This window comes from Acanthaster planci, linkage group LG14 (genome assembly GCF_054643075.1).
Source record: "Acanthaster planci isolate LZ-2023a linkage group LG14, COTS_SCS, whole genome shotgun sequence".
Classification (NCBI taxonomy): domain Eukaryota; kingdom Metazoa; phylum Echinodermata; class Asteroidea; order Valvatida; family Acanthasteridae; genus Acanthaster; species Acanthaster planci.
The window spans coordinates 1,047,666-1,189,341 of NC_141790.1; the positions used below are offsets into that span (position 1 = coordinate 1,047,666).

At 43.4% G+C, this 141,676-nt stretch overlaps 10 protein-coding genes and 1 pseudogene across 22 annotated transcripts in view; 4 read left to right on the forward strand and 7 right to left on the reverse strand.

Moving 5' to 3' along the window:
- Window positions 1-1,633: 1,633 nt before the first annotated feature.
- Window positions 1,634-14,356, reverse strand: LOC110990535 (NACHT, LRR and PYD domains-containing protein 3-like). Of its 6 annotated transcripts, none has more exons than XM_087145761.1 (8): window positions 11,916-14,356; window positions 10,647-10,695; window positions 10,174-10,344; window positions 8,734-8,859; window positions 8,157-8,258; window positions 7,214-7,478; window positions 6,500-6,591; window positions 1,634-5,069 (listed from the first exon to the last, which is right to left on the reverse strand). In XM_087145761.1, the coding sequence occupies exons 3-8, from the start codon at window positions 10,331-10,333 to the stop codon at window positions 2,575-2,577; spliced, it is 3,240 nt and encodes a 1,079-aa protein (XP_087001887.1). In that variant the 5' UTR covers window positions 10,334-10,344; window positions 10,647-10,695; window positions 11,916-14,356; the 3' UTR covers window positions 1,634-2,574. The 6 variants fall into 6 exon arrangements, with proteins under 6 accessions (XP_087001887.1, XP_087001889.1, XP_087001890.1 ...); XM_087145763.1 differs by lacking the exon at window positions 11,916-14,356 and adding an exon at window positions 11,198-11,248; XM_087145764.1 differs by lacking the exon at window positions 11,916-14,356 and adding an exon at window positions 10,916-11,174.
- On the reverse strand, window positions 13,248-14,189 carry LOC147796733 (uncharacterized; annotated as a pseudogene).
- A 545-nt stretch (window positions 14,357-14,901) lies between the features above and the next one.
- LOC110990542 (BTB/POZ domain-containing protein KCTD6-like) lies at window positions 14,902-20,310 on the reverse strand. The gene is made up of 2 exons (XM_087145767.1): window positions 17,870-20,310; window positions 14,902-17,116 (listed from the first exon to the last, which is right to left on the reverse strand). The coding sequence occupies exon 1, from the start codon at window positions 20,130-20,132 to the stop codon at window positions 19,440-19,442; it is 693 nt and encodes a 230-aa protein (XP_087001893.1). The 5' UTR covers window positions 20,133-20,310; the 3' UTR covers window positions 14,902-17,116; window positions 17,870-19,439.
- Window positions 20,311-22,782: 2,472 nt separating this feature from the next.
- On the forward strand, window positions 22,783-27,920 carry LOC110990539 (uncharacterized). 2 transcript variants are annotated; one of them, XM_087145766.1, is made up of 6 exons: window positions 22,783-24,796; window positions 25,011-25,100; window positions 25,471-25,682; window positions 26,128-26,485; window positions 26,799-26,852; window positions 27,193-27,920. In XM_087145766.1, the coding sequence occupies exons 1-6, from the start codon at window positions 23,500-23,502 to the stop codon at window positions 27,333-27,335; spliced, it is 2,154 nt and encodes a 717-aa protein (XP_087001892.1). In that variant the 5' UTR covers window positions 22,783-23,499; the 3' UTR covers window positions 27,336-27,920. The 2 variants fall into 2 exon arrangements, with proteins under 2 accessions (XP_087001892.1, XP_022111277.2); XM_022255585.2 differs by having other exon boundaries at window positions 25,528-25,682.
- Window positions 27,921-28,270: 350 nt separating this feature from the next.
- atg16l1 (autophagy related 16 like 1) lies at window positions 28,271-46,182 on the reverse strand. The gene is made up of 14 exons (XM_022251359.2): window positions 46,048-46,182; window positions 43,020-43,134; window positions 40,462-40,561; window positions 39,964-40,037; window positions 38,909-38,999; window positions 36,939-37,171; window positions 36,596-36,683; window positions 35,472-35,577; window positions 35,022-35,170; window positions 34,279-34,399; window positions 33,489-33,603; window positions 33,179-33,331; window positions 32,627-32,773; window positions 28,271-32,484 (listed from the first exon to the last, which is right to left on the reverse strand). Exons 1-14 carry the CDS (start codon window positions 46,157-46,159, stop codon window positions 32,391-32,393), a joined length of 1,698 nt encoding a protein of 565 aa, XP_022107051.1. The 5' UTR covers window positions 46,160-46,182; the 3' UTR covers window positions 28,271-32,390.
- Window positions 46,183-47,306: 1,124 nt separating this feature from the next.
- On the reverse strand, window positions 47,307-57,722 carry LOC110988108 (thiamine transporter 2-like). 3 transcript variants are annotated; one of them, XM_087145951.1, is made up of 6 exons: window positions 57,567-57,722; window positions 53,097-53,440; window positions 51,129-51,864; window positions 50,005-50,197; window positions 48,969-49,110; window positions 47,307-48,365 (listed from the first exon to the last, which is right to left on the reverse strand). In XM_087145951.1, the coding sequence occupies exons 2-6, from the start codon at window positions 53,430-53,432 to the stop codon at window positions 48,138-48,140; spliced, it is 1,635 nt and encodes a 544-aa protein (XP_087002077.1). In that variant the 5' UTR covers window positions 53,433-53,440; window positions 57,567-57,722; the 3' UTR covers window positions 47,307-48,137. The 3 variants fall into 3 exon arrangements, with proteins under 3 accessions (XP_087002077.1, XP_087002079.1, XP_087002078.1); XM_087145953.1 differs by lacking the exon at window positions 57,567-57,722 and adding an exon at window positions 57,180-57,483; XM_087145952.1 differs by lacking the exon at window positions 57,567-57,722 and adding an exon at window positions 57,088-57,483.
- Window positions 57,723-59,708: 1,986 nt separating this feature from the next.
- On the forward strand, window positions 59,709-69,178 carry LOC110988106 (uncharacterized). The gene is made up of 8 exons (XM_022251357.2): window positions 59,709-59,822; window positions 60,720-62,082; window positions 63,472-63,778; window positions 64,267-64,487; window positions 65,510-65,653; window positions 66,072-66,164; window positions 67,254-67,401; window positions 68,263-69,178. Exons 1-8 carry the CDS (start codon window positions 59,818-59,820, stop codon window positions 68,385-68,387), a joined length of 2,406 nt encoding a protein of 801 aa, XP_022107049.2. The 5' UTR covers window positions 59,709-59,817; the 3' UTR covers window positions 68,388-69,178.
- Window positions 69,179-69,745: 567 nt separating this feature from the next.
- On the reverse strand, window positions 69,746-80,269 carry LOC110988111 (ferroptosis suppressor protein 1-like). The gene is made up of 7 exons (XM_022251363.2): window positions 80,126-80,269; window positions 77,468-77,675; window positions 76,675-76,910; window positions 75,970-76,171; window positions 75,196-75,345; window positions 74,107-74,310; window positions 69,746-73,253 (listed from the first exon to the last, which is right to left on the reverse strand). Exons 2-7 carry the CDS (start codon window positions 77,640-77,642, stop codon window positions 73,081-73,083), a joined length of 1,140 nt encoding a protein of 379 aa, XP_022107055.1. The 5' UTR covers window positions 77,643-77,675; window positions 80,126-80,269; the 3' UTR covers window positions 69,746-73,080.
- Window positions 80,270-82,414: 2,145 nt separating this feature from the next.
- LOC110988110 (growth factor receptor-bound protein 2-like) lies at window positions 82,415-88,897 on the forward strand. Of its 2 annotated transcripts, XM_022251360.2 has the most exons (5): window positions 82,417-82,748; window positions 83,534-83,634; window positions 85,208-85,327; window positions 86,464-86,620; window positions 87,349-88,897. In XM_022251360.2, exons 1-5 carry the CDS (start codon window positions 82,668-82,670, stop codon window positions 87,535-87,537), a joined length of 648 nt encoding a protein of 215 aa, XP_022107052.2. In that variant the 5' UTR covers window positions 82,417-82,667; the 3' UTR covers window positions 87,538-88,897. The 2 variants fall into 2 exon arrangements, with proteins under 2 accessions (XP_022107054.2, XP_022107052.2); XM_022251362.2 differs by lacking the exon at window positions 85,208-85,327 and having other exon boundaries at window positions 82,415-82,748.
- Window positions 88,898-96,352: 7,455 nt separating this feature from the next.
- The window catches only part of LOC110988097 (uncharacterized), a 46,905-nt gene continuing 1,581 nt past the window's right edge, over window positions 96,353-141,676 (reverse strand). Inside the window, exons 2-9 of one of the 4 annotated variants that reach the window (XM_087145637.1) lie at window positions 120,908-120,970; window positions 108,837-109,623; window positions 108,157-108,339; window positions 105,578-105,793; window positions 100,141-100,389; window positions 99,483-99,622; window positions 98,521-98,726; window positions 96,353-98,156 (exon numbers count right to left, since the gene is read on the reverse strand). In XM_087145637.1, coding sequence (XP_087001763.1) covers window positions 98,523-98,726; window positions 99,483-99,622; window positions 100,141-100,389; window positions 105,578-105,793; window positions 108,157-108,339; window positions 108,837-109,581 — 1,737 coding nt within the window. In that variant the 5' untranslated portion in view covers window positions 109,582-109,623; window positions 120,908-120,970 and the 3' untranslated portion in view covers window positions 96,353-98,156; window positions 98,521-98,522. Of the gene's footprint in view, window positions 98,157-98,520; window positions 98,727-99,482; window positions 99,623-100,140; window positions 100,390-105,577; window positions 105,794-108,156; window positions 108,340-108,836; window positions 109,624-109,715; window positions 109,737-120,907; window positions 120,971-141,676 lie in introns of those variants that run through there. The other 3 variants (XM_087145639.1, XM_087145636.1, XM_022251342.2) reach the window with 3 other exon arrangements.
- LOC110980822 (uncharacterized) lies at window positions 101,929-104,294 on the forward strand. Its single transcript, XM_087145640.1, has one exon. It carries the CDS (start codon window positions 101,983-101,985, stop codon window positions 103,156-103,158), a length of 1,176 nt encoding a protein of 391 aa, XP_087001766.1. The 5' UTR covers window positions 101,929-101,982; the 3' UTR covers window positions 103,159-104,294.

Sequence of the window (141,676 nt, forward strand, 5' to 3'; positions counted from 1 at the left end):
CATTTTTCACTTTTGAAGTTCAACACTGTGAGCCACACACTTCCCGTTTTAAGACCAGCTAACAAATACGGGTGGTTCAGAATAGTGCGTTTCCAAGAGTTTGCCACGCGTTGGCCAATCTCAATGCGTGAAATCTGTCGATTCAATTCGCGTTTGGAGAGAGCCGACAGATCTAGGGCTTCGTGATTGACCAACGCGTTGCAAACTTTGGGAGGCGTTCAATTGTATTCAAAAATATAAGTCAAAATAAAACCCTGGACAATATTTTTACAGTTTCAGCGAGTACCATTTGTATCTTTATGAGTTACGCATTTATAAATAGCAACTTCTGACACTCGTAGAATCATGAAGTTTTAACCTTACGTTTTACATTATAAAAATCTTGATTCTAAAAGCTAACAGTAAAAGGTACCCGAGGTTGAAAGAAAATACCTGAGATTTAAAAATTCGTAGCAGGGCAGTCAAAGACGGATGCAACGGTGGTCATGCCTCCCCAACCAAATGGAGCCAAGAAAACATAAAAAGTGGAGGTGCTCTAATTCAGTTCTTCCTCAAGTGTGTAAAATGCCTAAAATCTAGCCATTGCAATTGTCCACAGGCCAACAAAGTTAATATAAAAAGATCTGAAGTTTTACTTCACCAGAACGTTTGGCTTCCTATATAATTTGGTTTTGGATCCGCCCTTTGGACAGTAGATGTTATGAGGGTATGGATCAAATTCAATCCACAAATTTCCACCGTACAACCATATGATTAACTACCAGAATGCAAACAAGGTAAGGACCTCTTTCATATGAACTACAACTGGTATGCATGTTAAGTACACTTTCATCTTGCAACTCACGTGAGGTTTGTAAGTCACAACACTGAAGAGGACTTTCAGTCACTGAGTTTTGACGGTCAGTGATCACTTTACACAGAATGTGCGGGGAAACGCAAGTCTCTCAACATTCTGGCGTTGATGCAATTGCCAACAGAAATACACAGATTCGAAAATGCACGCGCCTCCACGGACAAAAATAAGCTTCCTGGAATGCCTTTGCCCGTCTTGTTACATCACGTGAAAATCATCTATAGAGTACCACAGCGTGACGTCATTTTGAACCAGGAGTGAAGAAGAACGGAGTGGGTGCACGTGTTAGTGCTGGCGCTGGTTCTGGCGCTAATCCCTGTGCGTGACGTATTCACCTGTAGAAGGATCCCAATACGACGCTTTAAGCGTCAACCTGCGTTCTTCGCGTTTGAAAACGAGGCTGTATGTGTCAGCTTCAATTCTTAATTCGATCAGACGATTGAAAGTAAGGAGTCAAGACACAAAATACATAAAGGTATGTTAAATTCTGACTTTTTAGACTGCAAATTTTGGTGGAAGAGTCTTTCAGGTTGACTCGACAGGTAAAATCAAAAGAAAAATAACGGCAATTTACTGCGCACTAACGTACCCTGCGATGGTCGTGTGACTGTGCAGTGGGCGTGGTTTAAAATGAAGTGGCGTCACACTTACAAACCGGATACTCCATGTACTGTATCGATTCCGCGGACGCACGCGGCGAAGTTCAACACAGAGAGCCTCGGTTTCGATGCGGATATGCACAGACGGCCCTAATGTGAAATCCCTCTATTAGCACTCTCCTTTACGTGTGTAAATGGCCATTCGTTTGCAATGGTTCAAATGGTGTCACAACCCGGTACTTAATCTGACCAGATGTAATGATTGCAATCATACTGTAAGTTTCTGCCACAGCCACAACTTTGGGACACCGGGCTTCTCGATCAAAGAGGCGTTTTAAGTAGATGTGCAGCCTACATGTTACTTAAGTTATGGTAGCAGAATTATTAGTAAAAAGATAAAGAAAGCTACTCCCTCTTGTAAAAAAAAATTAAATGAACATACCAAAAGTCTATAAACTACATAAATATGCATGGCGCTGGTGTCAAACAGCATCAGAAATAGTGGGTAATTCATACGTACCATGCATAAGGCACACTAACATGAAAAGATGTTTTTTTTTACAGATCGGTTCAAGAGCCTGCAACCAGTCTCAACAAACTGTCAAAGAGGCAATTGCTGCGCCGTTTAGGCAAATATACTCAATACTGAACACAGTTCCTTCCTCCTGGTTTGGTCACGTAAAAGTATGATGATGAAAGCTCCCTGAGTCGTTTCGTCGGCAACCACTAGCATATGGTCCAGAGACCAGATCACAACTGTCCTTATTTCGGACTTAGTCGCGCAACTCTTTGCGATCGTGCACCGGCAAAAATGGTCTCGCTTAATTGGGAAGCTTGAGATGTTTGATGGCGGCAAACAACGGTCCTATGTGATTTGTCCAATAATGTGCGTATCATTTTGAGCATGCAGATTATTACTTCGAGTATGTAGCAAACGATATTGGACTGCCCATGATCACACGGGACCTGTATGAAACATTACGGCCGCCAAGCGTCTCAAGGTCCCAGTGAATGATACATGAAGACCTACTTCTGCTGGTGGTAACTACAGCTTTTCATTCCGGAATGGTATGCAGGAAAGTAAGTCTATAGCCATACAGTTTGTTGTATTGGTAGACCGAATCAGAAGTTAATGACTAACCTATTCCTCTCAGATAGCTCACTAAGTGATTTGGTGATCTGTTCCTTATCTTCCATTGACAGTCTACAGAGAACAAGATTTAACCTCTTCAGGTTTTGCAGCTGCTTGAAATGCTCACACAAGGAAAGTGCTACGCCACCCAGGTCATTTTCTGAAAGATTCAGTGCATGCAATTGGGGCAGTTTCCTGAGAGGGACAATGACTGATTTAATGTCCTGTTCAGTCAGGGAGCAGCGACGCAAGTTAAGCTGCTGCAGTTGCTGCAACTGCGCTAAATGCGAGCACCAAACAAATGCAGAATCCCTCAGGTCATTTTCGGACAGAATCAATTCAACCAAATTGGGTAGATTCCCAAGAGATTGAACGACGAGCTCCACGTCTTGTGCTAGCAGCGAGCAGTTGTGCAAGTTAAGTTGCTGCAGCTGCTGCAAAGGCGTCAGATGCACGCACCACAATGCTGCTGAGCCGCCCAGGTCATTGTCAGAGAGGTCCAAATCATCCAGTTTGGGCAGACCTCTGAGAGAATCTACAACAAGCTGGACGTCCATGCCTTTCAATGAGCAGCGACTCAAGTCCAACCTTTTAAGGCACTGGCCCTGCTCTAAAAGCTTGCACCATGTCGCTGCTGTTCCACCCAGGTCATTGAAAGAGATGTTTAATTCGAACAGCTTGGGCAGCTTCCGGAGTAATGCAGTGACATGTTTGACGTCCTCTCCTTTCAGTGCGCAGCGACTTAAGTTCAGTCTCTGAAGGTTTCTCACCTGCCTCAAGTGGTAGCACCACAAGTTGGCCTTACCCTCAAGGACAACAGTTTGAGAGAAGCCCCACTTAGACCACTTATCCTTTAGGCACACATAATAAAGATTTGCCATTGCACTCATGGCAACAGCCAAACCTTCACCGCACCTGATCAGTGCAGACTGAGAAGCGTGCAATTTCTTTACTTTTGAGAGAAAGGCATTGCCGCTCTCTTTAGTCTGGGAAGCAACACGCTCCAGGAAATATGTGATGGAGTTGAAGCAGTCACTGTCAAGATCCCGTATTATAACGTTGGCAGTTATGAATGAATGTATGAGGTCCCCTGGAGGCAAGGAGCTTGACTGTCCTTCAAAATAACAATGAAGTGCCAACTGACCCAGCCTCGAGTCAAATGACAAGTACTTTTGACAACTGTCCTGAAAAATCTGAAGGATCTCATTAGTACATGCTTCACTGTCCCCACAACAGAAACGCAGTATATACCCAAGACCTTCGGGACCCTTCGGCACCATTAGTCTCAGAATCCTCTGATATTCACCTCTGTCCTGTACAAACAGGCTTTGCAGGTATCTACCAGAACAGAATTCCTGGAAGGTCTTGTGGATGAACTGAACACTGATGTGAGCGTCTAGTCCCTTCACAACCCTTTGCCTCGTAAGAATACCTGCCCTGACAGCCACATCCACCACACCTTTTTCAAAGTCACCCTCTTTGAAAGAGAGCACTTGTTTCGGAGATAGAAGACCGTGCAAGCCAGCCTTACCAATGTCACTCACAATTTTGGCCACTTGCTCTTTTGTCACAGTCTCTTTTCTGTTGAAGATATATTTAGCTGCCTCACTATACAGGTGTGACATTGTGTCTGGGAGTGTGGAAGCGTCCCTCCATAGCAGACACATTAAAAGCAGCAGCATTGGACTCTCTGCCAGATTGGTCAGAAGATTGGAAGACTGAATTTTGCTCAGCAGCCCGAGAGCCTTTCTGTCATTGTCAGAGAAAAACTTCTTGACATACAGATCGACGTCGTGTGCACTGAAACCCACGATCCTGATGTAGGTATATGGTTCTTGAACAAGTTCCCTTGTTACCAGTTTGTGGAAGTGTGAGGGGCGGGTGTTGACAAGCACACTGCAACCCCGACACACATCTCGTTTCAAGATATTTAGGACAGACCCATATGCAGATGTGCAAGGGGAAGTTGTCAGGAACTCATCAAAGCCATCCAAAAGGAGGAGGATTTGGCCAGGGTTCCTTCTGACAAATTCTCGCAAGGCATGCTTCATCAGCATTGTGTCTTTGGCCAAGAGTTGATCGAAGACTGCATCGATAAGATCTGAACTCTGCTCCAGCGCATGCATTTTCAACAGGAAGACAAGCTTGAACTTTCGCAGTGCATCGCTACAGCCAACAGCCCAGTCATACGCCATTTTGTCAAAGAGCGTGGACTTTCCCCTCCCTGCCAACCCATTTACAACAGCTATATGGACAGCCTCACCCTCCCGTGTTCTAATGCGGAAGATGCCATCATACGATTCTAGTACTTCACCACTGTAGCTCTCAGTCTCCAGCTTTGGCTTGGTGTAGATGTCCATGATGTGTTTCTTCAAGCCACTGATCCATGGGATCAATTGTACATAGCTCCCCGTGCTCATGTAGAGTGACTTCAGGGCTTTTTCACAGCGACCAACACAATCTTGGCATTGGGTATCGGTGCCCTCTAGAAATCAAAGGAACATGCGATGAATTTTTCTTGCAATCGTTTTTTGTGCATGTTTAAACTCTTCTTCAATGAATGAAAACTGTTTGAAATATGTTTGGAGTTACGTGAATTGTAAAGTGCACTTTTAAACATTCAAAATTGACCAAGCTTTTCCAGACAAGTGAGGGGACTGTTAGAGTGGTGAAAACCCAGGAACGGTTCAATTTTCAATGTTTTAATATTCATATTTTGGACCTCGAAGTTGCTTTTCCAAAAATGTATGAAAAAAGGCTTCTCATCGTATCTATAACACCAAAATGGAAATCTTTGACAGGAAAGTATAAAATAAAATCCAATTTTTTGTGCAAAATCAATGCAACGTTGAGATTCAGTGTCCTGTGAATTATATTACAGGTACTCGTGATTATGCAAATTTATATATCAGCATGGATACCAAAAAGGCTTCAAAATACAGATTAAAATAGCAAATTACAAATTGAAACTGAGGTTAATCAAAAGAAAAAGATGCAATTTCAAGTATTTCTATTAGAATGCTTATATTATATGGCCCTTTTAATTATTGCTAAAACAGACATACAATGCTAATTTGACTGCACTGATCATTTAAAGACCAACTCCAATGATACTGACTTTTCTCATGTTGAATCCAATTCAGAAGAGCCAAGACTAATAAAAGTGGCACATGTCAGTATCTCCCTTGCAATACACATTTCTGTTAATAAAACACAGTTTTGTACCCGTATTTCCTGCGAGTCTAGTCAGGTATTGTAAAAATGGATGTGTCGTCACAACTCATTAGCATCTAATGAATATTGATTTTTGTGATATGTTACCCTGGAGAGGAAACACTACAGTGCGTGCGCTTTAGGCATGCATAGCACGCCACCGCGGACAGGCAGCACGAACTTGAAGAAAGCTCTCATAATTCAGAAACTCGAAGAATTTCAATCCCAGTTCTTTCGCAAAATTTATACATCCATCAATTATGCTGGATTTCAGCACTATTGTAAATCATGAAGAAAGGAGCACAAAACCTCATCGGAAGAGAAAATATAGCACAGTAGACCAAGCACACAGATCAATCCCCGGTATGCTGTGCACACATTTGTAGCTCCATGTTCATGTACATGTCCAATTGCAACAGAACCAGTCGTGCCACGGATACCAGTTTCAATGTTTTCTCCAGTATTACATCACACAAATTTCTCAACAGTGCCACCAGCAGTCAGACTGTTGAAATTTTTCATAAAACTCAAAGACACCATTCAAAAGTTTTGGCAAACTTACAAAAAAGAGAGACACAATAAAGACATGATTTGGTAATGAACGTACACTCTAAACACAATCACAGTTTACATTCAAAACTTTCAAAACCATTGGAATTGGTCTTTAAAGTGAGTTTGACAGATTAATGAAAATTCATGTACTGTGTATGGAAGCATGCTGACAGGATGGTGCCTGCATGGAGCTTAGCCCACACTGAAACATACCGGTTAATTGGCAACGTGTTTGAAGCGTACTACCTGGAAAAACAAATTAGGCACAAAATGTAACGAAACTGGAACTTCTGCGAAAACGTTATGACGATGTATTAAAGTTATACAGCTATATGAGTGTCAATGAAATGCCTGTTGACCAAGGGCTTTGTAACTGAACAAGTTGGATACAAAACTCCCTGCTATCAGTCGCTCGGTCCGTCATTACTGGGACACTCTTTCCTTCCACATCGCCCACCTTGGCAAAATCACTCCTGCAAAGAGGGCACTCCACATCCCAATTAACTGGAGAGGCACCTGACTGATCAAGAGCACACGGTCGACCAAGGATATCCTTGACTGAGCAACTGGGAGCACCCAGCGATGTTGACTGGCTCTTTCACCAGGCTACAAACAGCAGACACAGAAGATCAGCACAGCAGATCTTTGACGTCTTAGACGAACAGCTGACTGAGTGAAGTTGGGAGCAGATGCTACCATTTACTGTTGGTAAGGGTGCAGCATCAGACTTGACGACTGTCACTTTTTTCATGGGCTTCAATCAATGGGGGATGAGAGGGTGTGTAAATTTGTCTGTTCTTTTACAACTGGAATTGGGGAAAACATGAAATGAAACCTTGTAGAGGCAAGGGCATGGACAGTTACCTACCTCTGAGAATGACAGACAGATCCTTTCTCCCAGCCTCACCCAGCGCAGAGCCTAGAACGTCTATCTGATCGACATGTGCAGCTTGCTTTTGTTTCCACGCTATCAGCATTTTATAGGCCTGGTACCCAGCTCGGTCTGGGTAGTCTCCCTTGAATCTGCCGAGGTCTGCGTCACTAAACTCCAGATTTAGAGCAAGCTCCTCCCAGTGGGGAAGTTCCTTTGCGATCTTGAACAGGACCTTGTCGGGTATCTGCACCTCCGCTAAAGGAAAGAAATGGGAATTATTTTCTTGCATTTTTTTTCCATCCAACATCAATCAGATTTTTATGGGGGTGAGAGGATGGACTGAGGAGTCAAGACTGTATCTTCACAAGTAAACTGTGGGCAACCCATGCCTCAGTATTTCAAATCACTTGAAGCTTTTCATGTTATCCATCCTTACTCAAGAATGGGCAAAGTTACAACAATCAAGTCCAGGAATACAAAACAGAGCTCATGCTAGTAACCACTGTTGGAATAAAGCAATGATCATCCCAACCTTTCAAATCTTGACAAACGTGATAATTTCAAAGAGAAGGTAACAATAGACCATTGACAGCTACAAAGCTGTAGAATACAGCAGCCTGCGTATCTGTAGCGGGATAAATAACTCAACTTTTGCAACCTCAAAAAAATTAGTTCACATGTCTTGGTGGTGTAAAGGGGGAAACATTTATATTTTAGTATTAAACTGACTTTTGTAAAACTAGGAACTTGGGGAAAATATTCAGCATAAACCGTTCTACCACCCAGTTATGAGCATGTACCACTCAGTTATGCGCGTGTATAGTTGAAGCACTCAGTGAAATTAAATATTGAAGTTTCCAAGTCAAGTCAGCATGATTCAGTCAATCACAAGCCTTTCGTAATAAAATGAGTCCATTTGAAACAGCCGTTTACCTTGTGTCGACTGTTGAGTACTCTCTTGTTTTGGCTTCTCCAATGTGCCTTGTTTATTCTCCTGTGGCGGGGCACCACACTGCTCAGAGGGCCTTTCACCATCTTCAATTTAACATGTTTGATCAAAACAAAAAGAGAGAATTCGCTCACTATCTCATATAAAAAGCCATTGATAAGATGGTGTATAATGCTCATCGTCACGGTTGATTCTCACACAGGCATAACACTGTTCTCCATTAACTTCTACTTCATGTAAATGCTCAAACATTCCCCAAGACAACTATATGACGACGGTTTCCAATGCCAGTACAAGCAGCTAAAGAAAAGAATCAAGTAGGTGAAAAAAAGAATTCCAATAAGGAAGTTCCAATGCTTTTACATATCATTAAATTTTACATCAAATTTCCTTGTTCTTTTAGTTCTATGAATCAAACAAAACCCACATCCTCGCCAATCACAAAACAACATAAAAGCAAAGTACAAATGCAGTTTACAAATGAATTTATAGAAACCCAACACAGCGTACAACAAAACTGTGCCCTAAAAAAAGTGGTTGGTTTCAGGGATCCTCAATCACCTTTTGAGCTGGGATGGTACTGATAAATGTTGAAGACACTTCCAGGTGCGTTGCTAACGACGATATTTCCAGAGCCTGATACATTGGGCAGTTCACGAAAGGGGGCGGTTGCCTCTAATTCTGTAACTGTGAACAAAAAAGGGAAAGAAAGAACTTACACCAAGTTTTTTACGGCTTCATTCCACATCCCAAACATGAACACCTCCACATGAACCTCTGTTTCATCTGCAATGTATTCACAGCACTTACAGCTTACAGTTTTTTTAAACGGCAACAAAACAAACTGCCGAGGGGGAAATGAGAGTCAGGGCATCATACATTTTCCAACAATTTGGAAAAAAAAGGATGACGTTCTTTTAATCACTCACACCGCCTCTTCTGACCTTGATAAAGGGCCGTCTAGAATCTTGGGATGTCTGCATAGTTTTTGTCTCTAATTTCACCGCACGAAAACATGATAGACTGCTTTAGACAAATCAACCTAAGAAGTGCGGTTTCCCAAACCTTGTTGTCTGTGATTTTATCTGTTCAAATAAATGTGGAAGCATCCAAATCAAATGCAGCGTCCTTTGTCTTCAGAGCTAAACTATAACAAGCTAAAAAGGGCGTTTTTGCCAAGATGCAAATTCTGAATGTGGATTGTGCCATTCGGCGAAAACAGAGAAAATGAGAGGAACCCTCGTCCTGTGTTCCTAGTGGATAAACTCTTGTGCATACCAAACAATGGCTACAAACAATGGCTACATGCACCGTAGCACTTGCGCCTAAAAATGATCATATGCGACCAAATGTGTAATTCTCATCGCCAATGGCGACCATGATTTGCACTTGTTAGTCTCCCACCTTTAATGTGCGTACAGTCTGTACAAAAATCCACCTGGCGCTTTTTTTTTCTAATACCCAGTATCTCATCTTATTTTTCTCTGTACAGCACTGCAGTACCGGCCTTGCCCTAACTTGTTTTCTTGGATAGCCCACGGGGCTAGTAAACTGGGTATTTTACTAGCCCGTTTGGAGTTTTACGAGCCCGCATGCAAAATAAGAAACCCAAAATTTTTGTTAGCTTTAATACCAATGAAGAAAAAAAACTGCTGATGGGAAAAACAAGAGGCAAGATTTGCCGTATGTCGCATGCACTCGTAGTTAAAGGTTTTGCAATCGTGCATTTATTTTCTCCAAAAGCAATACATGTGTTTTGATCTAAATTTTAACACTACAGGTAGGTTCTATACTGATCTTTTCACTAGCCCACCGGGCAACCAAGGAACCAAGTCTAGATAGCCCGGAGCATTTTTCACTAGAATTTGTACGCCGGGCTAGTACTATTTCGAGGCCTGCAGTATTCCAGCTTCATTCTTGGGGCATAATCAACAGAACACATAAGCACCTGTTCAGCGAGATGGGCATTCACTCCAGAAAGCCAATACACCTGTTGCTCACCTGTTTGTTCCTCAGTTGCTGTCTGGGCCTGGCTGTCTGGTCCCCGCTCATCGGTATGTTCCCCAGCCTGCCCCCGTCCTTCGTCGCCAACTTGTCCCTGTGCCTGTGGCTCACAGGGCGACATTGTCCACAGATGCTCTATCGCATCAGGCTCTGTCATGCCGACATGACCTAATAACAAGATCGATTCATCATGGAAAAGTCTCCAGGGAAATCTCACAAGAAGTTAATATTAAACTACCAGCATATCATTCCTGATCATGCATTTACCCTCTCATTTATCAAAGTTCACCACTAACTAATTGAATAAACTTCATAAACTGTCATGTTCTACCTTGATAACTATTGCAATCCGAATTTGTACATATGACATGAATCAAACCTTGATTACACATAAACTGCATTATAGGCTACCGGCTTCATATCCCACTGTACAAATTAAACCCAAATGAACAAAATAAGTAACTACATACCCTAGAGAGATCTCTGGATGATGCAATCATGATCGATGCTTCAACCGGTCTGAAAACAGGACAGCAGAACATGATATACGTCACACAAAAACCTTGCATCCACTTCCATTTATGTATACATGTAGGAGACTACTGTGTTATCCTTCATGCCCATGCCCGGCCCTTGGTATCAGAGAAAGGCACTAAACCGTCGTGTAAATTTACTCTTGGTCTTAGAGTTTTGAGGAAAATAAATCAACCAGTCACCATAGTCGCAGCAAAATAACTACCGAGTCGGGGAATTCCCGATACACGTCTTTGCTAATGACGTCATGATCACAAGCCACCGATATGCAGGCGCTCACACTCGTCCGTGTACCTAGTACCTCTCCCAGTTCCAGATCCGTCAAAAGAAAAAGCCACACATAAACACAGTCGAAAATAGAAATAGCAGCCGGATGTAAATATCAGGGTATCATATCTGTCACCATAATATGCTCAATCATGAGGCACTGAGCTTTCGGTATTTGGCTGTTTATCTATTCAGCATTACAAAGTACAAAATACAATACCTTCTTTCACACCGCCGCACATTTCCTAAATATTGTTGATTATTGGCCTTTACCAATAGAGGGCGGCGTTCACAGACAATATTCGTGAACAATCTTCAACAGAGTAAGAAAACTCGTTTCAGGCCACGCCCGGCTACCCTATATTAAAATTAGCTTAACTCTGGGGGCAATTCGATTGAAAAGTAGTTATCCACAAAAACAAAATACATTTACATGGTAATTTTTTTTATTTGAATTTTTTTTTTTTTTTAGATTATTTGTTCTCTTGTTAACTGAATAGACCTAACACATGTCACGTTTTGTTCACATGTACGTAATTTTCCACCGGACGAGTGGACATGATCCCGGCATCGAGCTCACTTAGGAAAGCGTACATGTAAACAAAGCATTACGTAATTTTTCAGATATCGATATGGAAGTTTCCGATCGTTACAGGTTGGACTGCCTGTCGATTGGATTTATCTTTCTTCGAGCTCTGGTAACTATTTAAAAGATATTCCTAACTGAGCCAGGACCACTTAAATCAAGCAAATGAACGACTCTTTAGTCGCACGCAGAAAGTTTATCATTCTTCTAAGTACTGCAACAACCTCCACCACTGGTGTTACAGGTGCGTGGTGGTTAGCTGACTCTAATATACATGTGGTGGGTCCCCCTTAATTAAAATGTATCAATATTGGACAGTTTTGTTTTGAAGGTTTCGATGTTTAAAGCTTACCATATTTCGGCTGGTAAATATTTCCATTCCACATGGGCCCTGAGTACAAAGGAGAATTTGCAACAGTCTTTTAGTGGTGGTTGATGGGAAAAGGAAATAAAAGATGTGATGGGAAAGGAAATAAAAGATGTTATCCATGTTGTAATCCCCTCTTTTAGATTTAACCCGATAGTGATCCGTGTTCACTGATACTTGATGATGGATGGATTAATTCAATAAAGTGGGTTTACTGGTGGCTCTACCGTCCTCCAGAGATTTCCATCCAATATTTGAATCGAGAAAACACAGTTTTTTTGTCGAAAATCTTTACATACAAATCTTCCCGCCTTCCGCTGGACTGCTTCTAGTGATGTGTTTTTGCGATCTTAATGGTACGGATCCCAGACACTATATAGCACAATATTCTAACTTAGGTCTTAGGGCTAGGGTTTTGTAGGCAATCTACTTTACCCTTGAATTCGAAGATAAACGAAGAAGAATTCAAAGATAAAAAAATTCTCCCGATGCGCTCAGTAATGAACAACTCCAAATAACTCCCAGACAAGACATTGAATGGGCTTGCTAAGAAAGCTCACCCAAAATGTTTTGTTTCAAGTAACATATAGTCCAAACGGCAAGAGTATAACATGACTGTTAACCATTATATAAAATCTATGCATATGTTGTAGATACATGTAGCATGGTTATAATACATGTACATGTACATGAAAAACTAGAAAATATATACGCATGCTCTGATATGTAACATACCAAACTTCTGAACAATGTCTTCATTAATGGACTTTTCTCTAAACACCCTTATCCAAAATCACACATAAAAATTATATTCTCACACTTCCCAAGTCCCCTAACTCAGAATTTCTTCATTCACCAAAAGCCACTATCCCTTACCGACTGCAGACCTGTCCTTACGGGATTTGTTCCACTTCTTAGCTTCAAGACAGCTAGATTTTAAGTTTCGGAGCTTGAACACTGCCCATAACGTCAATTAGTAGTACACTTGCACCCACACGAGGCATTTTCACACCACAACCTCTCAACCTAGGGTGAACTCATCAACCATGATGAAACCATGACCGCCCTGGGTTGCAAATTTGATTTTTTAACCCCCAAGTTCAAGCTTTTGTTGTTCTGTGTGAATCGGACTTATTGGGCTTAGTTCAACCAAGGAATGTTTGATGTTGGCAATATGGGCCATGTCAATCAATGCAATATTCAAAATCAACCTGGAGGCAACCAAATCTACAAGTTTAAAAACCCTTGGGAAGAACTAACTTCATTTCTTAAGCAATTCAGGAAAATTCCTCAAGACTGCAGTTTGCCAGCCAGGGTTTATTCTGGTTTAATGATATGTCTAAAACCAATGCCATTAATGCCTCTTGTGACAGAGCCCTGAAGTTCAGGTTGTGCCAGCTCAAACTGGAAGTGGTACAGGAGTATCGCATGCATCTGTAGGAAGATGACTGAAGCCGCTGTCCAGTGGAAGGCATATGTGTGATTGTTAGGCACAGCCCCACTTCCGGACACTACTTCTGCTGGGACCATTCGTGAGCTTTTGATTGGTCGGCTGAAGACCCACTTCTCTGATTGGCCATCGGGGCAGTCCATGCGAGTGACCAGGCTGAAGCCTAGCCTGGTCACCTGCTGGAAGATCTTCAGTGGCCAAAGGGGCTCCTCCTCGAGCTCTCAATCTTGCTGCAGTCCCGTTCTTCTCCACCTCCTCCAACAGAAAGACCTCCTCCAAACCGTAGGGGGGCCCAAAAGGAGTGAGAAACTAGAGCAGGTCAGGTATTTGTTTTAAAGTCTCTGCGCTTCCCACGTACTTGTAGCGGCCAATTTTGGCCACATCAACCATCTTCGCAGTGATCTCTACAAATTCCAGTTCGCGGCCCGCCCTGGCCTCTTTCAGCTCCTTCGCCCTGGTGCCGGGCTTCAGCGGCCTTGGCCTTCATGGCCTCCTCACATGCGATTTGGTGCCTTCTAAGGGCCGCGGCATTGATCAGTTAAGAAATTTGGTAAAAGTTGGCCTCGGCTTCAAGGAGGCTCCAGTCGCAAAAGTCGTCCAGCAGGCAGAGCGCACCCTGCCGGAGGAAATTAATTACGATGCGGAAAGTGGGTCCATCGCGGTCAATGATGAGGGTGCCGTCCTTGTCGCACCCGGCAGGCCGGAATGATCCACATGCCGGACAGCATGTTGTTAGGATAGCGCATCAAGGTCGTTCAGGTGGTAGTGTACTTGGATCCTCCAACATCAAGTCTAACAACGTTGTCCATAACTGCACTTCACATAGGTTGTACCAAAAGGGGGAAAAAGAGTGGTGCTCAGCAGAAATAAAATTGGCGCACTGATCAGGCCATCATGTATAAAAATTGAAATTTCCAACATCACTTGCCATTTTTGAAACAGTTTTTCCAGAACTGTTAATTAACTAAGGTGATTGGACGATATCAGTGTTATTGACAAATCATACAATGAGATTAACTGATCGCACAAATATCGAGTCATACAGACAGACAGATGGCCCCACTAGTGTGGCACGGACCATAGAGCTACAACCGATCCATCCTTAATATGGATCGGGAGTGAGAGTCCGTGCCACACTAGTGGGGCTAGGCTGGCTGAGCACATGAATGCAATGAACAGGATGGGGGAAAACCAGGATTTCACACACATGAACTCTACACGTACCGACAGTACCCGCACACAGTGGCACAGGTACACGCGTTACTGACAGGCCCTGGTCTAGGGTTCAAAGTTCACCGCCTTGACTAAACTTGCTTAGGTCCTCACTTAGACTAAAAACACAAGTAAAAGAGGTACGTACATGTACTAGGTCCGTCAATTAGTGCGGCCCCACGCGCGCGTTTAAATACTAATGTTCCCAAATGACTTTAAAAAAACAAACAAAAAACAGGGCCAGTTCATTTTCTTGTTCAAAGTGCAAACAATAGATGTAATCATTCTCAAGAATAAAATCATCCTCACGTCTTTCTGGGACAAACTATGAAACAATCGTTTATTCATGATCAAAGGATGATTTCTCATTACATGTAGCATGTTAACGGTTCCAAATCTTCGATTCCAACATAATTTTCCACACACCTATTGAGGTTAGGTTAAAGCAAGCAAATTTCATGGAAATTACTTTGACAAACACTTACCTTCATGTGAACGCTTGAAGGGAAGCTGCAATGGAATTGCTTTGACACAAACCTTCAAAATAGACCTATGTGTCTCAGTAAACCCATTATCAACTTATTTTGATGGGGTATTTTACTACCTTTTTTATGATACTTCCATTATCAAGCTTAAGTACATTCACTTAAATGAAAAAAAGCAATGCGTACAGAGGTATTCACATTCACAAATATATGTGGATTTAAACCGTCTTACTTTTAAACAGTTCCCCAACTACAAAGACCATCGTGAATACATGTGAGATCTGAAGGAACTCTGGCAAAAGTTGTTCATTTGTAAATACATGTACAAGCTTTTCCCTTCCTTTCTTTGATGTGTTTAAAAGTACCAGTAATTAGATAAACAACAGGAAACATTGCCTATTACTTTTAACTTAAAATACTTTTTCTGAGAGACATCTCTGACATGCACAAAAGCTTAATGTCGTCCACTTGTTTACTGCAACCTTAAAAAAACAATAGTTGGGCCAGCCCAACTGCAGCACGACAGCCGAAAATGTCTTCAAGTCTGTTGTCACTGTTGGCTGTTTTTTGGTTACTTCTAATTTAAAGAAAATGACCAATAACAACAAATATGTAATAAGACTCCAACTTTGAAGAGACTCCAACATTGAAGAGACTCCAACATTGAAGAGACTCCAACATTGAAGAGACTCCAACATTGAAGAGACTCCAACATTGAAGAGACTCCAACATTGAAGAGACTCCAACATTGAAGAGACTCCAACATTGAAGAGACTCCAACATTGAAGAGACTCCAACATTGAAGAGACTCCAACATTGAAGAGACTCCAACATTGAAGAGACTCCAGCATTGAAGAGACTCCAACATTGAAGAGACTCCAGCATTGAAGAGACTCCAACATTGAAGAGACTCCAGCATTGAAGAGACTCCAACATTGAAGAGACTCCAACATTGAAGAGACTCCAACATTGAAGAGACTCCAACATTGAAGAGACTCCAACATTGAAGAGACTCCAACATTGAAGAGACTCCAACACAGTGACCGGTGGCTAAGGCTCAAACAGCCTAGGCTGAACAATAATTATTGGTGTAAATTGTCATTTTAAAAATCAACTGCTGATTTTCTTCAAAACCGTAATATCAGGTGTCAAAAATATCTCTTGTTTAGGATTTTTTCTCATAAAACCGCATTCTTTGATATGTCACTCAAAATGGGTAAGATTGACCTGTAGGTTGTCATTCCCCGCTCGACCCCAAACTACATGTACACGCCTGCATGTTCAACTTGAGCCACTGGTGCTGGACGCAGAAGGGCTTAGAGTCATGTGATTGGCCTATAGAATATCCATTTCTCCGAGTCCCTATCGTCGCAAGGTAAAATACTCCGCACCGTGAAGCCAAGTCTGGTAGCATGTCAGAAGATCTTGAGTGCTTCCACTGGCGTTTCTCCATTTTGCTCATGGTTGCGCCCGTCAACTATTTCCCCACAGCGCTCCAGCTCACCCCACAGTTGAACCTTGCACTCGCCCATCATCTCAGGAGGCAAAAATGGAATGAAGAAGCTGTGTAACTCAGGAAGTTGCTCGAGAACTGCCCGAATCCCTGAGTATTTCATTTTCCCTTGCCAGCTTGCCGACGTGGTTCTCAACTTGGGCTGTGATGGAGACAAATTCAAGTTCCGGGATTGCCGTGGCCTCCTGTTTTCTCTCACTGGCTCGTCTCAGGGCTGCAAGTGTGGCCTCCCATATCCTCTTTAGTCAGAGTTTCTCCTTCAGGCTCGCTATGGCCTCAGCGAGCTCTTCCAGCTGGTAGAAGCTCACCTCTGACTCCAGGAAACCCCACTTGTCAAAATGTGGTGGAAGATTGAGTTCCCCTGGCGCAAAAAGTTCAAAATGATCTGAAACATGCTCCCATCCCGGTCGATGACATATGCTCCATTGGCATCACAGGCAGCTGGCTGCAGCGGGCTGGTGAGCATGTTATGAAGCATGCTGTTCGGGTAAGTCAATCTTAATGACATCACACATTCTTTCCATCGCTACATGCCAAAATAGAAAAACATGCATTCCTTTGGTACAGTCATGTTTGTCACTGATAATCATGTCAATTCCAATTGGAAAGGTGTGTCATTTTAATGGGAAAAATGGTCAATGCAACAGAACAATTTCTCTCTGGCCCTGGGCCCAATTTTATGGCGCAGCTTACAGCAGAATTCTGCACTTATAATCTCCATTCTGCCTGAACTGTGCTAGCAGAGAAATTCTGCACTAAACTTATACTCACGGAATCCTTAGTTACCGGATGTACACATAATTTGGCACACAAGCTAAAATTCTTGCTAACCCATGAAATATGTTCACCATAAGCACATAATTTTCTGCTAGGCATACAGTAACTTAAGCACCGATTTTGCGCTTGCAGTTACGCAGTACCATGAAATTGGTCCCAGATCTGAGAACCAATGCAATGAATGAACATGACGCCAGACAGTGCACAAAGTGCGAAGTTATTTCAAGCATGGAGGAAGGACTTGTGCACTGTGCGTGTATGTGTGAATAAGACTCGGGCTTTATCACGTTTATCGTTGGCTCGAAAGTCAGGCATGCCAGGTGACTCAAAGTTTTCATCCATTACCCAGGGTTCGAGTTATCAAGAGTTTACTGTATTCATTGGTGTGCAGCTTGAGGTGAGTAGTGCTCTAAATGCAACATCACAAATTTCCATTCTTCTGATATGAAGGGGGTATGAGGGGGTACCGGGTATGGGTCGTGGGGTTTTTAGAACAACCCACCTTATCATCACACACGTTCGGAGTGAGTGACCATGGAGAAATAAACTGACTTGCCGAGCTGTCGACGAGAGCTGGGCCATGCATAAAAATGAATGTCTTTGCAACAGCCACTTGATTATCTGAAATTCCTGACAAGATATTCAAAACTACCGGTCTAGTTCTTTAAGTTTAACTCAAAATAGTGACAATTTTATAGACGAGAGAATTTCGAAAGACAGTGCACAATATCGACGTGCACCGACCGACAGCGAATACACTGTACTTCAACCCATGGGCATTTGTATTTGACCGGGACTGGGAACTAGACTGCGCGGAACAAGGTTAGACTTGCTTTAGTCCTTCAAATTACCAAGTGGCAGGAGAAAATTCTAATCAAAATATTACATGGAATGTCTCAATGCACATCATAATTACGAAATGTCCCCACTGGACCCCTAAAGAAGTCAACTATTTCCCCGAAAACTAGGAATACATTTTTACATCTTTTAAGAGCAATCCAAAATGTTGGCGGGGGGTGTACAAAATTACTACAAATGTCTCCAAAAAAGGAGAAAATAAATTACACTCCCTTACATTTTGCATTGAGACCGAGAGTCGACAGTAGGTGCTTGTACGTTCTGTTTATTCTAGCATCTACCTGTTTATTTTCAGTCAAGTAAGCCTGTTCTATACTACGAAAAATGCACACTAAAACAGGTTAGTCTGTGTATGACAATGTCACTTGTTGGAAATTAATTTTGTTTGCATATGATGGAGTACGTACTGTTGTCATGACAATGTACAACCGAAATTACTTCTGAGAACTTTCCAAAGGAGGTATAGATTGCAAAAATCGACCAAGTACTGAACTGTGTTGCAATTGTATAAATACATAGCTCTGTGGGTACACTTTCATACTTGTTACAGTCTGCAGAACTGAATCCACAACCAAGTAAACAATACCAAAGGTTTCTTGCCTGGGATTTTTAACACAAGGACAGTTGATTTTGTGGACTGTTTTATTATAACTTACTGAGAATACAAGATTAGAATAAGTACTACTTTGCATTTGGTCAGAAACATACAAAAAGTCTAAATATATTGCAAATTGAAGACCAAACAAACATAAAAACAAGTGGACAGAAACAGTAATGGGTTGAGGATGAAAAAGTTTCTCATGTTCTGCTTTGCCTGGAACAAGCTTGTCTGTCCTTGACCTTGTCACCTTACTGAAGGTACTATCGGTAAGTTGGACCTAATTGCTTACCTCTTCTAACAACTCGCCCTCTTAAACATTTTCTGCACATATTCCAGTGTTTCAAAATGCACTGAGACCAAACTCATAAAATAAAGAAATACAAGTCATTTCATGTATAAAACTTAGTTATCGTCCCAATGCTATGACATACATGGAGATACATGTCCTTACATTTTTAATTACAAATGAGCATGATTTAGGCCTACTCGTCACACAGTGCAATAAGCAGTTGCTAATAATGTAAAATGAAGGCAGTGTTTTGTAAAAATGCCTTTAGAACCCTCTTTTTTGGCAAGATTGCTCTACTTGTCTTCGACAACTGCGATCGCATAACTAAATCCTACAGTTTGAACTCTCGGGTTCCATGCTTAAACTGGGAGGTGGCCGTCCAAATAACCACCTCTCAGATCCGTTTTCTGCGCCAAATGTTGACTTGTTCAACAGCTGGAAACCCAGCTTGGAGATCTCCTGGAAGATCTTCATGCGGTTGGGGGCCACCACGCCGTGGGTGGCCGTGACCGCCCCGTCCCGCTCCACCCGCCGCAGCACGCTGCGGTCCTGGTTGGAGTGGGCCTGGAAGAACCCCAGCAGCAGCGGGATCTGCTTGAGGGTGTTGAAGCCGCCGAAGTAGGTGAACTCCCTGGAGACGGAGTCTGTGACGATCTCGATGAATTCCATCTCCGGGGTCTTCGGCAGAGAGGGAGTCAGTTTGGCCAGGCGCTCCTCGCGGAGCGACCTGACCGCATCGATCAGCTCCGTGATCTGGTAGAAGTCCGCCTCGGCGGCCAGCAGGTCCCACTCGGAGAAGTCGGCCGGCAGACAGAGCGCCGAGCGGCGCAGGAAGTTTAGGACGTGGCGGAAGGTGGGCCCATCCCCGTCGATGATGTAGTGACCGTGGCTGTCGCGAGAGGTCGGTAGACGGCCGCTGAACATGGAGCCCAACATGGAGTCCGGGAAGCGAGTGAGCGTGGCGATGGTGGTTGTATGGAGGGAACCACCTACATTCAGCGTCACTAGGTCCTCCATTTACACGAGAGACTTGTCATATTCCGCGAGGGAAATGAGAAACCCGACAATCGGAGACAAAAATCAAGCACGACTCAAACTGATCTTGCAACAACATGACATACCCGGTACCCCGCCCGACCCATGGCACGGCATAGGCGCCACACGCACGTGTATTGTGATTTACATCCGCATCTCAGTCTAGACTTGTTCCCAGTCCTTTTGCGAGCTGCACACCCACACTTCAGAGACTTCAACAGAGCGCCCTGATATGATAGAGGGCGCCGATTGCCCAAACACGCTCACATTACATAATCAGCTGAAACAAGTTGAAGTTAGTATCCTCGGTGAGGTGTAAAGAGGTCGGTTAGACAGCTTTATAAAGTACACCTAACATTGACACGACACTCAAAATCATAGCGCATTAGAAGGCTCGAAGAGGGGGAGGAGTCGGCCGCACAAAAAATGGTATGCGCTTAGTCGTGAAAATTAATGTGTACATGCAACGAGTACATGTATATATAATAACATGTATAAAGCAACGGCACAGATGGCAGGGACAATTGCACCACGCGTATATGAATCCAAGGTGATGAGGAAAGGGGTGATATGGACGACCGAAATCCAGTGTCCAGCGTCGGGAATGTGGAAAAGCTGGGGGGGGGGTGGATATCACGTTATTCACAAGATAAAAGTTCGAACGGTGCGAGGGAGCTCGAGGGTGCATTTGAGGCCTATACGTTTGTGAACTGTTTGTCTCAGTTTTTCAGTGATATCAATTGTATATTTGCCCTTGGAAAGTTAAATAATGCAATTTTATCACCAACGAGCACGATAAAATTAAAAATGTGACCAATCCTTGAAAAACAGTCAAACCCCGTGTAACAAATCATGGTTTACTGGAATAACCCAAAAACGTAAGATTTGACAAAAAAGAGAGTATTCAGAGTCTTTGAAAGTGCACTTATTAAACGTATTTGAAACTCAAAGAGCAGATTTTATAAACAAAGTTAACTTGACAAAAGGCGAAAGTGTAGGTCGTCTACCTTATAAAGAAAATGCATGTATTTGCATTAACAAATACAGTGGAACAACGTGGCCCTTGGGACTTTAGAAATTACTTTGTTATAATAGTTACCTTGTGTTATTAGTAATGAAAAACAACGAAAAACAACCTAAAATTGTCCTTGTTATAAAATATGACCGTGTATTCAAAGTGCTCAAGTTCTTTTCTGTGTTTGACTGTATCGTCCACGTCACCATTTCAGCATCATCAGTTTTACTAGCACACGACGTGAACAATTTCATGATCACTTCCTGGCTCCATTATCCACCACTCCCTTAAAGAGTACTCAGATTTGTTCGTTTAGAACGTTTAATTTATGCCGAACGGATTTCTATTGACAGTGACGGCACTGAGGTAAAAAAAAAACGAAAACCGAACAGAACGGTGTGCGTGAATGCAATTAAAATTATATACATGTACAATTAACACTTGCATTTATCTTTGCAAGAAAAACTGACGCTAGTGCCTGCTGAACAGGGTTGAAGAAAAAGTTTGGTGTCGTTAATTTGGCAACATCTAACTCAAGGTGAGAGCATAGTTTTTTCTCGCTTAATGCTTGCTTATTAGCCGGAGATGCTTGCAACATTGTCACCATACACGCCGTCCTCGCTCGCATTATAAGACCGAGTTCACCCTCGAATGGTTTGGATGGTGTTACCCACATTTCAACTTCTTTACATTATCCATTTTACACTCCAAGCAGGCATATGCACGGGACATGATGGAAACTCGTTCACCACGGTCTACTCCTCTGCTTTCTCCGCTTCGTCTTCTTCGGCGATCACCTCCGGTTTGTCGGCGACCTCTGCGTTCTCCTGGGGCTCACTCTGCCCCTTGTCTTCCTCTGACGGCGGCAGCTTGGTGTACCTCGTGGTCGTCTTCTCGGGCGGCGAATTCTCCTCCAGATCGTCACTCAGCGGAGCTGCGTCCTGCCTGTCCCCGTCATCGGCGGGAGCGTCTATTTTGACCTCCTCCTGGGGTAATCTGCTGTACCCGGAGGTGGTCTTTTCCTCCGCTTCTGGGTGGTTCTCCTTGGATTTGCCTCCGTCTTCCATTAGGGGAGTGCGCTCGCTGACTGCAGTACTCTTGGAGCCACCACAACCCATTTTGATTTAAAAACAACCCCAAAATTCGAAGAAATGTCACTTAAATACAAGTGATAGTTCAACGGGGTCGCGAAGGGGTCTTTGAAAAAAACACTTCCGCTTTCAGTTCGGATTCAGTCGCTCAGACTTCAGATCTCTTCACCAAACATGGGGAAACTTCAACACTCCATTGGCGTCTTCAAACAGCACTCTCATCTTACAATCTGTGTACAAGTACATGTATTCCGCCGGAGGTCGAGACGTGTAAGTGACGACATCCCCAACGACTATACAAACTTTGTTTACAACGTGTTTGCTAAAGGATATCCCGGGCTATAGTATCGTATCCTAGCGTAATGAATGGGGGTTGCCACTGTTGTTTTTAACGTGTTTGCCAAAGGATTTCCCGGCCCAGTGTCGTATCTGCGTAATGAATGGCGTTGCCAATGGAGACCGCGACGCGCACCTTCACATAATTATGCATGAGTGAATACGGACCACAGAATAGTCTGGCTGCAACTTAGTTTGAGATCCAGATGAGTGTAAATGCAATGGCCTTCCCTGGTGAAACGGCAGGGGCTTAATACTTTGTTGGTCTCATAGCGATGTTTCAGTGGCCATGGGCTGCCCAGTGCGTTGCTGTAGCGGTGGTCGTTAGTGTGTTGGATTACGTGCGTTAAGTTATAATGGTCACTTATTATTTACCATGACTTGCGGCTAACAATGAAGGACATTTCGCATGGTGTGCTTATCTTTGTAACCATAGAGCAAAGACACAGGCACATACCAGTGTGCGTGAGGCGTTATATGATGATGTCAAAGTCCACTGCTGCAACTATTTGCTTAACGGTGCGATCAATGATTTTTTTAAATAAAGATCCTGTCGCTTAATTGAAAGTACGCCTATCTGATCTGCTGTTTATTCCTGTGCTCATTTCAATCGTGCGTGAACGAACTCTTAAAAACTGCAAGATCGGCTGAGCACATTGATATTAGATCTGCTTCAGTGGAAAACTTATGTAATTGATCACACCTACATGAAACAATCCAGCAACAGGTGCTCAGCTACGATCAACTATGTGTCACGTCATTCTTCAAAGGTAGGTCCGATAAGCGCTCGACCAGTTTTACAACACGCGACGTCCTTGCCCTTTGGCCGCTGTAAATCTTCACGATCCGTGCTCACTGATTTATATCCTCTCGGAATAGCTGCCAGTGCGTAAAATGATTCTGCAAAATGGGCTGCGGCAGCTCCAACACGTCTACAGGACCAGTCGGCGAGTTGGAGAAACCGCCCCGTCCCAGTGCATGCCAGGACGTCATCAGTGGTGACGACGGGCAACGGGAGAATCATGGAGGCAAAACCAGTGGAGACGTCGAGGATAGAGACACGGGTAGCACCGACGAGAGTGCCACCCGTCCTGCGCCGTTGCTGCAAACAGGGATCAGCCTCAGCGAGAACGGTAAGGTCGGAGTCTCTAACCCCCTCGAGAGTCGGACGGTTGGTGATAGGGAGCAAAAATCAGGCCTTGGCCGTCACCCGGCAGTGGATATTAACACGACGGGCTCAGCGTCTTTAAAAAAGCGAGATGCATATACAGAAAACACATCACATCTTCTGCCAACAAACAGAGACAAGCAGGGTGGCTCATCTCCGAGACTTAAACCAACAGAAGAAAAATTAAGCACTGGGTCGGACCATTCCACTCCCCCTGAATCTAAGGAATGCCATGGAACAGATAGTCCTAGTATGCCCCCTAATGAGGACCAAATACCGAGGCCCGAGGCTGAGGAAACAGAAGGCGGTGGCGAAATTAACAACTTTAAAGAAATCATCGATGAATCTCTCACGGGAACATGCAATGAATCGGACCCAAATCAAACAGAGTCTATCTCATCCAAACCTGCTGCGGTGACAGTCAGTGAAAACCTCACTCAGGTAAATCTAACCTCAGACGAGATTGATTTGCCGGGGCCACAAGATCTTTGGCAACAGGACAACGAGGTCTTGCTTAACGATACTGCACCTGTCATCGAAGAAAACGCTGGCAACCTGAACTCCCTAATCGCAACGAAGCTGGATGTCCCTAGGAGTGAACCTCGTCCAAGAGAGATTGCAGCTTCTGACGTTGTTACAGAATACGACCTCCGGAATAATAATGCGAACTACACTTCACACAACAATTCATCAAACTCGGAACACACACCCAGTGTCGATCTCAAGACCATTACAAAAGAAACGCAGGGAGTGATTCCGGAAGATGGGGCCGAGCCTCCCTCACTAGCGACCTCGCAAGAATCGATACTGGATCGTGTGAGGGGCGAGGCCCTGGAGACGCACAATATCTACCGGGCGAGGCACGGAGTACCGCCCCTCGTCCTGAACGGCAAGATCAACGCGTACTCCCAAAAGTGGGCCGAAAAGATGGCGTCCACGCGAAAGTTTGAACATAGCCCGAGTAAGAGCAGGCCCAACTACGGTGAAAATATATACTACTCTGGCTCAACACATTTCAGTGTCCACGAGGTCAAAGGTAATTATGAGCTTCTCCATTTCCTGTGGTCTTATATATTTTGCTTATTTACCGCTATCCAATGAGGAGTAACTTGCCTTATATGAAGTTCGTCTCGCCTGAACAAAAGTGCATGACTGCATTGCGATATAAATTAAACTTGTACAGTGTATTGCAGTAATTCATGCTGGACACGTAGTCAACTCAGTTTTGTTTCATGTGTGTTTAATTGCAGGCGGTACTTCCATCACAGCATTTTACAATGAAATCAAAGACTATGACTACAAGCGGCCCGGAGAACGGAAAAGGAACGGCGGGCAGATAGGTACAGCTTTCATTTGGTTTACAAGTTCAGTGTTGGCAAAAAAAATGGTTGGGCAAAACGGGGGCTTGTTTACTGGTTTGTTTTTTAGATACGCTCTATTCCTTCAATAGGCAAAAAGGGAAGCAGGGAGACCAGACAATAATACCACTTATTACTTTGACATCAATTCATTTCTTCCCTTTGATACTTGCATATTTTTCAATTTATGAAGAAATAGTTTTGCTCGTGAAAAAAGAGTTTATAGTCTGCTTGGTCAAGTTGATTTATGTTGGATCGCATAATTATGAATGAGACTGTTTTGTAACTGTGAATGAGTAAAATTCTTGGCCCTAATTATTCTATTTTGCATTTTTTCCTGAATTTATTTTAGGTCAATCCAAGGTTGTGAGTGTGAGCGACTCTAACTGCTTCCTTTTTTTTCATAAAGGTCATTTCACACAAGTTATTTGGAAGGATTCAAAGGAGCTGGGCGTTGGCATGGCAACCACCAAAAAGGGAGATATGGGCTACGTGTACGTCTGCTGCAACTACAGTCCTCCAGGCAACGTGATTGGACGCTTCGAGCAAAACGTCCCACTACCGGTCAGTTTTAGAAGATTTTGAAAAGTGTCCGGACAGAATCTTCAATTTGGAAAGACTTTGAGTCGTTTATATTCGTAAGGAATGTCCTCTTGTAACATTCATTTCGTAGGCGTGTATTATTCGGCTGTATCGTATCATATGATGCTTCAGTAAAGTATGGTTAAAGAGAAGCAGGCGTTCGGCGAGAATTGAGTTTGCCAGAAACCATGGCTCCTCGTTTCACTTTGGCAAAGAAGAGTAACGTTTTTTCTATGATATCATGGCAAATGTTGATGACTGCTGATCACCTGCTGATGATTTCCCGTGTCTGTCAAAACGGCTCTTATGAAGCGGGTTTTTGCGAAGGGATCGCATGCGGAAACGTTTGGAAAAGCTTAATTTGTGGTTTGTCTTTATCTTCAGCCTCAAACTTAAACTTTTCGCTGGGTTTGATTTGATACTTCAGATTACAGATGGCCCAATCGCACCGAAGATGACAAGCAGAGACGGCGGCGAGAACGTAGCGGGCCAAAGCAGCAATCGATCGGCGGACGGGGCCAGGGCACCAATGCTGCCTTCAGGGAAAGAGACGCCGCTCCAGCGGGTCAGGAGGGAGATGCTGTGGGCACACAACGTGAGCCGAGGGAAGCACGACTTGGCCCCTCTGACCTTGGATGCCAAGCTTAACAAGCACGCCCAGCAGTGGGCGACGAAGATGGCGAACACGAAGAAATTCGAGCTCAGCCCGAGAGGCGACCGGCCCGGCTACGGGGAGAACATTTTCATGGCCGGCTCGTACAATTTTGACATGTCGAACGTCAAAGGTGAGTCCGATCCATTCCTCCACTCATTTGACGATTAAGTGTAGCCTTTCTTTTTGATTCTCCCAGCTTCTACAGCGTAAATTGTTTTAAGCCCATTTGTCAAATTACCCACTGTTTGTCCAATCATCAGCTATTAAACGTGTTTGTATAGATCTCGTTTGCTCTATTTACATTTTGGATTCGTTTGTACTAAGCGCTTTTTTGGCAATCGTATAAGCCATCTCCATATCTTGCCAAAGTCATAGCCCGTTGAATCCACTATTTACAACAATATTTCTGAAGAGCGCTCTTCTTCTGTTTCACGATTCCGCAGGCGTTGAGGTAGCGGCATTTTTCTGCGATGAAACAGCGAAAGACGGAAACATGGGTAAGATTACAGTCTCATATTTAAAAACACTACAGGCAGGCCCTATGCTCAATCATCGATGAAAACTAAAAAAAAAAGAAAGTAAAATTTTATTTAGCTTGCGTATTTCAGTGCACTCTCGCCTTTACCAACGATATGAATCGTCAGTCCCTCGCATTGTGCAGTTCAAGAGCGACAAAACGATGAGATGTTCCACGCCTGTACTGACATGTCATATCAATTGAACGCACAATAGTTGGCTCTGAAATATTGTAATTTTGGAAATAGCGTGCCATAAATACGTAACAAGTGAAACCTGAACTTGGGATAAATAGGGAATGTAATATTTCGTTTACTTCAGGCCGCTTCGCTAACCGGTGGAATGCAATCTCAACCTGCACGACTGAGCTTGCTTGGAAAACTTCCCAGCAACTCGGCGTCGGCATGGCAACCACAAAGAAGGGGAAGATGGAGTATGTCTACGTCTGCTGCAGCTACAGTTGATCAACGGAAACTTGTTTTTACGGATTTTAAAATAATTATAAGTCTATTTTGAACTGTTTATTTCTCAAATCTCAGGTACAATGACAACTGAAAATACAATACATGTAGAACTATGGAAAGGGTCCAAGTCCTCAGTTTGGCCCAATTGAGTGAACTATGTGCAGGCGTTGCTTTCATTTAGGTCCATCATGTGTCAAAATTGGACCAATAAAGTGGTCATATCTGTGTCAAAGTTGGACCCTGAAAGTGGTCATATCTCACTTGGTACGTATAGGGTGTGGATACTACAAGATTGGCTGAAGTCCAGGGCGGTTATGTCTCCCTCCAAATCGTTTTTCTCGTGGATTTGGCCTCTTATATGGGAGTTCTGTTTTCTTAAATGCATGCCCAACTTTCGTAAACGTTACTTTGGGGGAAAAAAGTAAATGTTACTCTGAAAAAAAAATGAAAAAAGGAGCCAAAATCAGACTACACTATTCATTCATGATATCAATGTCAGGTGTTATAAATGCCGTTTTTGTGCAATAGGAGCAATTTTAAAGACTTTACAGCAACTTCATGCTAATATTCTGGGTTTGGGCAGTAAAGCGGATGCGTGCTTCGATTCAAAGCGCCCCAATGTTTGAGGGCGTGCACGTAAAAGTGACGTTCATTCAATGGAAGTTTGTGAAAAGTAACAACAATAAAACAACGTGTTCCTCAAAATCAAAAAAGTCCTGATCGTCATAGATACTTGTTTTCATTTTGCCATTTTTAAAAATTAATTTTGATTCTCATGATAAAGGCAATAATCCGGTGATAAAAAGGACGAAGAGAGTCCGTGGAAGTACATGTGATCAGATTCGGTAATGGAGACAACTGTTTCAAACCTAGAGGGTGGTTGGAGAAATGAGGTGAAACAAACAAACAAACACCCCTCACCCCAACAAACAAACAACAATACATTTAAGTATTATTGTAAATAACTGTTATTTACATCTGAAATAATTTGCACAGATTACCATTACGTAATTCATTAATGCCTGCTGAGACACCAATGGCATTTAGCCAGACAAGATTTGAGATAGAAATATAGATTTTTCTCCAACTACTGATAGTGACAATCATGCTTTTGTCTAGTTGTTGAGACATAAAGAAATAAGAATGGACCGATCGCTTTCGACGGAATCGGCACGTTCGTGCAACTACCCGGTACGCCGGTGTGGAAAAAAACAACATAAAGACATTGGGAAAATGAACGACGTGTATTCCATGTTGTCACTTTGCAGATGACAAACCATCAACGTGAACAATTCTTCCAAATTGCCAAATTCGGCACCTGCTCTCTCCTTTTGAAAGCCATTAAAGCAAAGCGCCAATGGAATCCTAGCGCAAGGCATTCAACATGTAAGCCGGACAAAACATGGCTCTACATGTTACACTGAGACTTCACACAAACAGGAAGAAACCATGTTGTGCCCGTACACACGGAACCCTTTACGGTCAGGTTATTTTCAGTGCAAATGTGTACCACTGAAGCATGTAATATAATCACCACAATTCTCTCCTGATCTCGAGCTTATAATGCATTGCTTGAGACCCTCTCAGCTCCCGGGAAGTGTTTGGCTTGTAGCTGATATTGGATCTGGTGTAAACTTCAAGTTCAACTGCTGGCATCCTCATCATTCTTTCAGGTAAAGCACTTATTTCTGCGCAGAGATAACCAGTTTCACACAAAGACAAAAACGTGTTGCTCGATACATGCACAATATTTTAACATCACTTTGGCTGAGCTTGAACACACATGAGAAAGTTTTTTTTTTTTTAAATGAGCTTGTCAAACCAGACCACAAGTTCACAGCTTATGTTTTCGTTTCACAAATATGAATATATAATGCACAGCGCATGCTTTCAATAGTTTGTCTAGATCTAAAAGCTTTTATTCATTTTTCCAGCAGTTTGGCTGCGCATATGAGTTGAAGGCACTTCAATGTAACATCATAAGATAGCATAAATCCAGAAAAATTTGACAGTTTTTGACGAAAACCTTCGCAAGTTCTCAAAAAAAGCAACCGAAAACTGCAACGAACATGCTGCTAATCCAGGCTAGAACACGACTGCAAGGTACCCATCATTCAACGTCTGTGACAATACTGGTTACAACTTCACTCATTCGAGTAAATATTGACAAGAAAAATGCCAATGTCAAATCTAACTCTCGTTTTGGCAACCGGAGGACAAAATGTGGCATAACTGCACAGCAGCCAATCGCAATATGCGTTATAAACTCCCTACAATTTTGAAATAAAACATCAATGCCAATCGCATAAAGTACATGTAATGTGGATGGTGGTAAATAGCCTGGGATAAAATGGGATTCTTGACAGCTTTGGTTAAGTCTGTCAGGATGCCAAGGCAGAGCCAGGGAGGTTAAAAGAAAATGTCGTGTTATCTGTGCACGGTAGTTCCCTCTAAACCTTCATATAGCATTTGTTCAGTGTTCACCGTATAGTGCGTCCCCCCCCGGAAGTTTCGCCAAGTGAGCGGGCTACCTAGATGCAGTGGATCGAGCACGGACACCACCTACACTTTGGATCTCTCTCTCACTTCACTTTTTTGGTTGTTTCCTGCCCTGAGTGCATTTTTTGCTACAGAGTTCGGTGACATTTGTCAGCGTATTCTCAGAAGGTCCAGGAATCAAGCTATGCTGTTGGTTTTGGTCAGCCATTGCTTTTCAGCGTCAACATTTGTAAATCTTTGGTTTAAATCAATTGATTGGCTTCTGGGGTTCGTCATGATTGGTTTTGTAAACAAATTCTTTTGTCCTTTTCCTTTTGGAACCTGATGTCTGTAACTTAACGGTGAAAAAGGTGGCAAAATCATGGAGTGCGGTCACAGATGTTAGGAAGTTTTTGTCCTTTGTCTTGTGATCGTTCCTTTCAAAAGAGCCTTTGGTTATTTACAACATGCGCAGGCAAAGACCAAGCTCAAGACATAAGATTAAAAGCTCGTCTGCACGAGAAGACAAGGTGGTTGGTTTGAGTGGTGGGTTTGAATGGTGGGTTTGAATGGTGGGTTCACGATACAAGAAATGATCGGTCCCTTTTCTTTGGACATACAAAGTTGAGCATACATTCTGAAAGGCCCGTGATCTAAGCATCATTTTGAAAAAAAAATGCAGTTAGATGTATTTTGAAAACAAGCTGCAATACATGAAATACGGGCGATTCACAATAGTGCACCTCCAAGACTTAGCAACACCTTGATCAATCGCGGTGCGCAAAATCTGTCGACCCTTTCCAAAGGCGTTATGGGTTGACAGATTTCGCACATTGTGATTGGTCAACGCGTTGCAAACTCTTGGAGGCGCACTATTGTGAAACGCCCGTAATCCCGTATTCTACAGTAAAAAAAATGTGTTGTATAAAGTGAACCGGTTGATTTTTGGTAATTGTTAAACACATCACTTTTACATTGACTAATTTGGCCAGAAATTTAGAATACTCTTCGCAAACGGACTTCGGAAAGTTCTTTTTTCTTTAAAGTACAATGTATATGAGAACGCTTCTTCTGAAAGAAAACTGGTATCATATCCTAAAAAATCCTAAATATATACATGCCCTTGTACGAATTATTTCTACAAAAACAGGCCCGTCGATGAAATAAATTACGAGAACAATCACTTAAGTTAGTCAGTCTGCAATTTTGTACACAATTCAGTCAAATATAATGTTTCTCACCTGGAGCAATTTGTTACCATTCATCGGCAAGAGGCACGATCAAATACCAGTCTCAAACAGGACGGACGCCATGTCTGCACAACATTCATGATTCTTTGTCACACAGCCCAAAACAGTATACTATTTAAGCTCTAAAACGGCATAGATATACGTAATAATATTTTATTCTCATTGCATTTTGCATTTTGAGAGCCAGAGGGGCTGAATCGGAGACTAGCGGTTTGCAAAGGTGGATTGGGGGAGGGGAGGTAACGAACCTTCCTCAAATCCTCCAAAATCCTCCAAAATCATCCACTGTGCAGAACACAAACCACGCATTCTTTGCAGGTGAGGCAACAACGGGTGGACTCCGTCTTCCTCAATCCTGCAAAATCCTAACGAAGATTTCCAAACGGATTTTGAAAGACTTGGAAGGGTTTACGTTAAAGTTCCTCAAAAAAAGAAGTTGCCAAATTTCATGTATTTCTTCGGAAACATAAGGTTAAAATCTCCAGCTGTTACCATGGTTACACACTCTTTTAGTCAGTATTGTATGCAGTGGGGAGGGGGGGGGAGTGCCAGTGGGGAAGGGGTCAAGTTGCCCCCTTGGAATCGTGCCGGATATTCTTTTTTTGTCATTTAGGAACTAAAGGTGCCAGCATTTTTTCAACGACAAAAACTTCTGGACAGCCGCTTTTAGAAATAAAAATTCACTTGCCCCCTCTCCCGAGCAAGGACATGCCACTGCTTAAAGTAGGATACCTTCACACCCCTTCATACTATGACCCCGTCAACTATGGTCAGCAAAATGGTTCCATTTGACACTGAATTCCTTCTCTGCCAAGTCCAGCCACTGCCTCTGACCCACAATAAACACCCTCCAAGACATGTACACGCAGCCAGGGAGGTATTAAGACACCCTTTTTGCATGCACTACAAAGAGCATTTTCAGTGCTTTACGATCAAGAATTTGACATTTCAAATGTTACGTGGGACAGGTTTTCCCAATGTTTACCAGCGTCAACAGAAAAGTATCTTAAAATCTTATTAAAAGTGTAGGAGTTTAAGGTTTCGTGAGATATAATTCACAATCTGGTCTGAGCTCTAAACTGCAGTCTTTGTGTGGAGAATTTTTTTGGGGACTGTACTTCACACCAAATCACAGGGCGCTGGCGTGCCCGACAAACCGTGAAAACAATTGCCGGTCTTTCATTCCTGGCGCAGGTGCGCGCGTACCACAGACAGGCTTGACAGCGGTACACCAGATCAGGAATTTCAAATAAGGAGTGCTGGTCTTCCAAATGTGTTGGCTTTCCCCAGATATCTTGCCGAGAATGGTCGCCGGGCGGCATTCCTTTCAGAAGTCAGCCCACATGATGACCTTCTTGTTACGGTCGCAGCTTAGCATCTTAGTACCGTTTGGGTGCCAGGTTACGGCTATAACAGGAGCACTGTCCAAAAAAAAAAAAACCCAAGAAAACTTTTAGTTCTACTGAGATTCTCGCAATTTTCATCTTTTTTTACACTTTCCATCACCCAGCTCCTCCGTTGGTCACCGGTGTCAGGGTACTGGTGCACAGGGCAGCCACTCACCTGTGTTCCTTGATTGTCTTCTCTAGTTTCATCGTCTGCATGTTCCACACGTAGATGGCGCCATCCTGTGAGCCGCACGCCGCGTAGACCCCATCCGGGCTGAGCGCTGCCCTGGTATACTCTAAGAATACTTTGAAACCGTCCGCACTGGGAAAAATAGAAATAAAAATGTGTATCTCATGATTTGAATGAACTATTGACTGGAAAGTCTTAAAACCTCGGCATAATATTAGTCAAATGGATTGCTTCCGTAGCAGAAAAGGGAGCGATATGAAGCTAATTTTAGGTGCCTCGGCTCATGGGGGGGGGACTAACTATATTGCACTGAGACTGCAAAATGAAGAAAGATAGGAAGAGGGGATTTGAAAAAACCCTTTCCGCTCAAGTGCTGGCCTACATCACAGTGGGAGGACAGTCTCTTTTGTCAGAGAATGTTTGGATTGGCGTAGAGGGACTCTTGTGTGTCCCCACAATGTCTAAGATCCCCTACGAAACTACTGTATTACATGTGAGGTTCACAAAATATAGAGAACAAGAACATGGAGCACTCACCAGAATGTGCCCACTACTTTGTTCATCCGAACGTCGATCAGCTTGAGCGCGTCGTCCTTGGAGCAGGAGAGCAGGTAGTGCCTGTCGGGGCTCAGCTCCAGTGACGTGATCTTGCCAGAGAGCTCAAACTCGTTGGCCCTTGCGTCGGCTGACCTAGGGGTCATGGTGAGGTCAGAGGTCAAATTGTAAGTCCAAAGAGTTGGTCAAGATTTTAAACTGTGTAGTTACATGTAATGACCTATAGACATTTGACAAGTGTCAAGAACCATAGCTGAGAACAATTTCACTTTAAGTGACCAGCTTGACTGACCTTGTGTCCCAGAACCGTATCTTTCTGTCAAAGTGGCCACTGATGATATTCGTCCCCCTGCCATCGCTGGTGACGAGGTCATTGCAACTTGATCCTGCAAAAATAGTTTTCGTACCTACGCAAGGAAACGAATATACTAATAATCACGGACAATGTAAATGTGAGAATCTTAAAAGAGGAAAAATAATTTGTCAGTTTTTAAACTGATTTAGTTTGCATCTGATCAAGTACAATAGGCTCTGGGTTTTGACCTATCGCCTGGTTTGGTAACCGAATTAAAATGGTCTCTTTCTGGGTGAAAACCTTGACGGTTTCGACCGAATTTCATTGTGCCAGATTCTCCTCAAGGCCTTGAATGTAAAATTGGCTCTTGGTGACTAACAACCCTGAAAGGATTTTGCTTTTACATCCCTACCAAGATCAATCAGAAGATTTTTGAAAATACCCCTTCATTTGTGTTCAAAATTACAAAAAATTTGGCACATTTAAGTTCAAGACTTGAATCAGGATTTAATGAATCTTCCTGAAACAAATCTGAAATAACAGGTTTTGCTACATGTTGAAACATATGATATCGACGAGGGTTGGTAATTTTCCTAGAGTTCCGCTGTTCCTTAATAACCCCATTTCATGGGGGTATTAAGGTATAACCTTTCCCACCTCTTCCTGTAGGGTTGGGTCACGTTTATTACTTTGCATCCTGTCAGCACACACAAACAAGTTGCTACAAGTAAATTGCATTCGGGACCAAACAAAATTAAAGTACAGTCTCTGTTGATGTATTACTCACAGGCACGACTCCTGAGATCCCAGATTTTGAGAGTTCTGTCGTGGCTACCAGAGACCACCTTGTTAGAATCGCCCAGGAACCTGGCAGCTAGCACTTTGCCGCTGTGACCTGTGAGTGTGTGCTGCAAAGGAAAGCAACATAATTATCTACGTTGAAGTGTGGCAACTGCGCAGTTTGTATGCCTCTGCAAACAATATCTTCTTGAGGAAAAAGGAAGGCTGATTTCAGTACTGTTCAGCGTGAATCAAAACCTCATGCATATTTATTGTCTGTACTTATAGGGCACGCTCAGTTTATACATGCACTCATTCTTGAGACCACCTGCTCAGGACAAGAACACCAAATTTCATAAAGGTTTAATTCGTTTTCCCCAAAAAGCACTCCCTGATACTGAATTGCACATCCAAAAACCCATCAGAACAAACTGTATTCTGAGTCAACCATCTTGAATCGAAAGTGACATAACTTTTCATTTTCAGAACCTGAGAGTAGAAATAAAGGCAACAAAATAAAGTAAATTACAAATTAATGCCAGTTTACATTTATAATTAAGAATATGTGATCGATATATATATCTGCATGTTTTAAGCCACATTTTGAAAATTGAAAGTAAAGCTTTGTACCCAAAAACGTCTGGCACCACCCCATTCAACAGGTTATATTCAGGGAACACAATAAAAATGGCTTCCTCTTGAATACCCGGATGGAAAAAAAACTGAATAAATGAATAACAGAATACGTACTCGTAACCTGTGATCCTGTGCCCCCCACACTCTTGTCGCATAGTCATTGGATGCTCCGAGGACAAACTGCTCCTGTTGGTCAAAATCGATGCACATGACAGCCGCATTGCTCCCCATGAGGACACCCTTGGACTGACACGAGGCCGTTACTGGAAAGAATGACAGAACAAGGGGATTGGTCAAAGATAAGGCCTTACACCAATATGAGGACATTAAAAAGAAGGGTCCAACAGTAATTGAGGCCTCAGACTGATGTGAAGAGGAACCCCCCTCAGTCATGCATTGCAAAGAAAGTCTCACAATAACAAGAGGGCACCAGCAGAGAGAACAAAGACATATGGGAACTTTCAGCAACAAACCTGCTCTTTGACTGATGAAAGGCTGTTACTGTATTGACAAGATAAATCCCCAACCCAAAAATGAGATTGGATCTGACAAAATGAGCCTTACAGCTTGTCAACTCCCAGAGTTTGACCTTGCGGTCAGCCCCCGCCGAGGCGAACATCCGACCCGAGGGGCAGAACCTCACAGCGTTGACTTCACCATCATGGGCGTCCTGTGTGACATCAAAGCAAGGGAGAAATGTGCCAGTTAGCCCTTGTCCCATCATCAAAGCCTACTCCTTTTAACCACCTGAATCCGGATGATGTTTCAACACACACGATTTTCCTTCTTTGCACCACGAAGGATGTGTACACTCCTTTAAGAATTCTTTTTCATTTCCACGGTTAACGCATTAACGCGTCGTGCTGAGTTGGGTCAAAGTGCAATTGCAAGGTTGAAGAATTTACAGGTCAAAAACCTGCCCCCAGCAGCTTTTTCGGGTAAGAAAATCCGACATTAACTGGCTATAACTAAGGAGTAAAGCCAAAAGCCACTGTGGCCAAACCAATACATCAAACCAAAAGTATTTTGAAGAAGACAGAAGAATTAGGGTTTGGGTCCTAGCAAACTTTGGCTGCACAAAATTTATAAACATCTGTTGCAGCTCATTTGCAAAGCTAAGATATTGTAAGAACCACATTGGTTTGGCTAATAACAGTAATTTCAGTCATAAATCAACCAATATTAATGTTTTTTAACATGCTCCAGGAAGTTCTGTCAATAGAGGAGGCCCAATCCCATTTCCATCAAAATGCTGATCCCTGTAGGAAAATATCACACTAGAAATTGGAGGATTTTCAACTGTTGGGTTTATTAACTGAGTAAAAATTTGACACAGGAGTATATGTCAAAGTCACTGAGTGGCATACACCCAAGTCAACTGAGTAAAAATTTGACACAGAAGTATATGTCATAGTCACTGAGCGGTATACACTCAAGTCAACTGAGTAAAAATTTGACACAGGAGTATATGTCATAGTCACTGAGCGGCATATACTCAAGTCAACTGAGTAAAAATTTGATACAGGAGTATATGTCATAGTCACTGAGCAGCATACACTCAAGTCAACTGGGTAAAAAGTTGACACAGGAGTATATGTCATAGTCACTGAGCAGCATACACTCAAGTCAACTGGGTAAAAAGTTGACACAGGAGTATATGTCATAGTCACTGAGCAGCATACACTCACCAGATGGGATATAGCTTTGTCTGGCACCACGGCACAGATACAGATTGCTGAGGAGGTGGGCGAAGCCATGTCTTGGTATCTTGAGTTCCTGGAGGTAAGGAACATCACTTGAGCATGAAAGGCACAAGAACCTCAGACCAATAGGTCCAATGATACAACAGATTTTGGCATTTTTTGGTGATCCCTGACAAGAGCGAGTGCTGTGGTTAAGTACTTTGTAAATGCCTCAGAGAAGGCTCTGCACTTGACAGGGGAAGTTCTGCTGCCTCTTCCATGCACTCATGTGTGATTACAAGCTGAGTGATTTTGGGGAATGCAGCCGCACTGCGGAATTTTTCTTTACCCGGTGTCAGCTTCCACGTGGATGTCTTTGGCCGCCTCCACCAGCTTGCGTTGCACCTCCTCCTGCTTGCGCCGTAGCCAACTCTCGTTCTCCTGGTTCATGCGCAGGGCGTCGGCGGCCTTCTCCTGCATCCAGCGGGTGACCAGCTCAGCGTTCTCCTCCTGCACGCGCCGGATGGTGTCCTCGGTCTTGGTGTACAGGAGCTGCAGGGCATCCTGCTCGTCCTTCAGAGTCTGAGGACAGGGGAGGAAAAGACAAACCAATCACATTTGATTATACAGTACCACTGGCATTGAAGACTAACGTGGGAATGGGAGATTTTTTTCACACCCTTTCTCTTCCCAGGGAATTCATTTTCATTTCGCAAAGGGTAAAAAACAATTTCCAGCGGAGGAAAACATTTTCACGCCTTTTCATACAAGTGGGAAAACAGTCTCCCTCGCCTTTCAAAACGCAAAAGTGAATGTGCACCTGAATTCTTTTCACAACATTTCCCATTTCCATTCGCCGTGTTAGCTTTCAATTGCCATGTACTGTATGATGTCAGAGTACCGTGAGACCGCACTGTTTCCCGGAGACCAGCCACCATGTGGCCGCATAACTTCCCCGAGACCAGCCACTAATGTAGGAGGCCGGTGTCTGGTTGCAACCACACATCCCGAGCTGCATTCTCTAGGTGTTGCATTTTCAATTAGCCGAATGCCCATTGTATTCTCAGGGAGCCCTACCACAGTTGGGCCTATTTGCCTTGAGAGTAACCGCACATTCTTTATAAAAGTGGCATAACGGCTGTGACTTGGACCATGTATCACTGTTGTACTGCCAATCCAGCACTGGATACTGGTTTCATGTCTTTCTCATACCTTCTGCTATTCATGAGCTTTGGAGGCCTGCCTATAGACCTCTTTCACCCACGTGACTGGATTGGGCTAAATGTAAACAACACTACAATGTGTGGACTGCCATGAATATGCTGATTGCATGTATTCCTACAGGTAACTTCAACCACGTGCAAGCGCGCGTGTGAACGCTGACATGCTTAACTAGATTATCTTGAATACCATCATAACACAATGCACTCATTACCATCACCACGCATCACAGTCCGGCACGATTGTGACATCACAGGTAAAAGGTCTATTATCTGTTGTGCTCGGCACAGTGTGATCTGTCTGCACACAGTGCAACAATGCAACAGTCACCAAGCTGACTGTCAGGGTTCCAACCTTAAACGTACACACTCAAACTCACAACCTACAGTAACTATATCTCAACCACGTGAGCCCCCAGCCAAGCAAGACTGGGCGACCAATTTGAATTAAATCTAACAAACGTCCGTGATGGGATGAATTCTGTTTACATCAAATCTAGCAAATGTCCATGATGGGATGACTTTGGTTTACATCAAATCTAGCAAATGTCCATGATGGGATGACTTTGGTTTACATCAAATCTAGCAAATGTCCATGATGGGATGACTTTGGTTTACATCAAATCTAGCAAATGTCCATGATGGGATGACTTTGGTTTACATCAAATATTGCAAATGTCCATGATGGGATGACTTTGGTTTTACATCAAATCTAGCAAATGTCCATGATGGGATGACTTTGGTTTACATCAAATCTAGCAAATGTCCATGATGGGATGACTTTGGTTTACATCAAATCTAGCAAATGTCCATGATGGGATGACTTTGGTTTACATCAAATCTAGTAAATGTCCATGATGGGATGACTTTGGTTTACATCAAATCTAGCAAATGTCCATGATGGGATGACTTTGGTTTACATCAAATCTAGCAAATGTCCATGATGGGATGACTTTGGTTTACATCAAATCTAGTAAATGTCCATGATGGGATGACTTTGGTTTACATCAAATCTAGCAAATGTCCATGATGGGATGACTTTGGTTTACATCAAATCTAGCAAATGTCCATGATGGGATGACTTTGGTTTACATCTTACTTCGTTTGTTTTCTGTAGTTCCATCAGTGCCTTCTCCAGGTTTTTCATTTCGTCTTCGTAAGCACTTATCTTGATGTCTGCTTCTTGCAGCCTGAGAGACCACAAATTACAGAAAATGTGGTCAGATCGTTACAAACGAGACTTGGGCACATTCTGCATGCATGCATTCTGAGTGCATGCATGGTTCTGGGCCCTCGTGCAAACCAACATGCACTGAACATGTCAACGGAGGAGGTTAACATTTATGATGGACCTGTCTCACAAATAGGGCCATTTTCCCAAAAGAGTAGGTCAGATTTTGATCGAATTAGCATCACAGCGATTGTAAGACATGACAGCAAAAAGAACCTATTAGGCATGGTATAAACAGAAAATGCACAGCAAGGATATCTGTGACAAAATAACATGGGGTGATTCCCGCCTCCACACAGCTTTGAAACAAACCACATTCGGGTTTTTACACTTCAAAATGATTCTAATGAGATGGAGCTGCAAGGGAGACAAGCCACGATTTGAAAAATGGCACTAAAGGTTCACCTCCTCTATGTGTAGGGTGCACCCTGGTAAATAGGCCAGAAATATGTCCACCGAGCTCATTAATAAAAGTTATACACTCAAAATATTCTATATTAGAGGGTCCTGAGAGCCATGGGACTGGGAAACAGAAGAAATATGGCACTGAACCTCTGGCCCAGACTTAGGGCTTCCAATTCTGAGCAACTGGGGTGCGATCGGGTCCGAAAGTAGCACTGTTTAGCCGTTTTACACAGGGATGCATTTTCAAAATGGCTATTTTTCCGGGCAGTGAAATTTCCTTCATTTTAGGGGTGGTTTGGTTTGGGTGAGAATTTCTCAAAAATTCATCCGTCAACCCACTAAAAATTGAAAGGAAACGAAAGAGGACATGTCGAACATCATTTTGCTGTCCAGCTTGGACACTGTGAGAGTTGTAAGTATTTTAAAAATAATTTTGAAATTAAAGGATTTATCATTGGTGCCTATGGGAATTTATTTACAAGGGTGCACCCTGTGATGCAAAATTGGTGGTCAGGTACCTTGACTCTTTGAGCTGCAACTCCTTGTCTTTCTCCTGAAGCTGGGCACTCAGATCAATGAGTTGTTGGGCATTCTGTGCAGATTAAAAACACAAGTTTCAAAAAAGCAAATTTACACACATTAGTCCGTCTCTGTTAAAAATACTTTCTTTAGGTTAACTACTGCTTTGGCCCAAAGACTTGCATGAATGAGTGGAGTTTTCACGCCAGAAGTACTGTATATGTCCATATAAAGTCTACAGTAGTCAGCTGGGGCAAGTTTTTTTGGGGGGGGGGTTGGAAGTTTTCATGGGGGCTAACAAATTTGAGAATTTCTTTATGTAACTATTCAGCCTTTCTGAGGGTAAGGTTTTAGAAAGGAAGAGAAATGAAACTCTCTCCAAAAATCCCCTTCTCTCATTGTGTATCAAAAAACACAAAAACCATTTGCCTCCCACCCCTTTTCTGAGGGGGGCTGGCATGACCCTTAAAGAGTCAGATCAGTCACCGTGTACAGACCTCTCCTTTCTTCCGATGCATGTCTGTCAGCTCCTCTTGAAGTTTGAAGAGCTTCTGTTCCAGCGCCTGCGTTTTCTCTCCTTTGCTTCCTCCGGTGCCTCTGACAGAACCAAAAAAAACAAACAAACAAAAACACAATCAAAGACAAATTAATCATCTCAGGCAGAGCAAACGAGATAGAAGCGGGCCCTACCAGTCAGGTTGGCACTGTGGTGATTGCCGTCCTCCTCTGTGGCCTGGGATCGAATCCTGACAAAGCTAATGTGTGGATTACCGGTACATTTGCAATCCGGATGTACAAACATGTACATGTACCTGATTTTGAGGGTTCTCCCCGGAATATTTGCCTGAGGTTTTTCTTCAACCTCTAAACTGAATACCCTGTACTTCTTCAATGTTTTCTCTCCAAGACCACTACATGTATGAAGAACAGTTCATGGCTGTAAGCAGCTTTACACTTATAAAATACAGAATGTACATGCATATCATGTACATGTACATATATGTATGTAAGTGATGTTGGTTCTCAAGCCATGAGTATGTTCACATGTCCGAATCAACTGGCTGTGGCTAGCAATAATGCACACACCAATGGAAATTGGCTGCAGCTGCCAGCCAGAACTCCCATGCAGCATACATGTTGTTTTAGCCATACATGTTGTTTCAGACCATAATGTAGCTCCACAAAAGCCCTGTACAAACACTTACATGGGATGTCGGACAATTAACTTGACTATTTGCCAATTCGACTTCGGACAACCTGACAGTTGAGACAACCCGACCGGTGGGACAGCTTGACTGTTTCCCAAGTCATCCGTTACGACAACTCAACTTTGACATAGAGACAACTCAACCATGTCAACTGTGTGAGATGTCTACATGTACATTACATTGTATTCCAAGATGTGGCCAGCTGGTCGGCACAGGTGCAAGCCATTTAAACCCATACAGTTCGCATTGTGTGCGTCACATGACGTTGCAACTCTTCTCAGACATAGCACGGGATGGCTTACATGTAGCTCTACAGGGCTATAAAGGATGGTTATGATGCATTGGAGAAACCGGCTCAAGGAAATCTGTTATGTGCAATGGTGTCCCGTAACAAATGATTTAAAGACAAGCAAGAAAATCTTTAAAAACAATCCTTTCTTTCAGTGGGGCCAGTAAGACTTTTAACAATGGTGCTGCTGTTTGCATTCATGGAGGTAGGAAAACGTTATACTGACGACCAACTTTAAAAATAACGCGGGCAGCCCAATTTTGTGAAATCTGTCATTTCTTCAAATACACTTGAGGGACCTCAGTTAGAAGTCCACTCCATTTTTCCACATCTTTATTCATGGTGTTTTCTGAACAGTTCAGACCTGTTTTCCAATGGTTTGCCTTGCCCCTAATCTAACGAAAGATGCACTTTTCTTCTTGTGCTTACTTCTTAAAAGTCGGTTATGTCAACAAAGTCAAGTTTGCCGAGTCAAGTCCCAAAAGCGACTCAAGCCAATAACACTGTAGTTTTAAGAGCAAATTTCTACAAAAACGTAAACCTCTTGGCCTAATCACAACACGCGAGCAGTGAGCTCCAAAAAAGGGGCACACAAACACATGTGTGTGAGTGCACTGTGAGGTGCTTCAAGCTACATGTATCATCCAACAGTTTCGTTTCTTGTTTGCTTTTCCAATAAACTGCTTCCTGGCCAATCTTTCCTGTCATAACATTTAATGAGCAATAGTTCCTGATCCAATTAAACACATGTCATGCATTTGTTTCCTCTCCAATATCTGCAGCCACTGACAATGTCTGCAATGTGTACAGCACTGAGTGGACCTCCTTTGTTTACACACATGTAGGATTTTGTTTTGTTTTCCGTATTGTTTTCCTATTTTATCGTTTTATGTGTTTTTACCAATTGCAAGCAATGTTGTATTGCTCCTAAAATATCAACAGGGCTGTTCCAATATCCAAGTACAATGTAGGCCTTCATGTATACGGATATCCGATTGATTTAATTTAATTATTTGATTTTTTTTATTAACTGAATATTCAGATGTGAAATGCATGTATGAAAAGTGGAAAAATTCAATGATTGGGATTCCAAATTACACTACAATCACATTTCTAAGTGTCAGAAGTCACCTTCAATGCAGATGAATGCCTACTACGTGTACATGTACCGGCCGGTATGCCAAACAATAAGACCAAATATTATCTTCCCTTTCTTCATGTTATTTTCTTTCCATGTTTTCGTGCGCTTTGTAAAACGGAACACCATATGTGTTTTTTTTTTCCTTTGCTTTTGTAGAAATTTGGTACGACAGAATACATGTATCCATTCAATCTAATGGAAGGTCAAATATTTTAATATTCAACTATTCCAACTGACGCAAAACCTTCGAATTGAACATTCACAGTGAATATATGCACGGTGTGGTAAATGCTTTTTGTGTTTTTTATTCTGCCTTGCTGCTTTTCTTCAAGTAAACAGAGTGGCTTGGGCCAACTGCAAGCATCACTGTTTCCCTCACTGCCTTCTGAACGTCTGAACAGGCAATCAAGTACTCACCCTGCCTGCACTTTGATTTGGAGCTCGCCGTTTTCCAGCCTGAGTTTCTCCACCTGAATCTGCAGCTGCAGGTTCTGTGCCCGCAGCGAGTCGAGGTTTATGAACAGCTTGTTATCTGCCGGAGAAAAACACAGAGGGGATTGATGAGCATTCTTTCTGACCCAAGATCACATCTTTGCGACCGATGGTAACAGAAGTGGAGGAGGGAGGCCAGTGCCCCCTCCCCCACCGGTATGTTGATGGGGGGGGTTGCCGCCCACACACTCACTTTGGCAGATCCTTTTATGGCTGATACCTGATGTTCTCACAAAGGCACCCTCCCCCACTTTGAAACTCATATTATCCCCGTTGTTTGTGATCCACCACGAAACGAGTCCCAGGTTGTCATCATTGAAGGTACATGTACCTGTATGTACAGTCCTCCATTTGTTGTTTGTGCGTTACGTTCATTTTCAGGTACCAAAAGTGCCCAAACTCTGAAGAATGGTACATTACAGTTTTTAACCCTAATAGTCCTCAGTCCTCCAACAGGTGAAGGATTGAGGAATGTTAGGGGTAATGTAGTAAGTTTGGACTCAGTGAACGCTGTATATTTTGAGGATACCAATATTCTAGCATCTTGATTTCAAAATTTATAGAGTCATGCTCTGATTTGCACTCAGGGTTCTGGGACATGCGCTCATGAGGCTACCCGTTGCAGCTTCAAGATGCTGTGCACTGAACCGACAAATTATAGCAACCATGCGCACCTGTGCATACATGTCAGCGCTTTGATGCACTTCACCAAATTATAAACAAATTACATGCAAGTACTGGTACTTATGGCAATTTCAAGAAATGCATCTTCAGACCGAGTGTTGGATATGGCCTTCTTTCACGGCTTTCTCAAGAATGCCAACTTGCCTGAAGCACTGAACAGGGAGCTTAGTCCCATGACTACAAATTCAGCAAGTATGCCTTTCCACCAAAAATCCTCGTCGGATTACATACCGGGTTGTGGAAAAAACATGTATTGTGCAACAATAATTCATTTCAACAATGGGAAATTTAGACAATGAAGCCTTCATCAGGCCTCTTAAAATAAATCTGAGGTTTGTTTACATGATCCAGAAGGTGATTTAGAGCCAGGGTAAACATTAGTAAAGTCATTCAAATGTACAGTAGCAGAGCACACAGTGCAAGAGGTTGTGTAACAATTTCTTCTCACAGCAGATGGACTTTCAGTTTCAGTTCAACTACTCTGCAAAAGTGCAGCAAGTTGCTTTCTTTCGGTTGATGCACACAAGTAAGCCTGGTGCATCTACATCCGCATGGATGTACATACATGTACATGTACATGTATAGAATGTACATGTACCGGTACTCCTTGTGCTGTGCAATACCTCAACATGTTCTTATGTTCAATGTTATTGGCAGTAGGCAGGGAAGTGTTTCTGTCCAAAGTGGAGAATATAATTTCAGATTCCTGCAAAGCGAAAATTTTATCTTTATCTTTATTCCAAGTCAGCAAAATGATATATAAAACTATTAATTTTTAATGTCTCATTTTATTTAGGAAAAGCAGAAATGATTGTTTTATTATTTATTTTCCCCCATTTTTTTTACAAATTTTTGTCACTGACATGTCCGAGCAACAATTTGGCTCAAATTGCAGAATACCCCACCACCCAGCATGATCAACCTCATGGTCAGGAACAGGTCAAAGTGTCACACTCTTCTCAAGGGATTTCCACCTTGTACTCACGTAACCAGTCATTCCAGGGGTCATTTTTTTTTAGAGTCGTGGGGTATTCTGCAATTACTCCAAGAATTTTACTTTTAATCTCCCAAACCCCACTGGCGGTCTGACATCCCGGAACTTCTGTACATTGTTAAATAACAAAAAGGGTAAATATGCAAATTTGGGGACCCCATTCTTATAATAGAGGGGAGAGCTACATGTACATTTTAACTTTTGAATTCACCTTGGTAGATGACTGTGACATCATGCTCAATAACTGTAGGGTTGATTTTATCAAACAGGGGCAGGGTTTTGAGTTTTGAGGGAAGTTATGAAGAAAAACTGTGAGCATGGTAAGTGTTTTAACACATGACCATAGTGGATTCAAATTTGCATGGCTAAATTGTAAGAAAGTCTCATTTTCTCACAATTTACAATTTGAGATTTAAAAAAACTAGGGTCAACACAAGAGAGTGTTGCCTTTGTTTTTTGGGGGCCTTACAGTTTTGCAAAATTAAAATGTCAAAAAACTGGGGGGTTCCGAAGTATACAATCCCCACATTTGCCCCTTTGCGGTGTGTTGAAAGTCCAAAGTGATGTCATGCCGATTGCCAGAATGATCTTCATTTGAGATCCAACCAAGCAAATTACCTTAGAGGCTGGATTCAAGGAAAGATTTCCATATACAGACACCACTTGACACCCTGTGCACAAACCACTATTAGACTGGTCTGAAATGTTTGAAGTGTTTTCTCAGTGAACGACGCAGTATTTTCCCTCCTAAATTGAACTTCTCTGGACATGCTTTTGCTTTCTGATGGCTATTACATAAGTCACTGTAGGCAAGAATTATACTGGCCTCCGTACATGTATGTGGAACTCTTCCCAGATTCAGTAACATTGAACAGAGAGAGGTCCAAAAGGTGTGTGAACTCTTTCCTTCAATGGATGATGCATGCGATGAGTGCATCTTTCGCGTGCAAGCAGCACAGCATACTGAGTCCGAGTAGTCAGTCAGGGCAGTCAGTAGTAATTATTAATATTATTATTTAATTTTCAATGCTGCATAATCAGCGATAGGCCTATAGGCTAGGTAGTACATCCCTGTATATTTATACTGTTATATCACAACGCACTGCATTCTTTGTACAACTTCCCCAGCAACAGTTACATCATCGTGACGAAATTCAATGACACTTGATATCAATGACAGCTGCTAGCTGCCACTGTGCAACGGCCTGACGGCTGCTCACGATTATGTGCATAAAAAGAGCCATAACATATAGATCAAAACTGCGAACGACTTACGTGACTCCAGTACTGCTTTAAAACTCCTGGTTTCAAGCTCATTTCGCGTTTGCAACCGCTTTAAAATAAGTGCTTTCCAAACACAAAACGAGGGCTCAATGGAAGTCGCCATGTTGAACACAAAATTGTGCGGATTTCCCTATCGACAGCGCCCTCTCTTGATCTTTTAACTGTGTTCGGCCTTATGAGCGCCCCGCCCCATTAAACTTCAAGTTGAAGGGGGGGGGGGGGGAGAACGCGAACAGATCTTCCATATACCCGCTGAGAACCAATAGGCGCCATACAAAAGCTTGTCATAAAACAAGGTCTCTGATGACTCTGTCCTGCTGAAATATAAAAAAATTATATAAATAGTTCCATTTATTCAAATGAAAGCCTCATTAATTAAGCCATTTTCTCCAGCAAAGACATGGCCTTCCATCATCGCCGCTGATGATTACCCTGTTCCTTGTGAAAATCTGGCGTTTGACAAGCTTACAGGGGGGGGGAAGTCCGGGAAGCGCAGGTAAAAATTGCTTTGAGTGTGAAGGAGTTGTGGGTGTGGGCAGTGGCATAGCGAAGGCATTTTCTTGCGGGGGGGTGTGCCAGAGTAAATTTAATGACTTGTAACTTGTTAGCCAACAGTACACGTGGTACACTACATGTCATGCTTCTGGGGAAATGCCAACGGTCAACATATATCGTTTATATACTAACTTTGGATTTATTTGCCGACCGAAGCTGGAATTTTGCCAACTGAAATTGATTATTGGGGAGGTGCCCCCTCCCCAGTCACTGTGCCCCTGGGTGTGGGTTTTGACAGAAATGGGAAGATCAGGCACAATCTATAGTTCGACCAGTAGTCAAAAACTGCTTTTTAACAAAGCATATGTGAAATTCAGTTACACTTGAACTAGCCTAGTCGGTCAAATTTTAAAAATCTCATTGTAACTCACATTTCACCACTGGCTGTGATTCCCACAGCACACGTGGTCATTGACATCTCGTACAGTTATTTTCATGGCAATGGTTTCTTCAAATGATAAACGAAATCGGGTATTGATAACCAGCTGTGTGATCACACCCCCTGGTCCCAAATGGTCGACTAGATAGTCCAAGCTATCCATTGTTTAGGCGGTGTTAGTCACACTAGCTCAATGTTCATGGATCCGTGGGGGATTGGAGGGCTGGATTAAGTAGTCTCAAGAGCCATATACCGGTAACTTGTATACAACGCTGATCAACGTACCAAACTAAACAAAACATCAAACATCGAAAAGTAAAGTTAGGCCATGTTGGCCTCATTTAATTTCAGGTCTATCGATGTTGCCACTTAGCATCACAGTAAAAAGTACTTGTTTCAAAGACAATGGATTATGCAGGAATAGAAATAAGTTGATGGAATTCAAGTAACACACTTAGCACATCAGATCAAAAACCAGGCTCAATGCCCAGAATGCTTCATACCGGCTTTGACTTCCTTACAAGTGCAGCCTTTTGTTTGGCACATAATTATGAATTCACTGCGAAGGACTAACTCTGCCCTGTGTGTCTATATGAAAATCAGGCAAGAATGACGAGGAAGATTCCAACAAAATTCAAAGGTGCATTTTTTCAACGGTCTCGTCCCTGTTTACGGAAGAAATGCTACTTTTTCAATGCTCATCTGGGTACAAATTCAAGTTTAAATATATCTTTTAAGCATTTAATAAACCTAGCTTAAAATAGATACATGTGCATTGCATTGAAATCACAGTCACTTAAAAAAAATGTATAACTAGAAATGGTTACACACAGTAAGGCTCAAAAAAAATAAATACAGCTGTGTTTAATTCATTTTACATCAAAAACGTTTTCGGGGGTTTACTTCGGGGGTTTTTTAGGCAAAAGCCAAACACATCTAAATGGAATGATGTTCAACCAATTTCTTTCAGCACCAATGTTTAAGTTTTACTCCTTTTTCAGATCAAAATATAAAGATTCCGCCTGATTTTATAGGACGGGTCAAGTTACTGGAAACACAGCCTAAGCAAAGGGGTTAAAATGCTGAGTACAGTTTAAAAATGAAATCATTTCTATCTCTAGTTTTTGCCACTCTTCAATTGCCCAAGTCAAACGTCGCTTTCGTTGCCGGCATCACTATCATTGTAAAATGGTTGGTAGCCTGTTTGCTCTCCGTCGCCTGCCACCACAGCCGGCAGGCTCTGCCCTCTGTCTGCAGGTCGGGTCTCCAGACGGTCCCGCCAAGCAGCCCGCCAGCCATAGGCCGATATCGAGTAGACAGCCTTAGCGTTAAAGGCGCAGGCGAGAACGAAGAAGTAGCCACCGTAGACGATGAACTACAGATGAAGGGTGGAAATTTCAATGTGATTAAAAAGGGGTCATTGTGATGCCATGCCTTGAAAATGGCCGTAGATATGGACCTCTGTGTATACAGATACATCTATCTATCTGCCTGTTTCGTTTTGCTATTTTAAAGACTAGTCTGGTGCCTCTTTGGCTCTGATGCTGATACATATTTCCATATTCATTAGCAAAACTTATTCAAGAGTGAAAATCCCAGTGTTACACATCTTTGTGCACAAAGAAAAAGCTGGAATTATTGATAGTGTATTTCAATTTCAAATCCAGATGCACATTTTGGAGGGGGTGCTATGTGTGATTTCTTATCAACTTCGTGTCAAAATGACCACTAGGCATTGTGGGAATCGTCCCACATGTTTACTGTGATAAAAAATATCTTGTGGTGATTTTCAGCGAAAATGTGGGGGTGGAGGATTCCGCCCCTCCACATCTCCTCCCATCGGCCCCTCTGGAAATCTCCCCTGGGTTACACTGTACCTGTACTATGAGTGTACTATTTGCTGGGGGGGGGGAGTAATCACAGGCCAATCACAAGCCAGATTGTGGGGTCAGGTCAATCCACAGCAGTATCTAGATACCTGCACATCAGCTGGGGTGTTTAGTGTCCGGGAATCGACCACAATGAAGGTCAAGACTGAACCGAGCACCAAGGCGATGAACATGTTCAGGCCGAACACGAGGGCGTAGCGCTCAAGAGCCAGATACTTGGCTATCTGGTACCTGAAATAAAATGGAACAATGAACAGAAGACTGACAAAAAAAATCACTCAGTAAAGAGACCACTGTGAAATCACGTAACTGTGGCTGGCAGTGACGCGCGTACATTTTATCTTCAGCCAGAGCCATAACTTTCAGATGCATCTTTCCAAAGCTCCACTGGCAGAGCATCAGTTTGGTGTTCCAGAGGTCCCGGGTTCAAATCCAACTCTATTCCATTGGAGCACAAGAGTGGACCAAGAACCAAATGGTGGCTTTTTGGGGGGGGGGGATTTATTTTTCTAGGGTAAAAAACTGGAAATGTTTTCATGTAGCCTTTAATATGTGGCCTTTCTGAGGGGTGGGGCTACAATTGTGGGGTTTTTGCACATTTTTGGAAGGATGGAAATGAAATACACCCCAAAAAATGCCCTTGTTTAAAAAAAAAAAGGCTCCTTTTCCTGCAAAGGGGTGGGCAAATGACCTCTGTTCTTCCCTTCCATGGATCCGCCCTTGCTGGAGCATTTTGATTAGCTCATCTGTTGGACAGCCACACAGCAACTGTAAAGTCAAACCTAGGCCGAGCACTGCCAGGGCAAACAGGTTTGTTTTGCTATGGTACTGAAGAGTGGGTGTCGGATTTTCCAATATTTCTCCACCATTGCAACACTCCTCCATAGATTAAGCGCAGAAGCCTACCACTGACGACAACTGACCGACCAATGAGGACAGTGCAGCATCCTTTGTTTCCCTTATATTCTGTCCTCTAAGAAAGTGAACCATGTACATGTGAGTACATGTGAACTGGCAAACACATTTTAGGAATTTTTCTTGCAGGGAGCCGGTCAGGGGCAATGTAGATGTACACGAACTGGAAATTCTGGCTGGTGACCAGTGGTTATTGAACTTCCAACTTACGTTGCTATGGTTATCACCAACTGATACGAAGAGCGGAAGAGGATGTAGAAGGCGTAGCACAGCCATATGTTGCTTGTCGTTCCCATGATGACCAGAAGAACGGTTTCCATGAGGGAGACCACACCTAGCAGCAGCTCGCCGAAGAGGCGCCAGTCCATACGAACAAACATGATCAGGAAGGCTGAAACAGCTCCTACGAAAACAAAAAGCAACAGTACGAATGTATGGTCCCCTCCCCACAAATAGTTTGTCTCTGGTCAGACTGATATTCCCCCCTTCTCCTCCAGGGTTGGATTGTACAGACGATTGCGGACACACATTGTCGGGTCATGGGACTAGACCACATAGCTTTGTTAACAGCTTCGCATCCATAGTCTGGTATCACTGTTCAACATCGATCTCGATGGGATCTACATGTATTGCCCCGAGTAAAAGATCGAGCCGCCTGCAAAAATGTTGAGGCAGTAGGTCAATAGAGGGCACTGTTGCAACTCTTGCAGAGAACGCAATTGGTTTCAATTGGCATTTTTTCTTTGCTATTTATTTTCCCCAATCAATTGGAATTTCAAATGGGAATCAAATGGTTCCAATGGGTATGCTTTCTCTCTGTTTGTTTTCCTTGATTAATTGGGAATTTCAAATGGGACGCAACTGGTTCCAATTGGTTCGCTTTCAGCTTGTTTCCCTCATCAAATGGATTTTCAAAGGGGACTCAATTGGTTTGAATTGGTATTGAAAAGGTTTCAATTGCTTCTTCGGTTGGTTACAATTGGAATGTGAATCAGCATTCAAATGGTGTCAGTTGGTTTGAAATGGTCCAACTGAGAAAAGGTCAGAATTTACTATTCAAACCAGTTGAACCCAACTGGATTCCAATAGATTCCAAGCAAAAGCAGTTGGTTTTTAATTGGTTATTGAATTGGTAGGTGAATTGGATCCAATTGGTATGTGAATTGGTCTCAATGGGTAAATGAATTGGACACTTTCGGTAGGGAGCTCTCGAAATAGGAATACAAAGAACCAGACTTCTGTAAAAAACAGGAGAATTTTAACAGTTGGAGGAAAGATCCTGGCCAAAAACAAATGAGGGTATACGGGTACATGTTTTCTTTTTCCATTTATACCAGTAAGGGTGGACACTGCTTCCACTGCGCCGTTGTACACATCCCGATTCAAGTTGTAATTTCCCGGTTTCTCATAGATGATCTCCCACAGGTTCTGGACATAGTTGCCGACCTGAAAGTTGCCGCAGGTGGCAAAGGCCCACCACAGGGACCACTTCAGCAGGTGGAAGTTACCGTAACAACTCTTGAAGTCGCTCCACATGTGGGTGAAATTATCCCGGCAGCCGGGCAGGGAACGCCGAATCCAGGTTCTGCCAGTGTTCCGAGGACTGGGGCCGCAGCACTCCAGAGTTGGGAGAGCGTCCTCTCTTCTATCCGAGGACGAGGGGGAATTTTGCTCAACTGGTGGTGTGGTATTGTCGGAGTTCACTTCTGGTGCAACAGTGCCGTCTTCCTTGCTGTCCACAGAGGGGACTGCATCTGCAGGAGTTTGTGTACGCGACACACCTGCGCGGTCGCGGCTGCGGTGGAAGTACAGAGTCTCCCGGACATTAGGAAGCATGATTGCCACTACCAGAGAGCACACGACGCTGGTCATAGAGGCAATATTCAGTCCGAAGTACGTGGTGGCCTTCAGTGAAATCAGTAGCTGACTCAGGGCACCAGCGATGAAGTTGCCCGTCAGGATGGCGGAGCGCGTGTAGCTGGACACGCGCTGGAATTGCTCAGTGGGCACGGCGGCAAAGATGTAGGCATAGTAGGCAATTTCAGTGGCGGTGGCTAGTCCGTATATACACTGCACAAAGAGCAATAATTACAGGGAAAACTGAACTACACGTAGCATGGATGTTTCAGAATGCTGCTTCAATTTCAACACGTGCATCAAGACTTCCAAATCTACACCTCTATCATATGATCACATTCTCTACGAAATCATTCAGCTTCAAATGAAATAGGACCTCAATTTTGAAGTCTTTTTTCAAATCTTTACGCAGGTGAAATACAGAGGAGCTTGTCACTGATATTACTGTACCTCAAGGAAATTCTGGAGAGTTTTGTGAAATAGTATACATGTACATGTAGAATGAGAAACAGCTGGTCAGATTTGTATTGCTTTTTGTATTTTTTTTGCAATCATTTTCAGAGTTTGGTGCTGTCTTCTGGAAGCCCAAATAAACCAAATGAATGCAATTCTAACGATTCTTGTGCACATCACTTTGAGTTCCTCGGTCGGTAGTGCTGTGCATCAGAACCAGGTGCCCAAGCACCCAAAGTTTTCTGCTGATGTCGGACACAGGTTCCAAAATTATGAAACTGGGTACCCGCAATCAACTTTATAAATAACAGGAAATTTTCAGTCAACTAAAGAGAAAAGTTGTTTAGTGTTTCTTGCAGGTAAAAAAATAAAAAAAAACAGGCTATATACATTGTACCGGTGCATGTAAGATGCCAAAACAGATTTCACAGTAATGTTGATGAGCATTTTTATTTTTCGACTAAGACAAGTATGACAATTTGACTGAAGATTATTCTATTCCAAGTACGCTTTTTCTTGGAATGCTGCACTTTCAAAGACTCCTTTACCATGTTTACAGGTATACAGTGCATACATGTACATGTACTACGACATGGGTATGTATGTTTTAATATTACGGCGTTTTCACCATCCTGTGGTACATTTGTATGTATGGGGAGTTGAGTTGGCGTTGTGGTTCTTTCCTCACCTTCCACCTCAGTGGGATGGGTTCGAAGCCCGGCCCGGTCCACATACATCTATGGATTGGGTTTTCAGTCCCTACATGTACCTGACTCTGTGGGTTTTACCCAGAATATTCCTCTGGGGTTTTCCCTCCCACCTCTAAAACTGCAACTGCTCCTTACTGTCGCCTCTAGGTTTAAGGCTTACAAGCTGAAGTGCCTCGGGTGCTTTGGAGGAATCCTTGGTGTCGTTACCAGAAATGATGAACAGTAACAACGAATGCATCTTACTATTCACTGGGCCGATATGTGGACTAAAGGCTTTCGTACCTGCATCAGTATCATCTGGGGCACCCCTTGGCCCCACAGGAGGATGGCCCAGGTCCCGACGTAGGCCATGCCCTCAAATACCACCACAGGCTTGTAGCGCAGGAGGTCGGTGAACAGGAAGACGGGCACCAGCGCCAGCATGTACGAGTAGGTCCAGTAGGGGTAGACCACGTTGTCCAGGTCCCGCTCGGTGATGTTCTTGTCCTCGATCAGGTAAGGGGTCAGGAAGGGCTCCGAGGGGCGCATGGCCTTGAGGAAGCCATACAGGCAGACCAGGGCCGTGGCCAGGACCCAGCGCCGGGGTTGGTGGTGCTTGTAGTAGGCCAGGAGCGGCATCTGGAAAACTGGGCAAACAATCGAAAGAAAGCTCCACAGGTATATTAAAGTGCATCCTAGAACTAGGATCAACTGTGATTTGAATGAAATTTTCTAAAAAACAAAATGACGAAGCCCAGTATAATAGACCTGTAACATAAGAGGCAAAATGACACCACGCCGCTTTGTTCACATATGCGCTTTAGGGCTGAGTCAATTCGAATAATTCACTAGTCAAATATTCTACCTTCAATTTGATTGAAAATCCGAATATTCAGTCGTACTAACCAGCAGATTGTTGATGAACAAACCATATACAAAATCAGTTGCTGTAATGCAAACATTTGTACATTATGATCACTATAATCGAGTCTCAAATCTACTTTACCTCCAGCCACTTTTTAGCAAGATTTAAGAGATAAACAAGACTTCTTGCCCTGTTGAAAATTTCTGTTCCTTTTAAATTACAAATAAACAACTAACTTTTTAAATCCCTGTAAGATTTCTAATGCTTTTTATTTGAATCTGCTTGAAACAAGCCTCCATAGTGCAATTTTTCTCATTTACATGTAAAACAAAAGAAAATGCTCCCTTCCTTTTCATGAAATTTGGAAAACAATATTCGATCATTTGACAATCAATCGAATATTCTGTTATTCAGATATTAGGCACAGCCCTAATGGCTTTCCTGTGGCTGTTACACTTGTAGGTGGGGTGCGATCCATGAGTCGAAATAGCCAAGCTCACATATACACAAGGCATGATGTCATTATGTTTTAGCATGTTTACCGATATGCCTATTGAGTCTCCTAATGTGGTGCACTTCGATGTTTCCCTCAATTTTCCCAATGCAGTTTTGCAAAATTTCCTCAAAAACTTTAAATTCATTCACTTTCACCTGCATGTATACAACACATGCTGTTGAGCCATTGTGAACAATTTCAGTAGCATGCGACTGTTCAAAATTCAAAAACTGTGGTGTCCGGAAATTGGGCACGATTCAGCTGAGTGTTCCCGAATGTTACACACTTGGATAAATCTTCAAACAAAATCCAAATCAAAAATAAAAGTTAATATTTCAGAATTTCTCTAAAGTTGATTAGTTCTGATAAACCCAACTATGCTAGCACAAGAATGTTCAGAGCTTCATGACATTTCATTTTTTGTGTGAAATTTGATGTAACAATACTGCTCAAGCATAAGCATGGTGCCAGCATGTAAGGGGCAAAAACTATGTTCATGTTGTCGTTGTCTATGTACATAAACATTAACGGAACACGGAAACTTATTGTACAAAACACAATAGAGGCTTTGCGAGGTAGCCATCTTGAAGGGCAGTTGTTTTGTTCCACAAAGAAACCTTTATGCATATCCCATGGAACAAGGACACTAGAGTACAGGATGGCAGCCATGCAAACCCTCTATAGGTATAATGTGAATGCTGGTCAACTCGTACGCATACCAACTCGTATGCACCAACTCGTACATGTACGCCAAGCGTAGTTCATACACTCGCAATCAAACTAGGAATACGTTCAGCTTTCTGCTCTGAGACTCTGAAAGTCATTTTCATGCGAAAGATATCTGACACGGGAGTTTCAGGTACATGTAGCTTTTCTTCCCAAGTGATGTCGACCGCTGAGAAATAGAAAATGAACTGGGATTTGGAAGAATGTTTTATGTACTGAGGCAAATTCCTTTCTTAATTATTTTCTTGAAATTTTGGGGGTGGTATTTCAACTACATGTATCTTTTTTTCCCCAGATAGATTGCTTTCCTAGCAACAAATACATTTTTGGGAGAGGGGATGTGGCTCTAAAAAGTGCCTTTCTGCAATGCAGCATCCCTTTTGAAAATGCGTTGCTCTGAAAAGAGCTGCAGGGGTTCGTGTTCTGGGGGTCTTGATTTCTGAAAGTGTGGATACTCAGCAGCTGGAAATAAAACTTGGGTTGCGGAAATTTTAGGTGTACTTTTTCAGACAATACTATCCCCCGTGCCACACGGGTAGGAACCCATCGCAAGATCGCTAGTACATTAATACACCTTTGTGAGTGTATTTTGCGTCTCGTACACGTGATGTACAAGTTGCTTGATGTACGAGTTGGTTGGTGTACATACATACTGTACAAGTTGGCTTGTGTACGAGCTGACCTGTTCCTGTACATGTACACTGTATGTTATAGTCGCCAGGTTCATTTCGCCACCTTTTGTCAAGTCTGATTGCTTTTCTTCACAGTAGGCCTAAGCGGCGAAATAAGGGTCCTTGCGATTATACCATCATGGACATAAGACTTGGAGCTTTAAATACAATTCCAATGAGTACACTGTCACCATGGTCATGATGGTTGTTAGTAGGCATAGAATTATATAGACCTACCTCTGTAGGCCCCGCGATTGGTAGAGACATGAATAAATGAGTGATGGCGCTGTTTATTTGGAAACTCTTTCTCCTTAAATAGGAAATTGTGATTAAAATTGGGGGGTTTTTGCATTCTGTAGCTCCTCTAATTAATTTCCAATTTCACAATGTTTGAAATTTGAACTAAAGCTAGCATTTGCTTCATTGAAATAGGGCACAAACAAGAACAAAGATTTTACAATGTACAAAAATATGAATTTGGGGGTTTTCAGTTAAAATCAAACTCATTTTTTGTGTACAAAATAATCAGTTTGCTCTAAAAAAAAAATCTCCAAACATCCCCGCTTCACACTGATTTTTCTTTGATTTGCAGAGTCCGATGGAATCCAAATTTATACCAAAATATTTCTGTTTGCATCCTCTTCAAAGTAAAAAAGAAGGGACAAATTTATTACCCTCCCTAAAACTGGTGGTTAGTATAATTAATGCTTGAACATGTTGAAAGGAGGTACTAAACCATGTACATTGTATGGCAGACATTTTGACCATTGACCATGCCACGATGATTTAATAGACCCTGATATTGAGTTTGAAATACCTTTATAGTAATTCACATCTGTGACACAACAAGTTGATGGAAAGGTTTACATCGATAAACATTAAACGACACAACCCTGAACACAAAAACAACTGAACATTCACCATACAGAGTTCTAAACAAATGGCAAAAACGCCAGACCAATGGGAGAGAAAAAAAGAAAGAGGATAAGGCAGGTTGGGACCTAGGACTCAGGCCAAAAAACAGGGGGGCAACCCTGAAGAGGCCTGGCAAGGTAAAAATGATTGATAATAGAAATATTAAATCACTTGTGAAAACAAAAACAGTTTAAGAGCATCAATGATATTCGTGTTGAGCTCGCATCAATATTAATTTCGAGCTACCATTGAAAATTGCACACTAGCCTCTCCCACGAAGACTGATTAAACAGGAAGGCAACTACATGTACTAACTGCACAAAAAAACAAATTGCACAAGAGAAATATTTTCAAAAGGCATAAGGGGAAGCAACAAATCATGGAAATATATCCGAGCTATACAAATTTAGAATAAAAAAACAAGCAAGGTTTCTCATCATAGAGCAAGGACCATGCTAAGCTCAACATCAATAATAATTCAAACCTACAGATGAAGAATTGCACACATATATATTCCCCGAAGACTGCTAGAACATGCGACAACTGCGGCCACTTTAAAAAATTACACAGGAAAACCTTTTTAGGGTGGGGAAAAATCAGCAAAACAGGGAAGTAGCTTACTGCCCCAAGCTTGAAACGTAGAAATAATCCAGGCAAGATTCGCTCCAGGTCTTCCCAACTGTACAGCTGGGCACTCATCTTACATGTCTTACCAACAAAATCTGTGACTGTTATTCATGTTATTAGGTTTGACAATATCAACTTGGGCTAATCTGCTAATATGACCATTAACACTACAGGAAATACACACACAAAAAAGGCATGGTCGTGGTAGGGGGCCTACGCATGCGCATTACATTATCAGCTGATTCCTTCCTGAATGATGCACTAACGTTAGGGGCCTAGACAAAAATGACCACGTATGTCAAGTGTCATGGTGCTCTTGGTTTCAATTACATGTAACTCGCCAATGACTGAACAAATGTCTTTTCCTTCCTCCATGATGGTGAATATACATGTACAACTGTAATCTTGACTTCCCCCAGCAACTGTGGGGCCCAATGTCGGACTCCACAGTTGTGGGGGTAATCTTGACTTACATGTATGTGGGCCTTGACTCTTACAATCAGGAACTTTCGTACAACTTCAAGTTGAAGTTCAACTATTGAACTAGGCCTCCCACCTAGTGCCTACACTCAGCAAATTATCGACCACATGACCATGTAATGCACACAGCGCCCCCTCGCAAACGACCGCATGGATGTGCGTGCACATATGTAAACATGATCTGTAATACAGAGATCAGTGGTGCCAGTTCACTCAGGTATATGGAGAGCCATAGTGGAAATAAATGTGTGGCAACGCAACACGCGTTTGGGGCAAACGGTGTCACAGTGCACAAGGCTTCTTGTAGTTTTGTTTTAATGGCGCTTTTAGCAACTCGGGCTATTTGGGCCAATAACTGTACGTTTATTCATACACTTTATTAATCAGCATCACATTACGGAGTTAGGAAGAAGGTCCATCTTTAGAGGCAGGAGGAAACCGGAGTACCCGGAGAAAGCCTGCGAGAGCGAGTATGGACTGGAAATGCACTTAAAGCCTGGGCCAAGCCGGGACTCGAACCCGGGCCTCATTGGTGCAAAGCGAGGAAAGAACCGCTACGCTAACCCGCTCCCCCGTACCCAATGCACCACCCCCTCCCCATTTTAATCATTTTTTTTTTACATTTAGCACCGCCGTGTCTGCAACGTGTTAGAAATTTGGTGGGGATGGGGAATCATCCCCTCCCCACTTTTTCGTGGTGAGAAAAAAATATTAAGGCGGATTGTTTTAGAATTTATACTCATACTTCAGGCGAAAGCGAACGAACTGACGTGCGACAACTGCGCAGCAAAATTTCGCTCGAGTTGAAATGTGTCAGTTCAACTTTTGCTCACCAAATTCGGAGTGCGAGTAATTTGATCTGCCCTCACAAATACGCGTTCGTTTCCACTTTCTCGTGAAGTATGAATCGGTCTTTACTCACGGTCCTGAAATCCTTGCTTTTATATTCTGCAGTGTTGTTTTCGTAAGGTTTTGGCGCTAACATTTGATAAATAAAACATTTTGTATCAATATTTGATAACCGTTACCCAAGGGGGGAGTTTCCCCACTGCCCCCCCCGCTGGATACACCACTACGTATGTAGAAAAATCCTAACAGCAATTTGGCCGGGGCGGCATAGATCAACTCACAAATGGATGGGCCTACGTGCTCGCCAGGCTGCGGAATTTACGGTAAGCGTAGTCGGGCACCTTTGGTGCACCGTGCGACATTCTCGACGGATCGCACAAAGGTAAACGTGGCTTACAAAACATTCAATGAGAAGTTGAAATGTAGGTCAGCCGGCAGGTACTAGGCACAATCGCTTCAGGAGGGTACAACAACTTTTTTAATTTGAAATAATCAACTCCCGAACTGAATTGCCGGCATATCAAAAAGAGTTTACTTCCAATAAGCTACCGACCAAAGAATCAGGAAAAAGTTTCTGCAGTTTTATAAAGAAATTCTTCTTGTGATTATGTATAAAAAGAAAAGTAACATCCTTTCTCCAAATCTGCAAAATCGAAGTGCCTGTTGGGTAATAAAAGCGCTGACGAAAAACCCGCTTCCGGTCTGCGATAAAAGATTTGTATGGCTCCTCTGTTGGAAACTTTGTACAATTTGCCTTCCATACGACCTACATACCGATGTGTTTGTTGGTGGGGAACATCCGGGCCTGTTTGGTCACTGGGCGCCTTCAATTCTGCCAGCCAGGGACAAAACTGTATGATTTCCCGCCGATATCATCAATCAGGTAGGTTATCTCATACTGTTTCATCGTTGGAATCATATATAAGTTCTTAGAGCTTGTTAATACCGAGGATATTGCTGATGTTGGGTTGATAATTGCTCCTTACTGGTGGAAGTTTGTTTGTTCGTTATTCATGTCCGTTGAACAGAAAATCAAAATGGCGACATTGAAACGAGCGGAACTGTCAGTGTCATGAATGTGTGCATGTGTGCGCAAAACGTTTTGAAGTTACTGCGTGGATGTTGATAGCACGAATCTTTTGATTGTTGCAGGGCTAAAAATAATGTGTTACAATCGGTCTATTACTAGTATTAACTGGGATTGGGCGTGCCAGTACGTCCCAGGTCACACACCATGCGCACGTACATGATGACGTACCATGCCTGTGTCTTGTGAAGTTGTGTGTGTGACGGTCGGCACGGCATAACTTAGCGGCATAGGAATAAGGATCATGCATGGCATTATGATGTAGGCCAACATACATGGTGGGCTAGGGCCGGCTCTTCGCATGCATTATGTGGTATGTGTGGACGTCGTCAGGATTTTACCAGGGTTGCAAATTTGCATAAGCCTTAATCCCTTAATTTATCGCAAATACTGCCATTGGTGATTTTGCACAATAGTAGAAAGACATTTTGGGAAGGAAAAAGGGGCAGTGTTTGCTCCTTTTTCCTTCCCACAATGCCTTTCTACCATTGTGTAAAATCACCCATGCAGTATTTGCGATAAGGCTTATAGCCTGATGATTGATTGCACTCATCAGCCATGTTAGCAGGAAACTGAACATGCTTGTAAAAAACCATCACTAAGTCATCACGGTCATATCTATGCAATGATGCATGCTGTTTCTCCCGGGAATTCCATACATGTCGTCATGATACAGATAGTATATAGCCATGACAGCCTACCATACAAATATCACCGATTTTCCCTTGCAGTGGTTGAGTGCGAGGCCTACTACTAGTACTAGCCGTCGGAAAGTCAAGAAAGTGATGAAATGGCCTAAATAGTCAAATTGAGCGAGAAAATATTGAAGCATTTAGCTAGAAAACACAAATTTTCAGTCCAGTCCTTTACCCAAACATGCTGAAGCAAGTGCACAGGGTGTCAAGTGCATAGTCAAGTGATGTCCGTGTATTCATGGAGGAAGGAATAGACCATGGTGTATGGAACTCTTTCCTCATTCAAAATGAGTGGAAGGAGATCAGTTCCATATTTCCAGCAAGTTGGTGATTGTATCTTTAAACAGATTGGATTCTTGGTGTGTATTTTCATACATGGATAAATGAAAAGTGATGTTTTGAACTTTTGTTTTCCTCAATTTTTAGTGAAATCTAGTTTTACAAGATTGTAAATACGGTGCTCTCTCTTTTACAAATTCTTGACGGTTTTTATTTGTTTTTAATTTCATGTAAAGGGACATCCCGCTAAAAGACAGCACAATGTCGGCAGAAGGAGATGACACAGCGCCACTGGAAGATATCTTCATGACAGATGGAGATAAAATGCAAACAGAGGCAGAATTTGCAGGAGGAGATGGAGAAACAGGTTCCGAATCCTCTGACAGACCTGGAACAGATGTTGTAGAGAATGCAGGAGATACCACAGAGCCACATTCCCCTCCAGGGGACCCTCGGACCAATTTGGTGGCCACTGCTTCCAGTGAAAGCTCCTCAGGCGTGGCTCAAGGTTTGTCCGCCACAACCAAGACAGGCTTACATCTGGCTGGCCCAGACGAAGATGCCCTCATGCCGGAGGGAGATCCTGCCCAGCCCGACTCCTCCCACATTGAGATCCGACTGCAAGGGGACCCCTCCAATTCACACGGCGTGTCCGAGATCCAGCCGACGTCTGAGGTGGGTGTGCCAGACAGGAGGATCCTGAACCTGGAGGTCAGTTGTAAGGAGCCAAGCAAGGAGCCGGCTTCCCCTGCCGACAAGGAGAAGGTGTACACTGTCCTATACTCCTGCAACAAGTGCAGCTTCTGCACGAGCAAACTCAGCGAGCTCAAGCTGCACGCCCAATCGGAACAGCATGAGAACGGTCTCGGGAAGGACGATGATGCCAGTTCTGGGCATGAGCCTGGCGAGGACCAGGCCTTGAAGATCCAGTATGCCTGCAGCAGCTGCTCCTTCAAGACGGAGCGCTACCATGCCTATCGGGAACACCTGCTCACCCACACCAAGATCAGCGCCAAGGAGCTGTTCAAGTGTACAGACTGTGACTACACCACCCGTCACAAGTACAACCTGAAGACTCACCTGAAGCGGCACGCCAAGCTCGGGGAGCTGGCCGAGGAGGAACTCTTCCGCTGCGACCAGTGCGACTACGTCTCGCCCTACAAGCACGACCTAATGACCCATCGCAAGAAGCACGACCCAGAGAAGCCCTTCCGCTGCGACCAGTGCGACTTCCAGAGCATCTACAAGCACAGCCTGATCCACCACGTCCGCTCCAAGCACGAGCGGCTGCGGCCCTTCAAGTGCGACCAGTGCGACTACAGCTCAGCCCGCAAGCAGGACCTGCAGACGCACATGGGGCGCCACGCCGCCGAGAAGCGGTTCAAGTGCGACCGCTGCTCCTACGCCACCCCCTACCGCGTCAGCTTCAAGGCCCACATGGACCGCCACATGGGCAACAAGCTCTTCAAGTGCGAACAGGAAGGCTGCGACTTTGCCACCACCACAAAGCAGAACTTGAAATCCCACGAGCTGCGACACTCCACCGTCAAACCTTTAAAGTGTGCCTTTTGCGACTACACAGCTGCTCACAAACAACAGGTATAAACTGAAGTAACTCTCCCCAAAAACCTTCAGTAAACCCACCAAGAAGTTTTTGGGGGGAGTGAGAAAGGTAGAGCCCCCGGTACTGGTCCTTGACATCGGGCTCATAAAGTTCAAAGAATATACCATTGGCCTCCCGTATTAGTGGAGATCTTGAAGTTTCTAAACAAAAACACTCAATTTTGTTGAGAGAAAATGTTATTTTTTAAAGCTGTACTCTTTGCTTGTAATTTGTAATTGTACATGTTATTTAATTTTTACACGCCGTTAGCTTGTTGACTGCTGACGACTCACTCCCGGGTCCCCCCCCATTGTGTCACAAAGTATGCATGCTTATATATTTTTTTGTTATTTTTTCATTCCATCGAGGTGAGTTCTTAACACAGATGTTACAAAGATATATTTGGGGGGTTTTACATATGGGTTTTACCCATACGCCGATGTACATTCATAACACTGTGCTCAAAAAAGATTACTCTTCACTCTGCACGGTGTTCATTTGTAAGGCTCACCGCGTTGCCCGTGCATTCTTGGAGCAGTTAAAAACCCATTCATTTACCATGAGTATACTCATATCATGGCAGCAAAGCGTGATACACCCATTACTACAAATAGTCTTGTAGTCAGCAGTCAATGTAATTAGGAGTAGCTGAATGTCGGAACGCTGAAGAACATTCCGACAAGAACACTGCCTCTTCCAATCAGGGAACACCCACCTTTTGTTCTCCAGTGGTCTGTGTACGCACGTTCACGCTTTTAAATACTGTAACAGTGTGTTACTATTAATCAACAAAATTCCTGAATACCCAATAGGAACACACATTGTTCCCTGAGGGACCATTCCACATGTTCCAGTGAAATAGAAAGGCTCCCATTTTTGAGACGCTCGCTAAACTTTTTTCTGCCGTTGTAGGATGTTTACATGTTTAAACGTTTAAATGAAGAAAAGTTCCAAATTCGTTTACAGATTTTCCCAAACGTTAAACGGAATCACTCCCTTTCGCGGTTTGACGTTTTGATTGACACAATCTGGTATTTCTTTTTGTAGCAAACGATGCCTGTTACATAATGTTTTTTCCCTTTCGGCTTCCATGTGCTTTTTGAGAAAAAAAATGGATTCTAAAACAATAAACATTGCTTGTTTTAAATGCCCCAACATCATTCTACATTTTTACATAGGTTGGACCATGTGTATTGCTGAACTATATAATTTGGCATATATGAAAACACCAACGTAAAGTGTTGGCTAAAGGTTTAAATGGTATTGGAAAGTTTTTGTAAACAATTTCAAATAAAAACATAAATTCCTCCCCTTAGTTGTGGACCCACCACACAAAAAGTAAATTTCAGAAACCATTCTTGATCATGCCCCCTCAATGCCTCCAGATGATCAACCACGAACAGAAGCACGGCGTGATGGACCCGCCCACCAAGACCTACAGCTGCCTGTCCTGCGACTACAAGACGGCCCACCGCTACAGCCTACAGCGCCACATGAACCGGCACCGCGCCGACCGACAGATGCCGGCCAAGGACTACGTCTGCGAGGAGTGCGGCTACTGCACGGGCTATAAAAACAGCCTCAAGCGCCACATGGCCAAGCACTCAGATGTCAAGCCCTTCAAGTGCGGCCACTGCAACTATTCGGCCATCAACATGACCCAGATGCACGTCCACATCGCGAAGCACACCGGTAAGAACGCAAGTGACTCAGCCACGGGGTTTGGTTTTATCCTTTTGGATATGGAACCGTTCACTCTAACTTATCGTTCATTTGTGTCAACATGTACATGTATGTCCGTGTTACAATCTTTCCAAGCAATTGTAGTTGCTATGCTCATCACTTCCTGTAAACTGGTTAAGTCAGAGCCAGGTTGGTCAGGAGTGTTCATTTTGCTGGTAGTGACGCGACGGTAACGCGTGCATTTCATAACTGTTTGTGAATCAGCAAAGTGCAGTACCGACCAAAGAAGCCTCCGTTGCTGGGAAAATTGCGCCCTCTCTTGGTCCAGCTCGGATCTCATTGATCACACTTTTCCAACGGATGTTTTATTCATTTCCAAATTGGATACGCGTGAGGAATTCAAACAGATGAGTGATCACTTTAAATTGTGAAGTTGTAAGAGATAATTCACCAACTTGTTTTTTCTCCTTTTTTTCCGCTCAATCTCATTTGAGCAGGCATCAAGCCGTTCAAGTGCGAAGTCTGCGACTACGCCACGGCCAACAAGCAGCACCTGGTGGGCCACATGGCCAAGCACTCATCGGTCCGTCTCAACTGCCCGCACTGCAGCTTCTCCACGGCCTGGAAGCAGCGGCTGCGAGCCCACCTCAAGGCCCACGAGACGGGCCAGCTGTTCCAAAAGAGAGTGTTCTCCAGCACTGCTGTTCAGACTGGCAAGGTCAGGGGAGGAGCTCATAGAAATAGACGATGGGAAAATCTAGAAAATTCACACGTATCCAACAAAACAGTACAGTATAAAGACGCCATCCTGAACACCGATATGCGGAACAATTTGGTATGCCGAACCTTCCCATTGGCTCCCAAATTGAACGTTAAAAATTTGCTTTGAATAAAAGAAATGTATTTTTGGACTGATGAAAATGACTTGAGAGTTGAGGAAACTGGTGTGCGGAGAAAAAACAGTCAACACGCAACGTGGTCGGTATCTGTTGTGGGAACAGACGACCGTGTACATGCACAGTACGTGTACATGCTTGCGCAGAGGCCCTGTAAATCGGCAGCCGAGCATGTCATATTGGTTCACCCACTGGTTCTTGAGCTAATGCCTTTTACACTCATAGTTGTGCTTGTGAGGCATTCACTCAGGTACTCATCCACACTTCCCTTACGTACCTAGTGTGGACATTCCTTTCTTTTCGTGCAGTTAAGAAAACTCAGTGAAAATACTCGTTTTTCTTGAACTGGGAACACGATTTTCTGCTGGCTTTTTGTACAAGGTTTCCTTGACTGTTCGTCTTCCTTTTATGACAGATGACCCCCCAACCCCAAAATGTCTCTAAATTTCTTTTTCAGAGAAGGGGAAACGTCCTGTGGACATGTGTAAGTCCACAGAACGTCTTCCTTTCCTGCAGTGTGTGGACATCCACACACTGCAGGAAACTAGGTATGTAAGGTTAGCGTAATATTATTTGTAATATACAGGGTGTGTAAAAAAAAAATGCAACAAAATTTCCGTTGAATTTCTTGGGTTTAACACCCAAATACCCAGTGGCGTCTTAAAGCCACAGATGTCCTCTTGCCAATGGTATTTTATTTATTCACTCATGGTCATGGATGGCTGAACAATCATTCCACAGTTTCCCCATTGGCCCCCGTAATCTCCACACAAGTCAAAAGAAAATTTGGTTGCCTTGTTTTTGATAGCGCCCTGTATAGTTTGTTGCCTTGTTTCTCTTTCAGATTCTGTACACCCTGCCGGAGCCCAGCCAGGACCAAGGGGACGACGTGGCGATGAGGAACCACGCCCTGAACGAGATCTCTAATGCCATTGAAGCCTTCCACTCCTACAGCCTACAGGTGGAGGTTGCCTCCAACCAAGACCAGGTAATGAGGGGGGGAGTGACTGAAGGAGTTAACACCCCTACCTCGCCAGACTACGACTTTCAAGCCTAAAAAAGCTTGGCTTTTCCGGACCGTACCGCAGGCTAGTGTAAGCAGATTCTATCCTCTCCCGCAGATCTTGGCTGTCCCATGCTCGATCTTTTTGAAACTTGGCGTGCCTGTAAAGACATTCATCGCGAGTACGTTTGGGATGATCCAATTTAATCCAACGGATCCCTGAAAACTCCTCCAAAATCCTCTGGGAGGTTTGGAAGGATCTTGAAGTACACAAGAATATGGTGCCCCTGGCTAGAATTCCCAGGAATTGAAGTTGATAGGCAGATCAAAAGTTGCAGTCAGTCGACTGAGTTTTTCCTCTCAGGAGGAGAGTTATTTCTGTCTGTTTTTTCTACTGTCTCAGGTCAAGGGAAATGGTGCGTCGCCCCCCGGCGGACAGGACCAAGATTCCTCCTGTCAGGAGGCAGATAGTGGCTCGCAGAGAAGTGTTGAACAGGTAAGGATGTCATTTATATCGTGACTAGTGTTGCGTATTTACAAGCAGTGTAGGAACCACCTAGCCTATTGAAGAAGCAACTCGGATACCCTGGTCCTGTCAAAAGAAACCCTAACTCGGAAACGCAGAGACGACGAAAGCAAATGTGACAAATATATTGAAATGTAGCAATTAAGTTGCACCCAAAGGTGTAATAGGTGAAATCTATCGTAGCATCTGTAGAGTCTGGCTTTTATTATAAAGCCCTCCCCCAAAGAAAGCTTTTAAAAAGTTTAAATAACTTTTAAGGTTGTTCACAGATTGTGCGGTGTTAAATAACTTTCTTTTGTTCACGAACCTGGCTCAGTGTGCTGCTGACCTCTTTTCAGTAGGGGCCAGATAGCATGCCGCCGTGTTTTGTGGCTCATCGCTGCGGTGGTGGAGCGCTTTTGTCCCCGGTGGTCATCCGCTCGCTCTAAATGCCCCAAACCATGGTATACTGTTTCAAAACAAGGCTGGATTATCTCCACTTTTAAGAGTGAAAAAATGTCGGTGATTCCCAGCAGCCTGGAATTTTGTTCCGAGTACGATCTTTTGTCACAAGGCCCTGTTCCCCTCGTCCGAGTTCGGAGACCCCGGCCACGCATATAAAGTGTACGTGTCCGGATCCGGAATCCCCGGCAGGAAGTGGTTAATGCTGGAACTTGGCACGACAATCCATAGATGGAGATGAAGCCAAGATTTTGGTGACATTTTGGTGCCTGTGGTGGCTGTCGAGAAAGAAGACAAGGCAAGGCAGGGTCTCTCTTCACAGTGACCGCAAATAACAGCTGGTTCCCCGTAACTCCCGTTTATTTTAGACAGTGAAAGGAAAGGGAGGGAATCAGTTACAAAATAGGAAACACTGTGTGGAGGTGTCGTTTTGTTGAGAATCACTGCGTAGCCACGAAACGTCTTCTACTGAGCCTGCATCCAAATCAACACACAGGTTTATGGGAAGTGGTGGGAGCCACGAGCCAGTGGCTGGCCATAGTCGCACATGTTATTTGAAGCCACAGCCACGACTTTTTGACACGGCTTATGTATCTGTCTCCCCCTCCCTCCCCGCAGGTTCAGCTGGTAGACGAAGACGGCAACCGAGTGTCGGCAGCCCTGCAGTGTGTCAATGGGGAGCAGGCCATCGAGGTCCTGGTCGACGGGGGCGTCAAGAGCACGGTCGCCCTCAAAGATTTACAGAAAGACGGCTCCCAAGTCTTGGGTGAGTTCTCCCGTCTATGGGGCTTTTTCACTGGCCTGCATGACCTAATGTACATCCCCTAACTGCAGTAGGCAAAAACCATAGCACCGTGTAGAGTATTGACCTGGTGCACAAGTCTTCAAAGCTTTAGAAATGGCTAAAAGTACAAGAAAACTTCAGAGCCAGCTTCCCAGTAAAGGATCACAATATCAACCGTACATGTACATGGTGCTTGCACGGTGTGTGGTCGGACCAATACGCCATTGGATAAAGCATACACCATTATTTTATGGGAAATGAACCCCATTGTTGAGCTGACAACATACAGTCAGTGATGATAATGGTGGACGATTGCTGGGGAAACTACGGGGTTACACTGTCCCTTGAGGCCTTAATGTTGCCTCAAGAGATGGCTGCTCGGCTTATTTAATTTTTCAATATTTATCCATCAAAAAACTTCTCTGAAAAGAAAGCGCACATATTCCGGGATCCGCCCAGGTGCCAGTGAAAATCATACACGTAATCCTTTCCCAACAAATGAGTCTTGGCTGTATAATTTCAATCATATTGGTTATTGACATTTAAACTTAATAAAACACCTTTACCTAAAAAAAGTGGCGCTAGTGACTGCAAACTGATATTGGTCGGTTGGGTTGTAAGAGTACCAAAGTGAAGATGTCATGCTCACAGTTATGTGCATAAAAGACATTCGGTGTGAGAACCAGCGCATGGACCAACATGCCCATGGACTCATTCATTTGCAGTAATTCCCGGTCCGAATGACGTCAGGATTCGGTACCGCATAGACAAACTGTTTACGTCAAGATAATGCCTGCCAAATAAGTTCTGTTTTTTTTTCACATTTTTCCCTTTGCTGCGCAGTGTGGGGCCAGGATGAGAAATCGGCCGGCCAACCACAGACAAGCAGCGAGACCCGGCAGGAATCCAGCACCGAGGCTGAAAGCGATGTGGCGCTTCTCGTCATTGACGAGATGCAGACAGTTTAAGAAGTCGAGATGCTTGGAGATCCCAGCTGTACAGGTGGCCCGGTCGGACACCAAGCCAGGAGTCAGGACCCACAAAGGGCCATTTTTTTATCTCCAAACCCTGCTAAGCTCATCCAGCTGCAAACAGCAGAACAATTCTCGCCTGTCTAACCACTCTCCGGGTCCTCTTTTACAAGTCCTTATGGTTTCTTAAAAGCGCTGTGTGGCAAGTCCGTGCTCTTACACCTTATCATATAAGGAAACCGACTTATAAATACAGTATATCAATTACAAAGATAAAGAAAGAAATTGACTAGAGGAGGATTCGAACCACCAACCAGCTTAGCTATCCAACCCTACATTGGCAGCTTCCCAATTGTCATCTTTTTTCAGGGATGCTTGTCAGAAGTCACTGTCACCTTTTCCTTAAAACTATTTCAACCATTTTTTTTTTCTGTTATCATTTGTTCTTCGTTTGTTTGCTTCAACCTTTTGAGTGCGAAGACGTTGTTATTTCACATTTGATGTTTTTCGTGTGTTCATGTACACCGGTGTTAATCCTTTTTTTTTTTTGACACATGAAGTATTTCTTGTCTGCAAGGTGTTACCATGGAGACTGGGGTTCTCAGAGAGATTATTAGGTTGCCTTCACCTCATCATTCGAATGAAATTATGACTTGAACCGAAGATTCCTTATTCGGTGTGAATTTTGTCCATGAGAAGTTTAACATTTTGGATTGATGTGAACTTGTCAGCACATTTGAAGCCAATAAAGCAGTTCTGTTGGAGCAGCTCTACCAAAGTGAAACATACAGGATTGTTTGTCTGTTGAATGTGTACTCAAATTGGGTTCCTCCAATTCAAGCCATGCTGGTGTTGGTCTGATCAAAGCTGCGTAGTGTTTGCAGGGGTACGATTTATCAGGATTTTTCCTCTTTTCAGGATTTTTTCAACAGGATTTCCCTGCATAATTGCTTTTTAAATGTGGAAAATTTGGGGTCTACAAGTGAGGTGTTTTTACGTAACAGTTGCTACAGAACACAAGAAATGGGATATTTTAAGGGGTGCCTTTCAGCAAACAGAAAATGTATGCCACAGACAGTACCCTGCTGTGGGACACTTAGAACCTCAGGTGGTTATATTGGGGGACTGTTCATTTCTGCCTATCTCACCCTTGTTTGGTTGATGGGCATTGTGTGGATGGGCCAAGGGGAGTCACTTCCCCAGCCCTCCCCCAAATGAATAATAATATTACGGAACATGTTTTTGCGCCAAGTGACTGGCGAAGTTGAGAGGCATAAAATGCTATGGTGAAGCGTGGCATAAAAACAAAAGCGGGAAAAGATGAATTTTAGTAGTACAAATATGATACACCAAAATATCTACTGGGTCACACCCTTTTATTACACGCACAAGATAAAAATATATATATATATCAATTATTTCTGAACACCAAGTCAAATCTGTGGCAGAACTAAAGCCACATAACCAAAATGGATGGCCTCCTACGACTATCTATGACATTATTCTCTGGCAAGCAGTCATTTTGAAGACGGAAGAAGGCCATGTCCCAGGGTGCATCTGACGACTAATTTTGAGGAAAACTGCCTTTAGAAGGGTGCACACGTTGACAGGTGCACGAGGGTTGGTTCAGGGCACGACATCGACTGAAAAACGAAAACATGTCCTGAATGCTGAATTCAAGCAAGAATTCAAACATGACTGGGCAACTTTTGATCTGAAATTGAAATCCTATAATATTGTTTTTCTTGGAATATACATAGTATTCACTGAGTTTACATGTCATTGGGAATGTTCTTGGCCACTCTTCCTTAGATTTTGAGCATAAACGTTGGTCCATACAGGCAATGCACTAAGGGAAATCATGGACTGAACCTATAAAGCAAAAATTATCACGGCAATATCGACGATTCGGCTTGTTATTAAATTATACATAACAATCAGGTTTTCATTATTTAAGCAAAACACGAGCCTAAAAAATATTACACAAATGAAAACAGTCTCAGAGAGTATACTCTTCACTAAAATACACATCACCGCTATCCCCAACTGTACTATTTGGAGATCTTTACTACCTGTATGTGATCTGTTGAAGCTCCTTTAATAGGACAAAATTTAAGAAGGCCATTATTTATTAGATATTGGCCTTCACGGTTTTGACCTTATTTAAACATGCGCTTGTACATGTAGAACCAGTCCTAGCTGAATAGGCCATAAGCACCGGTATTCAATATGTTATATTCCATCAAGACAATAACACCAATTTGCTAGTTAGCTTGTAAGCTTGTGGCCTTGCATTTCATGCAGCCAAGCTATACAATAAACCACAAATGTACTACTTCTGTAAGCTACGCCACAGCTAAAATGAAGCTTTCCAAAATCGACAATTCTTGGGAGTTCAATGGCACATTTTAGTAGGCCTTCAAAATTTTCCCAGGCCCCCAAATTTTGCGTAAGCCTAGCCAGGCCTGTGTAGAGCCTTCATATCAATCATTTTCTCTGAGATACACTAAACTTGTAATTCAGTATATAACCATACTTCTATTTTCACATGGACACTAAATATTTCAGTTTGGACCCACAGAATTTTTGAATAAACACAGTAATTTAACATGCATTGAATCCTGAGAACTCAACATTACAAGAGTAGTCTTACCGGTAACTACATGTACTAAAGAATGACTTCACATATATATTAACTAAGAATAGCAATTATCACAGATAGGTTCTATATTTATGAAATGAACAATGGTTCTTTAATGTGGGAATACAAATTCTAATACAAAGTAGTTATGCCACTACGAAAACCAGTTCCTATGACACACTGCAAGACAATTACCAGAAGTACATGTACCTTAAAGTTTGCATCATTGCTGTAGACAAAAATCAGAACCAGTGGGTCTGGAGTCGTCAATGAAAAGCCAAGCCACGCTCAGCCAAAGCAGGGGCATGGGCTTCCTAGGCCCCTCGCTTTGAATTATGCAGACATTCTGGCCAAGTCTGATATTTTTTTCTGATTGGTAACACCATCTCTTGTATTAACCACTTCTTGCAAGGGACTCTGGAATCGGAGACGTATGCTTTATATGCGTGGCCGGGGTCTCAGAACTCGGACAAAGGAAACAGGGCCCTGTAACAAAAGACTGTACTCCGAACAAAAGACCAGGCTGCTGGGCATTACCGACATCACTCTCAAAAGTGGTGATAATCCAGCCTAGTTTTGAAACCGTATACCAGGGTTTGGGGCATTGAGAGCGAGCGGATTACTAACAGGGACAAAAGCGCTCCACCACCGCAGGGATGAGCCACACAGCACCGCTGCATGCTAATCTGGCCCCTATTGAAAAGAGATCAGCAGTACATTAAGCTAGGTTCGAACAAAAGACAGTTACATAACACTGCACAATCTGGGCTCTTTTTACAAGGCTGCAGGCCTGGCTGAAATACTCGGGCGTCAATGAAGGTCACCTGTCAACTTAGAGTAGAGCCTAAAGATTACTTCGTGTGGCTATAAACATCCGTTAAATGAAATGATGAATTTTTGAAGAATTTTGAAAAAGGAAAAAACGATAATTATGCCGACCCAGCATCATCAACATTGATAAATGCCCCGGCAGGATGTGGTTAAGGTAAGTGTATGTGTTGTTCTGGTCCAACTAAGAGAAGATTACCTTGCCAAAGGCCCAGGCATTGCCTGGCTGTGAATTTTTTTCCCAAACGGTCGTGGTTTTCCGTCTTGTGATTGGTCTATAGTACTTGCATATCTAATACTTCGGTCTTGACCACACAGACCAAACTTAGGCCTTTAGAAGTGTGAGAATTTTCCTTCCTCCCATGTTATTTACAATTTTAAAAAGGAGAAATAAAAACAACACAGCAAATTTGAACTTCGGACGGTGGATTGTAAGTCAAGACTACTCTGGACCAGCCCGTACCAGCCAAGCATCAGAGAATGTCATACCCTAATAAACGTTATTATATAACTATTAGAGAATAAATGTACGCGCTTGGCCAGTAAATGTGCATTTAAGACCAGAGAGTTGATGCAGATGCCTGAGCTGCAGGCAAGGGCACTATCAGTGTTCCGTCTCCCGAGCCAGTCTTAATTAAACGTTAGTTTAAGACAAGCTAAGCACATATTTATTCCCATACATAAATACCTTTTTTGTCAGAGAGTCAAAAGAAGTCAATATATGAAAGATTTCCAATGATTTTGTTCTAGAATTTTACTTTCATTTTCTCTAACACCCCTCTGGTCCATTTTATGGTATAATCCTTGTACAAGTTGTCCAAAAGAATCTCCTAATATGGACTTGGTGTGCGTGTGCATGGTGAGATGCATGAGTAAAATGTCTCGTATCCAGGTGCCAGTGCGCAGTGCCAGCGATTTACGCAGCGGGCACTATCTCTTCTTCTCAGCTGGTATTATCGAATGCCAAATATCAAATACACGGTCAAGCTGCACATTGTTGCATAGGGAGACTGAGCGATCTATGAATACTCTTTATAGCCTTGGACAGAATCATGAATAATGCATAAGCACAGAGAAAGAGTGCCCTCTTTCAAAACTGTTGGATCTCATTTGGAAGAAAAAAAATTCGCAGCTGGGCTTTGGGTGGCAAAGTCACGACTCTAGTTCCGGTTTCCTCCCCTGATAAATATATCATTATTCATATTCCTCGTATCCTGGTTCCTACACTTCGACATCTACTGCTTTCGGCTCTTTCTGTTTCATCTCGCTCCAGTACCGGGCAATGAACAGGCCCTCGCTCTTCACCTTGCGTGCCAGGAAGGGACCGAAGACCATGGAGCCCAGCTGGAACACGCCACCATTTCGCCCGACTGGCAGAGCCATCATCCTCCCCGCTGGAGTACGTGTACGTGTATGACGGAAGAATAAAAAGAAAGAAAAGTCATTTTTAGGTAATCATCAGTGAAACCTGACAGGTAGGGCAGATACTTATTTGGGGTACATCGGAGAAGTTTCTGAGTCCGACGAGGAGTTTTGTCATTTCAATCACTTGCAATTCATAGCCTCGTGGTCCTGGGAGAAAAGTGACATTTTAGGCTGACCTGTCTCCGGAAATGGGCACATTTGAGGAGAATATTTCTACGCTCACAAAACTGGTGTCAAATTGATGGCAAGACAATACCGGCAAACCTCCTGAAGGTTAGGTGCAGGAAACAAAATGGCACCGCTACAATATCGGAGAAAAAAATCAGGGGGGGCTTCGGAGGTGCAGATTCTTTTAGGGTATAAAATGCGTGAGTACTGATTGATATCTCCCTTGGCTTAGTTTAAATGAAAAGTAGAACGAGAAAAAGCATTCATAGTTTCTCATGCTTTTCCTTACAAACAAAGAGCCCTTTCACAGTTCAAGATCTGTGCCGAACAACTACATTTTGATGAAAAAAAAAAGAAACCCTCTTCAGGAAAAACTTAACTCTGACAGCATTTCAGTACAGACGGGACAACATGGGACGCAAATCTTCTCGAGGTTCACCTGACAACCAACTGCTGGTTGAGTTTGCCTGGTGGAAGAATGTACATGTATATTGTGCACGAGTTACCAGCTAAAATTGACCGGTGGTCAAAAACTGGCTGTCGCTTGAACTTGCCCCCGGAAGGATGAGTAGCAAGAAAAAGTTGCAGCCGCCCCCTCACAGCGATGAAAATGAATCTCCCCCTCCCCGTACCGGGGATGGCTTCAAGACTCACGTGCGGGCCAGGCTTTCAGGTCAGTCTTCCCCTGGGCCAGCAGCTGCAGGTTCTTGGCCACCAGCTCCCCGTGCTGTCCGGCAAAGTAGGCCAACTTGAGCTGGTGGATGTTGCAGCAGTCTCCAATGGCAAAGACGTCATCCAGGCCCTCCACCTGAAGGTACTTGTTCACCTTGAGGTGGCCTGTCCCCTCCACTCTGTCACCTACGGAAAAGACGACCAAAAATGACATCTTATCGGGGGCAGCATAAGAAAAACATAAGACTTCTCAGTGGAACTTTTCTCGGAGAATGATAATGATAAAATGTATTCTCTAAGTTTAATAGGGAATGTGCATGTACATGTGCGAGTTTCCTCCAAAAGAATATCCAAAGTCCTTTTGAAAAATATCGAACTTTCCTTCTCAAAACATGTTTAACCCTAACCCCCAAGGGTTTATAGCCCTAACCTTCCCCATTCACACAAAGTTAAACACCCATATGGAACCAGAAGTTATCGTGCAACTTCAGCGATCGTCCAATGGGAGCCTTCAAATTGTGGCGCGTCTGCCTTTGTGACGAAGTCACTTACGAACTGGATTCAACAATGCACAATATGATCATGTATTGACAACATCCATTGGCATCTGGAAATGAGAGGGTTTAATCCATTCCGACTGGTCAGTCTGTGTACGCTGCAGCACACAGGACTCACCACGTGCACCAAGTCCATATAAGGAGATTCTTGTGTACAACTTGCACAAGGATAATACCATGATATGCACAGGGTGTTAATGAAATTGAAAATAAAATTCCTGTACAAAACATTCACAAAGTTACTGTATACTGATTTCATTTGACTCTCAGGCTAAAACGGTATTTATGAATGGGAATATAAATATGGGCTTGCTGGGTCTTAGAGTATAATGTACTTCCTACGGTTCGAGCATTAGTCACATTCATTCTCCTGAGCCAATCTTAAATAACAATTGCGACCAAGCACATATTTATTTCCCGAGTAATAACGGATTTCCACCATCCAAATGTACACAAACTTGCTGTGGGAATGATGGCCTGATGCAGATGGGGGACACAAACAAATGTGACTCACTGAGTGACGCGGCATAGGCAGAGGAATTGCAGGGCTGCCCCACGCACACCAACACCAGGTCAGCTTCCACCTCTGTCCCCTTGTCTGTCTTGACTGTGCACCGGGACGAACCGTCGGTAGGTAGATCAGCAAGATTGGTCACCTTCTCACCTGGTCCAAAAGTAAGAGATACGTGTGGCAGTAAGAACTCTTTTTTGTTGAGTGTCCTTGCATCCTCGCATATTTACCCACATAGCCCAATGTGGAGCACGGTAATACAGCTTTTGTAATAGGAAAAAGGTGTGTGTGAAAGAACACATTCTCACAACTGAATTTTCGTCGGAATGAGTACAATCCAGTAGTGGGGCATATGGTGGCACTGGCATTCATAAGGTATCCTTTTTGCCCCTCTCTTTTCACTACTTATATTCTTGTCTACAGACACGACAGAGTCCAACATAATTATCTTTCACTAAATAGAAAAAAATTTACAAGCACTAGAAAGAGAAAAGAAAACTTGAAACCCCCAAAAAGAATTTGTCTGAAAATACCTGAGTTAACTCCCCCCTCGTTACTGTTTACTGATAGTTTGTCAATTTGCAACTAATGTGTGCTTTCTTCCTTCCCACCTCAAACGGGAAGAGCTCGGCCCCCTTTCTAGCCATGCCAAAACTTGAATGATCCATCTCGTACAAATCCCCAATTTGGGAGCTGATAATCTTGAAGCTGAGAGAGACCTGCTGACAGGGAATTAACATCCTTCTCTGTGGCGAGTGGGGGTGGCCGTCACCTTACCCAGAACCAGCTTGACGCCTTTGGCCCTCAGCTGTTCCTCCGCCCCTCTCCGGAATTTGGGGGAAAAATCCCCCTCCACCAGGTAGTCCCTGGAGTGGATCAGGGTCACCTGCTTGTCTGAGAAGTCTGTGGTGATCTCTCCTGCCATCTCCACCCCGACAGCGCCGCCACCGATGACCACAATATCCTTGCACGCCTTGATCTTTGAGGAAATGTAGAGTACAGGGACATTTTTGAAAGGAATAACATGGCACAGGTTCAACGCAAAAAATGTGACGAAACTGTGATTTTTTTTGCCTTTGAGAAAGATTCTGCTCTGATTGAAAGATCAAAACGTCAAGCCCTCCATATTTTGTGATTTGTATTTTAAGTTCACTGTAGTCAGCAAGCAGTTTGCAGCAGTTTTGTAAAACATATGTTCTGAAATTGCGCTTAATTCTTTGACATGTCCATGAATGAGGCAAGACACAGCAGTCAACTTTCACATTAAGCCAGAGGCTGCAAAGACATATTTAAACAGCACTTATATATTTCTGAAGACAACCTCAATTTCTAAATCCAGGGTACAAATATTACTACAACAGCTAGTCCTCAACAAGGAGACACTGAATTATGCATGAAGATGTACACGAGACATCACTGCTTGGTACTAAAGCGCCCTCTATCGTACATGCACACAGCCCACAGCCATTTCTTTTTCAGTACCTTCTGTAACATGTCAGTGTACTGGTTGATGTACACAGAGGAATCCTCCCCCCCTGAGATTTTGCTCGGGAAGGACCCTCGGCTCCCTGTCGCTACGACAAGGTAATCGTAGCCGATATCCTCTCCCCCAGCAAGGCGGACTTTCTTCGCGCCCGGGTCAATGGCCTCCACGGTACCCCGCTTGAAGCTTTCCCCAAAGGTCGGGGCGTAGGGAATGAGGGTTTTTCTAGCAAAACCTGAGGAGGGAAACGAAATGGATCTTTAGTCATTTGGGCAACAGTTCGTATTAGATCATCAAAGTAACTTCATCAGTGAACCCACTCAAGTGTTAATAGGGATTTCTGTTAATATTAGAGGGATCTTTTTCCGGAAAGAAAGAATGTTCAGTACCTCAGGGGAACAAGTGTTTATTGGCAGGGTGATTTTACACTGACTCACAAGTGACATTCAATAATCATTGTGGTCCCCTACATGGAATTCTTCCCAGTAATTTTTGGGTGAAACAATTCAGGTCTTTGCAGGACATGTAAGGTGGCAAATACAAGTCCACAATTTCGATTGTGTTGAGAATTCTAACACAATCACTCCTTACTTCTTCCAAATCATGCTCAGTCTGGATGTGAATCTGCTCTGTTTCTTATGTATGGGAAATAAATGAGTGGCTTAAATACTACATGTATGATAGTTCTGATAAAGTTTAAGACTGCGTTTTTAGGTTGTTGACAATCTGTGGATGCTGATTGTTTGCTGACGCTTGCCAATGCTAATTAAGCCTATCACTGTCTTTCCTCACCGTCTTCAGTGCAAGCCCGGAGTGCACCGATGCAGTGGTGGAAGGCCTCCTTGGGGTCAATCAAAGTCAGCTTGCATTTCCCCTGCAGTTTGAGGGCTACCACAATCCCGCCATAGCCCCCGCCGATCACCACCACGTGCTTGTCTTGAACAGCCGCGCTTTGCTTTCCACCCATGGCTTTGAGGCACTTTTCTTCTTTTTTTTCCGGCTGGAAAAGAGAGAAAAAGTACATACTGTACATGTACTAGCACTGGCATGGCGACGGAACAAGCGCATTTATTTTTTTTTGGTACTTAGCAATTTTACCGCAGCAAATTTTCATCTTGTTCTATGTTAATGGTCAAGCAGACTGAATAAACAATTACATGTATGTTATACAGGTTCCATGCCAGTGAAATATGATACAGTTAACAATGGATGTTCAACATGTTCAACCCAGGCAGTTAAGTTCGTACTTTATCTTTTCTGTACCGTTTGACTTACCTGGCAATGAACATTTGAAAAGTGGGGGGGGGCACTGTACATGTACATACTGACTGTACATACAGGCCCATGCTCATGCTGTTGATGTACATGTACATGGTGTACAGGTGTACTGTATCTACATGTACCATGCATGCATGTTACATCCATGCAGAATATTACATGTACATCAAAATGATATCATTACAGCTTTGTAAACGGTTTTCCTTTTTTGGAGTGTTACTGAATGCATTTTTAAAAGTCGTCTGAAAAATCCTTCACAATCTGCTTTAACCGTGTTTGCAAGATTCAATCATCAATAGCCCGCCCCCCCTGGGTGTGTGGAGGTGGGATATATGGCCCCCCTCCCATCCCCCTACCCAAGGACCCAGGAACAGGGTTCTAAGGCTCACGTTTAACGTTTGTTACCAAAGTCCAAATGCTGGGGGAAAAAAAATGTATGAGCAAAGGACACATTCAAGTTACAAGTTCTAAATTGAGGTTTTTCAGGTGATGTCGCTTGACCGGCAAGGGCAGTTCAAGAAGCGTTCCAAGTCTGCAAGTGGTGCAGGCACTTTAAAAAATGCATCTTTCAGTAGGCAATATCATGTACAGTGTACAGAACGGCAAGAGACTTTAAGGGCGCAAACCTATCTACGCGCATCTGTGTATATTGAACACTGACTGTCAAAAAATCACGTAACTGAAAACCTCTAAAGGCTAGAATGATGTTCTGGCAATATTTACACGTAAGGCCCACCGTACTGAAGAAACATTTTCAAAAAACTTTGCCCAATCTAAAAATATACTGAAATTTTTCTTAAAAAGTGCTCTGAGTCATCAAGTCATGGTGAATTGCAATTTATTGCATTGTGTCACATGGTATGTATTTTTCTCCTTTTTTTGAATATAAATTGCTGAATTTTATCTGTCATTTGTTGATTGAGACTTTTTTTTACCTTTTGGGGCTTCTGGACCTGATTTCCCTGGGTCAGTGATAAGCACGGTGTTTTGGGTAGTTTTATAGAGTCCATGAGAAACCCCTAGAGACCTGCCAAGGTTGATCTGCTACCAGAGAGGTTTTGTGGTCAGTAGCCTAGGCACAATTAGTAGTACATTCAAATTACCACACAAGAGCACACCAGTATGGATGTATGCACTTATACATGGGGCCTTGTGGGATACCGGAACAATGGGAAGTACCCCACAAGGCCAGTTTTTACCTTGTGAATTTCACGAAACTGATATTTGGAAATAACTCAAAAAGGGGAAATTTTTGATTGGTAAAAATCTGTCGCAAATTGAAGTGTTTTATATAAGGGACATACGGTCGAAATTTCAACCAAGGAAAGTGAATTTGGTTTAAATTGGAGTGATTTGAAATTTTTTTGCGTGTTGGGTGAGAGTTTTGTACACGAGAACAAAGGAAATACCCCACAAGTATAGCTGTGTAAGGATGGGTTTACATGTACTCTGGCAAAATCAGGTCTAGAAACCAAAAATGTAAACAAATTTTATAACTAAATAGACTGTGTAGTCATTATTACTGGCTGTACCGTTCACGATGTCCTCACTCTGTAAACAGAACCAGATATGTTACGAGCAGTACAATTGGGAATTTATCCTTCAGATTTTGTTGGATGATATTTTGCCTACCAGGTTTGACTAAAACTTAAAAGTGTTGCTTGAAACTTGCCACTTCTGTCAAAGCTGGCTACTCCATAGAAATAAACAATTTTTGTACACAGGTATACATAAAAAAAACCTAAAATACATAGCCTAGGCTTAATTACACATGTACGGTACGCACAGTGTACATGTACGGGGCCCCACATATAAGCTGGTTAACCATGACTCAGCACTTTGTAATCTTGAGCAATTTCAATCCATTTTTAGGTCGGGCAAAATTTTTATGAACTTTTATTTTTCAATATGTTGGTTCTTGAATATTGCCAGAACATCACGTTTACTTATTCCAAACTTGAAATTAAACTTTTTGGAAATTTAGGACACCATTCATGATGGAGTTGAAGGCTGATGATCAAAATAAAAAAGACTTTAAGTCAAACGATGACGATGCGTGCGCCGCGCTGAAAGCATTGGCCATGCTACTGTTGCTAGCATGATCGCCGAGCAAATCCTGTGCAACGCAGCAGCAAGTTATAATCAGAAGCAAACAATATAACGGACTGGTACCTGAAAGACTTGTTTTTAAATGCCAGCACCGGGAGAACACTCCTTGCCTCGGTGGAATACTTCGCGGAAAAGTAATCCGCTTTGGCTGTTGTTGAGTTTAGACAGGTTTCTGTCTACTTTCTTGCGGTCGTCATGTAAGCAATGGAAACAGGAACCAGACCAGTCTACACCAAATGGATCATAATTATGTATACATTATCTCACACTAGTCATTTACACCAGTGATAAATCCCTGTTATTACGCGCAATCCTGAATTAATTATCCTATGAATGGATGTTATATAAATGCAAAGGTCAAATCAACTCGGGATGAGTACAACACATTTGCGCGACGTTCAAGAATGCGCTAAATAACTGGGTATTCAGGCCGCAAAGAAATTTGCCCGTCCATTTTTCGAGTCCGCAGTGGGTAATTGCCATGACTTTTGGAAATTCTCCCCCAGAAAGAAAGCAGACCACCCCTAAAACGAAGGGTATTTCTCCAACTGGGAAAGTACATGTAGCTATTTTAGTAGCTTTGTAGGCCCACATTATAAAACCTGGAACCACATTGATTGGCTAAAGCTACGGAGGTGTTGTTGCGCTTTATAAAAGCATCCCTCAGCCAAAAAGCAAATCGGACAATATTGCCCCTAGGAGAAACCGCAGGGAGTATTGATCGGCGTGGCTATATGGCGTTTTACACGTTTTGAATACGAAAATATATTGCCTGTGTACATGCCTGGTGCATCTTGAAGGTGCTTCTTTCCTACCCTCTAACACAAACGTTCTATTTTGTGGTCCATCTTATCTGGGCTCATTTTGTTGTGGATATGCCCACTTTGGGGTGGATCCAAGGTAAAAAGGGGAAGGCGTTTCTAATAAAAAAAAACACAGTTGGACTGTGGAAATTGTACATGGAGGTCTGGATCTCTGGGGCGTTTGGCTATTTCTCAATTTACTGCAACAAAGAAACCCCAATAGAAGATCACAGACACAGACACCAAAAATAAATCCATTTATTTTAAAATTATTTTAAAAATACTCACAACTCTCACAGATGTCCAAGCTGGACAGCAAAATAATGTTCGACATATCGTCTTTCATTTTCCTTTTTTTTTTGCTGGTTGACCGATGAATTATTGAGAAATTCTCACTTACAGCAGACCACCCCTAACTTTTGCCCTGAAAAGTAGCGATTTTGACAATGCATCCCCTGCAAAATGGCTAAATAGTGCCACTTTTGGACCTGATTGCATCAAAATTGCTCAGAATTTGAATGCCTGAGTCCAGGCCAGAGGTTAAGTGCCTTCAATTTCCCAATTCCACGGCCCTCAAGAGTCTCTAATATAGAATATTTTGAGTGTATAGCTTTTATTCATGAGTCTAGGAGGACATATTTCTTGTCTGTTTATGTTGGTGAACTCTGAAGGGCTGGCTGACTGGGAAAAGTAACGTAAACCCGACTTGATTCAAGTCTACAGGCATATCGATCAGGAAAGAACTCTCCTTTATAATTCACTGGTAGAGTTCTGACGACTACCTATCGTGTAAACAGTGTTTTTGAGACATTCCTGACCCCCCTCCATAAAGAATCACGTTGACGGGGCATGAATTACATGCGCGAATTCACGTCCCCTTATTTTGCCACATACATATGTACTAACACGGACATATTTCATATTTCATGAACTCACCTACTCTGAATAAATCCCGAATGAATGCATTAATAAATTGGTAATTATTAAACCTTTGAATTAAACAAACTTCTTATGACTGGGAAAATGGAACGTCTTTTCAAATTCCCAGTTGGTGCGTGGCGGCCGCAACAAGTGTTGGGGCGATTCAATACTGTCACAGTATAAGTCAAAACTACGATAACTGATAATGTTCGCCCCCCCAACCGCAGGCCCGCCCCCGCCCTTTCGGGGGTATCTACTATTAATTTTGTTCGATTATACTCAACCTTATAGTATCATTCTATCGATAAAGGCAATTTCTGAACCACTTTGATTGCTGCTTTGTGGATGAAACAAGCAAACAACCCCCCCCCCCAGAAAAAAGCAGAAAACAAGTTTATTTCTTCGATTCAGTCTGAACCAATCGGTCCCGTTTTATGGCAGGCATCGGTTGTTGAGAAAATGATGTACAGTACATGTGATTCTGTTTACTGCATGTACTGGTTATACTGTCTTTTATGCTTCGAACGTGATGCAGCTGCGAGTGACAGTGAATAATGAGGTCAGTGGCCAGTGAAGGACAGCGAGTTTCAGCACAGCAGCAATAAGGAAGCTTTACGTAACACGCAGTGAAAGAGACGAGTATTCAGAGTGGACAAGAGGACAATGGGTGAATAGTCGTGGTCCCCCGACTGTACTGTTGCCGCGGTTTAGGCAATGTACAGTAAATTCGACGATCTCCAAGCTAGTGGCATTTCTAAGTTAAGGCTGAGAGGAGGCTGAACTGTTGGGTCTAGTTTTCAAATCAAGCAGGGAAGATAATTAAGTCATTAAGGCTGATACAGAGCTCTTCCCAGCATACTGGACCTCCGCTTTTTCCCATCATGTGCGAAGCCATTGCGTTGCATGACTTCAATGCCACGGCTGACGATGAACTGTCTTTCAAGAAAGGTTCAGTCGTGAAAGTAAGTAGCCAGACAATTAATGCACGTACGAACGAGCATACAGCTGGAGAGGTTCAAGGTACAATGTACACTCCAAAAGGCATGCAATGTGGATGTCGACATTTCCCATGTCGATGTCGACATTTCCCCTGGCTTTTGGTTAAGACAACTTCAGTTTATGTATTTCTTGTACAGTGTCTTTCGATAACATCATAGCGATAATTATTGGTTAAACGTTAATATGTAGTCACGAGCAGGATTCCAGGTATTTAGACCAAGGGCAGAAAAAAGCAAAGGCCTTTTTTCACAGTGAAATGTAATTTATTTTATATTATCTACAATTTCATTTGCCTTCCTTTAGGGTGTGACCCCCCCCCACATTGGCCTCACCATTATGGCCCTGCAAAGAAAAATATCCGAGCCCTAACAATTCCAGGTCTAGCACTGATTCAAGCACAGCTTTCTCGATTCGATTTGTGCGAGGAAACCGAAGCTTCCATGGGAGTCCAAATTACAGTCTGGGGAATAGTTCCCAACACCAATAATCATTAATGTTTAACTTATGGTGTAAGTCGGCCACCATACCAGGAAGCGATAATATCAATATCCCAATAAGTTAAATCACACAGGGAAACCATCGAACCATTTACTTGGACCCCCCAAAATGCAAATTTTCCAGGCCACTCTCGTGGGGTTTGTACACCGGGTATCACGTGATGTCCGCTCTTTCTGAAAACCATTTTCCCCAACATTCAGAAAATTCAAATGTTTTTAAAAATCTTCTGCACTTGTGACGTTCATCATAGATAATGAGGCCTTCTCAGGAAGGCGAAGGCTGGTTCGTTGCTGAGCAAGATGGCAAAGACGGACTAGTGCCGAAGAATTACGTCCAGCTTAAGCAAAACGAGTGAGTGAGAGAGGAAGTCGCCAGCCTCTTATAGGGTTCTAAAGATCGAGTTCCATATACGGACACCATGACTTGACATCCTGTGCACAAACCCTATGGGATTGGTACGGAAAAATGTGTCTTCCGAGTAAATAATTGGCCATGCCCCCTCTAAACTTGAACTTTTCTGGACATCCTTTTACTTTTTGATGGCTGATACGTCACTGCGGGGGAAAAATATTGCATCCTGACTCTACTTTTCTCATCATATATCATCTCAATAAAAATCAGTCATTACGGAAATGCTGGAAAGACACGAATTCTGCACTGAGAAACATTGACCGGTGTTGTTGGGAAATACTTAGAAAATTCTCTTCACTCCCCATAGACTTGGTACACAACTGCTGAAGTGGAGTCAGGATGCAATATTTTTTCCATTGTGGGGGATAATTACTGGCGTCTGTATATGGAACTCTTTCCAAAGGCCCCCCCCCCTTTCCCTCCTTATATAACACCAAGGGCTGGTCAGCATACGCCCCCACCCAGTGGAAAGCACACTTGTATGATTTTTTTACATTCAAAAAGAGGATAATAAACTTTTATTGTTAAATACCTGGGACACTTTTCCTTTTGAGACGCGTTACATGGCCGTTTAGTAACATTTTGATACAATGCCTGATGCGAAGTGATAATGCCCGCTGCGTAAATCCCGCGCTTGCACCTGGATACGAGACAGTTTAATCGATTCTGATTGGTCAGGAGGCAATGTGAACTACCGAACTCAACTAGCTGATATGCATCTACAAGGTCGACCAAGCACATTGTGCCCGTTCATAAATACCTTACGAGTCAGAAAGTCAATGCAAGCTGAAATGATAATTTCCAACGTTTTGTTCACCAGTAGTCACTTTTTTTCAAACACCCTCATAGCCATGCACGGTGTGTGCCTCCGCGAGACGAGAAGGTGCTTTTATTAATCGTTTAAGCCCAGCCACATGACGGGGTCTCGACTTATAGAAATGGCTTAACTCGGTTAGGTACATGTATTTTGTGAATGCTAAACATGTTCAAGAGCATCTCTAAGGAAAACATGTTTTCTCTGATTTTATCTGTTCAAATAAATGTGGAAGCATCCAAATCGAACGCAGCGTTATTTATCTTCAGAACTCAACTATAACAAGCTAAAAAGTTTTTTCCCTCATGCTAAGATGCGAATTGTGAATGTAGATTGTGTCATTCAAAAAAAAAGAGAAAACGAGGGGAACCCTCGACCGGTGTATATCGTTGTGGATGAACCCTTGTGCATTTGTGGCCATTGGTTGGCACACGCAAGTTGAGCTCTGAAGACAAATGACACTGCGTTCAATTTGGATGCTTCCTTATTTATTTCAACAGATAACATAAGAGAAAGTGTTTTGATGGATTGTGCTCAATCTTCAAAGAATGATGCATTAGGCGCCAAATGTTTTGCATGCAGTCAAACCTGTTTACAGTATGATATGCAAGATTGTGTTTCATATGGAAAACACAGCCTTTTTACATCGTTACACGTGTAGTTTGAAGAATAATCGACTCGATGTTTTTGTGCGTGAAGCTTCTTGGAGAAGAAGGTTACCAGACTGGAAGCTGAAAACCTCCTCAAGGACGACATTGATGGCGCCTTCCTCGTCCGGGATAGTGAAAGTACCCCAGGCGACTTCACGCTGTCGGTGAAGTGAGTTCTAAATAATGCTCCAACTGCATGTGCATGTATATGAGCCTGTGGGTTTTTTTTTCGCACTGACCCTGATTTCGATCTAGACCAGTGGATCCCAACGCTGGTTCGCTCCATCCATTAGGCAGGTTCTCGTGTCAGTGAACCAACGTCGGATCACTGATCGCGTTTAGGGTCTGCCTGAATCAAACAGGCTAGTTACAGCGTCTGTCCCAGCTGTACAGTCGGGAGAGTCCCAAGTAAAGTGCTAATGTGTGCAACATAATGCACATGGGCGTAGCCCTATATCCCGGAGGATATGAGGGTATCCGGTTCGTAAGTGTGACGTCACTTCAGTCAAACCACACCCACTGCACGTGCACTGCACATAGAGTTACATGCATTGATCGCCGTTGACATGGAACCGGAAGTTAACGCGCAATTTCATCGATTGTCCAATGGGAGCCTGCAAATCCTGGTGCGTCCGCCTTTGTGACAAAGTCACTTACGAACCGGATATATTTCCCACACTCTTAGGGGGTAGGTAGGCTGTTGATTCACACCCTGCATACTTTCTCATGAAGAGCAAAAAATTCAAGGACATCCTGAAGACTTTCGGACTCCCCAACGACTAGCAATATCTTTCGAAAAGGGAAAACAAGAAAATCATTAACATGTATGCGTTCTAACGTAAGATACTGCATGAATAATAATGAGTAATAAATATTACAGAAGTACATCTGCATCATGAATATCACCAGTATGATGTCATAATGCTGTTAGCCCCCCCTCCTTCAGATTTCCATGGCCAGGTAAGCCACCCCCCCACAAAATCACAACCCCGCCCTCTGCGCCTCTGCCTCATTAAAATCCCCATCCTATGATGTCATATGCTGTTAACCCCCCCCCCTTTTCAGATTTGCATGGCCTGGCAAGTTATCCTCCCCATCCTCATCTCAACCCCACATTTTCGGCACAAAGTTACACCACCGACAACACGAGTTGTCATTTCCTGTAATTTGGGTGACTTGTACTAGCATAAGGAATCCTTTGTTTATGAAATTAGCAGTATGTTTTGACGAATTCTTTCCGTGAGCCGCGAAAAGAAGGTCCAAAAGGTTGCCACCAGCAGTGCCTGATATTTCTCCATCCTACAGGTTTGGCAGTGGAGTGCAACACTTCAAGGTCTTACGAGACGGCGCCGGCAAGTACTTTCTCTGGGTAGTGAAGTTTAACTCTCTGAACCAACTAGTGGATTACCACAGAACCTCGTCTGTCAGCCGCACCCAAACCATATATCTCAAAGACCGGACGGTAAATCACAATTTTCTTTACTTTGTTTCCTTAAAGTAATAAATGTTATGAGTTCACCCTGAGGAATAGAGTCATAAGATGACACGTAGCGTGGTCGCTTCGTTGAATGGAAGATTCCCTTCACTACCGAATGAACGCGCGTTCGGAAAGGGTCGACAAATTTCGCGCGCTGTGATTGGCCAACGCGTTGCCAACTCATGGTGGAGCACTATTGTGAATCCGCCCCTATTAAGTAGTCACATTTCATTAAAATTGGGCAGAGGCTTAGTAAGTTGGTTTAGCTTTAAAACAGCATCCGTTTATAAATCTTTAAATTTGGGATTTTCGTGTTCCTCAATCATGCCTTTATCCGCCTACGGTAGGAGCACCCCGTTATCGGTTGAAAAGATCCTTGTTGGTCGAGAGTGCTCACTTTGTTGGTAGCGTTGTGACTCCAACGCTTGCGTTTCACAGTCGTTCGAGAACCAGCGATGTGCAGTTACTACCAAAGGAATCTCCGTTGCCAAGGAATTGGGCCCTCTATTGGCACAGCGTGGAGTCCATGGGGGATTGACCCAGCTTGTTCCAGGTTTAAAGGGCATATTTTCCAGCCACACCAAAGCTTTGGGTTTAAAGGGCTTAATGCATCGATCCAAGGCCTCCATTGACCATGCAACCCCCAGTCTTCTTAAAAAGGACCTCTTAGTGTCTGTCTCGTTGTAATTCATCTGTCTTCATTTTGACTTCAGTCTGCATCCAAAGAGCTCTACGTGGAAGCAGCATACGACTTCTCCGCCACAGAAGAGGGGGAACTAGACTTCAAGAAGGGGGAGAAGATTCTGGTCCTGGATAAGTCGGACCAGAACTGGTGGAGAGGCCGGCTGGAGAGTGGGAAAGAAGGAATGTTCCCACTCCCTTACACTAAAGAAATTAAATAACTTTGCCCACAGCGATATGTAATTTCTGATATATATGAAAGGAACAGATCTCCAACAAAGTTTATAAATCTTCTGCCTATCTGAACAGATCGCATCAATCCAATTCAAACAGGTGCTTAAAACTAAAGGACACATTAACAAGAGAATAGGGCATGAAAAGGAAAAGAGAGACAGAGAGAAAAAAGCCCAAGAAAATAGGAAAATGGCTACATTGTTAGTTGGTTTAGTCAACTTGATGGTTACCTTCCATCTTTCATGTTATCTGGGGTCCATATTTTCCTTGCGGTAATCCACATCCTGGGAGGGGGATATATACATTTTCTTTTTTGGAAAACACGACCCTCCAAATGTTTTCTTCCGCAAAATATTTCTACCCCCAAGAGAGATGGTAGTGCCGTTTGTAGACGCTGACGTACGATTTCAATTCCTAAAACAATTGCAACATAATTTTCTGGGAGAGGGTAACTTTTACCCTACCCATCGCTGGATTTGGCACTCACCTCCCATGGGCCGTGGGCCTTGGTAAAATATGAAAGTACACGTGTCTTTGAAAGTTTTTGCACAGCATGAGACGTTGACTCGTCTGTCTGGCTTTGACCATCACTTTACTCATAAAATTGGCCTACAACTGAATTTTTTAAATAGGCTTACTGTATGAATCGGTATCTCCAGCATGATGTGGGGTACATTATATTTTCGATCGGAGAGCAAGTCGTCAATTAGCCACTTGCGAGTTAAATTTGAATAAAATCTGGTACACTGTTATCTGATTGCATAGAAACGTAACAATTTGAATTCCCCAGACTAAAGACACTGTTGCTATACCTCTATTATACCCAGCAAGAAATGAGACCGAGGGGTACCCCCCAATATGTCCAATCCCTATACACATTCCAGACTATTGTTACTTAACACATCCCCCCAAAGATGTCTGAAAGGAATTCCCCAGATTCCTGCGAGACAATGACAAACACAAAGCAGGGGGGTTCTCTCCGTCTCATACCTTGCTGCATATGACCTCTATACCTCGCAATTCGGGGCAAGCTTTTGCATAGCGACCATGTGGATTGGAGTGGTTCCTTTGTGCCGTTCTTATTTGTTGAGAACAGTGTATTGTTGCAAGGCGTCTCTTACGTAACGCAAAAGCTTGCCCCGAATCACGAGGTATAGCAACTTTGGTTTTAGTATGGAGAATTCATGTTGTTGTGTTCACGTTAATTTAAACAAATGGCTTATTTGGAATAGGTTGGGTAATTGTTAAATTTTGTGCTTAATTATTCTGCCTAAATGTTCTTTTGTTATATTTGCTATTAAAGACATACCAGCTGGACTTCTTTCCAACCCAAACAATGAGCATTCATTCAGATGGTTTCTCTGTGCTTTATTTTGCTGTCGTGTGTGTGTGTGTGTGACTTACGTCACTAGTCACTCAGCTCACAAATAATTTGGTCTCAATCACGTCACAGAGGTTATGCGTTAACTCGTCCTCAGAGGGCACAGGTTTTGTATCATAGGGATAGGCCCAAGTAAATTGAACCTTTTGTGCATTGTTGTACATGTAACTAAATAACTATTAGAATATCAAAGGTAGCCTCTGAGACAACATGGAGACGCCGGCAATGCATAACCTATGTTAAAGTTCTCAGAATTTTGCATACTACTTTTGACAGAGTCCCTGGTAACTTTAAAGAATCCTCTCAGTGATTTAGAATTAGCCACAAAGCCACTTGTCTCTATATGTGGTTGTTATTATGTACGACGAGACGGAAGGGCTTCTGTACTTACGCAAGCATAGCAGAGTTAATGGCGGTTACAAGCCCCAGCGAACAGTACCATGTATCCGTCGGCGCCAAGGTTGCCATAGTTACTAAGTACATGAATTTTACAGTCACCTACAAAATACTGCAGTGAAGGACATTCACCATCGCCATCTGATGAAAAGACGGAGCGGGAAATGTGTTGAAAGGTGGTAGTCTGACAGTGATTTGCACGAGAGATCTGATTTTTTCATCTGCTAGAAATTAATGACCTCTGAAACACGGACCGGACAAACTTATATTTACGGGCGGCCTTCCATTCCCCAGTGGAGTATGTATCTCGTGGGATCATACTGCGCGTGAATGGGTCTGAAGGCCCGCAGAAATTGGCCGACTCCTGCTCGAGTGAATCTGGAAGAGTTGGTGGTGGATTACCGTGGGGGGGGGAGCATAAGGAGGCTCAAAACTTCTTTGGTTTCTCAGGATTTTTTTTGGATTGAGACTAAATTTTAAGATTTCTCTTTGAGAGAAATTTCATAGGCTTCGTAATTAAAGACGCCATATCCTGGACGTTTGTTATCATTTTTCAAATAGCGCCATCCAGCGGCTGCAGTGTACTCAAGTGCAGCCTCGTTCACATGCGTACGATCTTGCCGCGCCTTGTTTGTTCCGGCACCATGCCCTTTCCGATCTTTGAAGGAACACTCACGCAGCCAATGGAGTCGGAGTTGACTAAAGTGGCCTTATGAGCCCAGTGCCTACGAGTGCATTAAGAATGAAACCAGTATGACGAGAGTACATCTTTAAAAACCAAGGCTGCGGAAATAAACAAAACTGCTCCCTTAATTCGGTCATAGTCCCATATGTCCCTCCTCCCCCTGTGCCACTGGTGAGGGTTGCGGGAGGATCCTGCTTACGAACCCACCTGGTCCTCCCTCTTGGCCTGCCTGCTGCTCATCATTGGTCCCACCCGGGGAGTTCCCGTTCTTTTCCGCCTCCTTCTCTTCTTCTTCAAGCATGTCTCCGTCCTGCTTTTTACCTGCCCCGCCTCCTGCCCGTCCAATGCTGCATGCTCTTCCATCTTCTCCCCGTCCATCGCAATATCTTCGATGGCCTGATCGATTCTTATTTTTAGAAATTCCACTAGATCACTGTATACTGCAAAGTAAATAATGATAATAATCAGGTTTTGTGGTTTTACCACTTCAAAACACTTCCATGGGACTCTTATCTGAGAAGTCAAAACTCATTTCCGTTTTTCAGCAAGAAGATCAAAAATCAACTCCTGAATAATGCATAAGACATTAAATGTAGGCCTATTCGTAACACCTCAGTTTTGGCACACCCTAGTAGCACGTGTACTTAATGCTCATATATTGTTTAAAATGTCAATGTAATTATAAAATATGTCTTGATTCACAGGCGACAGAAAGGAAGGTAGCCAGCCTCACGCTGGAATAGGTACGTAAAATATGCATGTGATTAAATACGTATACTGTCGAAAAAAATTGTAGCTTTTAAAAGTAAATAAAACCCCTTAGAGATGGCCACAAACGAGTCCATTTAGAATGTATGATTCAAAGCTGGCATCGCTGGAGGGCGCTTGTACCCCAACCCGTGCCTACGTCATCGGTAGTCTAGAACTCGCGTCCAAGAGAAGTCCGTTATTTTGGGGGTATGGAGTCACGAGTGGTCACTGTGATCGCATGTCTGCTGTTGACGTCGTTGGCGAGTCAACAAAGTTTGTTTCGATGCCAGGGTCCTGATAAAAAGCTAAACAAAAGACCAGGGGGAAGGGTACATCTACCACTAGGTGGCGCTCTTCGCCTAAACAATGTGCACATTTGCATCAGTTTGCAGCGTTACCTTTGAAATGCCTTTACGTTTTTATATTGCATAAATTGGGAAAATAAGATCGGGTCCCTCGTCTTTCCCGCGGGTCAGTGAGTGTGTGGAAATATATCGTTGCCCCCATGGGCCCACGTGGTCTCCTTACAAGTCTAGATACAGAAAATGAACCACCCTGCACCACCGTTCTTGGCTGAAAACGGTGGCCAGGAGCCTACGCGAAGAACAATTATGCCCAAACTGTGAACCTGTTGAAACTTGATGGTATAGGGAAAAAAATAATTATTTCGTGACACTCACAGTAGCACGGATCAATACAATTTGACCCATAAGATATAGAGGGGGAAAACGAACCGCTGTTTAATGTGGACTCCTGCACAAATGTGGTATCTTTGCTCTTGAATTTACTTCTTCAAATTCTCACTTTAGTTGTCATGAGTGTCACAGACAATGAGTCTCCTTTTCACAGAGACCCAACGTTACACACACTAGGCTTGTTATAGAGGTAGTACTGAACTGCAGAACAGCGATGAGCACACAGGCATGCATTTGGGACGGATGAAAACCTGAAATTTCTCACTTTCTTGCTTTACCTCCTCTTACACTTCCATGACTGGTTCTCCACCTACCATCCCTGCATCAAGTACTGATGGGGACGTATATAGTGTTGTACCTGTAGGAAATAGTTTTGTTTGTGTGCGGGGAAGACGCGTCGTGACGTTTCCGAAGTTTTCTAGAGCCCGTAGCTGTTAACGTTGAATTAACTCTTGAATTCGGTTGGATAAATGAGGTCATCGCTGTTCAGTGACCGAAGTACCGCCGTCTCAACAGGGGAGGGAAGGAAGCTGAGCCCTGACAATGTACATAACACGCATGACAAGAGGCATTCAAAATGAAATACAAGATGACAATAGGTGAATAGACATGACCTCAAGTGCAGTGGCGCAGTAGGTTTGGCATTTCCAAGTTTTGGTTTGAGAGGAGGCTGATTCACGGTTTGCTTTACACCTCCTGCACAGCAACAAACTTTCAAAAGGGAATTGGCCATTTGGCAATTAATTCCACCTGGTTTGGTCATAGAGATCCCTGCTCAACGGCATGATTCGCATTTTGTCTTCTTCTTCTTCCAACATGTCGGCCTTTATTCCCTTTCAATTTCTGGCAGGTTAACCAGTGACTTTTTGAAAACTTCTCTGCCAAAGCAGAACCCTCAAATGAAGGATATTTTTCCTAACTGGGAAAAGTAACCATTTTGAACCTCTCCAAAACAGCTACATTTATTGTGCAACTTCTGGACCCGATTGCATTCAAATTGTTCAGAATTGGAAGCCTTAATTCCAGGCCAGAGGTTCGGTACGATATTTCTTCAATTCCCGAGTTAAATGCATTACTTTCAGAACTCTCTAATAATTAAAGATTATCTAGTGTATGTTTTTTTTAGGGATGAGATTTGCTGACATCGGTTTCCATTGGTGTCGTCTGCTTATTACTCTGGCAGCTGGCTGAGCACTCATAGTTTCATACAACTCAGGTCAGAACAAAAGATGTTAGTCACAATAGAAAGTTTCGGCATCCACGTGAACTTGTTCATGGTTGTACGCGCATCCGCATGACACCACACGTTGGCTACACGCACTGTGAACATCTAACAAAGGCAGCACGGTGCAATAACGTTAACAATGGACGCTCCTTGTTAGTGCGCTGGTGTTTGTTAGATGTTTGTAGTTACGGGTACATCAGTGTTCAGTGAATGAGATATCGCAGTCTCAGCAGGGCGGAAAGGAAGCTAAGCCTTGACAATGTACTTAGCTCGCCTGACAAGAGGCATTCAGAATGAAATACAAGATAATGAAAATGGGTGACACTGACATTGCCTCGAGTGCAGTGGCCAAGTAGGTTTGGCATTTCCGAGTTCGGGCTGAGAGGGGGCTTTAACTGTTTGGTCTAGTTTTCAAATCATAGCAGGGAAGTTACGTGTTTGCCAGATGCAGAACTCTTTCCAGCCACTGAGTTGTATATGAATTCAACGCCACGGGTCACGATGAACTGTTTTTCAAGAAAGGCTCTGGCATACGATGCATGAACTAGTTCAATACAGCGGGCAAGTTTTGTACGCTGGGCTTGTTCTAGTCAAAGGTACAGTCTAATAGGCATGTAATGCAGATTCACATGTATTAGTTTTCCCTGGCTCGCGATTGAGATAGTATTACACGAGAGTATGTTTCTGGTGTTTCATTACATAAGCTTTATAATCTGGGAATATGGAGCCACTAGGGTTCCATATTACTCATACCTAAGGCAGAAAAAAGCCAACCCTTTTTAACAGGATGTGTTTTATCTACGTGTGTCTTATTTGACTTCCTTTCAACATGGTGTAAAAATACCTTCACATATACCCCACCCACCAAGTCCATGATATAGAATTGATTTTAAGGTTGCCAACAATTCCGGGTACGCCCTTGATTCAGGCACGACTATTTTGCTTTCCTTTTTTAAGGAAAACGAAGCGTTCCTTGTTCATACCATTTAGGAAGAGTTTCATATTGGTACACCACTTCTTGTTCCTAAATCAGCCATCAGAAAGCAATAGCATGTCTTCAAACGTCAAATTTATCAAAGTCCCCCATCCTGAAGGCATATTTGTATGATTTTTACTTTCTAAAAGAGGCCATTTCATTTCCTGTAACCCTTTGTGCCACACCATTTAATGAAAGTTTTTCCAACGATACGCCAGAAAGACCGACAGGATTAACTTGGAAAAATCTGGAAATCATTGTTTTAACCTATTCGTAAAGCACACCCACCCTGCCAGTAGCCTTGGCCAAGGCGTTAAGCTACACCGCTCTGCAGCGAGATATCCTTTGTGTACATGCATTTCCAACATTTTGTTCACCAGTTTTCGTTCACGTTTTTCGAACAACCTTCTAGCCATGTATAATTGGAGCCTCCGCGAGCTAGTGCTTTATAACTGTTTAGTCCTGAAGAGCCGCATAACTTTGGACCATCTCATCACAGCGGGGGGCGGGGGGAGTATACCCCCCAAGAACTCGGCTTTGCCGCCCTCTGTCTTTTGGAGACTTAGCATACATCTAAACGCACTCTTTATTGTAACAAATATGAAGTTTGAACTCAATCGTGGGTTTGTTATGGTCATTTGAAGTTCAAGGCTACACCTGCGCCAGCCCGTGTGCATTGCGCACTGCCGGCAGCGAAGAACGTGCGCTTTTTGAAATTAATGAGCTGTCTTGGAAAGATGCACCCTGCGAAAGAACAGTACAAGAACAGTACGTTCGATATTCGCCAATCTGGTGTCAAAATGAACACTAAGAGTTACTCTAAAAACTCCTGAAGCCTCAGTTCCTGAAAAAAATATGCGTTGCGGTGACAACGGAAAAATGTCAGGGGGGGAGGATTCCACCCGGCTCTTTTAGGGTAAAGACCATCCACGTGGCGGGTTCTCTACCAATAGGAATGATTAAACTCTCTAGTGAATGCCAAAAGCATGTTAAGAGTTTCGACGGATCATTTTCAGTGCCAAAGGAGAGTGGGCACCAAATGTTTGCACGCCGCTCAACATGTGCACAAAGTCAAGATTGTGTTTAACTTTGCAAAATACAACCTTTTTATATCACCATAGTTTGAAAAATAATTGGCTCGACTTTTTTTGTGCGCAAAGCTTCTTTCAGGAGACGCTTGAAAGAAAGGAATCTGAAGACTTCCTTATGCATGACGTTGATGGCGCCTTCCTCGTCTATCCCAAGTGCTATCGGGACAGCTCCAACTAACGTAGGGAGTTAGAAGATGACACGTGAAATGTTCTTTCACTGAATGAAAGATTCCCTTCACCACCGAATGACATTGTTTTCATTACAAAAACGTTCAAGGTTTGTTTCATACAACGACTGACTATATCCTGGGTATACTCTTACCTGAATAAATCATTGTATAATCCACGAATTCTGAAAAATCCTGCGACGAAGTAATGGAACTTCCAATTGCAGACAAAATGAAACATATGCATTTTTCTGTACAGGGGACCCACGCCCCATGCGTGGGGATGCATCATTATGTGAAGAGTGATCAGTAACCCACCAATCAGTAACGCAGACTTATTTGAGCGTATTGTATTAAGTTATCTGCCATCTTTTCATAGAGGGATCCCAATGGGTGCATTTCACCAAATGGTTGTATTTCTCCGCACAAGCTCATTAATATTTTGTGATCCCACGGCATTTTTACAATAAGACAGGCCACAATCAGCAGGCATCATAGAAATATTTTTATCAATTCCGAATTTACGATTGATAGTTTCCAGTTCGAGGTATTTCTTTCGCTAAAAGCCAAAAATTACCGACCTATTTTGGGTAGAGGCGGGCGGCTACATTCAGAAATGAGCGCTTAGTTTTATTGTTACTTTGGGGGTATCTTCGTTCAAAGGCAAATAACATTTTTTTTCGTCGCTATCCTCCATGAAATTCAAACGAAAAGTGATCTTCTGGCCATAATCTTGAATTTCCAGTGAAAAACAGAGTCCAACCTCTTCACGAGAGTCAACAGGCGGTGCTATTTCCGTCTGATGTTGTACTGTTTTCTATGGGCGCGTATTTGGTGTAGTGCAACCCAATACGACGCGTTTAGCATCGATCTGCGCACTTCCGCTTTTGAAAACGAGGCTGTATGTGTCAGTTTCACACGAATTGACAACGGTGCGGCGAGATAGACACGATGCATACGCAGTGTCAGCCACAAAGTGACGCTGTGCCTACTGCTCACGATTTTTAGTCGTATTACGATCAGACCATTGAAAGTAAGGAGTCAAGACACAAAATACATAAAGATATGTTAAATTCAGACTTTTCAGGCTGCAAAGTTAGGCGGAAGAGTCTTTCAGGATGACTCGACATCCGTCATGTGATCCTAGGCCCATTAACTTGTCGATATTACACGTCTAACGTTACTCTCCAGGCCGAGGAAACTAGTCGCCAATCCTTTTTGCTGAAAGGCCTAGAATTCGTCTGTTTAAATTCTGGTGCCTATATTCTCCCATGATACATGCGACTGAACCTTTGTGAGCAATTTGTTCGTCGTGAAATTTCTTCCGAAATTGGAAAATGACTTGCAGATAGTCACACGCATTGCACACCGTGCAAACGTGGAAAAGATTATGTCACACGGAGGGCTCAAGAAAATATGTACGCAGTGAGAGTAAATTTAGAGGGATAAGAAGTTTATTAATATTTTATTGCGATAACAAAGTTTGCACAACTGTTTTCTCACGCTGTGTTTATCAAGTAGCACGCATGCACCTGACAAAGGCCGCACAGCTCACATTTAGATTGATATTTTGGGTGTATCACCTATATGTCATACAGTTGCCCGAGACAGTTGGTTCCTTCTGCAGTGAGCTATATGACTGGATTAATTATTAAGCACACAGCTAGACATTTATTTCAATAAATGATTGACAGATAAAGACGATTCCAAGCTATTTAGTCAAGCATGATATAGTAGTCCTTAGAAAACTAATTGCTCCTGTTTGATCCTGTCGTCTTCCCAGACGAGATTTCACGTTCACAGATTGCAAAAGGAAGTATGCGAATTTCTGTTTTCAAGTTAAAACAACCATCTGGAAAAGATTTATACTCTTTTTTGGCGAAGATCATCAGTCTGCATTTCGGTTTTTATGTTTTAAAATCAACAACTTTAATTTATGGCTAGTAGATTTGCCATCTATTTAATTCGAATGACGCACGAATATCGCTAAAAGTTTAGTTATGCATAAACTTTTCAGCACATAAGCCTGTGAACAGTTTAAAGTGTCATTCGTTAACTTCAATTACAATTCTTGCAGTAATATGCGATAATATAGGCTTTACAAAGCTTGCTAAACAACTTGAGAGATAAAGCGATTGCGCGTTATCACACCAAAACACAAACCTTGATTGCGACAAAACAAGTGAAATACAATGCAGACAAAATATAGATTCTATTTTCACGAGGACATCAAAACAGGGTTTGAGCATTTGAATAATAATTACGCCTCGCTGATATGTCTAGATGTAGGTTGCTATACGGCATTCAAAGGCCCATGCTCAGTACGTATGATTCCGTGTTTGTCCTTGCCAACAGGGCCTTAACCTCGCGCCAGCGTATTTCTTGATGCTCTGTTATGAAATTATTCAAAGTTTTACCAATGTTAATAATCCTTCGCATATGAACTGTGGTTCGTTTCTACATGTACTTTTTTACTCACGAGTGATGCTGCACTTAACAACGTCGATGGTTTCTAACGCATTTGATACAAATATCTTTACTGCCCATTCCAAGTTAGATTGCACTTAAATATAAATCATTTGTAAATGGAATGTCCCTCACTTACTAGCAACTTGAAAATTGCTTTTTAGTAAAGTTGCGGCTTATCATATTCGTCCTCTTGACAGAAACTTTGGGTGAAAACAAACTGACAGTTGATTACTTACACAGACACATGCTAAAAATCAAGAGTTACACATTTGCACCTTCCATAGAATACATTTTTATACGGCTTGGTCTTTTAAATGTCGCCCTCTACGAGAGAGGGAGTCCTGCCTTGCTCAGCAATACACAATCTCTACTTCTCCAACAGCCGTTTATAGAACATCATCATTGTTCTTCTATTTCAAAAAATAGATGTGGACATCACATGAACAAGTATATAACCTAATCTTAAACACGATTTTACATCTGATTTGTACTTTTTTTCCAGCACAGCATGGTATTAATCGGGATCAGGTTCCCTTATTGGCGCTTCTGTTGTAAAACACATCTGAAGGACCCAAAATGGCCGAAGTTTGTGTTTCAAATTGACATTACTGTGCTGTCCAATGTCTGTGTGCACAATATACTGGCTGCTAGCCCTCGTTTAGCCACGCTTCGTCTGAATCACTGGTGAACCAATGTTGCTGGTCCTGGAACTTCGGGCCGGAACTGAGTGTCGGACCACTACACTATCAACACTGAACAACAGACAAATACCTGGAAATGAATTGTGGAAAACAAATATAAGTAATATTCAAATATCCGAAAATACCTCACAACCTTAGGCAATGAGAAAGTTAAAAGTGGAATCGGCGAAAATGAAGTCAGATGTATAATTTCACAGGGTAACTTCTGACCTCCTCACTGAAAATTGAAAAGTTGTAAAGATGGCTTGAAAGGGTATCCCTGTACACTTTTCCTTCTTCTAGATCAAAAATACAGCAAAATTCACGTAGAAACAAATAACAAACCTATGATCTGTCCCGCGCTGGAACGAGTCAGAAAACCAGTGTGGTAACGACCTATATATATGTAACTGTTTCCTACCCGTAAATTAACCGCTATACATGACTGTTTTTACCTTTAGACTTCTACGAGGAAACTGAGTACGCAAGGGTCGGCACAGACGGGAGACGACTCGAAGGCGGGAATTCTGTTGTTTCGCGCCACTAGCCAGAAGTATTTGGCGCGCTGTTTGCAAGCTGTGCCGTCTGCCTCGCAGCGGGCCAACATCTCGGCCTTGTAAAGCTCGTCGCACAGTTTGCTGCCCACGTCGTAATATTCGCCCTGTGGGTTTGGGCATGATCAGTTTTAATGTGGCCACTTTTCTGAAAGCTGGTAGAATGCCCATGCCAACGAGTAAGCAATTAGTAAACACATGCAACGTGAAAATATGTTTGTGTGTCGAGAAATATCTTTCTGAGATTACCTTTCGGAGATTTTCAGCGATTTACCTGTAACCTTTTACAAAACAGCTAGAAAGGATGCTTCTTCCATTTATTTAGCTCTTTTCTTGTGGGGGGATTAAACAGTTATTGTTAAATGTTCGTAAAATTAAATTGTCTTAAAATTATTCCGCTACGTTTCTCAATGTTCTTCCTTTGGATTTGCTATCAAAGAGATACCAGCTGGACTTGTTTTCAACCTAACGATAAGAATTAATTCAGGGAATTTCTTGTGACTTTGTTCTCATGTGCCTGAATTGAGTCACACGTCGCGCAGCCTAGTAATTAAGGTCTCAATTCACGTCAAAGAGTTTATGCGCTAACGTGTCCTCAGAGGAATGGCTATTCTCGAGTAAAGCTTTTGAGCATTTGTTTATCTAAATTAAAATAATAAAAACCGCTTCTAAGACACCATCCAGACATGGAGACGCCAACAACACATAGTTAACCTCTACTGAAATTCTCCGAATTTTCAACACTGCTTTTGACAGAGCCCCTTGGTCCCTTTAAAGAATCTTCTAAAGTGATTGGGAATTAGTCACAGCGCCTCTTGTCTCTTTGCCACTGTTATGAAGTAATGAAGGGCTTTTACACTTACGCAAGCATAGCAGAGCTGATGGCGATTACATGCTCCGGCAAATAGTTCCTTGTATCCGTCGGCGCCCAGGTCGCCATAGTTATTAACTATATTACAGTCATCTACAAAATACTGTAGTGAAGAGCATTCATCATCGCCATCTGATGAAAAGAAGGAACGGGAAATATGTTTAAATTTGAAAATCTGACAGAGATTTCAATTTGAAATTATGATTTCTTCCTCTTGTTAATGACGTCTGAAACACAGACTACACAAACCTAAATTTCACGGTGGACTTCCATTCCCCAGTGGAGCATGTATCTCGTTTGATCAGACTGCGCATGCACTACCGCAAACGGGACTCCGTCATAGAACTAGAGGCCCACAGAAATTGGGCTGACCCCTGACCAAGTGGATTTGGAAGGGTAAGAAGTGAATTTAGAGCCCTTTTGTATTGGGGGAGGGTGAGGAGGCTCAACATTTCAGGATTTCTTTATAGCCTCCCGGATTCGAGGCAAAATTTGGAGACATCAAAGACAGAGAGACATTTCAAGCATCTTTAGGCCTAAATAGAATAAGGCAAAACAAACGAAACTGCACTTTTGAGTTGGTTATGGTCCCGTTTCCCACCTCCCCCTGCGCCAATGGTGAAGGTTAAGGATCCTGCTTATCGCCCTACCCGGTTCTCCCTCCTGGGCTGCCTGCTCCACATTGGTCCCGCCCGGGGAGTTCCCATTCTCGTCTGCCTCCTCCACCTCTTTCTCAGGCACACCCTCCCCCTCGCTTTCTGCTTCCCCCGCCTCCTGCCCCTCCCCCTCTGCTTGTTCCTCCATCTTCTCCTCGTCCAGCGCTTGCAAGATGTCGTCTGCAATATCTTCGATGGCCTGATCGATTTCATTTTCCAGAAATTCCACAAGCTCATTATATACTGAAAATTAAAAAAATGACTAGGTACTGTGAACTTTATCACCCCAAACACTTCCAAGGGACTCCTGTCTGGAAAATCAAAATTCATTTCTGTTTTCATCCAGAAGAGCCAAAATCAACTCCAAAATACAAACATTTGTAACACCGCAAGTTTTATACACCCTTGTAGCAAGTGCACTTTATGAACATACTTTGTTTATTAAATGTGACAGAAAAAGAAAGGTAGCCAATCTAAGCCTGGAATAAGTAAAGTCTGCATGTGATTAACTTCATGACCGTAAAATGTCGGAAAACCTGAGCTTTTAAAAGTACTTAAAGTACTTAACTCCCTTAGAGATGGGGACAAACGAGCCCAATTAGAATGCATGTTTCACGCGTTAATGCTCCAAAAGCTGACATCGCTGGAGGGCGCTTTACCCCAACACGTGCCTCTATTTTCAGTTCGTCATCGGTAGTCTAAAAGTGAATGCTTTCACTGCGGCCTAATTTCCGCAAGCAACGTCCATGGGAAGTCCGTTAGTTAAGCACCAAGTCAAAATAGAAATGGTTCATGATGTGGGAAACGATACATAAACGATGAGCTCCTTACCCGCTTCAGAGTAAAGCGGGCAACGATAGGGAGTCACTACCTAAATGCTTGTGGTTTGATGAACACCACTCCTGGGTGATGTTTACTAACAATAGAGAGCTTTAAGGATTACACTCCGTAGTGGCTAGTGGTTGAGTCATTAGAGCTGTTTATCAACAGCTGGGACCCCAGCCCATTGATATGTCAACAATTAGGAGGGTTGGGGATGGGTTTATAGTACCGTTTACATGGATAAGGATTTTTTTCCTTCAGTTTGCCACGCTACCCTTACCAACATTAGTGGACTTTTCTTATCCTGTGATTGTTGCATCTATAATCTTCTCCATTTACTCTATTGTCTAATCCAATTATTGACAAATCTGTGATGTGAAAATCACTGCCTGACAGTGCTAGATTTTGAGAAAGAAAACTACAGATCTTAATTCAGTGACACGAAACTTAGCGATGCACATAGGCCTGTTGACTCTGATGGAGTTAGTCTTTTGTTAAGCGATTAATTGCTTCCCTTCTGAATAAGCTGTGCTAAGCCTGTGGATGAACTGGCCCAATTTACACAATAAAGCCGATGCACAATAACCATTCCTGGTAAGCTGGGAGTCAGGGCTTTTGTACCAAGGTGGGGGAGATGGTAGTATGCATCAAAGGGGTTGCCACATAGCCAATTCTCTTTCGGGAAACGGTGCCTTGCAACCATTACCCACTTGCAGTTGAATCGGGCAACGGTTTGAAAGGGGATCCAGGGCAACCATTTCCCGCTTGGTCAACCGTTTCTATTTTGAATAGGCGGTGGTGAAACAAATGGGTCGAGCACCAGCGCAGCTTTCTGCACAGGTTGTGTAACATCCGTGGAGTCAGGCTCTTCCAACCTGGTGCTGGTGGTTGGTATCCGGTATTGTACGCTTGTAGCTTTTGCACGAACGCTACGACCGCCTAGCAACGTCGAGCGTTCTCTTTGCGATAGTCGATCTTTGGCACGCGGCGTGCTGAAGAAATTCGCCAGTCGACATGTTGCCAACAAGGCACAATCTCCACCCAAACTGTATGCTGTCCTGGATGATTTTGGTCGTCACATTCTGTACTCTCGCTCACATTTTCAACTTCTTTGCGCCGGTGACGACGCCGGCGTCACAGACGGGACGGCCGCCACCGCGGTCCCGCCAGCGCAAGGAATCGGAGCCGACACCGATTCAGCCAGTCACCAGCAAAGTTCGTCCCTCCGACTCCCAAAACATTCTCGTCATCTTCACCGGGCGGTGGGCCTACCTTCGAATCAACTTCGCTTACATCTATCGCAGTCTGCGGAAAAACGGCGGCATTCTGGACCAGGTGCACTACATAATGGTCCAGTACAACAACCGCACACTCTCTAAACTGACCCAGTTGGCCGACAGTGCCAACAAGCACCTAGGCCAGGAGGTGTTTCGGTTCCGATATCGCAACCCTAACAAGGACACGAGAGCTCGCCCAAAAGGCATCTTTGCTGAGATCACGTACGAGATTTTCAACGAAATGGCGAAATATCCGAAAAGGAAGTACCTCAAACTCGACGACGACATCGTGTACGTCCATCCTGGTGCCTTTGAGCAGTTGCTTCAGCAGCAGAACACCACCGAGTGCTTCGTCCACTTCGGCAACATCGGTGGGGCTAACTGGCGAAGCAGCTTCATCCACCAGGAGATGGGCATCTATAACAACCCGGCCATTAACCCCAAGAAACTCAAGTTCGGCTTCGATAAAGGTGGTCATCCGAAGTGTGGTTGGAAATCGGCGGAATGCGCCGAGCTGGCTCTGCGGGCGTTCCTCTTCCATCATGGCAACAAATCACTGGAGAAATATCTCTTCGACGGACGGTACCTGACCCAGGAGAGAGCTCGCTACAGCATCAACTTCCTGCTGATGGATGTGAACATCATTGACCTCAAAGCCATGATGGAGACTGGACCCATTGGCAACGATGACGAGGCTTGGTTGACGGTCAAATACTCCAGGAAAGTCAAGAACCCGAACTGCGTCGTTGGACACGCCTTTGTTGTGCATTTCTCCTACTTTACCACTGAGGCTGCCATTAAAAAACGAGACTTTCTGAAAAAGTTCGAGACCATCGCTTACGAGGACCTCGTTAAATTTCTGCCACAAGAGTTCCACACCATTCTTGCTTTCAACACAACAAACAAGGCATAAACATTCGGTAAATCTGTTCTAACTTATTAATTTATTTGTGTTTCGAGTCATTATGTGTTATAGAAAGATTCCCTTTTTATTTGCTTGTTTTGTTTTGAAGGGCGGTGCAATTTTCTGGCTTAGACTAAGGAAAAGACATTATTGACAGAGACTCCACTTTGATTTGTCAAAGATTTATGTCGTGGCTATCTTTGCTAGTGAGTCCAGACTCCTTTTGATGGGGGATACAATTCCAAATTTGGTAATTGCGCACGTTCCGCTCCGACACTCGCTTTTCATAAACATGGAACTGAACTGAATTGATTACAGAAAAATATGAAAGGGCTGCGTTGCACCGTGATCAGATTATAGACAAAAATAAATTATATAACTAGTGCTCTGAATTATGTAATTGTCGAGCTTTCGGTAACTGGGTACCTTCATCAGGGCAAGCAGATTCAGTCCACTGAACTTATGTTATGTGCACATCAGTTCACAAGTTACAGCTTGCTTAATGTTGTTTAAGCTTCTTGCTTAAGCTGAAACTAACGCACGCCTGCGCGACATACGTGCCTGTGTCACTACAGTTAACCCCTACGGTTGCAGTTAGTACATCACCCAAAGCGGATCTACTGTCTTTTACTTCGAATTCGACCTTGCGCCTTTTTAAATGGATGACCACTGTACCGTAAAAAGGACAGAAAAGACAAGAAACAAAAAACACAAGCAGACAACACTGAATCTGCTTGCCCTGGCGAAGGTACCCGGTTACCGAAATCTCGGCAATTACCAGTACATAATTCAGAACACTGATTATATATTATTTTTTGATTTAATGCTAGATGCGTTTTGGGGTAGCCAAATGAAAAAGGTACAACCGAGGTCTATAGATATATGTATGTTTCAAGGCTGATTTGTATTGTATAGTTTGGTCACTCGGTCAAGGAGAAACAACAAACAAAGTGAATTTTTTTTTATTCGAACAGGCGAGGTCGTGAATGTTCTGAGTCGTTTCTCAGACTTAAGCCACGTCCCTCCCCACAACTGTTCATCGTGCCAGAAAAGCAAAACACTTTTCATAATTTTAGTAATACATGTAAATGCTTTGAACTGTGAGATGAATTCTTAATACTTAATGAATACCCTTACCAACATTAGTGGACTTTTCTTATCCTGTGATTGTTACATCTATAATCTTCTCCATTTACTCTATTGTCTAATCCAATTATTGACAAATCTGTGATGTGGAAATCACTGCCTGACAGTGCTAGATTTTGGGAAAGAAAACTACAGATCTTAATTCAGTGACACGAGACTTAGTGATGCACATAGGCCTGTTGACTCTGATGGAGTTAGTCTTTTGTTAAGCGATTAATTGCTTCCCTTCTGAATAAGCTGTGCTAAACCTGTGGATGAACTGGCCCAATTTACACAACAAAGCCGATGCACAATAACCATTCCTGGTGAGCTGGGAGTCAGGGCTTTTGTACCAAGGTGGGGGAGATGGTAGTATGCATCAAAGGGGTTGCCACATAGCCAATTCTCTTTCGGGCAACGGTGCCTTGCAACCATTACCCACTTGCAGTTGAATCGGGCAACGGTTTGAAAGGGGATTAAGGGCAACCATTTCCCGCTTGGTCAACCGTTTCTATTTTGACTTGGCGCCTTAGTTGACATGAAGTCTCGAGTTATCGCTGTGATTGGCTGTCAGCTATTGACGTCATTAGTCAGTCAACAAAGGTTGTATCGACCCTTGGGTCGGGATGAACAAAAAAAAAACTAAGCCGAAGACCGGGGGAAGGGTACATCTGCCACGTGGTGGCGCTCTTCGTGTAAATAATGTCCGCATTTACATCAATTTGCACTGTTACCTTTAAAATGCCTTTACATTTGTTCAGGCAGGAATCGGGAAAATAACATCATTGCCCATGAATTCTTTCCAGGTCAGAAAGTGTGTAGAAAAATATCGTTGCCTCACGGGCAAGTTTAAACAAGTTTAACCTGTGCAGAAAATGAAGCACCTTGCACTACTGTTCTTGACTGAAAGCGGTGGCCACGAGCCTATACTAAGTAATGTTACGCCTAGACTGTGAACCAGCTGAAACTTGGTGCTAAAGAGAAAACGACTAATTAGTTTTATGACATTCATCGTAACACGTTTTAATACAGTGTGATGCATAAGATACGGAGGGAAACGTGAACAGTTGTGTTAAATGTGAACTCCGGTAAACATGTGGTATCTTGCTGAGCCTCTTAAATTTCCCTCTTCAAAATCGCACTTTAGTTGTCATGGGTTTCACAGACGATGCGTCTCTGTTTCACAGCGACCCAATGTCCCTCTTACATACACACCGGGCTTGTTGAAAGTGGTCTGAACCGCAGAACAGCGATGAACATACAGGCAAGCATTGTGGACAGATTAAAAGCTGAAATTTCAAACCTTCTTGCTCTACGCCCTCCTCTTCTTCCTCGTCTGGTTCCCCATCTACCATCCCTGCATCCAGCACCGATAACGAAGATGTAGTGTCGCCTTCTTCCTCCTCTTCCTCATCATCTTCCTCAACAGCATCCTCTTCCTCCATCTCTTCCTGGATCGCCTCTTCCGCCAGCGACCCCACCAGGGTTTCCAAGATTCGTCTGGCTCTCAACTCCTCTTCTGCGGAGGAAAAACATGAAGAAGACGTTTCGGCCCAGTGTCAGTTTGCACCATCAGAGCCCCTATTTTCGTATCAACTTGCAGACGTGCTTTTGACTGGATACTGTTTTCATGTTGTATCCTCCTCCAGCAGAAGCATCCCCTGATCGGTTGAAAAAAGCCCTTTGAGTCAGGAGTGTTCATTTTGTTGATAGCGATGCGACCGTGACGCGTACATTTTCACAGTCGTTCGCGAACCGACGAAGTTCAAGTCCGATCAAAGGAGCCTCCGTGGCTAAGAAAGTTGCGCCCCCTCTTGGTCCAGCTTGATGCTCAAACACAGTCTTTCAAGGCATGGTTAACTTGGAAGGTTGTGATGGTCAAACGTTGCCATAGGTTTCATTTGATTGGATTAAAGGGTTGGTTAAAAATCTTCTTGCCATGAATTTCATAACAGTGGCGTAGATTTGTGCCGGGAACTGGGCAATGGGGGATCTTGGGGAAAGGATTTGCTCAGCCATTGAAAGTTGAAAAGCGGCGCTGACACCAGAAGACTTTGTTCATGATTGGGATGTACATCTGTAAAATGTATTAAAACTACTGCAGAACCGTACATCAAAACGGCGTATTCATTTTCATGTTTCATATTGTTCTCTCTCTTTGAGTGCTATGGAATATAATTATTCTGGTTGTTAGGAAGTATGCACAACTCTTCACAGCCCTCCTTCATTTCTCCCGGCCCAGCTCGAAAAAGTAGGGGGAAAGATTGCCCCTACTTTGATTCCCAGGGTCAAAAAGTGGGGATACCCCAATGACGGAAGATGATAGGCGCCAATGAGTTTTAAAGTGATATACGTTGAATGCATGGATTTCATTCTCAAGAACTTGGAACTAGGCCCACATGCGTAATGGCTTTCGTGTATTTCGCTCTCATACTCTTTCGTACATCTTTGCATTATTTACCCATGACGGGACTTCTATAATTATACATGTATGTCAAAGAATGCCAAATCGAATCAAACCAAACATGGTACCATGATCGTAGGAAAGTGCAGGACACTGCAAATCAAAAACTCCATGATTCTCTTCATCGCATATGCGATGAGTTGTTTCACAGCAGAGGCATTAGATCTATCGACTTTTACACTGCTTTTAGTGCCCTGCTGGTGCGTTGCTCCCTCCCGGCTCATCAATATTGAGAAACTATACACCCCCTGTGTGGCAGCAAACGTGGCACGATTTCGACAGGGAATTGGTTATTTTGTCAATTCAGCCAGTTTGGTCGTGGAAATCCCCGCTGAAGGGCACGAGGCGCATTGGCCTTCTCCTTGCTCACGGTAGTCATAATAAATCATACGGCGAACTGTAACTTGGTAATACTATACTTCCAAGGCAGAGGCTAAAACCGTCAAACTTATTCGCATTTCTGTCCTTATTATTCATCCTAAACAACCTTTGTGTTTTTTTCCCAATTCGGGACTATTGGCGATTCCTTACCGTAGAATGATTAGAGCTTGCCCAGAAAATGTTTGGTCAAAAGGTGGCGGTGTTTGATTACCACGTACAATAATACCAGCGACCCGTTCAGTCTTTGTTTTGGCGAGGTGAAAGGCAAAACCCTTCCCTGGTGTATCCATGCAGCGCCCCATTCATTTTGTTGCGGCTCTCGCGCTCGGTCACGTTCTCAAGAGAACTGTTCACAGTATCCATGGAGATTCATATCTGTAGCAACGCAATGCAGCGAGGGCGAACGTTTCATGAAAGTAGGACATTGAGGTTAAAGTTTCATGAAAAAAAGGAAGGCACAAAATAATTACATTTCGTGTTTTTCCCGCATCGATAATAAATCTGAAAACTGGGAGTTGGCTGACTGATACCAATTTTCCCAATAATTGAACAGCTAAATTGTTTTACACTCGCGTGATAATGGCAAAAGAGGAAACGACAATACGGGCGATTCTCAGTAGTGTGCCTCCAAGAGTTAGCAACGCGTTGTCCAATCACAATGCTCGAAATCTGCTGACCCAATGCCAGTTTGGAAAGAGTCGACAGATTTCGCGCGTTGTGATTGGCCAACGCGTTCCAAACTCTTGGAGGTGCAGTATTGTGAATCGCCTGTATTAGTGTTTGTCAAACTCCTTCATTTTCTCGATCAATATTTCTACGTTGGTTATACATCAGAAAGGAGGCCATCTCACAATAATTGGTTCTAACCTTTTGAGAAGAAAGCGGTCCTTCCCTAGGAAGCAGACAACTCTCTGTGCCTTTTATATGAATCTCCAGTGGAAGGCAGTTTTCAAGGAAAGGAAAATCGAGGTGCTTTTTTTTCTTGAAAAGGACATTCAGTAAGTTTCAACTTAGACTGCTCCGCGGAGTATCCCCACCTTCCTTTTCTTGGTCTTGAAGACGCAGTATCTCAGCTGCCTCCTCCCTCAGCTCCTCCTTTTCCGCTTCATCCAAGGACTCGCCTACGAAGTCTTCCTCGGAGTTGCTCAGCGAGTAATCGGAGCCGTAGTCCGAGGCCAGCCCCTCCTCGTCCGAGGAGAAATACTCGAATTTAAACGGGTCTGGAGGACATGCGGGCAGAAAAGTGGTTATATATCGAGACAGACTCGCCACGTCTCTTTCTCCCAAGAAAGGATTTCTTTTGGGCGTCACTACGCATCTAACTGAGAGCCTGTGTGTCTCGATCGGATCTAGATTTAGATCGGTGGTTTCAAGGCTGGTTTGCACCATCCATTAGGCGGGTTCTGGTGTCAGTGAACCAACGTTAGATAACTGATTTTGATCTAGATCTGCACAAAACGAACAGGCCCTGTCAGTTGAATTAAGGAAACTCTAGTGCACTTCCAAAACTGTGTTTAGCAACTGAACACTTCTCTCATGTGTTTAAATACCAAGTAGAGTATTCGTTTATTGGTAGAGGGTGTTTAGCAATTGAACACTGGTGCTCAGGAATTGGAAGAGCGATTTCCAGCATCTCAGGACATTTGCAAAGTGGTAGACATAAAGATTTTAACTGTAGGGCACGTTTTAGAGTATGATTGTACTTGGACTGATTCACCTTCCCCGTCCTCTGCTTTCTCTTGGTCTTGTTCCCTCTCCAGTCTGTCCTCTTCTTCGACCAACAGCCACTTTAGCTCCCTCTCGGCATCCTCCTGCAGCACCTCCTGCGCCCAGATGTCGTCCAGGATGTTCTGCACGGCCATCTCCTCCATCTCTTCCTCCACGATGTCGGCAGTCTCCTCCGCCACTGCCTCATCGATCTCCTCTGCTGCCTCCACCTCGGCCTCTGCCACAAGAAGCGCCTCCAGGAGATCCTCCAGATCTTCGGACAGATCTTCAGCCTGTTCAACCTCCGCTGCATAAATCTCTTGGTCTTCCGGTGATCCTTGGAGGAGAAGGTTGGCCAGCCACGGTGAGATGTCCACGTTGTTGTCCTCCGCGGGCCCGTAGTCTGGATACATTTCGGTTTCCTGCCCGAAATCCAAATCCAGGCCTTCTGGATAAATGGCATTGCCTCCCAAGTCGAAGGCATCCGCCTCCGCGTCACCCGCGTAAAGAGCACCGCTGTCGTCGTGGTCTGTGTTCCAGTCGTTCGCTTTGCCCCTCTCGTATTCCTCAAGGAAGTCCAGTGCTTGCAACAGCTCTTCCCTCCTAGGGAATCGCCCCTGGACTTGCTCTCTCTCCACGGCGCCGTATCCGGCCACGGACGGTAGGGAGACTATCTTCTGAGCTTCAGTTACTGTCGGCATGACTCCCACGAGGCATGCAGCGGCCAGTAGTAGCAGGAACGCCGTCAATTCCATGATTACAGAATTCTACAGGCTGTACTGTATTACTCTTAGAATCTGTGTTCGAAACAAAAAAATTCAAATTCAGCATTGCCTTTCTCAAAAATTTGGGGCAACTTGCATGTTGACAGTGGGGAAATTATATTCACCTTTTCTCAGATAGATGTCGACGATTTTTAAAATTGTAACAGTTGAACAAATTGCATCGCAGAAAGTACAAGCATTCATGCATAGAACAGTTTTCCATTGAAAGCTCTACACACCAGCATGATTGTGTAAGCCAAATCTGAAACCATCGACGCACTAAGAGTCGCGCTTGACAAATGCTTACAACCAAAATTGCCTCTGCACTTTATCATGGTATGGCAATTAATGTTGCCGCACGACAGGAGCAACGGGAATGTACGCCAAGGCTGTTTAATTATCGGTACACGCGAAAACGGTGAGCGTTTTTTCCGCTCCCCGCGGACCAATTAGTCTCATTTGTTTCGGAACACTGAGCGCTAATAGCGAGTCTGCCATCGTCAGGCACATGCGCAATTAGGGAGATGTCCTAGATATGGAGCTTGAACGATGATGGCGGAGCAAACATCGGAAGCGTATTTCCCTTTCTGGCAGGAATAATTGCTCGTGCGGACGAGGGGGGGTGGGGATAGGGGAGGCGGGAGGGGGCAAACCTTTACGTGCACACAAGAAACGTCGTCGATGGAAGTGTTTGGGAATAACGGGACGAGGTGTTGTACCGGTGGAGACTGTCGGCCTGAATCAGGCAGCCGAGCGGGAAATTAGTCGCTATTGTTGACAAATGCTGCTGGGTAGGAAGAGGATTAACGAGCGTTGCTAGGCAACCAGGGAAGTTGGTCACCGGTCGGACATTGACAGTTTTTTTTCTCCGTTTGTTGTGGCACAAAATCTCTGGCGCATCCGCTGGCCAGAGACTTAGGGACTCATGCATGAGTTAAAAGCATCCAAAACTGCGCTCATGCATATTTCTAGGAATGCATTACATTACAGGTTTGTTAGCTACTTCGGCACAGCTATAGTCTTGCAACACGTGCATAGGCTGTTTAATAATCCTAATGTTTCAGCTCTTCGCAGACAATTAAAAAGATAAATCAAAACACTTTTGTCACTTCAGGTCAGCCGCACCAAATACCATTTTTTTCTGAATATACATGTACAAAAAAAGAATGCTTCCTTTCACCGGGTGTCGACACAATTGATTGAGTATGAGCAACGTATTCTATGCGGCAAAGATTATGATATATTTTCAATTATCTTTATGTGCTCGGCCTATACCTTCGGGCAGCGTTTGTCATTATTTTGAGCGCGCACACGCCAACTGTTTGGTCCATCGGTCGACCACGCCGTTTTTTTTTAAACTGTGCATTAACATCGCCACCTTAGCAATCATGTGCATGGCTAGAGTCTAGACTGCACATTACGTGCGTATCAGACTTCGTGCATAAACAAGGACGAAGGACTTCAACGTTCCTCGTGTGTTAGGATTCATCCTGTGTTCTCGCCGGGATATGATAGAAACGTTGTGTTTGTTATCACTGTCGTCGAATGGCTAAAAGGCATGCCAAAAATAAATCACCGAATTTTAACTGGCTTTTTAACCCAAAGGATATGCGCCTTGCTTCAACATTGGATAAAATAGGTGGATACCTTTCAGTACGGGATATGATACAGCACGTATCTTTGGCGAACTCCCCTGTCTACGCCCCTGAGGTGGTCTTTTGAGCCATTGCTATGACTTCTGACCATAATAACATGTCATGTGACAAATGAGGAAAGTGCTCCATTGACAGAGCGCTATATAAGGTCCGATTCAGGTTCAAGCAACCTCGTGTAATGGGCTCAAAATCACAAGCCATTGATTTTGTGTAGCTGGAGATGGTCGTATAGAGGTTGAAATTATCGAGACTGTAGAGATGAAAGGTCATTCTCAATCGCGAGTGCACATGCACCAAAGCATGGCAGCGTTGGCAGGCCATTGGCCATCAATTTTCGCCTGCTTGTCATTGGCTATAAGGTTCATAAGTGTCACTGCAATAATGACTAACAATATCGGTCATCAGTTAATGCGTGTGTGATTCACCTTAGAAACGGCGCCATGAATTCATCCTTGTTAGCTTGTTTGCTTAGACTGCACGAATCGTTAAAAGTTTTGCCTCTGTAGACGTTTTCCATCTGGTGGGAGATCCAATTTGAAAGACCTCTCAAAGTACACATTACAAAAAAGATTCCAGGAAATCATTCGCACAATATTTCAAAGCAAATAATTGCAAGTACACGTATATTGGTTCTGGGTACTTCACGACTACCAAATAAACAAACGGCGGAGTACCTCTTCGTGCAGTACAACACCAATGTAAATTCCATCATAAATATTCACATACAATATTCAGGTTTCTGAGCAGACTACAGAATAACTGTCGAGTTTGTTTTACATCGTGATTAATCTCAGTCAAACGAGCGGTTGAAAGCTGCAATCTCCTTAGAGGCGACATGCTACGCCAACGTGCTTGTTCATGCGCGTCTGGCGCAGAGTTGGCGCGCGAGTATTAAATTCCACGAAATCTTCTGGACCCTTGTGGACGCATGGCGCCGCGTGCACAGCGTCCAGATTTCACCCTGACACTATCTGTCTGTCACCGTTGGGAAGGGGAGGGGGCTTGAGCCTGGCGGGGAAGGGCTCTCTTCCTTCCTCACTTCCTTAGATCTTGAGCTAGAATGGGTAAGTCTATAGAACCTCGACAAGTTTGAAGTCAAAGGTGTTTGATAATGGTTAATAAAAATCATGCGCTCAATTGCTTGTGCACGCGGCAGGCATTATTTCCAAACGCACCATGAAAAATTCCCCCGCAGATTTGAAGAACAGACAACAGATAAGGAACAATCTTCCAACGACGAACTGACAAATGCATATGTACTCTGATAAGTCAAAATGCAAGCTGAATTAAGCTGGATTTCACATCAGCATAAGAGACTTGACTAAACAGAGAAGAACATGAAACCAACATGGATGTGCTGGGAACAGGAGATGCGGGAATTTCAGCAGTGTGTTCAGCAGAGAAAAGTGCGTTCCCGTTTTAAGCCCATAACGTGATAAGCATCCGTGAAACCTTGCCAGAATCTCGTAATGGAATTCGATGGATTTTTTTTTTTCTCGGGTGGGGGTTGCTGATCAACGTTTTGATTAAACGGGAGGGGGAGAGTCTTCTTGATACAGTGGCTCCCTTCGATTTCAGTGCCCGTTAGTAACCATCCTGCCCGGGCCGTCCATCCAGACAATCCGGGCATCATCAAATATGCACGACGATGCACAAATAACTGCGGGGGCCTACATCCGACCCATCACTGTATTCATGAAGAGTATAACAGTGCAGAAGCCCCTTGTGGGAGTACCACGTGCTTGTGGAACATTGATGAAAAGAAGAGACTGTAGGGATGTTCACCGAACGGATGAACCTCCAGGCTAATTTGCTGCGGGCGCAGACAGGATCGTATTTGAAGGGCAAAAATTAGATGAGATTAAAATGAATTTTCTGATCGCGAAAATTTACTAATTGTTCTTAGAGTAATGTGGAATTCGTAACAATAAGAATCCCTCTTTAATTCCAGTAATGATTCCGATCGGATTGTCCAGCACCTAAAGCCCATAAAAACTCGCATACCAGTCTGTTTGAACATCCAACAGTCAAAATATGGAGGGTAATGTCAATTCGTCTTGTGTACAGTCTGAAGTAGGGGATTTCTTTTTTCAAGCGAGCGCAAATCCCTTCCAAATCTGCCCGTGGACAATTCAATTAGATATGGCGGAGGGGGGGGGCACGAATAGGATCCGATCGTCACTGCCTCCGAGAGAGATACATTTGCCTCACTGTCATTTCTATCGAAGCATATTCACCCTTCCGTCAGGGTCACTTGTAACGCAGGATGCGACCGATCCTGCTGTGTTTTCCGCCTACCGTTTCCGGAATATCGTGCCTAGATTACCATCGAGCCGTAACTGCCCTTTAGAAACAAAAACAGCTGAAGATATGTCCGATAGGCCTATAGTACCCTCACTTTACAAATTTGGGGGGGGACTTCTCTGTATGGGGTGTTTTACTATAGCCCAGCCGGCCGTTCTTAATTTCTGTTTTGTTGGTTAACGAATGCACAAGTCATTTGAGAAATGTGTTATTCCAAAGTGGTCACACCTGAAAATAGTTGAAAGTCCTATAGTTGAACAAAATGAAGCCACTCTGGGGCCCATTTTGTGCAAAATTTGGTGAGACACAAACTTGTAGTTCTGTTAGAGCCTACTTTTTTTTTCTTTTTTTACAAACCTTCCAAGTTTGGGACCCATCAAACAGCAAAAAGTGTAAATCAGAATCCGCCCGTGTGTGCTATGCATACGGCCTATTCTCTGGCCATTTAAGCGTGCAGTCACCGGTGTCGGCCGTCGATGCAGAAGTTGATAAAGAGACTTCATATACTCGGCCCGTTTCAGCAACCTAAAAGGATTCTTATCTGTCAGGCCCAAAGTGCCTGGCAACGTAACATGGCGACGATTAGAAACGCTCTTCTTTGTTCCCAGGGGTAAAGAGCAAAAACGCTCCTGGAACGGGAAATTCTGTGGTTGCTGGTTGTTGCTTTCTTGAATCTAGTGTTGCATTACCACTTTGTTGTGTCCGTAGGCAGTGATTTAACCACATTTGCACCCCTCTCTAACATTTGCATGGTAATTTACTTGCTGAGAAGTAGTGGGAATATTAGTGTACTATATAGTTTTTTTTTCTCGAATCGATTAAATCCTTGTTAAAATCTCAGATAAATTCAAATTAGCCTCGAACAAGAGCCACATTGGTTGATACCAAAAGAATCCACTACAGGCGCATGCACATGTACGTGTAAGGAAATCTCTAGCTCGGAGTAAAATCATCACGGAGCCACCACTGAGCCAAAATCGAAGCCCGAATGCAATGATGATTTGGCTTGCAGGTGCAGCGGAATTGATTGGAGTTCGTCCCTCAGAGGTTGTTCATTACGTTTCAAGGATTTTCTTGCCCACCCCCCTCGAGTCAGTGGCTGGATGGAAACTGTAAAAGATCACCTAGGCAAATGCTGCGCCATGTTGGTTTCGTTGCTGCAGTCTTCGGGTTCGTTTTTACGGGATCGGATACACCGAGAACCATTCCAGAACACCTTTCGGTTTGGTTCTGGGTGATATCTCGCCAGCAAACTCGCTACAGCTGCACAATGCCAGTCGAACCAACTTGGTAACTCATTAAACACCGTGGGAGGGAACAGTCCTCATCTGAAGCTGAGATGACCATCCGCACAGTGAAGTGCGAGACGGCGGCAAGATTCTAATAGTTCAATGTTATCTCTCGAATTAATACTGTTCGAGAAGGTCTTCACCTTAGCTATCTAAATTCAACTTCTTGTCAACATGAGTATTAGCCTTTTTTTCACAAGTCGACAGTATTGAATTGAAAGCGATGTTAACTTTTCTTTTATTTTGGCCTCCTTAAAATAACAATAAAAACACTGAATTAAAAGTTAATGCCATTTATGTTGATGAAGAATTTGAAATTTGTGATTATTTATATTTAAATGTGTTAGGCCATTGTTTTTAATAAAGTGACAAGACACGAAATCCCAAATAGTCTGGCAAAATAATGGAAGGCTGAAGCCCTCTGTTGGCCCAGGGAGGCAAGAATTTTTTTCTGAAAACGTTCGCCCAAATTGGTCCATTCTTTTACAAAAATCGCTTAATTAAACCTCATAAAAAGTGGTACCAGCAATTCTAAAATGATTGTACTGTCATTTCCTTATCAAAACGGAAAACAAGGGGGAAAAAAAAGGAAAACTACCCCTGCCCCGCATTCGCCCCTACCCCTGCCCCCGCTGGATGTGGCAATGAACATGGGATGGCACACTTCGTTCAAATGTTCCAGACGTTTTGGCTCAGTTTTGTTTTCATGTACAGTCACAGTAATGACCTAAATACTGAAAAGATATTGGACATCATAAAGTTACCTTTAGAGTCCATCAATCGCAAAGCTTATGTCACATCATTTTGAAACCCACACCGTGTATTACAAAAGGGTACTGCAATGCGATTAGGTACAAAGCAGAATTGATGGAGATCAGACTGAGATATTGCGGGTGAAATCCGGCTATAAAAAGAATCTTAACCCTCTGATTTACGTTTCCATTGTGGCGAAAAAACATCTGTCAGAAATCCATCTTCATGCCACAGAAATGATTGGAAGTAATCTGCGGTAGTTTTATATACGATATCTTTTATGAAGGGCTCTCGTTGGCGCGTGATGTCACAACCGTAGGTAATTGGTAATACCACAGGACCCGTTCTAATGCAAATTATCTGTTCCCGTCTCTGTCTGTATCGGCGATAGGCTATTAAGCCCTTAAGGCCGGCTTGATTAAGAAATACATTGAAAGGAAAAACAGCTGGGAGGAAAAAAAACAACGAAAAATTTCGTCATTAATTTTCGTTGTGGAAACGACTAAAGACATTTTCTTCTGGCGAAGAAATTATTAATTAGCAAAAAACCAACAGATGAACGGGAATTTTCGCGACCAAGAAAAGCTATTCTAGAGAAGTTACGGCAATGAAGGTATGATGCAATTACATCTCTGCTGCTTTCATTTTAACAAAGCCTAGATCTACACCTTGCCAAATTGGCAAAGTCACGTATGAATATAACACCAAAGGTAATAGGTCCCCTTTAAAAGACACACTGCAAAAACTGAGGTGTCAAATTTAACACACCGGTGTTACCAGAGGACTACACCAACACTTTTCACCGGTGTTAAAAATATTGGTATTACTTGGTGTTACTTTTAACACCCTCTAGAGCATTGTAACACTTACAGGTGTGCAAAGTAACACCTGCAGTGTTAAAGTAACACCCTTTGGCGTGTTCATCTAATAACACCAAAAAAGGTCGAGTTTAACACCACAGTTTTTGCTGTGTACCAATAATGTCAGCATAACAACGTAGATTAGCAGTTACGGTAATTGCCTGCAAAGCCTGGGGTGACAGATGAATTTTGCCTTTTGTATTCTAACCCAAGAAACATTCAGCTCAATAGTGAACGTGGACTGTATCACTCGCGGGATCTCGTGCTAGACGTTGTCTATTCTCTTGGACTTGTTACTTGCCCAGTTCGTTTGAGCGCTAAATACCTACCTACCGGGCTCGTTATACGGTCTGTCTGGAGCGTAATAGACCTCGGGGCTACAAGTGTCAACAGCACGCAGATCTTTTAGTCTCACAGAAGAGAGAGCATGACTTATTTCGTCGGGGTAATATTTGATTTGGGTTTTTGTAAGTTCCTAGCTGCCTCAGCGGTGCTAGGTTTAAGGTCGAGGTTTGGTAGCGGATCCTATATTAATGGCAGAGGGTGGTGCCCCAAACGGCGTCGAAATTCCAATACTGAATGAGCACAATACGAGCAAATATTGGCTCATTCCGGAGAAAATTCCTTCCTGTAGTAACAGCATTCAATAACCATCTATCAGCTGAGGGACAAGGAAGGTGTCTGCCTACAAAGGAAAATTTGAAATATACGGCGATTAGTTCCCACTACCTCTAGATCCACCCGTGAGAATGGCATGCGTCAACAGATTGTACTTTCACCCATTGGATAAAATGAATTTGTGGGTGAAAACCAGGAGAAGGTATAAGTAAAAAATGATCGAAAATTTTTTCTTGAAAATGCACCGATAGGTCTACCTCTTTAAATCGACTGTCAGATGCACATCATTTTTTTTCACAGGGAAATCTTAAATAACCTTTGGCGTAATGGCTACCGCCGGAGATGAGAAACCTAAAATTCACTAGCCAAAACAAACAACTCCAAAGAGGGGTAAAAAAGAAAGCAAGCCTTTGATAAAAAAATCTCGCCCTATTGAAACAAAATGCGGAAAAATTTGAACTCACAAGTGGGAGATGGTAGCGCATTTAAAGGGGAGAGAAGTTTTGTAAGCAATGACAGTGCAGGATCGATTCATGTTGCAATCCCACGCACACGCAGTTTCGCATGCATCCGGAGGTTCAACGTCCAGCCACGTAATTTCAATGTATCAACGGAAATTAGAAGCGTCCCCCGAGACTCATACCAAGTCGACATTAATGTGCACCCCCCCCGGCAATCATCAAAAGGGCGTACTTCGCCGCAGGCAGGCTCGGTAACAAGGGAAGCAGACAGAACGCGAGACAGGGTGAGGCGTGGGCGGTTGTTGGGATACGATGACTAAATTAGCAATGTTTTGCATTGGCCACTTCATAACGGATCACAGTGTGTGGGAGTTATTAAGCTCGGCATTTTACTGAACATTGTATCTGTGCTGTGTTCTCTGAATGTATCCCGTCTGAGTTGAGTCACACATTGTACTACCCATGTCGATTTCGTATCGTTCATTCCCGTACAGCTCTGTACTTGTCACGGTGTTGGGCTTACTTTATTGATCTAACTTTGTTTTCCAGGATACGGGAGTGATATCATTCTAATCTCTTCGAAGCTTTTAGTTTTGCTTCCAAAGACCAACATTAGGCATCCATCAGTAGTTGATGTTCGTTCGAAGATTACAAAGATAGGGCCTATCTCCTTCAAATCGTCCCACCCGTTAATTGCATGCACTGTGCAAGAGATTCAGTACACCAACACCTGGGTTACAATCAGCTTTAGCTATGCATAAGCGTGTTACTGGTTAAGTTAACGGAAACAAAATCACGCCTTGTCTTTCATACCAATTTGAATGATCTGTTTACAAAGAAACTATCAATACGTAACTCCAACATCACATAAAGATTGACATTCTCCGGTGATATCACCTTCACAGTCGATAGAAAAGCTGAGTCGCCATCACAATCTTGAATTTACGAATTTACACAATGGTTGTGGATAAATGATGTTGCTAGAACGAATTTTAGCTACAGTCAACATTGGCAAATACAAAGAGACACATTGGGTGCTGTGCGATTGTTATGCACACAGCAACAGCGCCAGAACTCTAAGGCTTTGTTCACTACATTAATACCGAGGAAGGGTTTTCTTCCAATTCTTTGTTACTTTTCTTTAGATAATGTGAGGAAAAGAGCTGCACCTAACGACCTCCTTTAAAAATCGCGGTAAGGACGCCCTTTTGTTGCAAAATGGAAGTGAAGTGGAGTTACAATTTTATCAAAATCAAGGAAAGACAGAACTGGCAGAGTGGACGCTGACCAAAGTCACTGTTTTGATGGCAACGAGTACGAAAGGGGAAATTCTAACACAGGGACCGCTCCTTTTTATGAGAGTTCGAAATAATATCTTTTCGGCGCGGTGGGCAGGGGTCTCAGCCGTTCTTGATTACTGAAAATGTCTTGATGAGCTAGAAACATATCTCGGAGGGACTAGACGTTATGAGCCGGCGCTGTGCTGACAAAAACATCTCTTCTCCGATGCCAGATTAGTCCACGGCTGTTTGAAAACCTTTCCTGGAAATCAATTGTCCGCAGATGTTTTTTCGGCTATACCGTATGTTACTTCTGATAAGATGAAATCCTTGGAACAAAAACTCACCAATTTTGCAGTAGATCGTAAAAGAAACAACGGTTCAGAGAGAACATCCCTCTCGCTTATCAATTTAATTGGGACAAGGGCAGAAAAAGGATAGGCTATCAGGCGTCGTGAAACATTGCATATACTGAGATCTGACAAGGAACTGGGGAGGGGCGAGTGATTCTGGGGCAGAAGCGGTAGAATTGGTTACACGCGGCCGCATTTTCGTGTTAGTGCCCCGCTTCGTGACATTCACTCTTGAAATGGCCGTCGTCTGTCACAAAGAAGCGTGTAATGTTGTAGCCTTTCATTTCCCGTAGTGTCGTTCGGGCCCACACACAGCCGTGCAAACTCCTTTGCCATGCATGTTCCACATTACACTGTTGATTTTGCCGTGTCCCTATAATCAAGGGGGGAAAAGCTTCGGGGCTCCCCGACCGCTCGCGCGCTCGGAAATAAATGAAACTCGTCGGCACGCTATATGGGACAGAAACGACAGCGCGCACGAGAGAGCTTGTCACCTTAAATGAAAGCTTTACTCCTTTAGGTATTTCCAAGGTTCCCCGATGGAAATAGGATGAATGGCCAGCGGCAGGAGGCCCACTCGGCGGGTATGGCTGTAGCACGTCTGATTCCGACACTACGCTCCGCCCTACGCAACTGACTGCACTAAGAAATTAAGACATGCCGGGGTCGACTACTTACGTGCGCTTTCTATATGGCTAAAACTAATACTTCAGAGACGTGGGGTTCGTAAGAAGGGACAAGCCCCTGAAAAAGTAGAAATAAGGGGAAGACAGAGACGAAAACGGACTCAAAATGCCAATTTGCCAGTAGACAAAAATCTTCAAATTGGCCCATTTTCACTTTGAATGGTTTGTCACTTCCGTTCCGTGCTTTATGGTCAGTTCAATGCTGATGAGTTCCCCCGGAAAAGTGCTTTGCCCCTCCCCCCTGCAATCGCAATGAAGTTGAGGTAATTAACCCCTTCTCGTGTGAAAGCCTGCACTTTTTGAAAAAGCCAGTGGTTACCAAAATGACAATACTCATTTCTTTTCTCTCAGCAGATGGCCGCTTCCATGTAATGAGCCCGATTTAACCATTGCTCGTGCCTACGCAGCATGTCATGACCAACGAATAATTCCATAATGAAGCGATCCTCGCGCTTATGTTGACATTTCCAACCTGTTCAAACTTGCCACTCATTTCACAGCGTGGTTAGTGCTCTTGACGTATTAACATCTTCCCATAACGCAATGTGTTTTAAATGAAGATAAGGACACCCTGGTGTGCACGCGCGCTCAAAGGTTGGGGTGAGGTTACAGGTTGGTTGTATCCAAACTGTGCGGTAAGTAATTAATGGAGAGTTGAATCTTTCATTATGGGCAATCGCGTCCAAATTCACTGCATCTCCTGCAAGCAAATGAGCTTAGTCGATAATTCCACGCCAACGGCTCTAGCGGGCTTCGTGGTTAAATAAATTAACGTTACCAAACCGAGGCTGGAAGAAAAAAAATGGTCTGTTTTCAGCAATACGTAAAGTTGTATCACTTTTGTAATTTGGTAAACAGGGACAAGACAAAATGGCATCATCATGATGAAGTTATATTCCGTGCTCCGTTGGTTATCAGCACAAATACTGTTAGCAAAGAATGATGATGGAAAACACACATTCAAATTCCATGGATAGTAGAGCTTGGAAACTGGGCCCTAATATTCCGAGTCGCGTGGAATTTAACCCTATAGAGTGAAATGCTCAGTGGTATCTTACCTGGAATATATGCAGTTGAAGATTGTCGAAATTTCTTGGGTGCCGGATTATTCTTAGCCGGAACTGTATAGGTTTGATAAAAGGATCTATAAAGTGTCATTCACAGGATCGTATTAGTATAAAAGGAGGATTTCTAGAATCGGGCGAAAATAGGGTCATCCAGGACGAACGGTGAGATTCTTTCAGCTTTACAATTTGCAGTAAGAAGCGCTTCTTCGAAAACAGATTATTTTGAGTTGTTATCAATTCCAGTGGAATTAAGATCTAATTATCAGAGACGTCCTTGGCGAAAAAAAGGAAGGCAGATTCACCCTGACATAAACTACACAGTGTGCATGATTGCCTGAGGCACATGGGATCCAAAGTTGAACAAGGAGCGGAACCTTTCTGGCAGAACCGCCTACGGTCGGTTCATTCCAGAAGCCGCGTCCAAGAAACCAAAATCGAATCACCGCGCCAGATGATCCTACCCGAAAATCCATACCGGCTCTCCCGCAGGCGGGGAAGACACGAGCCGATCAGCCTGAGCCCCCCACCGATTGGCTTCCGAACGGGCTCCTGCTCTGCCGAGACAAGGCACACGAAGGGAAAGCTGATCCATGGCCCGCAGGTACCAGCAACTATGAGCAACGGTCGGCTCAGCGAACCAGGATGCTTCCGACAATTTGGGACTGGGGCGATATACCTGTATTGGATTAAGGATGCACCTGTTGTTTACAGCGGGCTGGCAGGCAGTTTATAGGCGTATCGGTTGCTGGTGAAAGTACAGAGTTCTGGGACAACACGGTGTGCAGTGCATGCAGTGCAAACCTTTTGTCTAAGTTCCCTGCCACGTGGTATTCGAAACAATGCAGGTTTGGCGGCATGGTACATGGTTTCCTGGTGCCTCTAAAACTAACTTCACTTCATCACGTTAGCCTAAAGGAGATCGCCTTAAAAGAGATTCGGGTTTCAGTTCTGTTAACTTCGACCCTTTAAACGTGCCCGAGGATAACTGGTCCATGTACATTTTTCTTAATATAACCCACACACTTTCAAGAGATCTTACCAAATGTATAACAGCTCTGTGCACGTTTTGACAAGATTGCTGTTCGGATTGCAACACTTTCCGTGAAGCATGTTGCCGATACAGGGGGCTGAAATTATTTGGACTTTTTTCTTCGTGGAGTAGGCCAAGAGAGTGCTCATCCTGGACGCTGCCTAGTTTGAAAAGATCTGACCAATTCGGCTGAAACGTTTCACATTTACAGGTGATGTATTCGTGCCAAGTTTTAATTAAATGTTTGAAGTTCCAAGCCTTATTTTTGAAGAATCACTCCGTCTCGTCTTTGAGAGGGGCCAAAAAACATCTCATTAGGGTAAAAATCCGATTTAACCCAGGGCGCTTTATTTTACAAAGCTGGTTGTGCACCGCAAAGGCGAAAAACGCGAGGGATACATTGCACAGCACTCGCGTCCGTGGACACTTCACCATCTTGAATATCATTTTGTACACCTCACAAGTGCCGGCTGTGTAAACAGCGCGCATCCTCCGTGGTTTCCATGTGCATGCAAAACTGCCCTGCTGTTCGATTTTTGGGGATCATCTCACCCAGATTCAATAGCCAGTGCCCACGTAAAGCTCTTCGAAATTGCATTCTTTTCCTCTTTAAATTTCCAATTGCCCGTGGTATCTTTCTGTTTCCACTAAGTTACTGCTTATTTTAAGGCAAGCATATTACTTTTTTAAGACGGTTTTTGGCACGATTTCACTTGCTTAGCACTGCCATTCTCTTCGAGGGAAAAGGCTAAAAGTCAAACTGCATTATTGTGTTGTTAATTCTTTTGCTCCCCCAAAAAATCTGAAAATTGACCATTAAAAGCTTACACATTGTAAGATCTTAAGCCTCTGCATAATCTTCATGCAAGAGGGGGCAAAAACACTTTGCCACCTTTTTTCTAGTTTATAAGGATTCAATCTCTGCTCTGCAGTCGCAATTACTTTCTCAGCTACACAGTTTTTCCTTAGCTAAGGATCACTGAGTGTATTCATGGATTTTTTTGCAACCTACAAAAGTGTCTGAATTGATTTTTATGACTGCGCTTAAAGCTATACCGCGTATACTACAACGTGTGGGACAATGTAAATTCCAACACCCTCAAAAATAAACTATTGGGCATTTTCATTTGGTGGACAACAGGTGTGAGGCTGCTGACTGTTTGGGTATAACATTTGAGAAGAACTTCGGTCCCCACTCGATGAAAGTGGCGCCAATAATGAGCATTTTCATCAACGTTGGGCAATGTAACAATTGATTACTAGCTTCCTCAGGAGCAGTGGTTTGTCCTGTCATCAGCCGAATAGCGCCAGCATCTTGATCGACGTAGATGACGCTCTGCGCACACAATACTCCCCCATGCCGTCGCACATAATCGGGTCATTGCCAATGGGATGTAATACACTGCGAAGCTGATCGGTCGATCCGCACGCAACTCACATCCAGCGCCCAGGTTGTGACGGCTTCGTCAAGATAGCTCGCTCCTCTCCCCACCCTTGCTCCTGCCATGACCCCCATCCGTCCACTGAGCAAACTAAATCACTAATGCTCTCTCCGTTGATGCGTGTGTAGTTTATCATTGCTGCTGTTGTCTCCGTTATTTCATAAGTGATTTGTTTTTTTGGCAATGAGCACTTAGTGGCTGTCCAGGCAGTTATGACTCATGAAGATGATAACCTACGGGGGCTTGACTTGATTTGCAACCTGTGTAAGTTTGTCACGAGCTCACTGTTGCAAATCACGACGGCGGGAATCTGGGTCCCTTCGCCAGTTTTGCGGTTCAAGAGACCGTGACTTTCCCTAGGAAAGTTGAAGGTATGATACAGTAGTAACGAAGGGTGTGATGGAAGTTCACGGAACATTATCACTACTCAAGGCCTCTCTGCCCCTTGGACCCTCCATAATTAGACTTGGAGAGGCAATCAAAGAGAGTTATAACACAATGATCAAACACACTCAATGATGACCACTACGAAAGAAAAGAACCTACAATCCTGGCAAAATCTTGTTGGGCCCCCAACCCCGGGCCCCCTCTTAATGCCGGGTCTCAGTGCGCGGCCTCCGTTCCAGCTCGAGAAGACAACATTGACCGGGGGACTGGGGTACCTGGGAAGGGTAACCGTGTCTACTGATACGTGTCCCAACAATTTTGGCCAGGATTGTAGAACATCATCTGATCTAAGGTGTGGACTGCAGCTGATCACGTCTCTGAGTATACTGCGCTTGGAAACTGATGTTATGCTAACTAGAATTCCCTTACTCTCCACACTGCGATCTTATCTTGAACATGTCAGACAGAACTCATTGTATTTGTCACCTATTACAGGATTTCATATTACTGTAATAAAATAAGATTAGACTGGCATTGAAATATCTGCCAATTTGACGATGCTAAAGTCATGATTCGTTATAATGTGACATGTTGTATAGATGTAGTAGCAACTTTACACTGCAGAGAATTGACCTTGAGGGTGAAGCCTTGGCCTTAAGTCTTGGTCTTAAGGCTTGCACGTCAAAGTCTTGGTCTTGAGAATCACAACCTTTACCCCAACTCAGGCTTGTACTCAGATTGACATGTATCTTGCATTTTTATCCAAGTTACCTATACCCTTCGTCAATGTATGAAGACTGTTTGACATCTTTTTTGCGTTACGTGAACGGAAAAGTGCACCTTTTAAACATTCAAAACTGACCAAGCATTTCTTGACAGGTGAGGGCGCTTTTACTTTGATGTAAATCCAGGAAGACATGGATCACTTTATATGTTTTCATGTTCAAATTGTGAACTCCAAGTTTGCTATCGGAAAACATTTCTGTGGGAAGATTGCTTGCTGGCTTATTGCCGTATACGTATTGCCAAAGGAAATGAAATCTACGAGAGAAGTGTTTTAAAAATCTAGAAATTTTCTTTGCACGAATCAGTACAACAGTGAGATTCAGTGCCCTGGATAGAATATGCAAATTGCATTGGCATGAAATCCCCAAAAGCTCCAAAATACGGCTTAAAATTGCAAAACAAAAATTTCAAATAAGATTAAAACCCAAAGGTATAATTTCAAGGGTTTTGAAAAATATTTCTATTTCATGGTCCCTGGAAGAAGCACACTGATGTATCTACATCAACATTTTACACAACTAAAAATACAACTCATACATACAAGACCACATTTTAAAAATCAATTATAATATGACAGGAACAGTGCCCACTTTTCAACTACATATTTATAGAGAATGAATTTGCTGCAAAGAGGTCCTCATAAACTAAAACCACAGATCAGATCCACCACACAACACAACGTGTTATTTAGCAGAACTATTGGGTTCCTGATTCAACCTTCCGCTGTCAGTTTATGCTAATGAAGAAGCCCCCTCCCCCAAAAGGGGAAAACGGTCTTTCATTCACATAATACTATGAAAGAGTTCAGACATTTGTCCAAACCTAGTCTAGGGGACTTTCCAAAATTGATACGCGCGTATTTAGATTGCCACAGAAAAGAGGGAGAACATTTGAAGTTGACAACCATAGTTTGTGTAAATGTGTTTATTTTTGCTACGTGATGCACTACTGTAGCGTTTTAATCTCTCGGTCTTTACACAGAAACATTCTGTGCAATAAGGTTAAGGGTTTTGTTATCTCCTTAATATGGACAGCCAAAAGCGACGTCTCTGAAATGGCCGAGCGGTTAAGCTCGCAGTTATCAGATCGTTAGGCTGCGGGTTCGAATCCGAGTGGTAGCTTTTTATTTTCCAACGCGTGCTCCCGGTCAGTAGCTATAAGAGACTCTAATTCACCCCCATCAAATACCAGCAGTACCTTAGCCTAGCGGGTAAGCTCTTCGGCTGGGACTGTCCGCGAAGTCCAGGTGAGCGCCTTAGTACAGGTTCGAGACGTATGGCCGACTCGGCGGCCAGGGCTTAGGGGCCTGTCTCGTTCCTCCCTTGCATGGTCGCTCAAACCCTTTTGGGGGTTAAATGGATGGGCAGGGAGGAAGTGCGGTGGGCCGGGAACCCGAGACCCAGAAGAGTCCTATATGGAAGCCGGTAACTGCGATTCCTTGCGGATTTCAGGAGTCCGTGCGCCTGAATGCTTGGTCAACACCGCATAACTTTTGGATTTTTCCCTCACCGTATTTTTTTTTTCATTTCCCTGGGCGCAGAACCCACAAGGCAATTTTCTAGGTATGAATATAATGACTGAGGCTGATTTATTTTCACTTACAATCTCAATTTCCTACATTTTCGAAATAAAACCGATCCCAACCGTGATCGGTTCCATTTATTTCTAAGTGATCTCATTATAAAAGTAGTGGCGTATCTGGTGAAGGTTTATTATTAAAAAAAACTCACAATTACTTTAGTCAAGTATGTCCCTTTTCGAACTCAAAATAGAATACTGCCAAAATATACTTCTCGTTTCTCAAAGGTTTCTGAAAATCATATACAAGTACTGACCATTCCATATTTCCCTAGTTGCTGAGCATGAAAACGGCATGATGCAACACCGTCTTTGGAGTTGCCGGAAAACTTCGCAAGGACTGTTGTGAAAACGAAGCAGAAATCATTTCACTTAAACCCAAGATTAGTCATTTGAATTTACCAGTGTATGGGGGGTTGTTCATACACAATCATGACTGGAAGCCCTAAAATAGACAGGTGTCTATTCAAAGTCATGGATTAAACTGTAACTTTCCCAGCCAAATCTCGAAACATTGACCGGACCTCCCTCCCCCATCTCCGGTCAATGTTGTGTCTCCTGGGTCATGGTCTGTGCAGCCTGGGAAGGGCATGGCTTTTGACAGGTGTCCCCACAATTTTGGCCAGGATTGTTGAACTCCCGGGATTAATTGAGATGAAATGAATTCTCATACATTTCCTGTTTTTCCGGCACGTATTTTTTACAGAAGTCCTATTTTGGTACAGTGCGCTTAGCGTGTTTTTCCGCCAGCCTCCCAGCGAGTCATATGCTGAACGTAGTTTGCTCTTTGGCCAAACTGCATGGTGTGCTCCGCCAGTGTAGTTGATGAATTGTCCACGGTTCGGGTCATTTGTCACCGAACCGTGTAATAATGCCGCAGTTGTCAATGACGCCTTGTAATATACTATCCAAACAATGGCAGGCCGCTGACCAAATCAATGGCTGCGTCCGGGCGTAACACTAGCGTTTACGGTTTACGGGAAACGGCAGCAGCCGCTCGTTAGTGGCTTCTTCTGTGCTCACGTGTTAGTGTCTGTCGCAGCCGTAAATTTCGGACACAGCAATACATTATAAAGCGCGCGCCATGATGCCCGTCCGTACATGTCACTGTGTGAGACTATGAGACTCACCGTTTATCACGTCGGTCTACATAAAAATGTTACGCCCCAACTATAGCATTAGTTCCAACTATAGTTGGGCCGGTCCCAACTGGAGTGCTATAATTGGGACAGCCAAACTACAGCAGAGAGGTCTTTTGTGCATAATGTGCCAAGCATGTGGCAAAGTCATTTTTTTTTTACAAATGTCATGTCATCGGTCATAGGGCTAGATGAACAGATAAAGTGCCACATTTTAGATGAATTGTGTCAAGTGTGAGACACATTGACTTGGATAATGTTGAGACATTTCCCACAGACATTGGTCAACAATAGTTGGGCCAGCCCAACTGCAGCACTGCAGTTGGGACTTATGCTATAGTTGGGGCGTAACAAAAATGAAAGCTTTCGGCCTCTGTGGTTAAAAAATCATAAACTTACCTTTCTTCATGCTATCAGACGGCCGAAAGAGCTGGAGTGAAATTCAACTGCTACACATCTTTTTCAAAACATTTTTTAGTCTCTTCCCAATACTTCTTGAATTTCCGTTTTGACAGCAATTACAACTTTGATGCGGTCAGGAATTGGCGGGAAAGTCCTTCTCTTTGCGTATGGGCCTACGCCAGTTTTTGCGAGTGTAAAAGTGACGGGGTGTGAAAATGGCCGACCACGTCAGTCCGTCATTTGATCGCGCGAGTACGTCATTTTTTCCCCTGGCGCCCGGCGCAAGTGACCACCTATCAATGTCGCGCATCGTCTGGACTCCCCACTCGATGCTGTAAGTCCGTGTTTGCCAACCCCTAGTGACATCCTTACAGGCTACCTGCCTGCCAAACAGCTGTAATTTCTTCATACGCTCGTCAGGCCCGGCAAAAAAATTACTTCAAGTTCTAGCCAGGATTAGACTCACACATCTGAAAGCAGGTTGACTATCAAAATAGTAATACTCGAAACGGTTTCGTACTCGACATTGCAAAAGGATAAAACAGTGCAACATTGGCACCATTTGGTGTCATTTTATTTTCAGCAGTGGTTCACATGATAATGTAATTTACAGAACAAGAAACCTCCTCACTTTGTCAATGTAATATTGCAGACAGCGGTTTTAGACTGTTCTCAAATTACCTACACTATACCTATGGTTGGTCAAAGCTTTGTAGAAAAATCACTCTGGGTGTCAGATCAAAATGTTCCTCTGCGCCATTAATTTTAACTGAAAAGAGTCATATTTTCACTGATCATTTTAGTAGCATTTTGTTTCTTATATGTTGCTTTGATAGCTGTGTTAAGATTTTTTAACTCAGTGAAATTCTCGTTTTTCTTTGCACTCATAGACAGCCATAGCTGCATATTCCATTAGAAGAAGTAAATACTTATTAAACAGGTTCTGTTCATGTCTTTGGATCAAGATGCTCAGTGCATGTGCCTGTTTGGGATGAAATGACATTGTTCCATTAATACTGATTTATTTCATAACAAACTATTCCTTAAAAAAGGTACAGGTCGCTTCAGCGATACACAATCATATTTTCCAATGGCCTCACTGCACATTTCATCTCCTTGTCTTCTGAAAGCTACTATGTAGGTCGGGGTCCATGCCCGTTGCTGCTTGTCCGGCTCAGGGGGAGCACTGCTGCTTCAATTTCCCAGAGGTCCACCATGACGGATGGAAACTCATCGGGTTGGCAAGGAAAAGCTTTTAAAAAGGGTGACAGAGTAATGTCGCTGAGAGAGGGGCCAGCGCGCCTTTTGCTCCGAACGTCTTTTTTGTCTTTGCTTCGAAGATTTTATTCACGTTCAAAGCCTTTTTTGTGCTACCCATCTTTCAAACGCAGATATTTCCTTTAAAAACAAGCTGTCGTCAGAACTTTCCCAATTTATAAGGAAGTGCGCACATTAAATTAATGCAGTGAAATATGCAAACATTTTTGCAACCAAATTAGAGCAAGCAGGGAAAAACACCCCCCCCAAAAAACAGAGCTTTAGGCCTACTGTTATTTTAACGTATATTGTCGAATACAAAATCCCAGAAAAAGGTGTCAAACGCAGGTTCAGCATAAAACGAACAAATGCGAAAAGCTTAGGGTCGAATGATGCCTGGCTCCTGAGGAGGTGATTCTTAAACATGAAAGTCCATATTTCCACCATGAGGAATTTCTAGCTACCCGGCTTTGCACTTACTGTGTTGTAAACACTTATTTGATAGTAATCAACCATGCCCGTAATTTTGTTAGGCAAAGCTGTATATTAGATTGAATGTAGAAAATATTCAATAATATTTAGAATAACAACGATGAAAGACTTTGCTTACGCATTTGCACAACATCTAAGAATAATTCCTTTCCTTAGAGAGCAAGTGAGCATCTATTATGTCGCCCTGTGACGTCAATCTCCAACATTATCTTATGGTATCTGTTTAATGAGCGTGGGAGTTGCTATGGTAACATGTTGGGATGTACTTTCGAGTTCCACGCATTCAACGTGCATACGTTCACACAGCCCATATGAAAAGATGAAAATTAATCCTTAGGAGACAAGAGCTTCTGAACTGCAAACTAAAGGGTTATATTTTCCCGATATGTTCGTGTACATCTAGCGTATCCTTGCGTGAATAATAAGTGGTCTCCCTGGTGACGCCGTGTATGGCTGTACTTGAATGACTAACCTCATTGGCCCTGTCAGCGCCACAAAAGGAGAGCCATATTACGGGGTATAATCCCGATGTTGCATAATTCATGCACGCAAGGGCGCCTGCTGACGAACATATTAATTAGAACTAGCACAAACGCAGCAATGACTGAGGCTGTAGGGTCAACAGTGCGCTCTGCGGATGATACGGGGGGGGGTCGACCACAGAGCGAGCGGCCAGCACCCTGTTGGGGTGGAGCGGCGTTGACTGCGAGCGGCCCGTCTGGCGCAAACAACACATTTCAGTCCCATTGTGGTCAATCATTAGTGCAGTTGACAATTGAGTTTGAACTAGAGAGAGATCTGTGGCTGGTAACGTATGCAATTGGGAGCAGGAGGGAACTAGAGAGAGATCTGTGGCTGGTAACGTATGCAATTGGGAGCAGGAGGGAACTAGAGAGAGATCTGTGGCTGGTAACGTATGCAATTGGGAGCAGGAGGGAACTAGAGAGAGATCTGTGGCTGGTAACGTATGCAATTGGGAGCAGGAGGGAGGTTACCAGGGGACCTTGGGGGGGGGGAGAAAGGAGATACTTTTGGATTTCTTCCATGTACTGGTACCCTATCATGGCCTTTCTGAAGGGTGAGGATAAATGTTCCTCATCCGTCCTTGGTGTTTGGCATATTCTTGTTTGTTTGTTAGTGTGTTTGTTGGGGTTGTTTGTTTGTTTGTTTCTTTATTAGCTAATTAGCTAACCTTAGGAAGTGAAAGAGTCACCATTCTAGAGAGTGCACGACCGTCTTTCTTGTGGATGACAAAAGATTGGATAGTAATTTTTTGAATTAAAAAACAATCGTCTCTGCCCCCTCCCTGAACCACTTTGTGTGGCCTACTTTGCGTCGATCTAGTTGGACTTCACTGTTCGCCAGTCATGCTTGTAATACAGAATGTACATGATGAAATGCTTAGAACACACCGATTTTCTTTTCCTTCAAAGCTAACCACTCATCACGACCGGATCGTCCTAGCTCTTTGCTGCAAGGTCGCATGCATAATTAAGGTCGCAATTGACTCAGTTAGTTTCCGAAGCCAATTAGGCCCCCTGATACGCAGTGTCCCCTAATTGTGTCCAGCCGTGGCTGGCCAATACGCTTCAGCAACCTCGCCACACAGTTGAAAAGCGACGGTACTGACGAGGAAGGGCTCGATGGCTCATAAACGGAATTGGAAGATCAAATATTTATACAAATTGTGAATGTCTTCAACCTATCTGTCGACTAAGAAAGCGTGCACGTGGTTTGGGTATATTATCGCCCGAGACGGTGCTCATTATACACTTACTGGCTCGGTTGGGATATGTCCATTTACACTGAAACGAAATCCTGGAGTGTTGAGAGGAATGTAAGCAATGGCTGAGCTGATCCAAAGCTCACTGAAAGTCAGCTTCAATATTAAATGCAGATTATATGGTGGAACCTGCAGAATCGTTATTCAACAACAACCCGCCGCATGTCGCAGTTAAAATTGTTTTTCAAGGCTAGGGCTTACTCTGCCGGTTCTATGTAAGAAGACCGGTCCGTCGCCGCAAATAAGCCAAATCAGAAACGGCTGCACTGAGACGTAACAGTACGTGATGTAGTGCATGGTGCATTTCTATAAAAGCTGTACCTTTCAGCACGATCCGACACCTCGCTAGTGCGTAATGTTTTGCATAGGTCTTTACTTTCCCACCCATGAGAACTTGCGGACTTCGTTACGCTCCTCTGGCCAGGAAAGCGTTAACTCCATCAATATGTCATGAGGCCTATAGCATGGCAAGGAAGTCCTTTTAAACGTATTGGAAATGTCTAAACCATTATCACCGTACCTCAAATTGCACTGTAATAAAAAAAAAAAAACATGAAACCACTCACCGAATAAGGCCGGTTCATACTGGAGATGATGCAAATTTGAAGTCATAAGACGTTCGCAACGAAATTCGCTTGAGTTGAAGTAAGTCCACATTATTTTGGCGAATTCGCAGCACGAATAATTGTTCTGACGTCCCAAATTCCGAATTCGCTTTCGCCCCAAGTAAGAACCGACCCGTGGATATAAAATACTGAGCTTGCAAAATCAGAAAGATGAAACGGTTGTGCTCATAGAACCATTGATCCTGGACCCACAAACACAAACAGTAAGTTCAACAGCGCAAAAAAATGTCGGCAAAACACCTGTATAGGATCTGCTCTTATGACGTCACAGTCGTGTTTCTCCTGCACAAATGGCTGCTAAAACTATAGTTGGGCGTCGGTACAAAAGCAAAAGAATAAATCACAAAGTGTTAAGAATCCTACGCATTTACCAAAACACTGCTAAATACTGAAGCAAAATACAACCCTATTTAAAATTATCGGGATTAATGTCAGTTGAGCATGAATTTGAGGTAAAATCGAAAAACCAACCAGAAGGTGATATTTCTGCACTCTAAAAAGGATCAGTCAAATCTGACTAGAATTCAGTAAAATTTGACTGGCTCTTTAGGGTCAGCTGGGTGCAACTGGAAATTAGTCAATCTGACTAGATTTTGTTTAGTCAGTTCATTAATATTTCAAAGGCATCGAATAGGAATCTTGCCAGAAAGCATGATTTGCCAACGTCAGCGTAGGTGTTTGACTGAATCCATTGTCAATTTTGAACAACTAGAAAAATCAGTCAACATTTTGACTGGGTTGGTTTAAGAGTGTGAAAACTTTGGCCGCCCATACCAGTTGTAGGCACGATGAGAGTGGCCTTTAAGTGCATGGTTTCTGCGCTGCAAGCACAGTGGACGGTGTTTCACGGTCCGTGCTCTTACCGTTGCACAAAAAATCTCGCTTCTGATACCTTGAGGGCCAAGTGCACATGGAGGGAAACATAAGACGCAGATCACAGCCTATCTGTCGCGATGACATCTTTTTAATTAGATGCTGCAGGCGCGATGACACGGCGAATCAGTCCAGACGTCCAAAAACGTCGCACCGCGAACTAGGAGTGCATGCGGTGCACGTAAACAATTCTGTACAATCGTGTGCCGGAACTGCCAACATAAGGCTCAGGATTACAGCTAAGTCACTCAGGCTTGACCCAGCAGAACCGAGCAAGCTCTGATTTGTCATCACAAAAAACAAACAAACATGATGCAGTTTTTGCGATCAGCATTACCAATAGGACTTTGATGTCATCAATCATAAATGGACATAAAATCACAAGGCAGTCTCCCATACCCCCAGCTGAGAGTAACTATTGCAATCCCTCGCAATTTTGTTAACACGTGCACCCTACAAAAACCGGAGTCAGACTGACCCGGAATCTGGGTCCCATGGGGCCTGACCCCTTTCCAGGTCAAATTATGACTCACCTTTGGGTCATGTTTGACGTTTTCTGGGTCATTCGTTCGGCCAAAACATTAACACGTGAAACCCCTCTGCACCAGAGCAAAAACTCAATACTGAAGTTTTAGCATGAAATCAAAAGCACCGGTAATCCTTCAGAGTTCCTCTTTCCTCGGAGACTGCCGAATAGCATAATTCGCCGTGTCTAAGTCCCCTCGAGTACCAAACGGCGCGTGGGCAGGTCTCAGACACGAATGCATCGGCTTGCTTTTTTTTTTTAATTCGTCTTATTTTCTTACATCATTATGCAGCAGAAAGGAAGAAGATTCCCGTCTCACGGCCTGCATGTCCTTCGCATTTTACACATGAGATCACGCTTGTGACAACATGCACAAAATAAACAGAAGAGTTCGCGTTGTGCGCAGTTTTGCGATTTCTTCGTGTTTTACAAATATCTTCTTGTTTTGATAAAGCTTGTGAGAATATACAGGAATGTGTAAAGGGAAGAAGGAATTTATCTGATTCAAGCACAATTTCTGCACGTTTCTCTTTTGATAGAGTAATTAAGTCAGCGTCTATTTGCCTGTTTCTTTCAATTTAATATCCAGTTAATTCGCAGCTGTGAAAATATTGGCATACGGAACGGCATCAAAGACACTGAAAAGAAATAACTTGTTTCATGAAAAGAAAGCGGTAGATACCAACTGACTGCGAGCAAATTTTCATTACGCAGACATTCAGATTGCTATCCTGCAATCGAGGCTCGCCGACTGATTATATTTTCAAATCAGCATCCAGGTACGTTTTGTGGCCCATCCAGCGAATGAGGCTGCAGGCATGATATCAACCAAGCTAGCTACCAATGTGACCCACGGGCGTGGATAGAGGGAAAGGGTGTTAGGGGGTGTCACATCCACCAATTGGTTAGTTTTGTCGGAAAAACCATGGTCTGTCTGCAAAAAAACCCCAAAAAACAAAAAAAACGTCAGGTATGTGTCGGGCTAGGGAATCCGACTATAGTACACTCATTTAGCGTGACGGTCCGTCAGCAAATTTCACGTGGCACCCCCATTCAAAATGGTCTAGCGGCGCCCGTGATGCGACCGTCTGGGTTTTGAAGATAATTATAGCTCTGAACACTTCACGAACCTGGTAGCAGAGGGACATAAAAAAATCAAATCTCTTCGCTCGACTTTTCCATTGATGGGTTTTCTTAAATTTGACGCCTCATTTCACAACGCAAAGCACAAGACAAGATAATGGATTGCCTCCTCTCTGCCAGTGGAAGAGTCTTTTTTTGCAAAAGCCTGTGAGTAACCAATGCGATAGAACAGAGCCTGCAATAACAACGGAAGCAAAGTGAGAAAGACTAGCCTCGATTTGAACCTTTTCTCAATAAATCACATATTTTTTAAACCAAAGCCTTTCCCTTTCAGATTAAGTACATAACGGCGGTGTAAATTTAACACCCAGGTCATCTCATTGATATTAGCAATGACGATCCGATACAAATATCCCCACAGTGTTTAATGTATCATTAACGCAATTGTACTGTGTCAAGAGCACTGATCTCTATACACTGGCAAGGCATCTCTGCTCTGCGAATTGAAGCCACTGAGCGGCCATCTTAGGCTATTTAATACAGTGGCATTTTCCAAGTCGCCGGCTTTGGCGCCGTGCAAGAATGCACTTTAGTGAATGGACTGAAGCTGGAGGCCATTGTATTGATGTCCTAAGATGGCCGCGCGGTCACTTCAATTCACACATAGGCAGTCACTGCTGAGCTGCCAATCCATAGTATAGAGATCACTGGTCAAGGGTCTGACGCCTCGTTCTTGTTCCTTCTACGTAGTAATACCATGAGACTTTTGCAACGAGAACGAACGTGTACTCATTGTGATGTGCGCTGGAGTTCGTTGGTTAGCAATGACACAAGGGATGTCGACTGGTCACTGGCTGTCAGATGGAACTATGCCATCGAGCACACAGCCTGCTGATTGGTCATAATCTGGAGGTCAACCGCTGAGCGTCTTGCAAACTTCATTGCCGAGTCCATATTCACTGAACGTTAACATTAGCAGTCTATTCAACAGATGTTTCTGAGGCCTCGGATGAAGTCATAAATGTTTCAAGCCACCACCGCTGGGAAACTTTGTCAAGCCCAATGCCCATCACCTATTTATGCACCATTAGTAACTGTCACTCGAAACCAGAGTGTAATCTGGGCTCCACAAAGGAAAGTATCGGATAACTATGGCAACCGAATATTCATTAATCCAGAGAGCTGTTTACCTTCTCAGTATAGTGAGAGGACAGCTGTAGGCCTCGAGACTTGAGACTCGACGACGGCGTGTTGCCATGGTAAATTCTGTCATAAAAAAGCACGGCTAGGCCAACTAATATTACAATGCCACTCATGATGTCGGCTGCCTCAGTTGGAACCAACAGCGGGACGTCTGTTAATCTCACAGCCAAAGGCGAAATATTGTTCAAAGATGACTGATTCCGCAAAACGGCAGTTCCATCAATAACGTACGCTTGTCATAAACCACCAACATCTGTATTCGTCATTTTTTTTTCACCATATTAAATATTATTGTGTGCTGTCGCGTGCAGGTGTCACTAGCACACACTGGCCCTATCCGGTTCGTGAGTGACTTCGTCACAAAGGTGGACGCACCACGATTTGCGTTAACTTCCGGTCTCACGGATCCATGTAAACGGCAATCAATGCATGTAACTCTTACGTGCAGTGCATGTGTAGTGGGCGTGGTTTAAACTGAGGTGACGTCACACTTACGAACCAGATGCTCTTATAAAGATATAAATATCATTTGAATAATTTGTTAAATCGCAACTTGTGAAAGTTATACAAAAAGACCGTTGAAAGTCATCGGATACCCTTCACAGCTGGTGTGGTAGTGTTGACATGTGGTTATCATAGTGACGGTGCTCGTTGTGGGAATGAATTATGTAGACTGTGCATGGTTCTAATGGGAGAGATTTGGGTCCATGCCGTCCATCCCACGCCCGCAAATGTCTGCGAATACATTGGTTTCAGGATCCTGGTGACGTGTAAGTTGAGACGCTCTCGGCAGCAGACATACCAGTCCTTCTTCACAATATTGCGCGTGCTCAATGCTTAGAGCGACGCAGGTCCGCTCAGAACAACGCACGCATGCTCAGAACTGGTAAAAAGGACCGGTATGTTTGCCACCATCAAGAATTAATTTCATTGTATTCATTGCAACAGTTCCGTTTTTTCCCCAAAATCTAGGTCTAGTTCGATCTGGATTCCTTCCACTTCCACGCTATTTGAAATGTCAGCCCCCTGCGGTCTGACATCTTAGATCCACCCCCATGAGGTTGAAGACTTTTCGTACACTGTAATTACAAGCCACAGAAACGTTCTCCGATGCTGACCATCGATTCTTGGTCAGTTATTGCTACCAACTTTTAGCAGAGGGTACAATTACTTCGAGGAGATTTAATGAAACTTCGCACAAACATCTCGATGGATCACCGCAATTAGCGGCCCGCCAGCGTGGTGGGAAAACAACGCGCACAAAACGACCCGTGACGTAAACTCTAGACTATACACACCCGCGCCACAAGCAGCCTGAAGTTCAGCGAGGCGCTGTTGAGGACACAACATGCTTACTGCTTGCTCCATCTGCTCCGTGCGGTTGCATTTCACCACTCCAAGGGCATCTCCACAGACAAATCAATACGAACGCGACCTCCAAGAAGTCAATTTTGGGGCGTCGGGGAATATTCAACATGGCCGCGGGCCGAGGTGGTGCCAGGATCGTGACCCTGCGATTCCCCGCAGCCAGGTTGTTTATGCAATGCTTAGGAGTGGCACCTGGTACTCCTAAAATAATGTGGTGCCATACTCTACACAATCACTGTCGATTAGGCCTACAGTAAAGGAACTGTACCTTTCACAGGGAAAGTTGTGGCCAGTTTGCACGTCGCATAACGAAACTCCTGATCATGATGACCACCGTATATAGACTGCCACAATTGCTCACAATTATTTGCATGAAGTCTTCGCGACTTGGGGCAGCGCGTCATGGCCACTCCACGTAATGGCTGCAGTTCATCATTAAGTCACGAGACAAAAGGGGGATGATTAATCCGCGCGCACAGCCAGAAGGGCCGTTGGGTCTGAAGTTCAATCGACACAATCCGCAGAACGAGCGCCTTCCAGGAACCGTGTACATTACAAATGAGTCATTCGTTGACATCACCCCGGTTCGAGGTTCTGCATCAGTACTTAAGAGGGGATATCTTTAAGCTACAGCGCCAAACATGCGTAGATATTAGTTTCCTGTTTGGCAGTGCTCACGATTCAAAATGGAGGCATGAATTATAAAATTCGCCGTGGTCAGACCGTAACTTGGTTGTTAGGTTGGTTTCTTCGAAGTATGGAACTATATTGTTCTGCTCGCCACTCGATTCTGTAGAACCAATACTCGATCGACCTTGTCGATCAGGTCTTGTCGATGTAACTTCTATCGTACCGTGAAACTAGTGAAAACATTTACATTACACTGTGCATGAATAAGCAGGGCAGGATTAAATGTGGTGTGGGCCAGGTACCAGACTTCTTTTGGTCTACTCCACGCAGTGCCGTCGGCAGAATCACCAACGGCTATACAGTGCTGGTCAACGCTATAGAGCCTTGCATTTCATATTGATGCTGAGATCAAGTTCCGGTATTGTAAACTCGAGAAGCACTGGAAGTTTTGATGCCTGCGCGTAAATGCCGGTGTTTGTATTAATTTTTACGGCGCACGTATAGTATTTCGTAGGCCTTTACATTTTTCGTTGGCCCCGAATTTTTCGAGGGCCTTTGGCACAGTGCCAAAATGTGCCGAATGGACAATCTTGGCCCTGTGGATACGCAAAGTGCTTCAAGTTTCTTTTTTTTCAAACGATTGGACAACTGGTTAACGTGTTTACGTAGTATAGGCCTACACTTGCTGCTCAAGGAGTTTCCAAGTCAATCCAAAATCAGCGCACTGATTGCTGCGGCTTGAAGCTGTTATCATGTGACGAAATCACAAACCCAAGTTGATTACACAAATGTATTTTGCGTGATCTGAACAACTGAAGAAATACCAACTGATCTGAAATGATGACGCCTGACAGGTACTTCCAGGCAATTAAAGGCGCTTGATTGGTCACCTGCGTCTAAACTGACGGGCGCGATTCAATGCATATATCTGACCTTGCCAAAGTGGGGAGCTACACCGACCAGCAGCGGCAGAAACCTTGGGGCAGCACAGGACTAATGTGGCCACCTACGTTTTCCGAGGGGGACATGGCCCCCAATTATTGGTCAGAGCACAATGAGGCGGGGCTTAATGGATGTGTCTATTATTGGCTGATGCCCGATTTTCTCACGACTGCCCCAAACTGTCACAATCGTTCCATCGCCGCTGCAAATGGCTTTGCAGACGAGTATAGTCGTATATATTCAGATATCTTTATTATACACGTTTAAATTCACCGCTTTTGGTACTTTTCTTCTGTTCTTTTCATTCAACTCATCTTGCCAAACATAGATATGATGTCCATTAAGTTTGTGAGAAATTGTTTAAAGTTTCGTGGAAACGGCCGTGTTTGATCTCATGTAACACGGTTAATAAATCTTCATATAGTTTGATCAGATGAAAATATTAAATATTCTTACTTTTTTCCATTCTCACTTTCCTTGATTATTTAGACTGCGGATCACGGCCTTAACAGCGTTCCTGAACAAGCCACTTCGAAGTCTGATCTATCAGTTATTTGTCTTCTCATATCAGATTAACTTCGCGCGTAATGCCCCCCCCACCGGGCTAACCAACAAAATAAAATGACGCAGGGGCCCGCCGCGCACGAACCTCGGGTCAAAGTGGCTCTCGTTGTCTGCAGTGTCTCAAACAATCCGTTTTAATTAATTGACCCGTTTTCACGCACCGCGCTGTTCGGCATAGGTGAATGTGTTGTGACGTGCTGAACATGAGCGGTCTTTGTTGGCATATAGGCTTGCTGCAAACAATAATTTGGGCAATGGTTATTTACATATTCAAAAATGTTCAGACCAGGTGGGTGGGTAGATTTTTCCCGGTTGCAAAATATAAATATTTGGTTATTAAATGTGGCTCTAAAAACACACAAGTAAGATAGCCTATTTAGGATAATGCCTATAATGCTGTGTTCAGTGCTTATCGTTTTTATCATTTGCACCTTCCATCTCTACCGCCCCAATTTTGCCTCTATCGGCGTCTCGATTTTGCTCTGGAATTATTCATCATGCTAATAAGTAACCCCATTGGCTGAGCTACTGTTTCATACTGAGAGGGAAAGCCCACTGATGAGAATACAGAGCAACCTCCGAGTTGCAAAATCAGGCAGGGGGTTTGTCGCCATAGCATGTGGGATTTGAGCCTGGTCTTGCAGATGTGGAAGGCTAACGCAATGGAAATTTTTCTCCGCGGCACATAAGTTTTACATAGGAAAAATGAACAACATGCAGTGGCAAACATCTGCCGAAATAGTTAAAGTTGAAATCGACAGATCGGGTGATTCCAACCATTTCGTAGATTTGGTAGTTGTTCTTTTCACACTGAAGCTGATGTAATCAAAATACCGATGTAGGCCTTTACGAGGCACTTTCGGGGAGTGCATCACGTGACGCGTTTTCCTTGAACGGTGGGCTACATCCATGGGCCCCTGGATCTGTTCGATCTGTCCCAGGAAAAGCAGGGTCGTTTTGCCATGGACTCGAACTGACCACTGAGTTGTTTTCTTTGCTTCGCTATGAGCTTCAAGCTGGACCAGGAGAGGGCGCTATTTTCTTAGTAACGGAAAGTCCTTTGGTCGGAACTGAACTTCGCTGGTTCACGAACGACTACGAAGTGCACGCGTTACGGTCGCATCGCTACCAACAAATGAGACACTCCCGACCATGATGGCTCTTTTCAACCGCTGAGGGGGTGCTTTTACTCGAGGCGGATACATGTTCAACAATCTCCAACGTCACTGTCCCTTAGGCAGCTGTTTTCACGTTTAGTACCCTAAAAATTAGTTTTAGTACCCGAGGAGTTTTCCAATCACATTTGTCTCCTCATTATAGAATTTTTTTTCGTAATTATCTGGGACCTGATACTAACAATTTCTCCATCTGTTGAATACAAGCAGTAGAAGTTGACGAGCTTCCCGTCTGTCGAAGATAAATGATCAGTGCATATTGAAACAGACTTTAACCGAAACTCGATATTCGCCGAGGAACGGATTTTTCTTCTTCGAATACATGTACTGCGCATTTTAATTTCAAATGTAATTGCAATTTTCAAGAGGTCTACGCAGCACTCAGGACCTGTTCTTATGGAATCGGGTCTACGGTTTTAACTACTCATTTTAATCAGCGGTTAAACATTTCTCCGCGTAGCCTGTGCACAGCCGTGGACAAACATGAGCTAAAGGATATTATGTGCGAGGTGGTTACCATGGCAGCAGTCCTGTGCTCTTCCGGCCAGTGATATTATGGATGGGGCATTTTCTTGCGCATGCGTTTGTCTCTGTATATTTTCCATTACAAGCAGTGCATGTTTCCATTCACCTGTCGCTTTCGTGTCGTCGTCATGCCTGTCGTTTTTCACCGTCGTGATCCCTAACACAAGTCGTATCATTTTCCATCACCGTTATCTGGGTCACAGGCTATCTCCTTTTCACAATCGCAAACGTCACCTAAATCACGTGAGAGCATGTAGCGTCTGTCGTTCCCGTCAGCACACATCTTCGTCTCCACCTTTGCAGTCGACGCGCCCGTGGATTCCCGCAACGTTTGCAATTTCCTGGCGCTGGGTCAAACACCCAAAACTACGTTTTTTTGTAGTAAAACCTAACATGAACCCTAGACATTCACAGGCAGTAAATCCCGCTGGCACTGAAGCTGGAGACCGAGTTTTACCCAATACAACCTACTTTGGCAATTTTTTGGCCTGTATCGAATTCATGACATGATGGGAATTTTTTCTCTAAATTGACATTTTTTTTGTATTCTCTCCACTTATGCCAGCGTCCGATATTTTGCTCTCCCGGTATTTGTTTTTGTCACATTCACATGTTTGCCCTTCTTACACGCAATCCTACAAGGAGACAGATAAGTCAGGGTAATTGTATGCGCATGTCTGCGGGGCAAAGTCGACATAACCGTGTAGGTGCCCAGATCGTTTTTTTTTTCCCCAGAATATGAAATTCAATGCGAAAGGCAGAGTTTTCTCACTCACTCATTCTCCGTTCCGGGCGCAGAAATTATTTGCTTGACAAAAATCAGCCGTATCTCATTTCAGGATCAGGACACGACACTCAGCGGACTCGCATGCATGACTGTGGGTCTAGGCATTCGGTTACAATTAACGCTTATGGTTAGTATGGGTGTGGAAAGCGACCTGTGTTCTTC

What these genes read in the sequence shown, in the direction of transcription:
- LOC110990535 (XM_087145759.1), bottom strand. Translation starts at nt 10,577, where the DNA reads ATGCAGTTTATGTGTAATCAAGGTTTGATTCATGTCATATGTACAAAT. An exon ending in TCTGTCATTCTCAGAGGTAG is followed by an intron (nt 6,592 to 7,213) that starts GTAACTGTCCAT and finishes TTTTCCAGGTAG; the next exon opens with TACGCTTCAAACACGTTGCC. An exon ending in TCAGCATGCTTCCATACACA is followed by an intron (nt 5,070 to 6,499) that starts GTACATGAATTT and finishes TTTGATTTCTAG; the next exon opens with AGGGCACCGATACCCAATGC.
- LOC110990542 (XM_087145767.1), bottom strand. Translation starts at nt 20,132, where the DNA reads ATGGAGGACCTAGTGACGCTGAATGTAGGTGGTTCCCTCCATACAACC.
- LOC110990539 (XM_087145766.1), top strand. Translation starts at nt 23,500, where the DNA reads ATGGGCTGCGGCAGCTCCAACACGTCTACAGGACCAGTCGGCGAGTTG. An exon ending in CAGTGTCCACGAGGTCAAAG is followed by an intron (nt 24,797 to 25,010) that starts GTAATTATGAGC and finishes GTTTAATTGCAG; the next exon opens with GCGGTACTTCCATCACAGCA. An exon ending in AAGGAACGGCGGGCAGATAG is followed by an intron (nt 25,101 to 25,470) that starts GTACAGCTTTCA and finishes AATTTATTTTAG; the next exon opens with GTCAATCCAAGGTTGTGAGT.
- atg16l1 (XM_022251359.2), bottom strand. Translation starts at nt 46,159, where the DNA reads ATGGCGACTTCCATTGAGCCCTCGTTTTGTGTTTGGAAAGCACTTATT. An exon ending in TTGCAGCTCAAAGAGTCAAG is followed by an intron (nt 39,000 to 39,963) that starts GTACCTGACCAC and finishes GTGGTCTCTCAG; the next exon opens with GCTGCAAGAAGCAGACATCA. An exon ending in GGATCTCAGGAGTCGTGCCT is followed by an intron (nt 33,604 to 34,278) that starts GTGAGTAATACA and finishes TTCCTTGCGTAG; the next exon opens with GTACGAAAACTATTTTTGCA.
- LOC110988108 (XM_087145951.1), bottom strand. Translation starts at nt 53,432, where the DNA reads ATGCCGCTCCTGGCCTACTACAAGCACCACCAACCCCGGCGCTGGGTC. An exon ending in CCCAGATGATACTGATGCAG is followed by an intron (nt 51,865 to 53,096) that starts GTACGAAAGCCT and finishes CTCTTTGTGCAG; the next exon opens with TGTATATACGGACTAGCCAC. An exon ending in TTGGTGATAACCATAGCAAC is followed by an intron (nt 49,111 to 50,004) that starts GTAAGTTGGAAG and finishes ATTTTATTTCAG; the next exon opens with GTACCAGATAGCCAAGTATC.
- LOC110988106 (XM_022251357.2), top strand. An exon ending in CAGCTGCTCACAAACAACAG is followed by an intron (nt 62,083 to 63,471) that starts GTATAAACTGAA and finishes CAATGCCTCCAG; the next exon opens with ATGATCAACCACGAACAGAA. An exon ending in AGACGGCTCCCAAGTCTTGG is followed by an intron (nt 67,402 to 68,262) that starts GTGAGTTCTCCC and finishes TTTGCTGCGCAG; the next exon opens with TGTGGGGCCAGGATGAGAAA.
- LOC110988111 (XM_022251363.2), bottom strand. Translation starts at nt 77,642, where the DNA reads ATGGGTGGAAAGCAAAGCGCGGCTGTTCAAGACAAGCACGTGGTGGTG. An exon ending in CCGGGCTTGCACTGAAGACG is followed by an intron (nt 76,911 to 77,467) that starts GTGAGGAAAGAC and finishes TTCCCTCCTCAG; the next exon opens with GTTTTGCTAGAAAAACCCTC. An exon ending in CCTGAAAGCCTGGCCCGCAC is followed by an intron (nt 73,254 to 74,106) that starts GTGAGTCTTGAA and finishes CACGTACTCCAG; the next exon opens with CGGGGAGGATGATGGCTCTG.
- LOC110988110 (XM_022251360.2), top strand. Translation starts at nt 82,668, where the DNA reads ATGTGCGAAGCCATTGCGTTGCATGACTTCAATGCCACGGCTGACGAT. An exon ending in GTCCAGCTTAAGCAAAACGA is followed by an intron (nt 83,635 to 85,207) that starts GTGAGTGAGAGA and finishes TTGTGCGTGAAG; the next exon opens with CTTCTTGGAGAAGAAGGTTA. An exon ending in TATATCTCAAAGACCGGACG is followed by an intron (nt 86,621 to 87,348) that starts GTAAATCACAAT and finishes TTTTGACTTCAG; the next exon opens with TCTGCATCCAAAGAGCTCTA.
- LOC110980822 (XM_087145640.1), top strand. Translation starts at nt 101,983, where the DNA reads ATGTTGCCAACAAGGCACAATCTCCACCCAAACTGTATGCTGTCCTGG.